Below are 144,179 nucleotides of genomic sequence, written 5' to 3'. Positions count from 1 at the left end.
TTAAAAATGCAGGATATTTTCCCCCAATTGTCCGTCTTGTCTGTCAAAATGCATCCCTGTCATTGGTTGAATTAGTTGGGATCCTGGGAATCTGCACACGTCACTCACACAAGTAAAGTGTTAAGAGACTGAAAGGTTGCTTTACGAATTTCAACACTTCACCGTCACCTTGATTCCAAATTGAGATACCTGAATTAGTTTAAATAGAGAACACATTTTGACCAAAAGTTGACTCAAATGTAATGATTTTTCATCGACTAAAACGTTTTGAGTTGTCGTCAACGAAAACTTTTCCGACACTCTACACGTCAGTCTGGCTCTGTGTCTAGAAGCCTTGATTCCTTTTGTGACTTTAAAAGCCAGGACTCAGATGTTTTCTATGATTTTTTTCTAGGAGCAGGGGATCACAATCAAAACAAATCTAGTCAAGGGGACACAAACAGAGTCTCTTGTTATATATTGTCATCTTATCTGTTCATTCTAATAAATCTGATATTTTCACAACAGCATCTGGACCAAAAGAGTGTGGACTGAGCCATTATAAGGCTTGTGTTCCTACAATCCTATTATTTTCTCTTTTTTAAAATTACAAATACAGACTACCACTGCTTGATGTTATGGAGTGTTGTTTCCTCTCACGCAGGTGCAGGAATTACATGATTGTTGTCTGTTGTCTTTGAGATTTGCATCAGTTTGGACAAGACCGTTGTGTCCCCTCCGTTGAAATCAATTATTTGATCTTCTGTCAGAGCCTTTAGAAAAGCAGACCTGTAGACTTGTTCAAATAATGTCCACTTTTAGACACGCATAGTTGCACTTTATATTATACTGTACCGTGTCCTTTCTTAGTGCTTCCAAATTGTCGTTGCCTCTGCCCACAAATCCCTAACAAACAAACAATACGTGTGACTTTAATCTGCTTTTATACTTTACAGTTAGCTTGAAACGTCACTTGAATGGAATTTTTTATATTTTATTTTCTTCTCGAAGCCAAGTGGGTAGATTTCAGTATTTTAATTCTTTGCAGGAGTCGGAAGAGAATGAACATGAATCACCAACAATGTGCTGCTTGTGGGTGGCAAATTGTGAAGACCGCATTGTTTACATTTTCGAAATGAAAGTACCCTGTATTAAATCGGTTTGTCGGTGTATGGGAACAGAAAACGTATGCCTCTATTGTCTCAACCTGCCTGTACAAAGGAAATAATAGATTGGAAACAGAAGATTCATCTAAAAAAAATAGACACAGTACAATTATGTGCAGCTAAGAAACAACCTTGGGGGCTTATTTCAAACCTAAGGAAAGCAGTGAGCATTAAACAGTAACGTGTTGAAACAACGCATAGGAACCAAGGAGTCATTTAAAAAAAGACTAAACTATAAAGTCAATAAATGCGGCTAAGAAACCAGTTTATACATCCTTGCAAACGTAGCACTTTTCAGACCTAAGCAACTACCTTTTATAGTCTGGCTCTGTGTCCAGGGCCCAGGAGTTCAACACTTTTAATCCCTATCTGATCAGATCAGATTTGGATTTTGGGTAGTTCAAAACCATAAAACAGGATTAGAATCACTTTGATATCCGATCAGATCAGGAAATCCAATCCAAGCTTTAATCTGGATAAAATCTTCAAACTGACAACACAGGATTAGGATCAGTTTGATCCCAAAAAACTGGATTATGCTGATCCCACCAGAGGGGTGGATTTCCAGTGGATTACCAGAGCAAAATGTACTGATCAATTTATTTTAAAATATGTTTCAATTTAAATAAGATGGCAAAGTTTGTTGACTGAAATAATACACCATTTTTAGCCTTCATGGGAAATACATTTTATTTTTCGATTTTTACTCACGTTTGTGGTGGCCTATTTTATTTTCAACCAAATGTTGATGACATAAATGTTTATGCTTATAAAAGTATCACAAAAAAGATTGTCAATCACAAATGTAATTTAGTAAAAATATCTTCAACAAAAAAAGTCCATCTGTCATCACCTTTCAAATTTAAAAATATAATTAGACATTATAGATGTCTCTGCAATGTGGTCTCTTGTCTTCCTTGTATTATTTTTCATGTCCACTAGATGGAGATCGGTAGGATTAAAGCACTGATATTCAAGATCTAGTAATCTTGAAAAGTCGTAATCTGGATCAGGCTGATCCTATCCTGAATTGCTTTGAACTACAGGGACAACATTTGGCCGACTTGTCTGATCCTGGATCACAAAAAATGGGATTTCAAAATCTGATCGGATCTGATTGAGATTAAAAGCTTTGAACTCCTGGGCCCAGATGATACCTTTTGTGAAGATTGGATTTTGTGTTTTCTCCAAGGTTTTGAGTTTTCTTTTCGCTGGGTGGCCTCTCTCCTGTGTTGCTCTTTCCTACTTCACCTCTCCACACATATTATGCGTCAGACACGTTTTCCACATATTTTTGGTCTTGATCTAAAGCAGTGTTTCTCAAACCTTTTCATACCAAGGACCACTTAACCAATAAAAAAACACTCACGGACCACCTAACTCCACAAATATCCCAAAACACATCGTTTTTTACAAATCGCCTGAAGATGGTACAAACAAGTGGCCACATGTGTGATAAAGGTGTTTATCTGGGCTATATCATGCAATTGAAAGTGAAACTTAAGCTCGCTCCATTGCGGAGATATTCCCGCGAGAGTGCGGAAAACTTAAATGTATTTATTTATTTCAAATGTGAAATGTTACCAATATACTCACGGACCACTAGGGGGCGCTCACAGACCACCAGTGGTCCGCGGACCACACTTTGAGAAGTACTGATCTAAAGCTACTGTATCAGTACTTTTTGTGCTAAATCTTCTTCTTGTTGTTTTGACAGTCTTTATTTTTAACATCAGCACAACCGGGAAAAAGACCAAGCTTGATCTGTTCTGATAGCTAGACAGCGTCCTTTGCATAACGTGTTAAAATAAATCAAACAAAGGCAGGGTATATGCAGGAATCCTGAAGTCAAATGTAAAACCTTTTAAGACCTTTTTTAAGACCCTTTCCATACATTTTAAGACCTCATCGCCACTTGGAGTTTTAACCGGTTACCTTGGCGACACACTTTACCTCACATTGACTATATACAGTATTGATTGTCCTTCCTCCTTATCTTCCAACCATTTGGACGCAAACTTGCATTTCCCCATAACGATGTTGCTTAACAACCGGCGTAAACGGACCTTCGAGCGCCATCAAGCAGTGAGCGTGCGATGTCCTGTTCAGATGAAGTCAAATCCAACGGGATGCCATAAATAAGCTACACAGAATCACACCACACACCTACGCAATGATTACATTCAGGCAGACTGTAGAATACAACCTCTTTGGACAATTTATATACTTATTGAAAACAAGCTACACAATGTAATACCTTGGAAAATGCCGTTTCATACTTTTGGACTTTTTTAAAAGCCTCAATTTTCGCTAAATTGATTTATCAACTTTTAATACTTTTTAAGACCCCGCGGACCCCCTGAAAGGGAAACATGTGGATTAAAAATGTAAAAGAAGGATGGCTCCAACTAAATCCTATATGTTACGAATGTATAAACTACGAAATTCTTGCTAGACATTCTTCTTTGTATGACTTGTTGAAATAAGTCAAATCAAAAGGGAAACATTTCGATAAAAACTTTACATAAGGATGGCTCATCCCAATTGTTATATGTTACACAACGTATTTTTTAAATAACATAACCAACGGAAAACAGTAGATCCAGTAGAGTGCAGCAAATTAATTTCAATTTCATTGGTTTTGGTACAAACCGTCACAAGAACCACACACTTAGCTAGAATTCAAAGCTTTCTTACCCCAATCCAATTTCCTCTCCCCTTCTGCTTCCACTTCGTTGCAAAAGACCTTGATATCTCTTTGATGCTTTGCCACGGCACATTTCCACGGCAAATCTAGCGTGTCATGCCTGTGCCGGCATTGCCAAGTCCTCATCATTCATCGAGATGACTCACAAAGCAAGGCCGAAACACAAACACCTACCAAACCCTTTGGATGAGAGCAAACATGCATTTGTATCGGGAGAAGAAAGGTAACGGATTATCACAGATTGGTTTCCTCTGCCTCTCCTCTGGAGCCAATTGTGATGATCAAGCCTTGCCCCGGTGCAACGAACAGCGACCTCCAGTATAAGGGAAACACTTTTTCTACACAGGATATGAATAGCTGTCTTTAATTGCTTTCCATTGTGGCAATCTCAATTCCACATGCTGAAAAAAGCCAAAGACGAATCACTTCAAAAATAAAATCTTCTTGTATCATGCAGGAAATCATCAAGAAATCCAAGAGGACTTTGGTATTTTTAAACCGTAACCCTATTTTTCCATGTTTGAGTATCGTGAATAATGGGGATGCATATTTTAAAGGTCCCATGTCATGGCCATTTCTACTGATCATAATTCCATTGTTGAGGTCTACTAGAATAGATTTGATTTAAATTGTGCAATTTTCCAAAACTCACATTGGTTTCTCATACAGCATCTCTGTATAGTATGTGTATTCACTCTCTGTCCTAAACGGCTTGTTGGAGCTCCTGCCGGGTCACAAGCGAAACTCATCCTGAGCACACACAAACACTCACAGCCGAAGTAAAAACAATAAGTGTGGCTTTATATGGAGTAAGAAAAAGGTTTATAACGCTGTGAGCATGGGTCTGCGGAGAGCATTTCTCCGCGATCCCAAAGTAGTAGCCCGAAAAACGTTTATCCATTGAAACAGTCGTGGTAGATACCTTGTTTGTTTTAAACATCATAAATACACAAACAACAATGAATACTTACAGGTTGTGTACCCAAATCTCCCGCTGGTCCAAACAAAGTAGGAACAGCATCGTTCTTCAGTGCCCTACGCTGTATATATCCGGCATGAATCGCTGAAAGGTTTGGGAAGCTTTGTTTCGTGAAAGGCTGGCGGAGGGTGCGGCCATAGCTCTGGGTGCGGCCTCTGGGTATCCCTACGTCACGATACCCAGGAAGTAAACGAGAAATCTCCAACGAGGCGTTTTGGGGAGGTATTTTTCTGTGTTAGAGTTTTACTCGCTACAGGGTGTACTTTGAGGGTTTTTGACTTTGCAGACCGTTTACATGCATAATAACCTTCATAACACACAAGGGGACGGGTAATAACCAGAAAAGCATGACATGGGACCTTTAAAATTGGTCCAGTATTGAGCAAAAGTGCTGCAAACAGAAGCCATTAAACGGAACCTATTGTATTTCCTCAGGGCGGTTCCGCACGTCCATTTTAAAAGAGCTTGTTTGTTCTTTTTGTACCACTGACAGGCTCAAATTGTTACTCTTAGTGAAGGAATTATTAGATATGTCACCACATTTTCTTTACTTTTTGCTGGATCTTTTCTGTCAGTCTCGCTCTGTGAAGTCTTGTTTTGAAATCTTGCTTCTACATCGTCTAAATCAGCTAAATGTCAGCCTTGATGTTGATATTCTTCTAGATAACACTTATTTAGCTCTACTTTCTGTAACACAACAAACTCTCACAATATAAAATCTCCTCACTGCAACTCTTACTCACATTTGAACGGTTTACTTCCGAGAGAGAAACAGATTAGATCAAGCAAAAGGTAAAGGTCAATTATTCTAGGATCCTGTACACAATTGGTCAGAGACTAGAATATAACCAGGGGTGCGTATAACTGGTACGCAGGTACGCATGCGCGGCAACAATCTGAAATGCGTACCGTCACTTGTGTCACAAAACGCATTTCCGCACCGACGTACTTGTGAAGCTTTTCCAGAAGGCGGTTAGATCACCGGGCGACAGAGTCGGTCTCCGTGTGCACAGACAGGGCTGCTGTTAACGTCGGTCTGTACAACGGAACTGTGCCAAAACTAGGCCAACCGGCTGCGGAGGGAGACTCCCCCCCTTCACTGGAGAACTGCGCTAAAACAGCTGATCACAACGTTCACACTCTGTGGTCACGAAGTACTCCACAAGCCCGCCCCCGTTGACGTTCGCGATACAGAGGGCTCCATCAAATAACTTTGAGTGGAGCCAGAAGTTGGAGTACCAAATACTGACTCCAGCATGGGCGCGGGAAGGGGGGTGCTGAGGGCGCTGCAGCACTCCCTAGCGGCAGGCAGGGGGTTCGGAGCTCCCCTGTCTGAATTATTATTTGACGGTTATTGCTGCTCCCGCTGTGCATAATCTGTGTAATATGGAGCCAATAAATTCCACATTGTTGGTAAAATAATATTTTGGCCTGCCCCGAATGTTTTTTCTGTAGCCCCGGACAATTCTACCTCAATAATATAATACATTAACCGTGCTTTACGTGAACCTCATCAAGACACTAGAAAGGACGGCAGAACTGTGATTTCCCGTGTTCAGTGAATGCAACAGAGGCAAGACACCAGACCAATCAGAGAGTTGCATGGAAATAAAAGTGTGCTTGTGTCATTCAAGCTCGCGGCTCTGTGTGTGCGGAAATAGCGCATTTATTGTGTGTGAGAGAGGGGGAGAGAGAGAGAGGGACCGGTGCCAGCAGCAGGGACCGTGTTGTTAGCATCTGGTTAGCTAGCTGCACTAACGGACATACGGAGCTGTTTGTTCCACAACAAGCTGGAGGAGAGCTCTCCTCTCAGACTGAGAGGCTCAGGTGAGCTAAAGGACTCTCTGAGTGTTTAGATAGTTAACTTTAGTTTAAGTTATCTCAGTGGGTCTCAAACGGTTTGGTCAAAAATTATTCAAAAGATTATTTCCGCGGCTCACCTTCATATGATCATTATAGTTATAAAAAAAATAAGAGAATAAAGGAAAAACAGTTATGAAATACTATATGGCAGTAAAACAAGAATACAGTTTGAAAGGGGAGTGATTTGTAAAATATCCATAAAGAAAAAGAACATCTGCTTACAGTTGTGTCTCATCTGGGTGTTGAGAGATGTATCCATAGATCTCTTAATGTTGCTCTCAAAGTGCACCAGATTGATGCTTTTAACTTCAATATTTTAAAAAAAAACTTCCCGGGGGAGCATCCCCCCGGACCCCCCTAGAGGAGGTGAGGTCCGCTCCCCACTCGTAAAAAATAGCACTTTACCTTATAAGCCTATATGCCGTGAGCTGATTATCGAGCCTTCATTGTAACAGTCGTGGGTTTACTGTGTGTTTGGGTTTTTTTGAGTTTTTTTGTGCGTGCTCTATAGTGCCCGTAATAGTGTTCACTGGAGTCCAGCACCTCAGCACCCCCACTCAAAATACCTTCCCGCGCCTCTGGACTCCAGGTACTCATCTGAGTACCTCACTGAGAAAGTTATGTGCACCCCTGAATATAACAATCATGTCAACCCCTAAGTGGTAAAAACAAGCACTTTAAGCAGACGTACATTGATTGGTGTCAAGCAAATACATTACAACCTGTTTATGGCTGCTGCGTTTCCACTCAATATCGGAAGAAAATCTAAAATAAATGTCCCAATTTATCCGTTAAGACAAACTAGCAAGGGAAAATAAGGTTCAGGTTGAAACATATCGGTTAACCTACACTTTAATGCTGGTTTATCAGAGCAGAAAATCCCCAATCTCATTCAGTACTCCCTCGTGTTCGCCCAAGGTGACGAGAATTCATATCTAGGTTGTGCAAAATCAATGATCACTTGCGTTCATGGTGTAAAAAGAAGTGGAACTGATCAAACAGGGTGGCAAACTGGTCCCTGAGGCTTTCCATCGTTCACCCACTCATAAAAAACCTACCTTACACACACACACACACACACACACACACACACACACACACACACACACACACACACACACACACACACACACACACACACACACACACACACACACACACACACACACACACACACACACACACACACACACACACACACACACACACACACACACACACACACACACACACACACACACACACACACAAAATCTCTGCGAGCCAGGCTAAAGCAACATTTGATTTGAAGTGATGGAAACGCTCGCTTGTAATCCTGTAAGGGCGACTCCAGCGTGTTTGAAATGTTTCCCAGTGGCTTCTGGCTCCCAGGCATCGCTAAATGAATCTGTCTGCAGTCAAACAGCCAAATGAACATAGTGTACAGCAGTTCATTTATGAAATGTATTAGAATTTATGAGGCAATGAAGTGTAAAGGTGCTTTATTGCCCTCGCACCGCCATCAGTCCACCAAGATGTAGAGCAGAAATGACACCCTAAATGTTTCAACTCCTGTTTTCCTTCCTCCTCTCTAATGGCAGGAAACCGGCATAATGAATAATATTCCAGAGTCAATTGAAAACTTCCCACATTATGTATTTATTGATAACTTTGCTTGCTTTCATTCAGGGTCCATTTCTAGACTGGTTGCTTGAGAACTCTTTAGTTCTCAGGAGCTAAGTACAGATCACGTTCACACCGGAAATTAGTTCCTGGGTGAGGATTAGGCAAATGAAGCCGCTGACGTCACTTCTTCTTCTTCTTCTGCTTTGGGTTTACTGGCAGGCCGCAAACAACTTCACGGCGTATACTGCCGCCCGAAGTCCCCGGCCGGAAGTCCCCGGCCGGAAGTCCCCGGCCAAAAGTCCCCGGCCGGAAGTCCCCGGCCGGAAGTCCCCGGAGTTGGGGACTGGCTTCAGTTGAAGCTGCTGGGACTCCCAGCAGCTTCAACTGAAGCCTTCCGAGTAAACGGCCAGAACGCCGACACCTCCTCATCTCCACCGCTTGTTTTATTTTGTGTTGTCATAAGTTAGTCTCTCTGCGTTTCTGCGCTGGGCTAATGCTAATGCTAATAATGCAATGCGAGGATAATAAAATGGCGGCTTCACAAACGTTTTTGGGAGTTTGACGGGGCGTGGTTTGCATTCCGCCCAGCCAATCAGACACAGGACCCTTTTTCTCACACGAAGTCCCTGCTCTCTAGCGGGGACTGAAAAGGGGGTAAAAAAAAGGTTCTCTAGAACAAATTTAGTTCCTGGGACTTTTTGGTGTAAACGCAACTATATCGTAGTTCTCAGGAACCTTTGTGGGAAAAGTACTTGGTGTGAACGCGCCTATGGACCTGCATTTTAAAAGCCACAGTGAGCCTACTATCACTTTAAGAATACATAATATAGGATTAAAGGACTTATGTCTCAGCAGGATTTGGAAAAGCTTGACCAGGCATTTATCTTAAGTAGACTTGAGTACTGTAATATAAATAATACAAAAATCAATTAGACGGCTGCAGCTGATTCAGAACGCTGCTGCTCAACAACAAGTGGGTTACATTACTCTGATGATGATGTTTATGCTGGCTTACTGCCTGTCAAAGACTTGACTCTAAGATACTACTGTTGGTTTAAAAAAGCTCTGAATAGTTTCATTCATTGGCCCTATTGTGCTTTTAGGAGTTTCCATTCCCTGTAGTGTGTTCTATAGGTTTTTGTGCATGTAAATTGTCTGCAGAAGCTAAAATCCCTGTGTTCCCTCCAAAGGGAGTTTCTCTTCCACAAACTCCCCCCCTGAAACGCCTCCATTGAACTCCTTTGTTTACACGTACGTAACATAATGACATCACTGTGTAACACACGCGCTTCTATTGGCTAGTGCCCCTACGTATTGTACGTGATAGGCTAAGGTGCGGGACATCTCTACGCGGTTGATCAATCTCAACAGAGCCGACCAGCTAACCGAGCAGAGCAGACAGGGCTCTGGTTTCAGACAGAGGGTGAAAATAGGTACTGCAGCACAGGCAGTATGAGAACAATAAAGAGCTTTCTGAACATTAAAGCATGGAGACATGTCCCAGTAGAGACACTACATACTGACATACACCTGAACATCAGCAGGAGAGGACTCTTTAAAGTAGAGACACTACATACTGATATACACCTGGACATCAGCAGGAGAGGACTCTTTAAAGTAGAGACACTACATACTGACATACACCTGAACATCAGCAGGAGAGGACTCTTTAAAGTAGAGACACTACATACTGATATACACCTGAACATCAGCAGGAGAGGACTCTTTAAAGTAGAGACACTACATACTGATATACACCTGAACATCAGCAGGAGAGGACTCTTTAAAGTAGAGACACTACATACTGATATACACCTGAACATCAGCAGGAGAGGACTCTTTAAAGTAGAGACACTACATACTGAAATACACCTGAACATCAGCAGGAGAGGACTCTTTAAAGTAGAGACACTACATACTGATATACACCTGAACATCAGCAGGAGAGGACTCTTTAAAGTAGAGACACTACATACTGAAATACACCTGAACATCAGCAGGAGAGGACTCTTTAAAGTAGAGACACTACATACTGATATACACCTGAACATCAGCAGGAGAGGACTCTTTAAAGTAGAGACACTACATACTGATATACACCTGAACATCAGCAGGAGAGGACTCTTTAAAGTAGAGGCACTACATACTGATATGAACCTTAATGAGCAGAATATGTCCTCTTTAAATCAAATCTAATTGTGTAACCCTCATCGTGTAGTTAGTAAGGGTTAACAAAACCTTAAAAAGTTCTGAGTAGTATGTTGAAATACATGAAAAACAATAAGCAACATCGCACATAACACTTACAATTATTTGAACTTTCATACCTTACTCTAAAGCCCTTTAACTGCCAGCACCACCATTTGGTAGAGCACATTTCACGTCTTGATATCTTGTTGAAAAAAAAAAAAAAAAGAAGTTGACCTCCATCTGATTCAGCCAGCTCTACCCTTTGGTTGACATGTTATGCACAAAACAACCTCTAGATGTCACAGTGGTTCAAACAGAATGCCCTTCAGCTAGCTTCAACTGAGAAAGTTGGCAATGCTAAAAGTCACTGCTGAAGAAATCACTCTTTTTGGTCAACTTTTGTAAGGTAACCATATCATGTTTGACATATTTTAGTGGCAGGGCACTGACTGAACATAATTAGATAACTTGATGCACAAAAAAAGTTTTAAACAGTGTGTAATTTTTTTTTTTTAAATATGCTCAACCAATCGGTGGAATTGGCCTTTTATGGTAAGCTAGCAATATGACTTTTTCAGAGTTTCAGAGATGTTTTCCAATAAAATATGGTAAATAAATGGCTTGATTCATGGTAATATTACTAAATCTAATACTGCCTTATGAGTCTCAGAGTGAAAAAGTGATAATAATTTATATAGCACCTTTCATGCATGGCATTCAGCCCGAAGTTGCACACAGATGAGAAAGTTAGGCCAACACAGGATATAGATATTTGCTGTTAGGCCAGTGGTTTCCTGTTAGGCCAATTCAGCAAATACAGTAAGATGAGCAAGTCTTTTTTTTATCATGAAAAAAACTTTACATTACTTTTTTTTTTTCTTTTTTTTTTTTACAAGTATAATTTATTATCTTTTATGAATATATCTGGTTGTATATATTGCTCATTTTCCATAAAAGAAACAAATGTATTTGAGTTTGTGTTTTATTTGAGTTTGATGCATACAAATACTGTACTGTATATGATGATTACTTTTACCATAGAAGGCCAGCTCGACCATTTGGTAGAGGCTAATAAAAACAAAACTGTGTGGTCTTATTTGTGGCCCATTTGATAAGAAAATGCAAAGAAATAATTTTTCCATCGTTTTTTTCTTGGTCCGGCAGTTAAAGGGCTAATGAAAAATATATAATAAAACACACTTTTTTAATGATGTCATGCGTTGTATCTGTGTGTATATGTGTACATGCACACATGTAGAAGTCAGAGTTTCTAGCATGAGAAAAATATAGAGCTTTTTGAAAATGGACATTACTGTTTTAAAATCAAGGTTGAAGACTTTTCTTTTTGCCTTATATTAAATCAAATAACTATTCATAATGTGCACTTACTCTTGTATTTTACACCTGTTTTATTCTAGTTTAGTTGATTGAAAAATTGTATTATTTTCAATAACGGTTTTCTTTTCATGTGTTTCTGTTTCACTGGATCTTAATGATTTCAAGGTTTTTGTAAAGCATGACTTACCTCACTTTGAAATGTGTTATATAAATACTCTACTTGCCTTGCCAATATCTCTGCTACAGTGTAGTTAATGGAAAAGGCACCCACATTATCTTTAGGTCACACTGTCACTCCAACATCCCTCCACCTGACACCATATTCACAGAGATGTTTTTTCTGATACCCTGCATCGCTAAAAGCCTCCATTGACATGCAACCCATGATGCAACCCTGTGACTCTTGGTTGAACCAATCCTGAAAGCCGTCCAGGTGTGGAAAGAGAGAAAACGTGTGTGTGTGTGTGTGTGTGTGTGTGTGTGTGTGTGTGTGTGTGTGTGTGTGTGTGTGTGTGTGTGTGTGTGTGTGTGTGTGTGTGTGTGTGTGTGTGTGTGTGTGTGTGTGTGTGTGTGTGTGTGTCTGTGTCTGTGTTTGAGAGTGGGTGTGTGTGTGTGTGTCTGTGTCTGTGTCTGTGTTTGAGAGTGGGTGTGTGTGTGTGTGTCTGTGTCTGTGTCTGTGTTTGAGAGTGGGTGTGTGTGTGTGTGGGTCTGTGTTTGAGAGTGTGTGTGTGTGTGTGTGTGTGTGTGTGTGTGTGTGTGTGTGTGTGTGTGTGTGTGTGTGTTTGAGAGTGTGTGTTTGAGAGTGTGTGTGTCTGTGTTTGAGAGTGGGTGTGTCTGTGTTTGAGAGTGGGTGTGTGTGTGTGTCTGTGTTTGAGAGTGTGTGTGTGTGTGTGTGTGTGTGTGTGTGTGTGTGTGTGTGTGTGTGTGTGTGTGTGTGTGTGTGTGTGTGTGTGTGTGTGTGTGTGTGTGTGTGTGTGTGTGTGTGTGTGTGTGTGTGTGTGTGTGTGTGTGTGTGTGTGTGTGTGTGTGTGAAGAGTGGTTTTGAGTGGTTTTTCAGCCAGTGCAGATCAAAATCATCTCAAACTCGTGTGAATTAGGTCTCCAAGGAGGGTAATGGAGGGAAAGGCCAGCTTGGTTTGTGGCACACTGTGTGTCGATGTGTGTAAACAACACTGATCCAAACAGAAGCTCAACTATATGAATATCATTAATCTTTCATTGGAGATTAATTTGCTCGCTGAAGGCTGTTTTTGCAGTGTTTCACATTTGTTGTGTGATTTTGGGTCGTTATAAGTAGTGGCAATACTTTGATTTCCTCTGAGGGCAATACACAATCTCAAAGTCAGTTTTGCCAGAGAAGACACCTTTAGGGGCACCAAAATCCCCCGAGAAATAACCTGCAAAAAGATTGTTGGGTTGTTTAACCTTGGCCCGTATTTATCAAACTGCTAGGAGTCAAATGTTTTTATTACGTCTTAATGCAAAACTGAAAAATCAAACCTACTTATCAAACATTTTCTGATAAATAATACCAGAGGTTGAGGTTAGCTTGGTTCAGAGTATTTCCTTTATTTTCTGCAGTACGGAAACAGAGGTGAGCACACATCTCAAGAAAAAAGGGATAAATCATGAATACAATTATTTTTAAGACTTAGTTACTTTAAGGGGGGCTCAAGGCTTAATATTTTTGTGTGCATACAGTAATACCCCTTGTCCCACCTTAGGACCACCAATTGTTCTCAATTATTTGTTCGTTTAAAACAAAGTCTTAGCAGGTTGTTCCTCTCATAATAGTCAATTGATCAGGCTAACACAGGTTAAGCTAGTAGCATTGATGGTGAGAAAAGTCAGGCATAAGAAAGCCGGTGTGTCTGTGTGTTTTTGCTGTCTGTATTTTCACACACTAAGCCATTAAGTTTCTCCGTTTGTCGCTTACTAGCCTCAATCTTGTATTTATCCTCGGATTTTGGCAATCATATTTTAACATTCTGAAAGAAACAAACAAAAATCACTCTGGCAACCTGCCGTGTTACCATGAGCCTGTCAACCAAAACCCCATAATGAGCAAAATGCATGTTTTTGGCATAAATACGCAATCATCCCAAAGTGCGTCGTTGCGTAATTTGACTTCCACAGATCAGGTCACATGAGCATCAGGTGTGTGTGTGTGTGTGTGTGTGTGTGTGTGTGTGTGTGTGTGTGTGTGTGTGTGTGTGTGTGTGTGTGTGTGTGTGTGTGTGTGTGTGTGTGTGTGTGTGTGTGTGTGTGTGTGTGTGTGGCCTAGCATTACTATACTTGTGGGGACCTAAATCTGTTTACACAGTCACGTGTGGGGACTGGATTCCCTTATGGGGACAAATTAGATGTCCCCATAAGGGAATCATTAATTTTAGGGTGAAGACTTGGTTAGGTTTAGGCATGTGTTGGTTATGGTTAAGGTTAGGATAAGTCTCCAGGAAATGTATGTAAGTCAATGTAATTTCCCCTTAAGTGATGTATACATGGTATGTGTGTGTGTGTGTGTGTGTGTGTGTGTGTGTGTGTGTGTGTGTGTGTGTGTGTGTGTGTGTGTGTCCTTTGACCTTACCAACGCCTCCTGTTTCTCGTGGCCTCTTGACTTCCCACCCGGTACACTGAAAACCAATTGCAGTGACATTTACTTAGAAAAACCTAGGTAACAATTTCCACGCAGACATTTTAAGTAAATGTAACAACCTATATTTTATTATCAACTTTACTGTCAAAGTTCAGTGTTGTTGTTTTTTTACTTACTATTGCATAGTAGATTACATTTGCATCTTATTAGAAAATCTCTAGTAAAAAATATTTGGCTTTTCAGTTTTTTTTACTTGCTATTCTTTGCCTCTTATTTAATACAAATTTAGGTAATATTTTAATATAATTTCTTCTATAGGGAGCATTTCATTAGCAAACAGTGAGAGGCGCCGAGAGGAAGGAACAGTTCCTGACCCGACACTCACAAGATGCTTCCAGGAAAAACATGAAGTTTTTAATTCTGTCGCCTGCGGACCAGCAGCTGTGAGTATAACAGATCGAGGTGACTGTTTATTGGGGTTAGTAAGCGTCAATTTACACACAGCATGACACATTTGATAATATAATGACACCTCATTACATGACCTCCTAATTCTGGGTTTCTCAGAGGTCAGGATGCCGCTGTTTGCCGTGCTGAGAATGTTTTTTTGGATAGTACTTATTGGCGAGAGCCGCTCTCTCATTAGAAACCTTGTGTATCTGAGCAGTGAGCGAGAACTAATCTAATTATCGCCCTTTTCTCACCCACCCCTCTGCAACATCAATACTCCATTATAGCACCTCGTCCCCAGGGGGCTAGAAACTCTGACTTCTACATGTGTGCATGTGCACATATACAACGCATTAAATTTAAAAAAGTGTGTTTTATTATATATTTTTCATTAGAATAAGGTATGAATGTTCAAATAATAGAATTTTGAGTGTTGTGTAAAATGTTGCTCATTGTTTTTCATGTATTTCAACATAGTACTTGGTTTTATTACCCCCTACTAACTACACGATGAGGGTTACACAATTAGATTTTGCCTTAAAGGGGACATATTCTGCTGATGTTCAGGTGTATATCAGTATGTAGTGTCTCTACTTTAAAGAGTCCTCTCCTGCTGATGTTCAGGTGTATGTCAGTATGTAGTGTCTCTACTTTAAAGAGTCCTCTCCTGCTGATGTGCAGGTGTATGTCAGTATGTAGTGTCTCTACTTTAAAGAGTCCTCTCCTGCTGATGTTCAGGTGTATATCAGTATGTAGTGTCTCTACTTTAAAGAGTCCTCTCCTGCTGATGTGCAGGTGTATATCAGTATGTAGTGTCTCTACTTTAAAGAGTCCTCTCCTGCTGGTGTTCAGGTGTATATCAGTATGCAGTGCCTCTACTTTAAAGAGTCCTCTCCTGCTGATGTTCAGGTGTATATCAGTATGTAGTGTCTCTACTTTAAAGAGTCCTCTCCTGCTGGTGTTCAGGTGTATATCAGTATGCAGTGTCTCTACTTTAAAGAGTCCTCTCCTGCTGGTGTTCAGGTGTATATCAGTATGTAGTGTCTCTACTTTAAAGAGTCCTCTCCTGCTGATGTTCAGGTGTATATCAGTATGTAGTGTCTCTACTTTAAAGAGTCCTCTCCTGCTGATGTTCAGGTGTATATCAGTATGTAGTGCCTCTACATTAAAGAGTCCTCTCCTGCTGATGTTCAGGTGTATATCAGTATGTGGTGTCTCTACTTTAAAGAGTCCTCTCCTGCTGATGTTCAGGTGTATATCAGTATGTAGTGTCTCTACTTTAAAGAGTCCTCTCCTGCTGATGTTCAGGTGTATATCAGTATGTAGTGTCTCTACTTTAAAGAGTCCTCTCCTGCTGATGTTCAGGTGTATATCAGTATGTAGTGTCTCTACTTTAAAGAGTCCTCTCCTGCTGATGTTCAGGTGTATATCAGTATGTAGTGTCTCTACTTTAAAGAGTCCTCTCCTGCTGATGTTCAGGTGTATATCAGTATGTAGTGTCTCTACTTTAAAGAGTCCTCTCCTGCTGATGTTCAGGTGTATATCAGTATGTAGTGTCTCTTCATGTCTCCATGCTTTAATGTTCAACAAGCTCTTTATTTGTCTCATACTGCCTGTGCTGCAGCACCTCTTTTCACCCTCTGTCTGAAACCAGAGCCCAGTCTGCTCTGATTGGTTAGCTGGCCGGCTCTGTTGTGATTGGTCAACCAGCTTATGTCCCGCCTCTTAGCCTAATCATGTACATCTGATTCTTTGAGAATTGAAACACTATTAGATGCAAGAATGTTGCTACCTCTTTGAGCTTTGAATGCAGCTCATCACAAATCTGAACTCACATTGTCAACCTTTGACCAAAAGACAGCCTCTCATTGGAATCCACATATTTTTAAAAGACTAGTAAATCCCTCATGGTTGTATATTGTGTCTGGCACTGTCTGCTTGTGTGCCATAAACCTGCTGACATGTACCGCAGCAGGTAGCAGAAACAACAGTCGGCACCATGTCGGCTTTGAGGTGATTTTCTCAGATCTCACCAAGTTGTCTGGGGAAGCTAAACCCAGGCTTTGTTTCTCCTACAGTACGCTGCTCCTGGCCTTACGGCTCAAACTGCTCAACAAGCAGAATTTCTGTTGTACAATTTAACACCAGTCTCAAGTGAAGGATTAGCGTTTGATCATGTCAGTGCAATATTTTGCTCTTACGCCTGAAAGTTCATTCTTCACTTTGGAAACAGATGCCTGACACCCTAAAAAGGCGTTGCTTATGACGTAAATGGCGACTGCACAAAGTAAAGGATTTATTTACGGCACAAAAGGAAGAGTGATAACTATCTTGCAACCACAGCTGAAGAGGGAGGCGTGTGGTGCATTGGGTTATGCGTTGGTGTTCGGATCAGGGGGTCACAGGTTCAAACCCCACTGCAGTCAGCATGTCGTTGTATCCCTGAGACACTTCACCCCAAAATGCTCATGTGGGGAATGCCCACAGTATTGAAGTTGCTTTGGTTAAAAGCGTCTAACAAGTAACATGTAATGTAATGTAATGGATAAGGCTTCTGTTTCCCCTGCTAGATATTGGTAGCCATCGCCAGTTACCAAAGAGTTTCAATGAAATGCCATCGACAATCCAACTGCCATTAGGAAACTCATGAGATGATGTAATGGTGGACAACGCTTCAAAAGCTTTATCAAAAAGTGACAATAGAAACTGTCCTCCCAAGAAGAACGACACCCAAAAAATAACATGTGTTTTCGACACAGCCCTCTTGTCAAGGTGTATTCATTATTACATGAACAACAAAGCATTACTTTATAGAGAGACAAAGTGGAAAGAGGATGGTTTAAGAAAACATCAGACAAAGACAGGAGACTGTTTATACAACCTAACTGTGACTGAACGATTGCCAACTGACAAAAGTCCTGAACTTGAGGTGCAAATTCAACCCAGACTAATTTCTCCATCTTACCAAGTTGTTTGTGTGACTAAACTGAACTTTAACATTGAAGACTTGAATGTGTTTTTGAATAGAACAAACTAAAATAACGTTTAATCTGGAGGACTTGTTTTTCACTAAAATAGAATCCAAGTTTTCCATTTCTCCAATGTGCTTTAATCATTTAAATGTAGAGTCAGTAGTCTTACAAATTTCTTTCATCAACATTTACGAGCCTCTTAATGGCTTTTCATGATATTCAGTATCACGGCTGACACACTTTTACTGCCAAGGTCAATACGATACCCGATTTCCAATATTATAGTAAGAGTTATTATTTGACATATGAATCTAGATGAACTGCATTTCTTACAGTATATATCTGAAGCACAAGTTTAGTCTCGAATATATACTTTAGTTACTCAACCTGTAACCGGGTGTCAGAGCACTCAGGTTTAATGTGGAAATGGAAATGATAAGTGCAAGGTAAAGACTGCAGGGAGAACGGACACAAGGTGGAGGCTGGAGTCGGTTTCTCTCCCACTCAGCACTCAAGTGGAAGTGTTCAGTCGGTGGGCGTCTTTTCTCCAACAAAGAGACGGAGACGTGTGGAGGGAGGACGCCAGACTCAGTGAGGCAGGTGAAAGGGAGGGGAGGGAGGAAATGGAGGTTGATAATTCTGTGTTGGAGAGAAAAAAGGTTTGCGTAGGGAGGATATATTACATGCAGTTCCATTAGGGTGTGTAATGGTGCTGAAAGGCTGCGTGCTGTTGACCGTGATCATAGTGGGAGTTGAATTAAAGAGTCCCTGTCAGGCCGTGCTGGTCATACACACGCCTGCTTTATCAAAGAGAAACACACCACACATAATTCCTCCTATACGGCCGTATCACAACAAGCTGAGCCCTTTGTTGGGAGCGCAGCACGAGACCGACTCAGTGAAGAGGACGCTCGGTAATTGCCTCTGCAGGGCGAGCTAATTTACACCCAGCGATGTGTAGGTTCAGGTAATTGCTTTTCCCATTAGCGCCTCAGTAATACTGATAATGTAATAATTGCAGGATGATTTTCAAGTGCATCACAAAACATATCTGGAAAGCTGTTCAAGTTAAGTGCGTCATAAATGAAGAAGACTGGAAATGTAATTCTGAATTGTTTAACTTTAATTAAGTCTGAAAGACCGACATCCAGTTCTATGCTTTAACATGCGTTGTGTTTTCATTACTTTTCTGAATGGGAGTTTGATTTGACAGTGACGTCCAGTGTGTTGATACAACGTTTTCATATCATTTCGTAGCACTTTAACAACTATGAATGTGAACAGTCTGTTTTAAGTTAGCCATTATTGAAGTACCGTGTTTGGTGTAATAAAAAAAAATCTCAGATTATGTTTAACTAATATACTTGGAAATATCTAAAGCCATCCATAAAACCAGTTAATGTATGTATGTCTTCAATATTAGGAAATTATATTACAATACAAGATCGTGAATGTTACTATTATACATAATATGTATAATAGTAACATTCACAGTCTTAGCATTGAGTTCCAGTTGCTAGTAACCATGGGAACTAATTGCAGGGCTTTAAAGCCCTCTTTGCATATTTCTGAAAAATAATAGTTTTTTGCTAACAAGATGTTAAATCTAAATGACATTTCCTGGTAAATAAAATACAATTTAGCCTAGCTTAGGCCGGAAATATGCTTTGCTGGTGAAGCATGCAGGTATTGATCACTTGTAGGCACTACCTGTAAGTAAAGAGGGTAACAGTTAACTGTACTCACAGCATGTTCTTCAGCATACATAAGAAACACAGATTGAAGCCAATAGTATGTGAAATAAGCTTCAGATAGATACAACTAATACACAATCGACAGCAGAAAGATAACTTGAGATAACTAGTGATAACTAAATATTACAAGAAACATATTGAATCTTTGGGACACGTTATATTGTGAATGAAGTTTTTGCAGGAGGTCGATACATGACCCAAGGGCGGATTTTGTTTTCAGTGTGAATTATGCATATTTTCAAACCCAAAATCCATTGTTTTGGCAGCTACAGGGGAAAGGACTTTGTAGACAGCTTAAGCTCAGAACTACATTATTTTATTTATTTGCTCAAGTCAAAGCACAGGTGCAGTTTCTGAGTTCTTCTAAAGGTCATTAGCACCCTATAAAAGTTCCACCTTATTTCACGGCATTTTGACAAATTGCATTATGGGAAAGTTATTATAGTCCCTATTACACGGTAATCATAGCACACTATTGTTATTCTTATTGACCTTCTCCAACATCAGCGTGAAAGATTTATGTTGCTAACCTCATTTATTTTTGTAACACGATTTAACACTTTCTCTCTCGCTCCACCGCTGGCTTCGGCTCTAAAATGGATCCAAGAGTTTTCTTAGTTGCCGTATTTCCTCCACGGAGTTGATTGTTTATCGTTGTTTTCCTAACCTTATTCACCCAGAGACCTTAGGACTCGCTGGAAAATGGACCGGGGTCACGGTGAGTTACGAAAGCCAAAAGGCACACTGATCAATAGCGGTTTTAAGTGCTGTAAGTCCAACCTACAACACATATTGATCCGGCTGCATGTCTCGTTGGTGCACTTGTGCGTGAAATTCATTGTGCTACAGCGGCCATCATTTCAATGCCAGGGTCTTAAACGCCTCGGGTTACTTTACCCTCTATCTCTCTCCATGTACCTTCACCATATGTCAATACGGACACACAAAAGGTCAATTAAGAAACACTGATCGATACCAGCTGCATGCGATGTTTGCACAACATGTGGTTTGTATTGTATGTTGTTAACCCTTGTGTTGTGTTCGAAAGCTGTTACCGTTCATGGGGTTCGTGGGGACATTTTGACCCATGATTTATCTCAGTCCAAAACACACACAAAAAATGACTATCATCTAATATTGTTTTAACTACATCATAACTAACTTATAATGCATTCATAACCGTACAAGCATGTTGTATTTAATGTTATGGCCCCAAAACACATTCCACCACATATTGCACTCGTGCATGTGTGAGTTCAGGTTCAAGTGTTAATATTATTTGAGAAAGGTGGAGTTCCCGTGGGGGGAGGGGGGCAGAGGGAGGGGAGACCAGGTGCATGTTGCGAAAAATTATTGCTACAGTGGATGGAGAGGGGTGGGGGGTGGGGGGGGGAGGGGCGTCTGAAGTCAAAGATGAATGTTGATTGGGCCAAATTTGACCGTGTGTCACCCTCAACATGCTGCTGGGTCTCCCCAGTATACACTTTTTTTTTTAGAGACCTTCAGACTTGGCAGAAATGGTCAAACTCTGTTTTGTAGTGTTTATATATCTGTTGTGGAGGATATCATGAAGCCTTGTTCCGATAACAAAAAAACTAGAGCGTAGTTATTATATCATTTTAACTTGAAACGGGTCACGGGAGACCCGAACACAACATGAGGGTTAAAGAACCAGTGTAATCCAGATGCTGCTCCATCAGGCCATAGATTTCAGAAGGAGCTTCATAAAGCCTCCACACATACTGTAGCTATCGAGTGGTCCTCTCATCTCTGGTTGTTCATTGGTGAACAAAGACACCTTCAGGGCGGTTAGATTTAAAGGCGACAATTTACAAAGAGAAAATGAATGAGAACAATAACACATGTGGGTTCCTAATGTCAAAGTAATATATGTTGTTTCTCATGTGTTAAATTTGGAAATTATTCATTCTTTGACCGAAACAAGACTTTCTAAAATACTTTTAAGAAACTCTGGAGGAATTGCCTCACCTCAACCTCAAACCCATTTTTCTCCGTTCACCCTGCAGGTAACACACTTTGCTTTGTTTCTTTATTCATCTCAAATGTATTTCAGAATCTAACAAAGCTAAACACAAAGTACTTGAATATTGCACACTAAGTGGCCTACTTACTTGCATTGTGATTATAGGAAACACAGAGGGAAAACAAAGAAAAGGGTAGATAAATAATTGAGTTTAGGTTATTGACTGAGTATTGCAACACATTGTGGGGAGCTATTATGGGCTTTTAAGTGTTTACGAATAAATCCCCTAGCAGGAGAAGTGACTCAAACACAAAGGAAAGGGACTTTTTGACAAATATATTTTAAGATTTCCTCCCATATTGAAGTTATTCAGAATAAAATGCTTTAAAGGTCCCATGTCATGGCCATTTCTACTGATCATAATTCCATTGTTGAGGTCTACTAGAATAGATTTAAATTGTGCAATTTTCCAAACTCACATTGGTTTCTCATCCAGCATCTCTGTATAGTATGTGTATTCACTCTCTGTCCTAAACGGTTTGTTGGAGCTCCTTCCCCCCCCCCCCTCCCCCGTGAGCCCAGTGTGCTCTGATTGGTCGAGACGTTGCGAGGCTCGCTGCTCAGTGAGCTGGCTTACTGGTGTGGTTTCCGGGTCGGCGATACAGCGAGACACAGCAAAACTCATCCTGAGCACACACAAACACTCACAGCCGAAGTAAAAACAATAAGTGTGGCTTGATATTGAGAAAGAAAAAGGTTTATAACGCTGTGAGAATGGGTCTGCGGAGAGCATTTCTCCGCCATCCCAACTCGTCTATTACCAGCGTTCAGGGAGCTCTATGCAAGTCGATGGGACTCCCCGTTAGTTAGCCAAGGGGTCCTGGTGTGTGAGGAGCTCAGTGGATTGGTCCATTTGGGCCAATCCGGTCATTTGTTGTTGATTTGGGTGTTCACACGTCACAGAACCCAGGAAGCAAACAATGGAAAAAGAGAATTGTCCAACGAGGCGTTCTGGGGCAGCATAGACAGGTCTTCTCTGTGTTAGAGTATTACTCGCTACAGGGTGTAAAAGGGGACGGGTAATAACCGGAAAAGCATGACATGTGACCTTTAAAGTATCCCTGAAGGAAAATTGGATTCCTCCTACCAGTCTTCACCTTTTCTTTAACTTCTTCTTTGGTGCATGCTTACGATCTGGCACTCGGTTGCTATAGTTAAGAGATTGAAGCCCAGATATGTGCTCAAAACACAGCAGTATAAGAAAATCCAGAGAGGAACAGATACTGCAAGGTTTTGGACAAATAAGCATTCGGTTTGAAAAGTCAAATGAGACACTTTTCAGACTATTCGGCCTTCAAAGTAATGGCACAACGCTGAATCTTTCCCTGAAGATAACAAGCTACTTTGGATGGATTAAATCCCAGGATGTTAACTTAACATTTCCTCCAAATGCCTTCAGAGGATTTAGATCACACTCATGACAGTTTGTTATTCGGCGTGAACCCACCAAGCAAAGCATTGCACCTTCTAACGTCATTAAATAATCAATGACCTAATTAGCAACAGCACCCAAAAGCACTCCGCTATTATCAAAACAAAGTTAAAGAAATAGTTGCTCCGTCTTAGCAGCTAAGCGTTAAGCTCCGGAGAATATATGCTGCAAAACAAGGAGAATTTAAGGTCTGAAGCGAGAGAGGAGGATTGAGAGGGAGACAGAATTTACGGAGAAAGATAGAGACAGAATCTCATTAACGGGTGAGGAGTCTTTGGCCTTGGCCTTTAATGCGATGCTATGTCTCTCCAGCATCTGCCAACGTTTCCCCTCCCTCCCTCCCTCCCTCCCTTTCTCCCGTCCCCCTTTCCTTCCTTTTTAGTGCCCTTACATCTCCTCTCCTCTCGCTTCTGCTGTACTTCTTACTGCAGAGTATCACAGCGAGATCATTTATTTATGGTCATGCATTGTCTGCGTGCGTGGGCTTAAGTAAAACTCATCTGAGCTGGGCCACTATAATACAAAGCCTCATTCCTTCTCATTTTCAAGGGATGAAACACGAGCACTGCTACGATGCCCGAGTCTAAATGCTCCAAACTCAAAGTGGAAGAAATGTGTGGGGAGGGGGGAAACTGCCTCTACTCCTTTTATGTCTCTTTTACATACCTCTTTAACAATTTGCTTCTTCTTTTTTTTTTTTTTTACTGTTCTCTTTTTGCTCATGCCTGCTTCTTTTCTTCACTCGGGTCCAGAGCTGCAGGGGAGGTCACTGCTGTGGATGTGCAGTGAAGCAGAAGTGCTTTATTCCACTGTAAAAAGCCCATTTTCCCATTAAATGTAGCCGGTGTGCTCCATCTGTCCCAGAGAGGGCTTTAATGGTTTGTCACACGACTTTCAACATGCATCTGGGGAATTTGCACAGCCAAGAACTGCATGGTTCATCCACTCTATCCTTTTTTTTTTACTTCATTTTTAAGAGCCGAGGGTGGGATATTTAAAGTTTTAAACGGAAATGAACATTAACGTTCGCTTAGAAACCTGAGTTTATTTGGTTATACATGAACAAACAGCAGTTACCTTGGTTGTTATTTTTTCCTGCGACTACTTTGCTCCTTACTCTTGTGATCTTAATAATGGTTGGATATGTTTGTCTCCAGCAGACACAGTTTGTCCTGTAAATTGGTGCAGTTTCGGTCTGAGCCCCAAAAAGCATTCATGATATCACTTCACTGCCACAGACTGCTAGCGCGCTGCAGGGCTGAGATTGTTGGTGTTATTCTCCACTGTGATTTCAGTTACTTATTTAACTTCCCCTTCCCTTCTACGTAACTGTAGGGCAATTTATACCCCATTTTCTAAAAGATTTGCAGACGTTAAACGCATGCATTATCTGTTCATTCTGTAATAAGAATAATATAACTATCAGTCTCTTTGGTATAATGTAAACATACGTTGATGTTGGGACTACATGCTTGATTCACGTGATGATTTATTCGCCAAGTCCGTCTTCATTACACCTCGTTGCATTTCGCTTTTATTGATATACACCAGGTTTTCCATCATCAAATCTTTTGTCTTGTGCGTCGACTAGAAATGTGCTAATATTTAAGCCGAAACATGGGTTTAGGCAACAAAACCACATGGTTAGGTTCACGAAAAATCGTTTGTTATGAACTTCAACTATATACAGTAACTAAGTCAACATTGATTTCTGGTTTCACACAGGACACAAAAGGGTCTCCTGGATGAAAGAACCGTGTCTATTTTGACTTTGATTACAACCTATTTCTGTTGAACCTGGGAGTTTGTAAAGTGTGTACACAACAAAAGATCCTATTTGACTTTCCGTTGAGATTGTTTACGTGCCATTCAAGGAAATGCGACGTTATGAGGTCACGGTCATCTCCCTTTCTTCAGAGAGATCTGGTTTCCGATGTCTTTAATTGCAAACATAACCAACCCTATGTGGGGTTGTTTAGAGAAGGAAAGCATGTACTGTATGAACATTCAAAGGGCTGTGATGTTCTCCAAACAGAAGGAAAGATGATGGCACGATTCTTTACTCCAACGTTCAAGTCCAGGTTATTGTTATTCTTGTAACTGTAGATTTGGTTTGCAGTAAAGAGAAGGTATCCATCGTGACATATGTTTCAACCAACACAGGTAACAGGCACATCTTTACGGAAGAACCCCAAGCTCCAGCATTTTAAAAACCGAGAGAACAAACATGAACAATCAAATAAATAAATAACTTATACAGCATCTGTGCGACCAAGCTCAAACGTGTTCATCGGACCAATGGCTGCAAGAACAAAGTTGATTTTGTACCGCTTTGTTCCACACCTTGGGAATACTAACCTCAGAAGGAACAAGCTGAAATGTACTTCAATTTAAAAGCTTTGAACTTAGAGCCTATTTCCACAAACGTTCAAAAGCTGTTGCATATATATTTTCTGGAAAACGTAAAGCAGGAGATGCACATCATTATTTCCTGGTTCAGTTTGTTTTCTATCCTGGCCATTACTCCTCTTGATCAGAATCTGATCCACCGTCTTTCTTGAAAATGCCTGTGAGGGGCGGCAGGAGTAAAGGAAGACGGTGGAAGAACACGTAAGGGAGCTTGCTGTCTGTTGCTAAAGAAATAGTAAGTTGTTTAGGAGTGAGAGCAGAACAGAGCAAGGAAAGGAAAATTAAACCGGAGTCACAAAATCTTTGGAATAAGACAGCAGTGGACTTCTCTCTAATTTCCTCCATCTTTATCCCCGTTTCTGCCGAGCAGAGCCTAATGATGTCCCTCGTGACAAGTGCTGGTTAACTACTAGCCATCAACGCTCACACACACACACACACACCAATGCATGCACGCCGCTGCCACACACGCACACTGCACACACACACACACACTTTCTGGGCAGCAGCTGGCAGCTTTGCCAACTGAGTCCCCCTGACTTGAAGGAGATACGGGAGCAGATGTGACTCTACTCTGCCTGACAGGTCTGAGAGGGGAAGACAAAAGGCTGCAGACAGTGTGGGGGGAAGGAGATACAAGAGAAGTCTCCACCCTTCACTGTTTGGAAACATACAACACATTTGTCTGAGCGTTGTTTGGCCATATTATTATTCCATGCAGAAGCTACTGAGCAAAGACCGAGCTTATCCCATGAGCATTGCTGGCTAAATGCTTTGCAGTGCGTTTAGGGTAGCCAGGAATGCTTACTAAACTTTCTTTGAGAATGACTTACTATGCATGAGCTGTTCGTGTGAGGATGAAGCGTCTATCAAGAATATTTGAATTAGCGAAGCCAGCTTTTAGCAGCGTTTAAAGACTGACCAGTAGCTATTGTTAAACTTGATCTATTTCAATCAATGGTGGGAAACTACAACATATCTTCCCAAAGCAAGAGTGATGCAGGAACTAGTCCAAAACCCAGAAATGACTTAGCATTTTAAAATATATCCTGTTCTATCGTATCAACGTTTTTTTGTATGTGTATTTGGTTAGATGCCTGAAATAAGGTCTTAGTTCAACACAAGATTCTCAGGTTTTGTTCTACGGTATAAAATATGTCAACGAATACCCCACTCTTAAATATCTGAAGCTTCTATGCATAATACAAACAGCGGTTGCTAACGAGTGACTAACTGAGACTGCTATGAACATTAGCCGCCTTTAGCTTAGCGGTGGCGATGCGCAGAGTTGTGATTTTGAAGTAGTAGTTTTTTAGCCGAACGTTAGCTTTGCGATGGCTTCAAAAATCGTAAAGTGGTGATAATATGTATAAGTATAAATATGTGTATGCCACAGAGTTTATTTTCTGCAATAATCTGAAATCGAATCCTTTTTCAAATCATTTCTCACTTTTCTAGCATCCAGATACCTTTGTTAATTTAAGATTTCCTCTGTAGTCTATCACAATCATTTTACAAAAATGCATGATGACTATCTTCCACCCCACATTAGTATTAACAATAAGGCAGATTAGATGACATTCGTTGTTAGATGTAAGCACTGTGGTTTACCAGTACACTGAAAATAGAGAATAGAAATAAACATTTTTATTTATTTTTTTAATCATAATAATCCTTTGTCTGTATTATATTAAATTCACTCACTTTCCACCGAGACGGTTCACACAGCTTCCAGATAAAAAAAAGCACCATCCAGTCCTTCAACTCTAAAAAATATGATTTATACCAAACTCACACACCAGCTTGACCCACGAGGCTTTGATCCTATAGATAGAAAACGTGATTTATAATAAAGATGCTGCCATTTATGCCTCCTCAGCTTTGTGAACACTAAGCACTGCCCCGCCAAGCATGATCCAAATCCAATACTCGATGGAAGCGGCGGTGGGAGGGCCTGACTTTATTATTTCATCTGGAGTGATTTCATAATGAATTCTTCCCGTGGGGCAAGAAGCCGAATAAACACTGTGCACGCAAAAAATCGGAATGATCAAGTGATAAACTTTCCCCGGGGATATTTTTTACACGTTGACATTATTCATCATATTCAGGGGTTTCACCACGTGTGTGTACGTGATATGCATATGTGTGTATACATGTAACTAGTCTATTAGTTTACTCACCATATCATGAATCTTAAAGTGAAGGGATTATCAGCAATCAGGCTCATTTCTTTTTTATATGGAGATTAAGAGCGAGTAATTTATTTTTAATCTCCTCAGATAGGGTGCTCAGCGGAGTTTGCACGCTGGAAACACACACACACACACACACACACACACACACACACACACACACACACACACACACACACACACACACACACACACACACACAAGTCATTTGCATTGTATGTGCACTAATCTGGGCGATAATTATACATAGTGACAATGGCACAGAATGGGTGTTGGACTACTTATTACATGAGTCAGTGAGCTGTCAGTATCATCCACACACACAGACAGAAATACAGCCGATGGTCCGGTAGTTTAATGCAGCTCTACACGTGTAATCTGGGATAATCACTTCGTATATTTAACATGCAGCGGGGCAAAATCCAGTTTGCAGCAGTGCTTAGTGCTTCCATTAACTAGATTGTTTTGCTAACGTAGAAAACAGCTTGTATGGTATTGCAGGAGTGTGTGTGCCACAAAATACAAATATGAACCTGGACGTTTGCATAATATGTCCTTTTTAAAACCAACAGAATTTCATAAGAAAAGCAAAACCAAGATGGAGCGGGTAAATGGGCAATTAAAGGGTGCATGGAGGTGTTGAATGTGTGCTGTGGAGGTGTTGAAGGTGCCAAACCAAAAGACAGTGATGCCGGGTGTAAAGAAGAAGAAAGAGACTCAAACATGTGGAAGCATGTCGAACACGTTGAGAATAGTTGGTTTAGATTTTATTGGGCAACAAGCTCAGAGCAATTATCAAAAGTAAATCTTGCAAATAAAACCAAACTATCCCAACAGTTAGGTACCGCTTTAGCCAGTTATCAAACATGTATCTAGGCTATCGGGTAGGGTCAAAGCACCCTTTACAATAAAAACGCTAGAAATAGAGTCATGGCATTTAAACATATCAGAAGTATTGATGAACATGTATACAGTGCTCATCATGACCTTATGTAGGAATGGTATGCAGCACATTTTCTAAAAGAGACTTGGATACATTGACCTTTTTGACTAATTGCCAGAGAGACCCTACAGTAACAGGTTATTTCATAACTCACGGTTGATTTTATCTGCACAAAAATACTATAATGATGCTTGACTGGTGCATCTCAGCTGTATGCTTGTAAAGAAGGACATGATCATGGGTTACGACATGTGCAGCAACACAAAGGCATATTCTGGTTAGCCACAACGGTTTAGTGAAGGGGAGATTAAGAAGTGAGGCGTATCCCGGGTCGCAGAACACACACACACACACACACACACACACACACACACACACACACACACACACACACACACACACACACACACACACACACACACACACACACACACACACACACACACACACACACACACACACACACACACACACACACACACACACACACACACACACACACACACACACACACACACACACACACACACACACACACACACACACACACACACACACACACACACACACACACACACACTTGTCACAACTCTTTTTAGTTCTCATCTGAAATGAGAACATGCCCTGGGCCGCGCTGGGAGAATGGAAGCAAAAGCCAGAAAGAGAAAGGAAAAAAAAAACAGAAGCACAGAGAGGGAAATAAAAGAGAGAAAAGCCAAAGGGGGAAAACACAAAGTGATAAAGGGCCGAACCAGAGAAGGGAAAGGGTCGGGGAGACAGAACAAGACAGGAGCCGTGGATCAGCCTGCAGGGTCAGCGGTGTGAAAGAGTTGTGGTTCATGTAATGTCTCAACCTCTTCCATCCCCCCCCCCCCCCCCCAACACTCCTCCATGCCCGAATACGGCCCTCGCCGCCTCCCGCCCTCACCCTCCAGCAGCTATTTAACATGGAAATTGATTTAAACAGAAGCCGAGATATCCGCAGTGGGACCGGAGGACAGGTGCCTCCAGTCAGCAGAGGGGAAGCTAATGAGAGGTGAGAGACCCGAGCCGAGCTAACAAGGAAACGGAGAGCACAATGAGATGGCAGAGGAGAGTCAGAAATTAGAGGAGTGGGGAAGAAATTAAAGTGGAATTGGAGAGAGAGGAGAAGTCGAAATGTTATAATATCCAACCTCGAAGCTCCCGGCCGACAGAGACGAGAAATAGATAAATAAATTAGTGAGGAAAGTGTGTGTGTGTTGCTATGTGTGGAGAATGATATATTCTCATCAGGCAGAAGTTCAAATTGTACTCATATGGAAGGAAAGTATACGGTATTAAAAACTGTTCAGTACAATTAAATAGCAGTTAATAGTTTATGGAAAATAGAGATTAAACCAGGCGTTGCATATTAGCTTTTTCATGTAGCCTAGAAGTAAAAAGGATTTGGCACTTATGCTACTATGTTAGGGTTGTGCCTAAATGCTAACCTTCGATTAGAGAAACTCTCCCATTATGATTAAGGTTAGAATAAGTCGACACAGCGAGTCTCAAAATAATCTTTTTGGGGGATATCATCTAAACTCGACCGCTAGCTAGCAAGACTGAGGAACTAACTAGACTAAGCTAACGTAATACAGTATATTGTGTCGACAAAATAGTAATGTCAAAGAATAATTATTCCTTACTCCTAAGATATTTAACCTTTTCTGTGTGTTGACGTTTACGACCAACCCTGAGTCTGCTATCTGTCTTAAGGAATGTGCTGCTGAGCTATTGTTGACATTACCAGTTTTATGACCCGTCAACTCTCGGTCACAGAGCCTAACGGCCCGTCCACACTACAGCTTCGACAGCTTCAAAAACGGTTTCCAACGCGTCTGCCCATTCACTTTGAATGGGGTGACGTCACGTTGCCTCTCTTTTCGCCGAACTGAATTGTGGGTAGCAGAGCGGAGCTTTCCAGGCTGCAAAAAGTTGAGCAATGTTCAACTTTTGAAGCTTCTGAAGCTTTCGGTGGAAGCGTCAGCCAATCAAATCATATGCCAGTACAAGATCTAGCCAATCAAACCGCTGCTTGTGTGACAGGGGCGGGAGATTCATTTGATTGGTTGTTGGTCGAGCGTCAGACACGCACGCCGGCAAGCTTTTTTTGAAGCTGTAGTGTGGACGGGCCTTAACGGCCCGTCTACACTACAGGCATGAACAAATCTTGGAGCTGGGCGTGTCTGAAGCTTGGCGATTTTTTGCGAGCAACCAATCACATGAATCTCCCGCCCCCGACATACAAAGCAATAGCAATGTTAAAACGAAGTAAACTGGATATAAACTCTCCAAACAGGCGAAAAAACGATCAGTTTCACCCACTGTCTCTGCCACCTCCCTCCATGCCTGGTTCCTCCGGTTTGTATCCCGGTAAATAGTTCCGGTCGTAAAGAACCGGGTGATTTGCTACCGTAATATCTCGTTTGGAATATGAGGAAATGAACTGCGGTCTGGCTCTCCCAGCTTGCACGCGGTTTGATTGGCTGCGCTTGCACTGGCGGGATTTGCATAAACGGGATTTGCATAAACGGGATTTCATTGGCTGATGCCAAGCATCGAGCCTCAAAAGTTGAACATTGTTCAACTTTTGATGCCGATAGATGCTCGTGATGCTTGCAAAGCCATGCCATGCTCCCCACAATGCAGTTCGGCGAAGATTAAAAATCTTCTACGTCACCCCATTCAAGTGAATGGGCGAAGCGTTGAAAGCATTTTTTGATGCCTGTAGTGTAGACGTACCGTAAGAGTCAGGCAAGTGATTGAGTATCTCCAGAATGTTGGGGATATCTCCAGTGTTCCCAGGTGTTTACGCACCATCCCCCAATATGTGGATTAAATCTCTGTAAACCAAGGGCTATTCGAGAGAGAGAGGCTATTCAGAATTGATGTGGCAACCCACCCGGGCAGTCAGAACCTCTGGCTGCTCTGTGACTTGTGATGTGAATTTCTCCGGCCGTATACTTGTAATAAACTATCAGTGTTTGACATCAAAGCTCCAACTCTCCTCGTGTCTCTCTGACTCTCCATTGCTGCAGAAGTTTCCCTTACAAGTAACGTGTACAAAGATTAGACCCTGAGTTTAACCTTAGAAACTGGCTCGGGCTTAACTGGTTAAGTAGAAGTTAAAAAGAGATTATTTACATTGAAGATCTTACATTTAGAAGGACACTAGGTCGGGAAACTTTTCAGCTGATGTTCAAAAAGAACAAGAAGGCAATATAAAGACAAATGCTAAGCTTACAGTCGATTTAGTCAGAACAGACAAGGTGTGCACTCAAGTCAAATATTTGATGACTTTTGTCAAAAAAGACTAGCAACTCCACCTGGACTCTCCTGAATCAACTTGCACAATTAATTCCCAGCAAATCAACACTTGAAGAACTAATGGCATCACTAAACGACAGTTAGAAAAAATAAACCAAAAGACAAAAGGCTGCGAGGGACTGCAATCGCCTTTCAACAGCCCGAGCAGTCAACATGTTGATGTGTCCGTGGACAACATACTGAACTCTGCTGCTCCCGATGGCAAACGGTGTGTGTGTGTGTGTGTGTGTGTGTGTGTGTGTGTGTGTGTGTGTGTGTGTGTGTGTGTGTGTGTGTGTGTGTGTGTGTGTGTGTGTGTGTGTGTGTGTGTGTGTGTGTGTGTGTGTGTGTGTGTTAGCTTCCCTAGAGCAAGTGGTACTGCTCTGTATGAATGAGGTGTGAATGGGGGAATGACTCATAGTATGTATGGCGCTTTGAGGGGTCGAAAATATCTGATGAAGCGCCATATAAGTCCATCCCATTTACATTTTTATACTTGTAATAGAACTATGTCCCCAAGTTCATAGGTAACTAAAGTCATGGAACCATGAAATTGAATTTCGACCATGAAAGTAAGTCAAACTAGCCGATTAAAGGCTAATAAAACCTTAAATCCTGTGTAACCTTGTGTTGAACCACCGCAATGTTTGCAATCTGAATATATAGAGTCGTTAAAGCAGTCTCTAGAGATCTGATTGGTCAGTCAGACAACTTCAATTAAAAACGTTCAAAAAGATTACGATGTGATGGGGAGAGCGAACACAAATGGCGACTGTAGTTGGCTCCATTTCCAGCTCCAGCTGAGTAATAATCCAATTTCACCCATTCAGCTTTCATTTAAAAAGAAAGCTTTGATAAAAACTGGCGTTGTTGACCTTCAATAATATTTGGCGAGGAAATAAATATACTGCCACTTCAGTCTGTCACCAAAGCTGACTTTGGCAACATCTTTCATCTTTCATTAGACATTTCCTGCCTGGGCCAAGCTTCAGTTACTTCTCCTGTCTGTTTGTAAATCCCCTAAATTGGCTGAAGGAGGTCCAAGTAAACCTCCGACAAGCCTGAAATATCAAAACAGGAATGTGTTCAGAATACTGTTTTGATTCACAGGTCCAAACACCTTCTTTCAACTGAACTCTGCCTCTGACACGAGGAGAAGTTTAATTAAGTTGGAAGGAAGTTGGCCAAGTTGGAGCAGCATTCATAGTTTCTCCCAGTCTGTACCTGAGCAGTCTGTACATTAAAGAAAAGGCTGACTTCAGTAAAGCTCGAGTCAGTTGATACCAATCAACTATGTGCTATATATATATATGCCATTAATAACTGTGTAATGTATAACTGGCTGTTAAATCCTTAGAACCGTTACAAGGTGTGTTTTTTTTGCATTTTGTAAATTGTGTAACTTGCTGCAGTTAAATACCATCAAACTATGCAATATGTTCTATATGTGCAATATACATTATATACATATGCCATTAATAACTGTGTAATATATACCTGACTGCTAAACCCTAAGAACTGTTACAGGATTTGTATTTTGGAAAGTATTTTTTATTACATTTTTTATATTACATTTTTATTATATCATAACTTAGTAGTTTTTTCTTAACAAAGGTAACATTAAGCTGTCTGTGGCTCTTTCCTGCCGTAACGATGCAAATTTCACCTCTGTGGGACTAATAAAGGTATTCTGATTCTGATTCTTATTGATCTCCTCTTGCCACAAGGGATCGTAAGAATTCAACTTGTGAACACACCGGTGTGAGCTCACACGCACAGACGCCAGGTTTTGAATATCAATTGGATTAGAGAAAGGTCTGCCTGTCGAGAGCTTTCAGATTGCAAACTGCATTTAAAATGAGGCGTGTTGCTCTTTAAATTTGATATCGCAATTTGATAAATGTTATTTAGGAAACATGACAGGTATGACATTTTCTAGCAATATCCTCCCACGCACAGATGTAAAGACACTTCTCATTCTCTCTCGCTTTCCATCACCGTCTCGGCAGAAACCGATACACACACAGAAGCACTCACTGTTCCCCTTCATTAATAAACAAAGCGAGATGTGCTTCCAGTCTCTGTCTTGCAGGCACAAACACACAGGATGCTTCACACTATCCCACTTTGCACTGCAGCATCTAGTAAGTATTTCATGGCAAACATTTCAAAAGTGAGATTCATCCACTTTTTATAGCTGGCCTAATTCTTGTACTCTGGTCCCCTCTGAGCATCCATGATGAGACCGGGCGTGTGCAGAAAACACCACTAAAGAGACTCAATCCCTTTGCAAACATCAACAATCAGTTCGGAAAGTTGGTGCTCTAGGCAAGGCAAGAAAAGGCAAGTTTATTTATACAACACTTTTCTGTACGCGACAATTCAAAGTGCTTTACAAAACAAATTAAAATTATATTTAAGCAATAGCTCACGACAGGCCGTGGTATATGCTCATTATATCACAGCTAAGGGGCGTGGTTCGGCCCGACGCGAAGCGGAGGGTCGACAACCCCCTGCAGGCAGTTTGCTTTTCAGCCCAACGGTATACTGTTTTTCTCAGACGCGGAGGGATACTGACTTGTTGTGAAAAGTAACTTACAATTCTACCCGTGGTATACGCTCAGTATATCACGGCTAAGAACCAATCAGATTGCTTGATTTGACTTGTCCGTTTTATAAAATGGCATTTTACAACAGACATTACAGAGCAAAGATAATAAAAAAATAAACACCACAGGTATACAAATGTTTAAAAAGGCATACTGCAGTGCGAATATGAGCATATCAATTAAAAGCAGCCAAAGAGATATGTTTTCAGTCTCGATTTAAAAATAGTAAGCGTTTCTGCGGACGTGCATGATTTGGGTAGTTTGTTCCAGAGTGTCGGGGCATAGCCGCTAAACGCTGCCTCTCCATGTTTTGTTTTTACTCTCGGAGCCGATAGCAGACCCGTCCCAGGAGACCCGAGGCACGTTGATGGCTCGTAATTAAGTAGGAGTTCAACAATATACTTTGGTCCTCAACCATGTAATGATTTAAAAACTAGCAATAGTACTTTAAAATCAATTATTTGGCCGACTGGAAGCCAGTGTAGAGATTTCAGAACCGGACTGATGTGATCCATTCTTTTAGTGTTAGTGAGGACACGAGCAGCAGCGTTCTGATGCAAATTGCAAACATCAACAATCAGTTTGGAAAGTTGGTGTTCTACTTCATGAAGCCTTGAAAGGACCTAAGTAAAAGTTAGATAGAGAGCATTTAAGATGAGCATATGTGCGAGTGCTGTGCTTGCAGAAAAACCTAAAGTGGCACAAGCTGTTAAAAAATGCTGCAATGCTAAGACCTGGTTTTAAAAAGGATTTCAAATACTAAAAGTGTCTTTAAAGTCCTTCTAAGAACAATAAAGTAATCTTAATTGTATGCTTCAACAGAACATTAAGAACCTTAGGTCACATGGAAATAACCATTCAAAAGTGTGTCCAATTCAAAACAGTTTGCATTATCCAATCCAAACATCCTCAAAACAAAAACCAGTATGTCCTCCTTTCCAAAGGGAATAATATATAAGCCCAAAACAATGCTTTTCAATAAAACACAGAAAGAATCAAGCTTACCAGATGTAGTTATTGGGAATCTGGTCTTGGCTTGACTCCCAGTCCTCTGCTCAGTATTTCAAATCCTCAAATCACATTGTTAGTTCGTCTTTGGATGAGGTAGAACAATGAGCTGTTAAATGTGTTTTCTCCTCTCCACTGAAAGCTAAAAGCTCCTTCATTACTCGTCCATGTTCTCCATCCACACCACAAACAATTCTCTTTCTTGTTCCCCGGGCCACGCCCCCTTACACCTGTGACCAAAGATCACCTGACCCAGTGTTATCAATGTGAGGTTTTGCCTAAAAAACAAACCTTCTTTTTATACATATATCATTCCCCACCCTCGTTAAAAGACTTGTGCTGATGAAAGCATTCATGAGGAAGAAGCTCTGCCCTTTTTCTCTCCTGGCAGAAGTTTCTGTAAAAGCATTAGCACTTTGTAAAACTGGTTTGTGCAAACTTTAAATAAAAACACAGCTCCAGGGATCATGGTAAGCAAGCACCACCAACATCTCAATATGCTCTCTTGATGGTAAACTGGTAACTTGTTGTCATACTGGCTACTGACATATAGATGTCGACCAAATCCATTACATTTAGTTAACGCTTTTATCCAAAGCGACTTCCAATAAGTGCATTTGACCAAGTAGATACAAACTTGAAGAAAACAGAATCATATAAGTACATCAGGTTTCATAGAGCCAAATATTTCAAGTGCTACTCAGCTGGCTTTAGATAAGTGCTTCAGTGCTTTGTTAGTAATTCTATTGCTCGAAGTGGAGTCTGCGCCGGAAGATGTGTAAGCTGTCTGCTGTCCTGATTTCAATGGGGAGCTCATTCCACCATTTTGGAGCCAGGATAGCAAACCCACGTGTTTTTGCTGATGGGAACTTGGGTCCCCCTCGCAGTGCGGGTGCAGCGAGCTGTTTGGCTGATGCAGAGCGGAGTGCACGTGCTGGGGTGTACGGTTTAACCATGTCCTGGATGTAGGAAGGGCCAGATCCATTCACAGCATGGTACGCAAGCACCTTGATGCTTATGAACTTCTGAAATCATGTCATCCCTATTGTGCACCTTTGACCCTTCTTATGGGCTTTCAATAAAGGATCTATATCAGGGGGGGTCCAAACCTTTATCACCGAGGGCCACATACAGAAACACATACGAAGGGCTGGGCCGCTGACTGGAGGTGAGTTATACTGTCTCATAAGTGAAGTTATAAGTTGGAAAACTCAATCCAATGAATTATTCTTGATACTTGAAAATACTTTAAGAAAAAAGCCGCCTACACCACAGCTCTCTAGAGTGCTTCAGTTATTTTGTTGGCATTCCTTAAAACAGAAGCTTCAGATTGATTATAATAAGAGGAAATAGGAAGGGTATATTTCAAGGTTGTTAAGGAAATAAGTTATTGGGGTTATATCTTTTTTATATCAGCTTAGATTTGTTAGAAAATGTTTCCAACTTTAATTGACTGAATGTATTTGAACATGTGGCTTATTAACACATGAATACTGTGTAATATATTTGAACATAATATAAGACAAGCAGAAGTTTCATTTGTGGGCCAGATTTCATTGTACTTTTTTTTTTTTTACTTTTTTGCTGAATTTGGACACCCCTGATCTATACAGTGTGAATATAAGAAAAAAGATTACAGTAACCGTCCATATGCCTCTTCAAAGCTTCTCGAGCAAGATGAACTCGGCTGAGCTCACTTGATGTCAGCGAGATGATTGGCTCTCTGATGAGCAGCAGCCGATGTGTCTGTGGAGGCTGATTGTCACAGGAATCAGCCTGCGATGTTCCTCTCATGGTGTGAATCTGCAATCCAGCTGTCCACCATATCTGCCCACAGTATTTCCACCTCTCACACACATTTGAACACATCCTCCTCCACACTCCTCCTGTCCCCCCCCCCTTTAGCACCAGAAGGCCTCCTGTCTCTCACCTCCATCTCTTCACCCACCAGATGCCAGCTGACTGCACGGAGGTGGGGACAAACAGCAGCTCCAGCCGAGAGGGAAACAACACAGACTGATACATGGGGCTTGCTCATTTTCAACTCTACTTTTATTGATCACGGCACAGCAACATTTACTTTCTCTTCCAACCTCACGCTCTTGACAGTTCATCGATTCCAGCAAAGCAGATGGCTTCCACCACCATCACTTATCTTTCATTAGATTATGGGAGACACTGAAATCATTATTTTAGACATAATAGCACATAAAGACTGAAAAATGATCTGTTTTGGATATGGCCTGTTGACGTTTCATTCCAGATGATGGTTTCTATCCTAATATCCAATGTTGCATCCTCTGAGCGGGTAGCTTTTTCAATAAGCTAAATGGAGCCTCTGACCGGCGAATCGGGGCGGATACATTTGTTTTTAATATAGGAAAGTATATTTTTGACCTCTAAATGTAACTCTGCACCACAGGCAGCCATAATATCATCAGTGATAATGGCAGAAAATGGCAGAGAGGGAATCAAATCAACAGAAAATGATGGATGGGTGGAGGGTGGTTGGTAATGTCTGTGTTCACCCTCCGTCCTTTCTCACATGCAGCTCTCCGTATCTCGCTCTATTGTCCTAAATAGATGCTGACGCTGAGAGCAGGCCAGCGTTGATTTTCAAAGTGTTGCACATTTGCGGAGAGGCTACATGTGAGTACATGCAAATGGCCCGCTGCATTAGCATTTGATATCCTCAGGGCTTGGACAGGCCGTGCTCTGCCAAGATGTGGTGGTGTGTGTGAGAGTGAGAGTGTGTGTGTGTGAGCGTGAGAGTGTGTGTTTGAAGTGAGATAGTGATCCACTCTCTCCGGGCATCTTTAACTCCGGAGCACAGAGTGTAATTTCACTCGGCAATAAGGCATGGGTACCAATTAACACGCAACAAGAATGTAAAACAATTTCTCAAATAGATTAAATGCACATGTACACGATTCTGTGTGAATTTAGCTTGCCTTGCTGAAAATATCATCACGTCTAATCCCAGAGTTAATAGAAATTAAAGACAATTTCACAGCGTACTATAACAGCAGTGCTCATTTTATGGTGAATTAGACTGGAACAATTACATCTGTTGGAAGAGAGGGTGGTCTGTGGAAGCAGCTTGGCGTCAGTGTGTTTCTTCACTGTCAGAATATAACATAATTCAGTTTAGAGAAAATGAAGAGAATAGTCCACTTGAAATGTCTCTGGGTATTCTGGGTTCCCAGCTGAGCCACCTCTCGTCCTCGGACACTTCTTTATCAGCTTCATCCTGTGGATTATTTGGCACCAGAACCCCCCCTTTGGGTCACTCCTCTCGTCCGACCACCCCCTTAATGCTGAGCTGCTCCGTACTTCTTCCCTGCAGAGGAGAGAAATCACAGGAGGGACGTCAGAAACAGGTTTAATACCAGGTAGGTTGACACGTACGAGGAATTTGAATACATAAAAGTAAAAAAAAAAAAAAAACACAGATAGAAATATATTACAAATAATACAAAAATATAGTCAAATTTAACAATATTTACATAGAAATGGAATGGAATACAAATCGGCAGTAATAAAAAAAGAAAACAGATAGTGTCGTACATCCGGGTTAGACTATAGACAAACACACAATATCTATTCTTTCAGCAAAGCTCCTACACCGGTTCAATTTCAAAATATGCCTGACTGTATCTGATAGATTAGACCAGGGGTTCCTAAAGTGGGGGTCGCGAGATGATTACAAAATAAAAATGGAAAATAAAAATAAAAGAAATGTATTAAAAAAAATTGATTAATTCTTTTATAATTTTTTTTATAATTTAAAAAAAATATATATTATTAATAATAACGTTTGCATAGACATTTTCAGGGGCGGACTAGCCATCTGTATAATTTCCCCGCAACGAGGCTCCCCCTTTGACAATCCACTAGCGCAGTGTTTCTCATACCAAGGACCACTTAACCAATAAAAAACACTCATGGACCCCCCCCCCCCCCCCCTCTCTGGCACTGTTATTTTGGGGGTCGCGGGCTGAAAAGTTTGGGAACCCCTGGACTAGACGCATGTATTTCTCCTCAGTATTTCCATTATATGCTACATTTTATTCTACGTTCCTATATGTCAGTGGCAAATATTGTACTTTTTACGACATGTATTTATCACCCATATTTAGTAGCTTCGTTTGACATATATAAAACATGTGATATGCTGCTTTAAGCAAAGTTCCTACATATCTTCAATTTCAAAAAACTCTTAGTTACTAGCTTTAGTGCCAATTTGAAAACTGAGTACTTTGCTACCTACTATTTCATCATTTCAATTCAGGACCTTTCATTGTAATTGAGTATTTCAAGGCCACAGTATTAATATATTTCAGATGCATAAGTGGGTCTTTGTTGACCCGGTGATGTGGTTTTCTTGAAGTATCTTTGTAATTACATTTTATTATCATTTCATATTCCAGCTATTCCTCAAAAAACATGTTTTGGATATCAAGCCATTCACATTTTTAATTTACATTTTAAGAAATTGTAGTTTTTGTATTTCTACCCCAAGCTTCCATAAGTGGGTCAAAAATGACCCGCATGCATTTTCTATGGAATCCTATGGGAAAACGTTTTTTTTCAAAATTTAAAAGAAATGTCTAAAATAATAAATAGTGATAAATGAAATATAAAATATTTCTAGTGTGAACCAAAATATAATACTAAATATTATACAAGTGATTTTTCTTAACCAAAATGGCATAAAAACACATATTATTCTAAAACGGGTCCTTTTTGACCCACTTCTGGAAGAGTAGGGTCCAGTCACTCTAAGTGCATCTAAGGGTTAACTAAAGAGTTCAGTTCAATGTTTATGATGTAAAGAAATGAATGTAAAATCCAACTGTTAACATGTGTGTTCTGTATGTTATTATGTTGCCAAATAATTGCCAGAAGATCAATCTTACAAATCAAATGACAGCAAGTTAAATAAACAACATTTTGTTAACGCTGCAATATTTTTACATGTATTTAAAAAAGACTAGCCGAAATGCTAATGTATAATGGTCCTACTACAGTAATATCAATTCATTTCTAGAAATCATCAATTTTATGTTTTAGAAAACTAAAAGGGCACTTGTCTGGACACACAGTCATTTTTACTTACACTCGTCTTATTTCTAAACTTTAAGTCACAACTCGTCGTCTAACTTAACGTCATTTAACGGAAGATAAGAGGTAGTGTTTTCTTTTTCATTTTTGAGCAGTGGCTGTAATAATTCAAAGGTCATTTTCCTGCCAAGTAGCACAGCTCTTCGACAGAGAGCAGCAAAGCATTTTGTTAAGTAACACATAATTACTGGCAAGACTTTTGAATTTGGATTAAGTGCATTAGTGATTCAATCAGCAGCTAATGTGGTCACAGGTCTTGGTTTTTGAGTATTTGGAAGCACTTATGGACATAAAAGCCAATGGGAAACCAAAGAGCGGACATCTTTCTTTTATAAATCAAGATTTCTATGAAGTCCGGACATGAATATCTACATAGCCTAGTTTCATTACTAAATAGTCAAATTCTTCACCAAGGTACTTAAGTGAAAAGATTTCCAAAGCAACAAGCATTTATTTCTGAAATGTCTGATAACTGGCAGCAGTCGAGCTGAAAAACATTCATCAAACAAGTCAGTGACCTTTCCATCAAAAAGCGTCTCAGAATGTTCTTTAAAAGCTCGTTATCCAGCTTCCCTCGAATGAAATGCCAACGACAGTTCTGTTTCTCAGAGTCTGACCGCCGAGCATTACTTTTGGAGGCTTCATTTAACTTTCCTTCCTGCCTTCAAGGCACGGACAGGACATCAGAAGAATCCCTCCGACACTTCTCTGCTGCTGCTAGTTCCATTTCGGGAATCGCCAGCCGAGTCCTCTCGTTCCTGTTTTCCTTCTGTCAGAGCGCTCTGAGCTACGGATCCTCATTAGTCACTTTCCCTGAGAACACTCTGACACCGGCGTCGCGTCCCCGTCCCCCCCCCCTCGCTCAGACTCGCTGAAGGCTGGCGAGGCCACACAGCGACTCACTGTCAAGAGGCGACTTACAGGAGCCGGGCAATCATCAGAATCAACCAACCTCTGAAACGCTGTGAATATCACCAACGTGCTGCGGCTGCATAACACTTGCAAACTTTCTTTCAATGGTCTTTTGGGAAAATGGGAAAAGTTAGAGAACCGTACCAGTGGTTTTGAAGGTTTTAGACCATTACCTACAAATTGTGTAGAATTCACATTTCAGCAGGAGAGGGCTAATCCATCACTGCGGGGGGTTTTGTCAGCTGCAAAACGGGACTAAAAAGCCTCTTTAGTGGTGATTTCAGCTGAAAAAGCATTTTTCGAGAACCCAAATATGTACTCTCTTGTGTGTATAGCAAACATGAAGATACAGTCAGTAGCTCGTTAGCTTAGCTTAGCTTAACGATGGGGAACAGCTAGCCTAATGGTCAGAAAGTGAGGTTTAAAAAGTACAGTTTAACAGGGAGAATAGTGACAAGACTATTTTGTGATTTGGACCAGTTGCTAGCCAACCAGAAGATAATCCAGTAAGTGACGAGGGATGTGAATCACAAGTTGAATCACGAGACAATATCATATTGATTATATGAACAACAATTCAGGGAACTTTGATCAATATGAGATGCCTATTTAAAACAACATTTGACATCAACTCACAAAAAGAAACTCAAATATGATTTGACAACTAATATCTGGGATCCAACAGACGTTCAAATTGAAATCTACACTTTTTAGTAACAATTGACCTCTGATTAAATGTAGAAGCAGAAGGTGTATTGGAAAGATATTTTTGATGTGCCATGGGAACACTCGCGCTCCTATTGGCTAAAATTCCAACACATTGTACGTGATAGGCTAAGGGGCGGGACATCTTTAAGTGGTTGACCAATCACAACAGAGCCGGCCAGCTAACCAATCAGAGCAGACTCTGGCTTCAGACAGAGGGTGAGAAGAGGTGCTTAAGCAGAGGCAGTATGAGAACAATAAAGAGCTTTTTGAACATTTAAGCATGGAGACATGTCCCAGTAGAGACACTACATACTGATATACACCTGAACATCAGCAGGAGAGGACTCTTTAAAATAGAGACACTACATGCTGATATACACCTGAACATCAGCAGGAGAGGACTCTTTAAAGTAGAGACACTACATACTGATATACAGCTGAACATCAGCAGGAGAGGACTCTTTAAAGTAGAGACACTACATACTGATATACACCTGAACATGAGCAGGAGAGGACTCTTTAAAGTAGAGACACTACATACTGATATACACCTGAACATCAGCAGGAGAGGACTCTTTAAAGTAGAGACACTACATACTGATATACACCTGAACATCAGCAGGAGAGGACTCTTTAAAATAGAGACACTACATGCTGATATACACCTGAACATCAGCAGGAGAGGACTCTTTAAAGTAGAGACACTACATACTGATATACACCTGAACATCAGCAGGAGAGGACTCTTTACAGTAGATACACTACATACTGATATACACCTGAACATCAGCAGGAGAGGACTCTTTAAAGTAGAGACACTAGATACTGATATACACCTGCACATCAGCAGGAGAGGACTCTTTAAAATAGAGACACTACATACTGATATACACCTGAACATGAGCAGGAGAGAACTCTTTAAAGTAGAGACACTACATACTGATATACACCTGAACATCAGCAGGAGAGGACTCTTTAAAGTAGAGACACTACATACTGATATACACCTGAACATCAGCAGGAGAGGACTCTTTAAAGTAGAGACACTACATACTGATATACACCTGAACATCAGCAGGAGAGGACTCTTTAAAGTAGAGACACTACATACTGATATACACCTGGACATCAGCAGGAGAGGACTCTTTAAAGTAGAGACACTACATACTGATATACACCTGAACATCAGCAGGAGAGGACTCTTTAAAGTAGAGACACTACATACTGATATACACCTGAACATCAGCAGGAGAGGACTCTTTAAAGTAGAGACACTAAATACTGATATACACCTGAACATCAGCAGGAGAAGACTCTTTAAAGTAGAGACACTACATACTGATATACACCTGAACATCAGCAGGAGAGGACTCTTTAAAGTAGAGACACTACACACTGATATACACCTGAATATCAGCAGGAGAGGACTCTTTAAAGTAGAGACACTATACTGATATACACCTGAACATCAGCAGGAGAGGACTCTTTAAAGTAGAGACACTACATACTGATATACACCTGAACATGAGCAGGAGAGGACTCTTTAAAGTAGAGACACTACATACTGATATACACCTGAACATCAGCAGGAGAGGACTCTTTAAAGTAGAGACACTACATACTGATATACACCTGAACATCAGCAGGAGAGGACTCTTTAAAATAGAGACACTACATGCTGATATACACCTGAACATCAGCAGGAGAGGACTCTTTAAAGTAGAGACACTACATACTGATATACACCTGAACATCAGCAGGAGAGGACTCTTTACAGTAGATACACTACATACTGATATACACCTGAACATCAGCAGGAGAGGACTCTTTAAAGTAGAGACACTAGATACTGATATACACCTGAACATCAGCAGGAGAGGACTCTTTAAAGTAGAGACACTACATACTGATATACACCTGATCATCAGCAGGAGAGGACTCTTTAAAGTAGAGACACTACATACTGATATACACCTGAACATCAGCAGGAGAGGACTCTTTAAAGGAGAGAACCTACATACTGATATACACCTGAACATCAGCAAGAGAGAACTCTTTAAAATAGAGACACTTCATACTGATATACTCCTGAAAAAGAGCAAATGTTCTCTTTGAAGGTCAAGTTGGTCACTTCCGGATAGAGCCAGGCTTACTTTTTCCACATGAATGCAAAAGATGGATTAGACGTCATGCGAGTTGCTTCATATTGTACAAAGTTGAACGGAGACTAAAATGCCTGGAAGGTAGACAAATCAATCTTTAAGACTCGCTGTGCGGGAACTGGAAAGGAGTATGTGCTAAAGTGTGCAAAAAGCAGGAGTGTGGTTCTTTAAAAGTGGAAACAATGCGGCGGCGGACCAACCTGAGGCTCTTTTGGTTCTCACTTCAGCAGACTGTCAGTCTCCGGGCGCTCAGTGACCGATAGCTGTGCCTGAAGGAAGGACAAACCCAAAATCAATACCCTGTCTAAAAACATTGGGAGAAACTAGAGACAGATCATGCAATGTCTACAGGAGAAGATATGCTCATGCAACTCAAGCTTTTTCTCTTTTAGATACAGGCAGAAACCTTTTAAATATTACAGTAAGCAACTTTTACACAGCAAATTAAAAAAGTAACAGCAGCTCAACTGTACAGAAGAGATTGACATAGATTTGGCTTTGTTCATTTTAGCAAGAGTTGCATTTACACTATCCTAATGTATTTTGTTAGTACACAGAATAGTTATTTTTGGTACATAAAATCCACTACTGTAATGATATTGGAATTTACGGTTTTCTTACTTTTTGTGAGGCGAGTCTTTTTTGTTGCCATGACTGAAATGATATTTTAAGAAACTACGCATTTACCAGCAAGTTTATGTCAATGGATAAACACACTACGAAATTAAACATTTAGGGTTAGGTTACCTTTACAGTGGAGTTCTCTAGGTTATAACCATCCTCTCCATTGCACTGCCATTACTCTGTACTAAAGTAGCCATCGCGCCAGCGTCTTTCATGACATGAAGCCTAGACCTGAATGGTGGTTTGAATTCAGTTAATTTTCAGATGCTATAAAAGCAATTCTCATTAACGGTTACGACCACAGGTAAGAGGATTAAAAAAGTCTTATACATACCCAGGCATTCAATGCTTTAGAACTCTATACACATTAGGAAGCTATCCAGGTTATTTTAGAGGTCTTACCTCTGGGTCCTTTTTAAAAAGTATAGAAAGAGAGAGAAAGAATAAGTTGTGCTCTTTTGATAATCAATCAAGACATCATTTAGTACGGTTAAAGTCTTCAGACGTCAATACATTCATTTAGATTTAAAATGCGCTTTTGAAGGAGAAACAAATGAAAACACCTACATCTGACGGCTGAAGGTTGTTTAAAAAAGGCCATTTCAGAATTTTACTAGGACAGGAAACAAATAAGGCAAGTTAAGTTTCATAAAAAACAAACTAAGCTTTATTGACAAACTGCTGCAAAACATCTTTTGGACAGATTTAGTAACCTATTTAGGCAAGCTTACACATGTAGCATAATGCATTTTATGGAGAGGGTACAGATACTAGTGGCAGAATAAGTACAGTTAGGATGTTTTAAAATATGTACAAGAGTTCGGATTGAGCTGCAGGATCCCTTCTCTTTAGAAAGAGAAGACCCATGTGGAGATTTGTGTCCCGATCCTTCTTTGTTTACTTTGTGCATGCAGTTTATAGAGGACCCGATCACAAAATGAAGACCTGAACCGTTTTTTATTTAACACATTTTGTCTTCAGAGTCTTAAAATTAATTTGTAACATGTATTAACAAATTGAGGATATGAGGACAGTCCATCTCAACAGTGTCTATTAGGGCTATATTTCAAAACTCTACGTACAATGACAAATATTGCTGCCTAAAGTCTAAATGGACAACGTTTTAGGACTATTTAAAAACAAACCATCATCAAGAATGAATTCCATTAACATCGATTCTTTAACCTTCACTTAATTTAGGATTTATTTTTTGCGTCTATATTACATCATTCAGAGTTTAAAAGGTCTTTTATTCGGCTATATTAACAGAATTTTGAAATGTAGCCTAAATGGGAATCTGCAACTGACCCTCAACAGATTATTTGTATTTAAAACAATTAAAATGTATTTCTTTTACAAGTTGATAATGAGCCATTTATTCCACTAGAAATTACTACTTACTCCCAAACAGAAAAATTAAATATCAACAGTGCAAACAAAGCCAGAAGGGGGGGGGGGGAGGGGGGGGGGGGTTAAAAAGGGTCAGAGTAAGAAAAAAAAACACAGCAAAATAAATGTCAAAATGTAAATAAAAAAGAGGACGCCAACTTCTCCCCTCTAACCGTCTGCAAGATTGGTTTGTTGGAGGGATCGGTGGCGAAAGGTAGGGTGGGGGTGGGTTGGGGGTTAAGTGTTGGGTTTGTGCGACGAAATAGGGAGGGGGGGGAGGAAGGTCAAATCTCAAAAAACCAGTTCCGATTTTCAGTTCCCAAATTTGCGCTCTCGTATAAAGTCCAGTGCGGGGAGAAAGACCAAACCAAAGACAAAACGAACAATTACTTTTGTCGGGCTGCTTAAAGCGAGAGCTGCCGTGGGAGACAGGCGGTAGTCATGGCGACGCGTTAAGGTCGGCGCGTCCGCTTCAGTACTGTCGGTACGGGTGCTCCCGGTAAGGCGTCTTGGCACCTCTGGAGGGGGGGGGGGCCTTCCCTGTGGGCGCTCGCTGGGTCCCGTTCCATTCATCCTGGTCTGGAGAGGACGAAGAAAAAATGACGTTTGCAACAAGACAAGATGGAGGATATCTAATGCAACCTTAGGGGGAGGAAACACCGCACATTCACTCCGGTTTGTATTACGTTGTTTTATTGAATCTTTTAGAATCAGAATCAGAATCAGATTTATTACCAGGTAGGTTGACACGTACGACGAATTTGACTTGGTGTCGTGGTGCATACATACAAGTTAAACAACAACAAAAAAACACAGATAGCGAACTATTTGAACATTAAAAAAAAAAATTATAAGAAAATTAAAAATAAATAAAATTAAAAGCAATATTTACATTGAAATAGAATGGAATAAAATATAAAAGCACAATGTTTTGCGTGTTTGTTGATCTGTAAAGCACGCTGGGACAAATGTGATTTGATACTTGGCTTTGTTTCGGTATAATAGTTTCATTACTGAGTGAGTGAACATTTGAATATTTCTACTTTTCATTACTACCAAAACACACAGATGTTTGGATGCAGAATGCTTCTTTTAGCTTACTGGTTCTTTAGATTCAGATTTTCCATCATGAAAAATATAACCAAACAAACAAACAAACGCATTTCTATAGGTTAAGTGATCCAGCAGCGGTATATACTGTACATTCAAATTAGCTCCACATTTACCAGCTGTCATTATTGCACCAGTAGTCATAATCCAAATCAATATGGACAAACCGCTTCAGGATTTGTTTAAAGACAGTGTTTCTCACCAAGAAATATTGCTTGCGTTATAAATATGCACACCTGCCAACTACCTGAGCAAACTAGATGCTGCGTATCATAGTGCTCTGAGATTTGTCACAAACTGTAAAGCACTTACTCATCACTGTACATTGTATACCAAGGCAGGTTTACCATCACTCACTGTACGGAGGCTCAGTCACTGGTACACTTTTATCTATAAAGCTATGTTGGGCAAACTCCCGTATTATATCTGTTCATTGATAAAGCAGAAAGTTGCAAGCAGCTATTGTCTGCGATCACAGGATATAGTCTTGTTAGATGTGCCAAGAGTAAGGACTGTCTTAGGTAAGACAGCTTTTATGTGCGCAGCTCCACTTGCTTGGAACAGTCTACAGGCAAAATTGAAATTGAGCATTTTTATTTCTCTGAATGTATTTAAGGCATGTCTAAATGAAATGCTTTCTGACACTCTGGGTATTTGTAAATGTTGAATATGTAAATATGATATCCTCTGTTGTTTGTATGTTGTTTTTATGTTTCATGTGGAACTAAATGATGCAGGTCTCCCTTGTAAATGAGATCGATGATCTCAAGGGACCAATCTGTCTAAATAAAGGTTTGAAATGAAATGAAAATAAAAGGTACCTTTGATGATACCAGTAAGTGGCTCTTACTTTGAAATCTGACATCATTTTGGATTATTATGTATAAATAAAATGTTAAGTCCTGCTGAAATATGTCAGATAAGGTAAGGATTAAATGTACACCTAAATCAAGGAAATCAAAGAAATCAAAAGTACAAAATAAGTTGTGAAAGTACGAATAAAATAGAAATAAAATGTCTTGTTAAAAATGTTTTTGTTTTATTTGTATGCACATTTTTATATTCACAGTATAAATTGGGTCATCTTTGTTGACAGAGAATACGGTTTTTCCTCACCATACGACTCGTACGACTCTGTGGTCTCTCCGTGTCCGTAGTCATAGTACTCAGGCTCTCTGATGGTCGAAAACAGGCAGAGATGAGAAGAACAAAATCACTTTTAATCTTGAAAAACATGAAGTATCTGCTGAGTGAAATGTCTAGAGGGATGATAATTGGCTTCCATGAATAACATCAAAGCTCGGCTCTGTAGCGTGGAGCAGCTTCTCCTAAATAACCCCGCTATCCCAAACCGTGAAACAAGAAGCAGCGCTGAATGTGTGCCGATTGGCTAATAAAGTGTTCCTGTGTGTGTGACAGCAGGCGATGTGTGTGTGGTGTGTGCTCGTTGAGAAGCAGGCGATGTGTGTGTGTGTGTGTGCTCGTTGAGAAGCAGGCGATGTGTGTGTGTGCTCGTTGAGAAGCAAGCGATGTGTGTGTGGTGTGTGCTCGTTGAGAAGCAAGCGATGTGTGGTGTGTGCTCGGTGGGAAGCAGGTGATGTGTGTGTGCACTCAGTGAGAAGCAGGCGATGTGTGTGTGTGTGCTCGGTGGGAAGCAGGCGATGTGTGTGTGCTCGGTGGGAAGCAGGCGATGTGTGTGTGTGTGTGCTCGGTGAGAAGCAGGCGATGTGTGTGTGTGTGTGCTCGGTGGGAAGCAGGCGATGTGTGTGTGCTCGGTGGGAAGCAGGCGATGTGTGTGTGTGTGTGCTCGGTGGGAAGCAGGCGATGTGTGTGTGCTCGTTGAGAAGCAGGCGATGTGTGTGTGTGTGTGCTCGGTGGGAAGCAGGCGATGTGTGTGTGCTCGTTGAGAAGCAGGCGATGTGTGTGTGCGCTCGGTGGGAAGTAGGTGATGTGTGTGTGCGCTCGGTGAGAAGCAGGTTATGTGTGTGTGTGCTCGGTGGGAAGCAGGCGATGTGTGTGTGTGTGTGTGTGCTCGGTGGGAAGCAGGCGATGTGTGTGTGTGCTCGGTGGGAAGCAGGCGATGTGTGTGTGTGTGTGCTCGGTGGGAAGCAGGTTATGTGTGTGTGCTCGGTGAGGAGCAGGTGAGGAGCAAAGAGACGATGGTTCACTCACGCCTGCGGCTGACTGTAGTAGCTGTCGTATGGCTCGTAGGCCGTGTCTGTGTAGCTCTCATCGTAGCCCTGGAGAGCGAGGAAACAAGAGCGAGGTTTAGGGAGAGGCTTCTTCATGAATCACGAATGTCAAGATGCCCCCAAAGAACTACACTAACACAGACAAGCCCCCCCTTATGTCTCGAGCATCCCAAATAACTTATTTCTGTTTTGACGGGCGAGCAATTCAGAGCCAAGAACAATCTTATTCAGAGGAGACCGTGATGGAGAGGATTACATATTTCTCTACAGGAAGCGCTCCTCCTGCCTGTTGCACTGCCTATCCCTCATACGTTCTTTTATTTCTTCAAGTTAACAGATCACTTACTGTGCGTAGGATACAGCATTGGTTTTTATGAATGTATAAAGCCATTTTAGGAAAGCTTCCACTCTACATATGAGCCAGATGTGCCCCAGTTTGTGACTCTAACAACCTCAGATCCAGAGCCTGGATACGGGTCCAGGTTCCTGCTGTGCGGACTGAGGCCGGGAAAAGGAGGGTCTTGGAATGACCTTCAATCAAACCTAACACTGAGGGCACTTGTCCCTATAGCATGTTTTAAATTGAAGTAGTCTGAAGTCCTTACCACCAGCTGCTCTTGCAGTAATAAGTAGTACCTTTCTTACTGTCCTAATGTGCTCAATGTAGTGACTGCTTTTCGTTTTGTTTGCTTAGTTATGTTCTCTGTATTTGTACATGTTTGTGTTATAATGTGTAACGTTGCTGCCTTCTTGGCCAGGCCAGCATTGAAAATGAGATTTTATCTCAATGCTTTTATCTGGTTGAATCAAGGTTGAATAAAAATAAATAAAAGATATCTGAACTTGTCTGTATGATAATTAAGGCAGCACAATTAATTAAGATTTTATCAAAATCTCATTTTTGACAACATTCAAATCTCAAGGCACTGTTTGTTACAGGCAACATATGTATACATCTTATTCTGAAATAGGTTTTGTGGTTTTTGGACTTTATAAAATATCTTTGTTTTGTAAAGATCCTCTCACGCCATGATCATTTTAATGTATTCTTAAATTATAATGAGATATAAGATTAAAAAGAAATCAATTACTTCCAAAAACATTTCTCAATACCTGTATTTCTTTTATAAATCACCAGGCCCTAATAATAGATTGTATAATCATGCTAAGGACATTAACACATATCCAAAACACATACATCAAGCCACCTTGTTAAGCAGTATTTACTTTGTTACTCGACCTATTTTTCTATAAAGTGAAGATTTCTTTACCTACTTTTGATGCTCTGATAGAATAACTGCATGCTGTTGAAAAAACCCAAGACACAAAGTTACTTACATATTCCTCGTAGCCCTCAGAGGCTGCAGTGGGGGTGTGCTGGTGGGGGGGTGGGTGTGCCATCCTGTGCGGGGGTCCTGCAGCTGGGGGTCTGGCTCGGGGTGCTGGTGCTCCTCTGGAGGGTGCTGCTGGGGGTCCTCCTCGCCCCGATGGGACCCCCCTCACTGCTCCACCTCTGGGCGGGCCGCCTCGAGGCACCCCTCCCCTGGCAGGAGCTCCACGAGGGGGCATCCCCCGACCCCTGGGGAGCAGAACACTGAGGTAAATTATTTAAAAATGAAGATTCAACTTATTGTCATTACGTAGTACAGGTACTAGTAACGAAACGATTTCTCTAGTGTTAGGAGCAGTGGGCTGCCATTATGTACGGCGCCCGGGGAGCAGTGTAGGGAACGGTGCCTTGCTCAGGGACACCTCTGTAGCACTTGGTCTTTCCGGGACTTGAACTGGTGACCTTCCAGTCGCCAAGCCAAGTCCCTATGGACTTCGCCACCACTGCCCTATGTTCCTCTCTCTTAAGGAATACTTCAGGATTTAGGGAATATGTAGACCTGTACAGAACGGTGACATACTAAAGGAGCAGTGTTTGGGATTTAGTGCCATTTAGTGCCCAAGCTAACACAAATACAGAATTAGAATAGAATTGGGAGGGATGAAACCCTCTCTAATGGTCACACATGCAGAGCACACAGCACACACAGTGAACTGTGGCCTCTGCATTTAACCCATCCTAGTACCAGGAGTCTAGTACTAGGAGCAGTACCAATCTTAACTTAAAACAAGTAGTCAAATAACAAACACTAATAAACATTGTGTTCAATTCCATCCCTCTGAATTCCTCACACTGGTCCTTTAATCGGTGACCCTCATAAAAAGGTGTTGCCAGTTGATGTTTGAAAGACTCAGGCAACCCTTTCCCTCCATTTTCACTATTCATGCTAAGCAAAGCTAACCTTTGAGCTCCAGCCCCTATTTACCGTACGAACATGCAAATGGCTTTAATCACATGATGTAACACTGAGGTAAAAATATGTTCCTCTACTTGAAGGAATACTACAGAATTTAGGAAACATGTAGACCTGAACAGACTTTATGAAACCTTTATGACATCCTCATAACACGCACTAACAAGTCAGCTACCGTTTCAGAAAAAGAACGTGTTAAAGGAACAGTGTTGGGGGTTTAGTACCATTTACTGCTCAAGCCAACCGAAATACCAACTGACTTCAGGACAAGCTATTCCTTAAAAAAAGGAAAAACTTGTTCTACTAGAAAACTGGCATTTGTGTGTGTGTGTGTGTGTGTGGGGGGGTGTGTGTGTGTGTGTGTGTGTGTGTGTGTGTGTGTGTGTGTGTGTGTGTGTGTGTGTGTGTGTGTGTGTGTGTGTGTGTGTGTGTGTGTGTGTGTGTGTGCCTCACCTGTGTGCTCCACCAGGGGGGAGTCCGCGGCCCCTGACCGGAGGGCCCCCTCTGCCTCTGGCCCCGTGATCCTGGCCTCCGTTCAGGTAGCCCATCTCCAGGAACTGCTCTTGGCAGATATCATCCATCATATCCTACACACATTAACACACACACACACACACACATTAACACACATTAACACACACACACACACACACACACACACACACACACACACACACACACACACACACACACACACACACACACACACACACACACACACACACACACACACACACACACACACACACACACAGAAAGAAGACAGAGAGAGGAGGTTAGAATTAGAAACTAGGGCCACATGACATGGGAGAAGTGGAATGAAAAAGCAAGAAAGGGAGGCAGTGTGGAAGAACGAGCGATGAATAAAAGAGTGAAACACAATTACAGAGCTGCCCCCCCCCCCCCCCCCTAATGGCTAACAGAGCGAGTGGAGGAGAAAGTCTCAGTGCCAGTGACTCAGTGTTAAAGAGAAGGGGGGCGGCAGGGGGGTTTTAGTGGATGTGGGGGTTTGGAAAGCATCCATCCACACTCCTGAGCCACTCCGTCGAGCACAGAATGTAAATCTGTTCTCTCTGCACTTCCTGACAAGCCTGGTGAGATTGCATCAACTTATTATCATCTGCGAAAAAACAATAACTGGGGGGGAATTAACGAAGCGGTCCGTCTGAGCGACACAAATCCAGTAACGCAATCCAACACTTCTTCGGAGAGCGATCGCACCGGGATTGAATTTATTATTTCCCATCAAATCAGTCCCTGAAATTGTGACCGAGCTCTAATGACAGTGAAAAAGAAAAGAAAGGAGAACATGAAGCGCGGACTTTACAATTTATCTGCAGCCTAAGCAAACAGCAGCGACTCAGATATTCATCAGTGAGACTGCAAGGTGACACTTTACCCATCAAGGTGTTCAGATGAATCTAGTTTCTTCATATATTGCACTAAAAGATACAAATAAATTGTCAATGTGCTTCAGACAGCATCGAGGCTCTGCTTGTGCATTTACATTGGCAGAGATACAGATCAGGAATAGATGAGGAAGAACAGAAGAGTCAAAGCCTTATGGAATACCTGAGTGCAGGTAATACATAAAACATGGCGTCGGCAGATAAAATCCACCCATTTATTCAAATATGGCCTGGTTTCAAATGAAGGACGTCAAACCTGACAGATTATGGCTTTAAGTTGTCCCGACAGGTTCTGCAGGGGACGACTTTGTCCTGCCTATTCCTCCTATACCAGCCTCTAATTAAAAAAGAACTTGTCCTGCTTTGGCTGGAGCCGTGGACAGAGCACTGTGGGCTTCAGCCAGGCTTTGTTGGCCCGTGATCAAGAATCTCTCAGCACAAAAACGGATGAAATAAGCGTAGGCCGCGCCGGGTGAAATACACCACGGATCTGTCTGGGAAACTTACATCTCAACGCTGAGTGTCCTCGCTCCCTGAGGAATGAGACTCAGTGATGGACAGACAGGAGGAACCCTGCCAACAAGAGGCCTCCTGTTGAGCTGATCTTCTATTAGATTTAGAGTGTTGTCAACACGCACCTCTTCTCACCCTCTGTCTGAAACCAGAGTCTGCTCTGATTGGTTAGCTGGCCGGCTCTGTTGTGATTGGTCAACCACTTAAAGATGTCCCGCCCCTTAGCCTATCATGTACAATGTGTTGGAGGGATAGCCAATAGAAGCATAAGTGTTACATAGAGATGTCACTCTGTTCCAGAAGTAAACAAAGGAGTCCAATGGAGGGGTTTCAGGTACAAAAACCTATAACACACTACAAGAGAGGGAAAACCCCAAAAAGCACAATAGGGCCCCTTAAAGGTGGGGTAGGTAATTTTGGAGAAACCAGCTCGAGTGCGCTAGAATTTGAAAATACACAGCCGGAACAAATCTGCAACTTCCTTACAGAGCCCCTCCTCCAACACACACAAACGCGCACATGACCAATGAGGGCACGAGATAAGTTTGTGCACAGATGGAAGGCTGACAGGCAGGTAGGCCATCCAGTTACTTTAGCCGGGCTGGCTCAGATGATTGGTCGTGCTTTTTACAGTGCTACGGCTTCCACAGATGACATTTTTTTCTGTATTTTTTGTCAAAGCACTTCAGATATTCATTGCTATCGGGATGTTAAGAGCATTCCATGGAATATAACAACAAGTGTATCTCGAGCCGGTTTCTCAAACTTACCTACCCCACCTAGCAATTTTTCAGGCATTCTTTTCCCATTTATAATTAATATTTAATATTTGATAAACCAAATAATTCATCATGAATCTATTGGCACTGAAGATTACATTTATAATAAGTGTTTAATCGTAGGGCTAAATGGAAAACCCACTAATTACTTGATTGAATCATTTGGCATTGAATTAAACACATCTTTAGCAATCTTTGCCGTTACAATTTTCATAAAGGCAAAGATAAGCTTTGATTTATATCTTTAGTCGAGCTTTGTCGGACTAATTTCAGCACAGCACATCAAGTTTATTAACTTGTGTTGGGTGTGAGTCAATATTGTTGACATTTCACAGTCTACATGATGAATTAAATACATTTTACGCAGTTTAATGAGTTGTAAGGAATATGTGTTCGATGCAGCAGCTACCAAAACGTCAACAGAAAGCAAGACACGAGCACAGCACCACAGCAGAGAGGGACTCACAGGAAACAGGAACTTCTTGACCTCCTCCATGGCGTGGGCCATGCGCAGGTAGGCCTCGGGCACGGGGGCGAACACCTCGACGAACACGTGCAGCTCCAAGGACAGGTGGGAGTATTTGGGCTCGCCGGCTTTCCTCAGCCCCTCCTCCTGAAACCAGACAACATCACATCAGAGTCAGAGAGGCAGAGCAGCTAAGTCAAATGAATTATGCAAGGAGTGGTCACATTTCATCGGCATCAGAGGGCATCAAGCACAGGTGGTGCTCCCTTCCTTTGTGTGGATTAATAATTGCATCAAAGTGGCGGGAAAGTGTTTTAACGGGAGTTCCTGAAGACTCCAGATGTGCAGAGTGTGAATGCCCTTGGCTTTACATTCACGTTCACTCTGCCAGTTGAAACCATCTGCCTGACATCGCTCTGAACTACAGGCCAGATGTGTTATGGCTCCAGGTACAAGTGTGTAGCACCAGATGTGTGTGTGTGTGTTTAAGAAAGGGCACTACCTTGGATTTGTCTCTCATGGATCCTTTGCCCAGCACCGAGATCTTGGCCCCGGTCTCTTCCTGCAGACGTTTGATCGTGTTGCCCTGAGGTCCCAGAATCTTGCCCACGAAATTGAACTAATGGCAAAACAAAGCAGGGAGAAATTAGCCTGAGAGTCAAAGCAGCGGTGAGTTTAACACCCAGGGTGAAGTGTCAGGGCGGCGTGTTGCTCCTGCTGCAGCTTTAAGTAGTAGATTTACCAAGATCAATAAGATCCCTGAAGGCTGCAGCACTGTCCCTCTCTATTCACTACATTCATCTAAAGCCCTGCCTATTTGTGCCTGTTTAATATTTAAAGAAACTCATTAACGTGTGCATATGTGAGCCACAATTAGCAAAAGAGTTGCCTTTAAGGAAGCAATTCCTCCTGGAGTTGTGAAAGTAATCTGAAACCACTCATGAGCTTTGTCTCTCCTGAAACTGGACTGATGTTCCGACTCAAACTAAGCCCGTTAAACTAAGCCGGGCTTCAGGAGATCAGGAGGCTGTCTTACTGCACAGACCAGACACCTACAGCGTATGGATCTGAGGCTGGAGACGAAGCAGCGTCTATGCCTCCTATTCTGCTTCACATCCGGTAGAAATGTCAACTTTTGTACTTAAAAAAGTACGCTGAATATTCAAAAGGTATACAACAGGATTTAGACGTCCACAATATCAACATATAGGTCACTTACAATCATGCAAATACATTCTACAACATGCAGAAGAAGCATCATGCAACTAGCAAGCTGTGAGTTTTACAGGAACGATTAGCCAACAAATTAATCTACAGAAAATGAATAGCCAACTATTTTGATAATTAGTTCGTCATTAAAGTTGTTTTTCATGTTATTAGCCTCTCAAATATGAAAAACTCTGATTTGCATTACATTAAACTGAATGTTTTGGAATGCCTTAAGACCATCCCTTTTGATTTATGACACGTATTGACCAATAATCAATTGAGAAAACAATCAGCGGATTAATAAATCAATTGAAAATAATGGTCAGTTGCAGCTGTGCTTCTCCAACAACATAAACCATCGTGCAAAAATCAATGTAGTCAGAAGTGAGAGGTATAGATCAAATGATATATGAGTGAATATACCTGAGGGTGAAGTGAAGTAAGATTTCACACTGAATTAAAACACGTTCACGGTTTCCAATCTCCTGCTGCACACAGTAGGCAATACAATCGCTCTCATATCCATCGGGATAATAACATTTTGATCCTTTTGATGATATTTTAAAACACGCCAGAATCTGCTGTAATTATTCTCTGCAGCTTAGAGATCAAGGTTAGGAGGAGTAATTTGAGACTCCACAGTAACCCCGTGGCTTTGTGTAATTGAAACCTGGCTGCAGGATAAATTAAATCAAGAAGGTTCACGGTGAAAAGAGACGAAGAAGAAGAAGAAGAAGAAAGACAGGCTCACCTTCGGGTACTGTTTGACAGGTATGAGCACTCGTTCCTTAAGTTTAATGTTCTTTGTTGTGAAAAGGTCCATGTAGTCGTCCGCCTCCTTTTTAGTCTCGTCTTTCTGGAGTCTATCAATTTCTAGAAAGGATGGGAGAGGCATCGTTTCAGACAACGTGTTCATGCAATAGAACAGGATCAAAGTACAAGGAGGATTTATGAGCACTTTCATTATTCAGTAAGTATTGACTGAGAGATGTGCAGGTCAAACAACATCTTAGTGTCTAGACTCTAACTTGGCCAGATTTTGCAACACACAAGTTACTTTGAATCGATTTTAAGTTTTAAGTATCATTTACATCCAAAAGAAGTTCATTTTTAATCTCTTTTTTTGCCTGGTTTTAACAGAGAAAGCTGGACAGATTTTGACCGACAGTCAGAGTTTAAAGAAAGCCTGGCGCTTTCCATAAAACACAAGTTTGTTTGTTTTTCATTCAGCAGGCATTTCTGAACTTGTCCACGCCCTGAATGGAGATGAAACGGGTAATTAGTCGATAATCTGGCAAACTACTTTGACAATCAATCATTTGAGCACTTTGTCAAGCAAAACTCCAAACAGTCTCTGCGGCTAACATTTAAAAAAAGAATATCTTAACACACCTTTGAATCTGTTAACTTGTGTTAAGGTCTTCAAAATATCAATCATTTGTGTGATATCTGCACATCAAACTGTTCCAGAAAGACTGATATTGCACATTTGAGTTAGTTAAAAACGAGTACCGCGAGAATACAGCCTTTTGAAATGTTACATTTTTGCCTTGTGTGTTTAATTCAATGTATTTTTCCACAATAGGATGTAGGGAAATAATGTGCTTCTTTGTTTTAAATAATACAAAAAGCAATTTGGGTCAACAAGCAGCAGAAAAGGCAGAACTAAACCGCATCGATTGGTTATCTTCAAAACATGTTATTATTGTGATATTGAACCCAAATAATCGCATGTTTTCCTCCTATTGTGCAACCCTATAATCGTCACCATTTCCCATTACTTATACAACAAGAATAGACAAGAAAAGACTCGCCAGTGCAAGCAACAAATCAAATTATAGCCCCAATTTTGAACTCTGTAATAGGCAGCCAACACCACCATCTCTTCCCTGTGGCGCCCAGCACCCTCAGCTCTTCATCTCATCCTCCTCCTCACTCCTGGCCGTGACATCTCCTGTAGCGGCGATGTTCAAACATGTCAGCTCCATCTCAGAGCACCAGCTGCAGATGTGCACAGCCTCAGAAGATGTCACAGTGAGGGAACCCACAGCAGAAACACTTCTTACTGCATCGCTCTCACTTTCAGAGATGCAACACTAGATTGTGCACATCCTGTTAGACAAAGAGACCTTAACCACTGCCAGAGAGGGGGCTCAGACACATGACTGGAGCAGGAACCAGTTTGCAGGAAAAAATATCACTCAATCTCTAGGAGAGCTCACACAAAGATCCCATAATAAGCAATCCTTCAACAGTTTATCTATAGCACTCAATAGCAAATAATGACCTTATGTGCATTTCTTATTTACGCGATGTGTGGTACTCTGGAAAAAATACTAATTGCCATTATTTTTGACTGATATTGCGATATGTCTCAATATTGGAGGGATTCATTATCAAACAAACAGGTTTTGCTCTATTTTTTAAATATGATTCGATAAAAATTCAGTTTTAACACATTTTTAGCCCAATTTGAATAACGCCTTTTGTCGATATTGCGATTTCTATACATTTCGGATATATCGTGGAATCAAACCGTATGTCGTACGTTAATGCACCTAAGGAGTCTAATTCTGCACGGTGTTGTCCCTTTAAAAATGTATGCAGAACATATGAATAGGGGGCATCCCTCTCCAGCCCCGGAGCTGCCAAGGCTGCAGACTCCTGCTCAAGGACACTTCAGCAGCGGTACCTGAAGGTCTCTGTCTCCGGTATCGGGCCACCACCGCCGCCTCCCGGATTCAAAGCAGCGAGGTGACCCCCTGTCAGGGTATCTGGTGCACATTTATCAGCTGCTGCGCAACACACCTGCCAGATAATGCAACCAACAGAGCCTCGACAAGAACAAGCTTTACGTTTAGGATCACAAGCACCAATACAGAGCGACGCAGGTGCACAAAAGGAAGCGGAAATTTGACTCTGTGGTTTGGGCTGTTTACACTGTCAGACACCAGTCTTTAGCTATCATGCAATTAACTCCTATGCACCACGCGCGTATTTATTACACTGTTCCGGTTAAACCCACGTCCAGTGCGCAAACACATGGCAGTGTCAGCGTGCAGGTGTGCGTCTATTTGGGTGAGTGGTGGAAAAAACTAGCAGCACATGTCAGGACTTTACCTGCGTTTAAAAGTTTCATAGCGTGCGTAAAAGACGAGTCCAGGCTGTCCTTCTCCGCCAGCAGCTCGGGGAGATATTTCTCGTCGTTCTCCATTTTAGCTGGGGATGGTGCAACACAAAAAGCGTGAAAAACCCACAACAATTATAGAAAAAAAAGTAGTCCAGTTATGTAACTACGGAGTGCCGCGTATCCTGTGTGCAGACCGAGCTTCGCATGTGGCTCCCGGGAGTTTCTGCGACGGAGGGTCCGGTACTCTCTGTCTGTTCCCCGCACCGGCTGGTCCTCTCGGTGTGTTCAGCTGCTCTCTCTGGATGGGAATGAGAGAACAATGCGCGCAGACACCGGGAGGATAATGATCCTGCTGAAGCCGGCGGAAGTGAGCTCAGATAGACGTAGTGCTCCGGATTGACGCCGCCTACATGTGATTATAATCCCAGTATCAGATTATTAGAGGGTGGGATGGTGCTGGTATCATAAACAGGTCATGTCTACTTCCAGGTGTTTAGGAGCCCTGATCCTGGGTACCAAATGAGGGAAGCGACTATGGACACTTCTGTGGTTGAAGCAACTACATAGTAACTAAATCATTTATGCTATTCTTTAGGCTACTAGAATACACATTTTGTACTTGTTGGCTGCCTTACTGAGTATACATTTCATGTTATTTCCTACATGTAATAAAGGTATTCTGATGTACTAGTACTGTACTCAGGTACACATTTTAGGTACTTGTACTTTACTGATATGTCTATTTCATTGTTTTTCTTGCAAAATTCAAACTTGAAGTATTTTACTTGAATATATCTATGTTATGCTACTTTCTACGTGTAACTTTCAACTACCTGCTAGTTACTTTGCAGTAGCTAAATCACATATATATAATCAATATGTTCATTCTATCAATAAGGCTTTTGTGAGGTTTTTTCTAGACGTATAAGGTTAACCATGGATTATCTTTTATGGTAAACTAAGAAATTATATAATTTAGAAACTCCTGGCAGCACACCTGTCTATATGTGTTACTTTAACACATACATGTGTATGTTACATATTATTTTGTATAGCTCATACTGTGAATCTTTTGTGAATCTTTGCACATTCCTTTGTTAATTTCACACATTTTATTCAGAACAAACACATCCGAAAACCACTCTTTCATTTCAATGTAGACAAATGATGTATAAAGGTTGTAATGGATATAGATAGATAGAGAGAGAGAGAGAGATATATAGATAGATAGATAGATAGATAGATAGATAGATAGATAGATAGATAGATAGATAGATAGATAGATAGAGAGAAGAGATAGATAGATAGAGAGATAGAGAGATGGAGAGAAGAGAGAGAGATAGATAGATAGATAGATAGATAGATAGATAGATAGATAGATTGATTGATTGATTGATTGATAGATTGATGGATAGAGAGAGAGAGAGATAGATAGATAGATAGATACATAGATAGATAGAAAGAGAGATAAAGAGAAGAGAGAGAGAGATAGATAGATAGATAGATAGATAGATAGATAGATAGATAGATAGATAGATAGATAGATAGATAGATAGATAGATAGATAGATAGATAGATAGATAGATGGATGGATAGATAGATGGATGGATAGATAGATGGATAGATAGAGAGGGAGAGAGAGATAGATAGATATATAGATAGAGAGGGAGAGAGATAGATAGATAGATAGATAGAGAGGGAGAGAGAGAGAGAGAGATAGAGAGGGAGAGAGCGATAGATAGATAGATAGATAGATAGATAGATAGATAGATAGATAGATAGATAGATAGATAGAGAGGGAGAGAGAGATAGATAGATGGATAGATGGATAGAGAGAGACGGATGGATAAATGAACTATTAGTTAAGTACAATCAATATAAACCTGACAACAATGGAACTTCTCTGTGTATAAAACTGAATTAGTCTGGGATCATATTCCAAATGTAATATGTATTGATGGTTATGTCCTGCAGTATAATACAATTTCGTATCAAGTGTATTGTATTAATTGACGTGAAATGGATTACGACAGATCATCTTCAGTGTTTAATTTGTTAATATAATCTCAGCTCAGACAGTGTTTCCTGGAGACGAGGCTCTTTCATTCCAGGCTCTCTACTGCCCCTTAGTGGCGGAGCGGATCATAACAACGAGAGCGTTTTATGAAACCGACTCCATCACCTTCAGCCTGTTCTCGTTTTCTAATCCCCTATTTCCCTCTCCACTTTTATTGATTGAAAAAAAACACTTATGTGTAGGTGAACAGCGCAGTGAGGAGAATGTCTATAATGAAATCTAAAGGATTGATTCCACTGATTCAGACGCTGGTAATGAACCTGTCAGGCCACTGTGAAGCGTATATCAGCACAAAAGGGCAGAGGTCAGCTGGCCTAATGCGTACAAAGCAAGTGTGTATTGGGTCTTAAAGCGTAAACAGTAGCGTGCATTATGTGCAGGCAGACGCTCTGTGAACAAACAGCAAAAAGTGCAGGTCATTTATCAGAGGAAAAACCATTACGATCGACCGCAGCTGCGCCCAGGAATGCATCTGCTCAAAACAAATGAAGGCAAAGATTGTGAGCAATAAACACTTAAGGGAGGCCGAAGACCCGCTCTGACTATCAGCGCTCGGCTTGATCTATTCCTGACCGTTACAGCGTTATTAGTGTTGGGGGTTGCAAGGTTGTCCTGACTCCTCTTGTCATTGACAGAATGGAGAGCGTGTGAGCTGCATTTCAATTGGCTCATAAAAGGAAGAGTAACTTCTCTTGGCAGGTGGAGGGGTTCCAACCCGATAGCGCTGCACTCTTGCCTTCTGCTCGTGTGGACTTCCCTTGTTCCCCTGACACACAGAGCCACAGTCTGGGGTAAACAAGGGCAGATGGAAGAGGGTAAACACCGGGTTAGGCGTATATAAGCCACATCTTTGCATCTGAACATTTGTCATGCCCTAAAGATCCCGAAATATGGCGAGGACTCAGAGCTCTCCTTGAGTTTTATCCTTGCTCTGGCAGGGGACACTGTGAAACAGCATTTGGAGCATCATCATGGGAATATAACTACCCCAAAAAGTCAAACTAAAAGAATACTTAGCAGCTCCATATGGCGGGTGTCACTGCATTTTTTTTATGAACTGCAGCATCATAAAAGAAGGATGCTTGCAGGTTTGTGATGCTGTACTACACAGTGGTGCTATCAGCGTGATACACTGCTCCCAATGACAATGCATTAATTCTGATTTCTAGCTGGAGAGCTTTCTAAAATCGTTGCAATTCGTTTGGAAGGGGGTCATTTTACAGGACGTATTGGTGCACACTTTACTGAAATCAGCTAAAAACTAGCTCAATGATTTATTTGATGCATGTCAAGTATGAAGGACATTATTTAGTCTAATCTGAATGCCAATATACTTTAGTAGGCCTACTATTTAGTTGTATATATATACAAAGTTATCATGGTAATTAGGCACATTTATAAGGAATCGGGTTAAAAGTCATTTGAAAATATGCAGGGCAGCAAGATCGAAATGCGTCGGTTTAAAATTAGTTTAAAGATAATTAAGTTATTTGTTCTGGTATAAACCAAACGATCGGATTATAAAAACACTGACCAGATGATGGCACTTAAGTGGTTACAATTCATCTTGAGGGGAACACAATTGTGTAAACATATACAATAGTTTTGAGACATTTCATTAAAAAAGGGTCAACCTAATTTTAGTGTAGAGGAACATCCTGTGTAGATTATGCAAGTCAGTATGGATCCTAGGAACCATGACTTTCTGTACAGGAAAAAAATCATGGTCATGTATTGAGTAGTTTCAGAGATATTTAAGTCTGTAGCATATAACAAGCTCCCACACAACACTTCAATTATATTTTCTGGTCAGACATCAGACACATTAAAAAATAAAACTGTATAGCAACTTTCATACTCAATACTGTGGGCAATCCCCACAGTAGCAATTTGGGGCGAAGTGTCTCAGGGACACAACGACATGCTGACTGCAGTGGGGTTTGAACCCCTGATCCGAACACCAACACACCTACATCCACACACATACGCACAACCCACTGCGACACACGCCGCCTTTATATATAGACTCAGTGTGATTACACTGGAAAATCGGACATCAGATCAGATCAGCATTTTCTCCCTATACTCTACCGTATTTTTTAAGTCGACAATAGTTCATATAGAGAAAAAATATCAAATGAAAAAGTGGTGGGGAGACAAATAAAAGGAGAATAGGAATTTGTAAGCTTAAATCTTTCAGTGTCCCGCTGTCAGAGGAGGGTTTCCTGCTCCTGGGCGGATACCGGCAGGAAATCAGGCAGCAGAGCGATGGGTGGGTTCAGTCGGAGGGTCACGCTCAGTTTAGCATGGCTACAAGGCCAGAGAAACCTTTTTTTCCCCATGAAAGCTTTCAGAACTGTCACACCCGCTTAGGTCTGTAACACTGCCCCGCTCCTCCACCTCCGTCCCTCCCTCTCCACTCACCACAGAAAACAAGCCCTCCCTCCATTGCTTCCTCTCAGCCTATCACTCTTTCCTGTCATGCCCACAAGGTGATTGTCCTCGACATCTAAGCATCTGCATCCCATAGGTAGTTTGAACTTTGGTGCAGAATGTATGTCAAAGGTTAGTTTAAATTGTAATATTGTAGATGTATTGACAAATATGCCGGTATTTGTATAGATCTGTACTTGAAAATGTCTGTATAATTGTGTGATATGTTATGTTTTAAGCGATTGTTAATTCTTATGTGTGTACCTGCGCTAGATGGAAATGAGCTAAAAGCTTAAATCAGCCTCGCTATATGTAAAACATTATGCTATTTGCATTGCAGGAGTCTTGTTGGAGACTCTTGGAGATCTAAGAAAAGCCATAAATGATATATCTAGAAAGAAAAAGAAATTCAGCAGCCAGAAACGTTTATCCGCTCAACAAACCAGAGGGCAGAAATAAAGAAACAGGAGGGTGGAGTGACAGCGTCTTTTGATTTATTAAATGAGAAGTGTGATATTTCAGGTTGTGTTCTTTCTGACAGAGCTAGAGGGAAGTATGGAGGCGTGTGGTGCAGTGGACAAGTGTGTTGTTGTTCGGATCAGGGGAGCACAGGTTCAAACCCCACTGCAGTCAGCATGTCGTTGTGTCCCTGAGACACTTCACCCCAAATTGCTCCTGTGGGGATTGTCCACAGTATTGAGTATGTAAGTTGCTTTGGATAAAAGTGTCTAACAAGTAATAATAATAAAATAAAAAAAGGTTTTTCTCGTATAAGGGTAATAGCTAATATAAGTGAAAGACGATGTGAGAGTACTTTATGACATAACTCTGCACCTGTTACTGTGATTTTTCTGAAATGTGGAAGCCATTACTCCACTGCTCTCCTCTGAAATATACAATACAGTAAGACTATATTTTGTAGTGATTTCAAAATGATTTTTCTGCATCTGCAATAATAAAATAGTCAGTTTCAGTGCGTACCAATGGCTCGAACTGTGGCGACAGAAACGTAACTTAAAATGATGGCAACTTTCAACTGTCCAAGTCTGTTCACACTTTCTTTTCTATGAACCAGTATTTAAGCACTGACAGAGCTCATACTGTGTTCCCTTTAGTGTTTACTTCCTGTCTGTCTTCTTCTGCTGTTCCTTTTAGTTTTTACTTCTTGTAAGGTCTTCTTCTGCTGTTCCCTTTAGTGTTTACTTCCTGTCTGTCTTCTTCCGCTGTTCCCTTTAGTGTTTATCTCCTCTCTGTCTTCTTCTGCCGTTCTCTTTAGTGTTTACTTCCTGTATGTCTTCTTCTGCTGTTCCCTTTCGTGTTTACTTCCTGTCTTCTTCTTCTGTTCCCTTTCGTGTTTACTTCCTGTCTGTCTTCTTCTGCTGTTCCCTTTAGTGTTTATTTCCTCTCGGTCTTCTTCTTCTATTCCCTTTAGTGTTTACTTCCTCTCGGTCTTCTTCTTCTGTTCCCTTTAGTGTTTACTTCCTGTCTGTCTTCTTCTGCTGTTCTCTTTAGTGTTTACTTCCTGTCTGTCTTCTTCTTCTGTTCCCTTTAGTGTTTACTTCCTGTCTGTCTTCTTCTGCTGTTCCCTTTAGTGTTTACTTCCTGTCTGTCTTCTTCTTCTGTTCCCTTTAGTGTTTACTTCCTGTCTGTCTTCTTCTGCTGTTCCCTTTAGTGTTTACTTCCTGTCTGTCTTCTTCTGCTAATGTCTGTGCTCTGTCTGATGAGAATTAACAACCTCTGAAAATGATCAAATTAACCAATCAGATTTGAGTATTCTACTAATAATCTTTGGTATCACTATATGAGTGTTGTGATTTGTGCTGACAGTAAGTAGGCCACTTCTGTGTGGGGGGCTGGATCTGTTTACTCACACTTGAGGGTCTCATTCGTTATTTTCAGCCATGTTCAGATTTGTGTCAGAGTGCTGTTATTATGGTCTAGTCTGAGTGTGTGTGTGTGTGTGTGTGTGTGTGTGTGTGTGTGTGTGTGTGTGTGTGTGTGTGTGTGTGTGTGTGTGTGTGTGTGTCTGTAGCTTTGTACGTGTGTGTGATTTATGTGGAACATGCTTCACACTCAGATGCTTTCCCCTCTCTCCTTCACACTTAGATGTAAGTGCTCTCCTGTTAAAGATATACCTACAGTATTGATTTACGGCGCTCGGTTGCATTCATCGGACGTACATGAAAAGCCAATAAGGTGTTTATGGACACATACATCTTCACATAATGCCCTGTGGCTCGTTAAGTTTTTATATTCAGTGTTACCTCGGGGACATTGCTCAGGTAGCATTTTGCCTTTGGGCCTGGCTCTGTGTCCTCAGTAAGCAAACAGTAAGAGGCAGTGGCAGATGGTGGCGCCTCATGTAGATTGAGGGAGTATTAAAGTGAATATGATGCAATATTTTAGTTTATATCTCAGTATGGAGTCTTCTATTAATAATGGAGTAGGTCGTTGTAGTCCTTATAGCCCCTACGTGTAGATTTTGTAAAGTATATTTTACGTAGTTCAAGTTATTTTGGGGGTTTTGTGTGTAGAAATACACGATTGTTCTGGATGGGAATCGAATAAGCTCATTTGTTTTCAGATTGTTGTATCTTAATCAATAATGTCAGCATCCGGTGATCGATGTGCCGGTAACTGGTAGGAAAAAGCCTTGATAATGTACTAAAAACTTGGTAAAAGGGTGAAGCACAGGGTAAGGAATAACCCGTTAAATGTTAAGAGTGGATCCTAATTCAATGATCCAAGCAATATGTTTCAGTAACAGAAATGCCCTTAGTGGAGGTCTGCTCTCTCCGTGAGCCCTTTTTAGTTTTGAAAATACATTATTTTCCTTTTCATTTCTATAACAAAATCATCTGGTGTTCAGTTCAGCCTCTTCTTGCCCATAACAGGTAGACGTTCACGGCCAAAACGAGACCCTCCACCTCAAAGGGCCATGTGAGTGACACTGCAACATCAAACACAACTCTCAGAACCATTTCAGATGTCTGACCATGGTCTCTTTCTCGTGAATAGTGTCTGCAAAGCACACACACTCAATCATCTCTAAAACCAACAGAGGACTTGGGATTTGCTTTAAAGCGTTACTAATTAGAAATGCATTTAAAGCCTTGAAAGACAGATTCGGAGATCAGAGACCTTTCTTTGCTCTGTAAAGAAATGTCAGGAGTGTTTCCCATCCCTCCTCACCTGCTGTAGGGCTTTCATATCAAAAGAAATACACCCGTAACTCATCCCACATTCTGTTTTTAATGATTGCAAATGATATACCTCCCTTCATAGTGCCTCTTCAAAGCCACTGTTCTTTTAAAGTAAAACAGAAAGCTAAAGGAGAGAAATCCTGCCTTTGAGCTCCTTTTGATCGAGGTCTACTCGTGTGCATGCAGACGCGTTTATGTGTGTGTTTGTGCGAGTGTGTTCATGTAAACAGTAAACAAAAAAACTCCATGTTCTCAAGAGCCAAATATGTGAGATCAAGTACCCCCCTCTGAGTGAGTGTGAGTGAGAGTGTGTGAGGCTCTTCAAAGCTGATGACAGACGCAGAAGACGACTCTTCAAACAAAACCAAAAGGAAATGTACCGCCACCGCAGTCACCCAACCTTCCTCTGCATCATTAGCTTTGAGTGTTTCCCGTGCTCGAACCAATGCAGAGAAATGCAATTTATCACCTCTTCCCTCCACACATCGCTGAAAAGTATTCATGGGTTATGTAAAGGAGACATTTTCCTGTTCATTCCCCAAAAAACGATATTCTGACTTAGCTTCCTGCAGCCGTCTGCAGTTAAGAAGCACATCTGACGCTTAGCTCACGCTCTCACACGCTTTGAGCATTGTCCTTGTGTTTATCTCTATAGAGCTGCACGCTAAGGCTGTGTGTGTTCACTGCATGTGTAACACTGTGTGTACATGCTGTTTTGCATTCAGCCCATTGACTGAATAACCCCCCGGCGGATCATCTTGCCAAGTTGCCACACCTGGTAATTTAAAACAACATGTTGTGTGTCTCGGCTCACCATGTATGCATAAATAAAGGGTGAACCTACAGTATTCTGGAGCAAGTCTATGATTAACATACATATCTGTGCAGGTCCTTCTTGAGTGTCAGGTCAGATTTGTCTGGTTTGGCCTTTAGTGGAAGCATGCACACACACACACACACACACACACACACACACACACACACACACACACACACACACACACACACACACACACACACACACACACACACACACACACACACACACACACACACACACACACACACACACACACACACACACACACACACACACACACACACACACACACACACAGCACTCCTGAATAAGAATATACTCACACAGCGCAGGGCGAGGCCTCTGGACTCAGAACACCTGGATCCCGACAGATGTGGTCTGATGAGGTCTGATGTGGCCTCGGGGTCTCCGACTCTGCAGTCTGAACGACTCGCTCAGCTTCCTGCAGTCTCCTGCAGAGCTGAGGTCAGGCGGATCATGCAGCCTCAGCCAGGGCTGTACCTCAGATGAATTTTAAAAGAAATGTTTTGTTGTTGCATTGTTCTGGAGAGCAGGGTGGACTAATCCCCTCACCGTCTTCCTACATACAGCAATGGCAGTTCTGTATTTTACTGGAGACGTGTTAAAGTAATACTCAAACCAAGACTATACTTCCCTCCCTTTTGCTGAATTTGTACAGTTTTACTTGGTCAGTATAATAACTGATTCAACATGAGGTACATACTTATGTACACCAGTAATTATCCCTTTAGGGGGAACCACATTTAAATACAATCGACTAGACTTTTCCAAACTTTTAAAGCACTCTTACATTCAAATGTTGAAACAATGCAGGGTTAAGCTTGCCTAAGAACAAATTGTCATGTTGACGGCAGGGGCTGCGGAGGACAACCTTCAACCTCTTGTGCCACAGATCCCTCGCTAAATTATATTTAAGTGCTCTTTTATCACTTATTTAGCAAATACCAATCAACACTTCAGTTAGACCTCGGTCATGTCCACATACACAAACAGCTGTAAAGACGACGATGGAGTAGTATACTTTTCGCAGAGGACACGTTTAACACATGTAGAGTGAATATTTACCATCCACTACAAGCTAGAATCTGTACCTCTTATTTATATTACCCAGTATTCAAAATAATAGTAATTATTAATTAAAGCCTGCCAGTTTATCTTTGTTTTTTAAGCTATATCTATGGAATATATTTTGTCCTGGTCCTGGGTTTTATTTAATTATTTTAATCGTTTTCTGTGCTTACGTACAAAACCTTTACTATACCTCCTACAGTGCTGACACTTCAACTTCAATCCCATCTAATGCTTCAACTTAACATTCAAATAATGACTATTGTACCCTGTGTTTAGACCTACAAAACATTTTTGCTAAACCTAATGGGCATAAGATATGACATTTTCATGATGTGAGCACATCTTCTAAATCTTCCAATCTTCACTCTCATATACATTACAATATTTAGCTTGTAGGCTAAGATATGCTCACTGCCTACACATGGGCACAAGCAGTTGACCCCCATGCATACGCCAGCCAGAGACACATCTACAGATCCAGTGATTCACCTCTAAACTTTAAGCAATATTTCTCACTAGCGTCCGGGTCAACCCTGCGAGTTAAAGCTGTGTGAATCCTATTAAGATATTCCAACCCCCACCACTTCCTCCCCCTGGTTTCGATTATGATATGAGCAGAGGAGTTAATAAGCGTGTTAATTACCTGAGTAGGAGACAAACCAGCTCCCAGAGCGAGCCCACAAACACCCCCCCCCCCCTCCCAATCTCTCCTCCTCCCACACACCCACTAAAGAGCATCACCGTCGGGTTTAAATGAGCCATCATCGTCCGACTGTCTCCAAGGTCACCAGAGGAGCTGCTGCTCACACAGAACTGCTCTGAGGAGTGTCTTAAGTCACTCAGTAATGAGAATAATTAGAATAATACAAGGTCGAGCAGGACAACAGAGTAATGGACGTAAAGAAAGAGAGGATGGAGAACAAAATGAAGCAGGGAACATGGAGATGGCTGTAATCCTCCTGGAGCCTGGATGTGATTACTGCTCGATACTCAAGTTTCTAATTATCTCTTTGTCACAGACTGAGATTTCTGATAGCACAAGCCTGCAAGCACACACACACACACACACACACACACACACACACACACACACACACACACACACACACACACACACACACACACACACACACACACACACACACACACACACACACACACACACACACACACACACACACACACACACACACACACACACACACACACACGCACACACACGCACACACGCACACTAGACTTATACGATGGCGTGAGGATAGATGTGTCCCAAGCTCGCTTCCCATTGTTGTTTATTTTAAACTGTTTTCCTTTTTAGATGTTGTTAGTTTAAGATTTTGATGCCTTGGCTAAGTGAGAGAAATGTTGGATTATGTAGATTCATATTTTGATGAAAATTAAGCTATTCAAATCACGAATGACCTCCTCATTGCGTCTGATTCCAGCCTCATCAGCATTCTCATCCTCCTGGACGTCTCTGCAGCCTTCGATACCCCACACCATCCTCCTCAGCCGCCTGTCTGACCACCTTGGCCTCAGTGACACAGCTCTTGCCTGGTTCGAGTCCTACCTCTCGAACCGGAAACACTTTGTCACCATCAGTGACGGCCCCACAGTCAACCAAGGTGTACCTCAAGGCTCTGTGCTTGGACCCCTCCTCTTCACCATTTACATACTCCCACTTGGTCAAATCATCCGCCACCATGGTCTCAGCTTTCATTCATACACTGATGACACACAGCTCTATCTCTGCACCAAACCGTCCAATCAGCTCCCCCCTCAATCCCTTGCTCAAAGTAGACAGCAATAAAACAGAGCTCATAATTGTGGCTCCCAAGGCGCAGCTCTGGAAGGTGACGGCTGCTCCATCTCTCCGTCCACTAAAGTCCGCAATCTGGGAGTTATCCTGGACACCACCCTCTCCTTCCAGGCGCACATCAAATCTGTCACCAAATCGGCTTTCTACCACATCAAAAACATTTACAGACTCCTGCCTTCACTCTCTAACTGTGGCAGAAACGTTAATTCACACTTTCATCACCTCTCGCCTCGACTATTGCAATGGAGTCCTGTCCGGGGTTCCCAGCAAAGCCCTGGAGAGGCTCCAATACGTCCAGAACTCTGCCGCCAGGCTTCTCACCCGCACCAAGCCCTGGCAACACATCACCCCCACCCTCATCACCCCCACCTTCATCCATCTTCACTGGCTGCCGGTCAAGTCCCAGATTCAGTACAAAACACTCCTCCTCACTTACAAGTCTCTCCATGCCCTCGCCCCCCAGTACTTATCGGACCTCCCCGATCCCTACACCCCTTCTCGAAGTCTGCGGTCCTCAGTCACGGGCCTGCTCTCCATTCCCCGCTCTCACATCTGAACTGTTGGTGACTGAGCGTTCAGTGTTGCAGCCCCCATCCTCTGGAATGCACTTCCTGCAGAGATCTGCAATGCTGCTTCCCTGGACATCTACAAGTCATCATTAAAAACTCACCTGTTCACCCTGGCCTTTGACCCCTAACCCATCCCCCTGCTTCCACTCCTCATTTCATTTCATTTCAAACCTTTATTTAACCAGATTGGTCCCATTGAGATCATACAGTAGATCTCTTTTTCAAGGGAGACCTGCAGCATATAGGTTCCACATGAAACATACAAAAATAAAGGACATCATACATTATATTTACAGGATACATTTACATAGTTATAGACATATAACTAAATCCTACTGCTATTTATTACATTGTTTACTTCATTATTTGCCCCTTTTGTTTGTTTGTTTGTTTGTTCAAAATGTAAAGCGGCCTTGGGTCCTTTGAAAGGCGCTATACAAATGTCATCTATTATTATTATTACTAAAAACATATTTGTGCATTTTAGCTCACTGTGTGATAGGGCACAGACTCTTGCTTTGTAAACAGTCAGTTAAGTTGAGTTTCTATTGTTACGTCACACAGCTGTCATCTGATTGGATGCACGTGGAAAGGTCAGCAGTAAACAAGGTCAAAGTTGAAATCAGTTGAAACGGTCATTGAGAGGACTCCATAAATCCATCTCTTTACTTTTGCCCTACAGATTATGAGAAAGTATCAGATGGTTTTATAAAAGCCCAGGATTCCTTCTCATTACAAAAGGATAAAAGCATGTCAAGACAGAGTGATGTTCAGGTCCTGAGGGAGGGATGTTATAGGAGTCGTTGGACCAAAATCAATCTGGCTAAATCTCTAGATATCTCGATGTTTAGTCACTTTGTACCGTGTTAAAGCTTCACTCATGGACTATGGATTACCAGATGGCACTTCCTCTCAGGATTTCATGTTCCAGTCGTCCACTGTGTATTACGAGTTGAGGGTTACCGGCAGAGGACACCTGAGATGAAGCACCTGAGTGTGCTGAGACTCAGAGAGAGCTTCTCTGCCCCACAACAGATAAGACTCCTCCGCCAGACTCCTTCTCCACACGCTCACCCTTCAGTGAAAAAGATTGAAAGGGAATTTTTCCTGGAAAATGTCAAAGCAGCAAACAGGATCATAAGCTTAGACGGCTTTTCACCTCTCAGCTACTTCCTCCTGCCTAATATTCTCTCTCTCTCTCTCTCTCTCTCTCTCTCTCTCTCTCTCTCTCTCTCTCTCTCTCTCTGTGTGTGTCTAAAAGGATTGGTCTTGTGAGGGAATTTATTCTCCTGTGTATTGGAGTGTAAAAGATGCCAGAATGCTGTTTTTCACTCCACTGATGATGTGCAGCGGCCACATGAAGTAGGACAGTCAACACACACACACACACACACACACACACACACACACACACACACACACACACACACACACACACACACACACACACACACACACACACACACACACACACACACACACACACACACACACACACACACACACACACACTGTAACTCCTGCCCTTTTACCATGACACACTTTGCGACATTCATAGACATGTACTCACTCAGTGCATCATTACTTTGGAAATAGGCCATTATATACGTTGTCACTGTTATGATCGCTGCTCTGTGCCATGAATGCAAAGCAGCATAAAGCATTAAAAAACCCAAATCTGGAGACAAAAGCTTGCCCCAGTGTGCATGATCTGGTTCTTCTCCAATTCTTCAGTCACATCATTGTTTGCGTCATGAAGTTGAAATAAGTGAGCAGTGGTGAGGGAGGATTGGCTTCCTACATGTTCGATATTTGCACCAAATGTTTTTTCCGCACTCGGAACATTTCGTGTCACAGCCAGAGGCCGATCGATGGGTGAAAAAAGAAGAAGATGCACAGAGCTGCAGGGTCAAACAGCTACATCAAAACGGGTCTTCTTGGCAGCAAACAGCCCGGCATTTTCTCAACTGAATTCCAATAAACTGGTGGAGGAAACTGGAATGAGGAAGTGTTTAGCTTAAAGGGCAAGGAAGCACAGATTCTGCTTACATTGTTAGATGGTTTTATTTTTATTTAGACAATCTGACTGTAGTGCACATGTGTCAAACTCAAGGCCCGGGGGCCAAATCAGGCCCTTGGTGGATTTAATTTCGGCCCGCAGGATAATTTCTAATCACTTTTAGATCTGGCCCGCCGGTATATTGCACGCACACCTTCACTCCATCCTGAGGGTCTCCTCAGCTCAGAGCCTGACCCCAAACATTGATGACCTTGCACCCAAGATGAGATGCCAAGTATCTGAGCGAGCATGACAGAGCAGCAACCTGAGTTTAATGGATGTTTCCTTCTGCACTTTCTCTCTCACGACAACAGGGCATGTTTGGTTTCTCTTTGAGGGAAATAGTTTTGTTGAAGCTGTTGTTGGCCTGTGGGAAAATGTAATCATAAGAACTGACTCTGGAAAAGCTGCAGATAGAGCCATAAGAAATGAATGCAACTGATTATTTAATGTTTAATGTTGTTTTTATAGGCAATAATTTAAGCTTTGTTAGTTCCAGGTTTAATATGTGCAATAAGTTCATTTCAATACGTTTTGCAATAAACATTGAACCAGTCCGGCCCTCGACTAGTACCCGTTTTTTAATGTTGGCCCAGTTTGACACCCCTGCTGTAGTGTTACTTCAGTGTTAAAGAGGCCCTAGTATTTCAGGTTCATATTTGTATCTTGTGATTCTACTGTTCTACTCTTGATTGGTTAGCTGGCCGGTTCTTTTGTGATTAATCAACTGTTAATAGATGTCCCGCCCCTTAGCCTATCACGTAAAATATGTTGGAGCACTAGCAAAACGAAACTTGGATGTGACGCAGTGATGTCACTGTTTCAGGCAAGCATTGTGCTTTCTGTGATTTGAGTATTGCACTAACCATTATCAAAAATAAGTTAATTGTGGAGCCGTAATAATGACAATCATCTGAGTTCAAATTGACCTTTAAATTCCCTACTGTGCCCATCCAAAATCTACTTTTGCAATCAACACCTCCGTCAAAAATCGTTATGATATTTCAAGATTTTGTCAAAATGTTGCCATTCCATGCATTTTATTTTATGCACAATTATAAAAAATATGCATCAAAACGTTTTTGTTGAGGTGAGTTTCTATTGGTTAAAAAAAATCATGAAATAATGGTAGGATTATTTTGGCAAAATAATGAGGAAAAAAACTCATGAAAAGTTCCCTTGAGCTAGGTGACCTCTTTAAGAGTCGAACACTGAGTTCTCACTGGGCAGAGCTCACTGTGAGTGTAGCTGTCGTTTGTGTCTCATTTGAACATTTGACGGCTGGTGGGTATTTCAGTAACCTCAGGTTGCGTTTCTTTCAACATGAAAGCCTTATTTTCCTGCAACCTTACTGAGAGAATGATGATGGGAAGAGAAAAGTAAGAGAAAAAGTCACGGGGGCCAGAGAGAAGGAGAGGGGAAGAGCGATGAAAAGGCAAAACACGTAATTGCCTCCGAGGAGAGATAAGTTTTCCTCGTGTTATTTGACTCATATGAAAAGTTGCTAGGAGCCGCTGAGGGATGCTCTAAATTATGGCAAGAAGAAGTTTGGCAAGATAAAAAAAGCTTGGTGATGTTGCGACAAGTCCTTTGTGTAAATTCCTATCTAACTGGAAGAAGGGGGCTGAGACCCTGACAGATTCAGGGCACAGTGTGTGTTTCCTTTTATTTGTCCTGTGAAAAAGGACATGAAAAAAAAAGCTTCCTCATCTAGTGGCGTGTCATTCTTTCAAGGGCAAGTGACCTATTTGGCTGGTGCTGGAGCCTTATTTAAAACACACACACACACACACACACACACACACACAGGAGAAGATGGAATTTTTCTCTCACATTCAAAAAGAATCCTTCAGTCTGAAGGTAACCTTTCCTTTCCTCCCTTTATCTTCGTCTGCTACTGCTCTCCGTTTCTCACCGCCTTTCTCTGGCCACACAAAGGGACACCTTGCTAAAAGGTGAGCCTGCAATGAGATGGAATTTAAATCAGACAAGAGAGGACGTTTAATAGATCTCCAGGAGGGGGAGGGGGAATAAACACTTTTCCCTCTCTCGACAGAAAACCCTCGTAATCAAAACAAAACTGTAACTGTCGGCGCTACAAAGTAATAACCAGGGACAAATTGAATAGCATATTTTTCATGCAACTTGTGTCATCAAGTGTTTTGTGAGGCGACTCAAACTGCCGGGGAATCGTTTAGGAGGCAGCGGACGCTCTGCCAGTCAGCAGAAAAGGTTGACGGGTCATGAATTCTGTTTTCCACCGGGAAAAAGAGGATGACAAACACTTCTGAGGAAATGAATGATAGAAGAGCAGCGGTGGTCTTAAAGCCTGACGCGGTCAAAACGCGCGGTGTGTGTGTGTGTGTGTGTGTCGTGTGTGTGTGTGGTTCTCGTGCACAGTGTTTTATCAATGTGTTTGTGTCTGTGTGTGGGGGTTTGTGTGCCGAAAAAAAAGGTCTGCATTTATGTTTGTGGAAACGAACAACAACAGATTCAAATTTAGTTTAGTTAGTGTGTGTTTATAGGTGTGTGTGTGTTTGTGTACAAACAGTGGCGGTTCTAGAACATTTTACATGGGGTGGCAAAGGTGGGGCAAGAGGTCATGGTGGCATGGGAGGGCCGACAGTACGTGGTATTTAACCTATTTGTTGGAGCTATATATCTCTTTATATTATTTAATAGTGTAACATTTATTTTCTTGCTGTTTATAGTGTTTCTTATTATTATCATTTATTTATATGTATTCTTAGTTAGTGTCATAAGTTAAAGTAGTTTCTATGCTTTTATTTTGAAGGCATGTTTTGGGCACTGGGTGATTAGAGCACCTGGTGTAATTGTATACATATTGGAGACAGGTGGGTGTTTTGTCAGAGCTTGATAAATGCAATTCACATCTGGCTCCAGTCCAGCAGGTGGAGACAGGGAGCCTAGAGTGTGATTCCACGGAGCATGTGGCTCAAAGGAAGAGCGTGAGCTTCCTAATTAAGGAGCTAAATGCAACACACCTGAGAACACACTCTTAGGCCGAGGACAAACAATTCCCTGTGAGAGAGGAGAAGAGACTCAAGGATTCAACCAAGATGCTGCTGGTGAATATTTGCAAATGTTTAATCTGTTTGAACCATGTTTGATTTGATGTATTATTATTTCTAGTCCTGAGGAAAGAAGCTAAAATATAAGATGCTGAAATATAATTGACTTTGTTGAAATGCATTTATTTTTGATTAAATGTTCAATTTATTGTAAATTAAGAAATGGAAGTGCTTGTTAAAAGATGGCATGTTTTTAGTTGAAAATGTTTATGTACCTAAAGTGAACGAAAGTAATGTTTTGTGTTAAAGGTTTTCAACCTGAATGATTATCAAGAGGCCAACAAGAGGCCATTGAAGCAATAAGGAATCTACCACACTCAAATAAAGAGAAAAAAGATTCAAATTTGAGTTGTCCTTCTGGAGTGAATCAAGCCATTTTCGAGTTTAGGCAGGAGTCAATAAAACCAACCAAATCACAACTTCACAGAAAATACTCATGATACCTAGAACTCTGTTTACGGTGAGTACAGTAAAAGTACTTAGTTATAATGAAGTATACAAATGACACCACCCATCTCTTCAGAGAGCTAAAGGTGAGCTGTGCAGCAACACATTTCAATACATATGTGTCAATACTAAGAGCTGCTAGATTGTGCTGCTGTGATGGAATATGTAAGGAGAATAAAAACATACCATGTGGTCCAGCTGGAGTCTCCTCTGCCTCCTGGTCCCTGCCTCTGTCCCTCTTTCTGACACTTCATCTTTATTCCTCATACATTTCTTCTTCTTCACTCATGTCTTCATCTCCTCCTGGCTTCCTCCTGCTCTGACCCTCCTGGTCTCTTCATCTCTCATTTCCTTTTCCTCTATCTGTTCATCCTGATCACTTCTCAGATATGTCTTGTTGTTGTTGTTGTTGTTGTTTTTGACTCACGCCAGCTACTCTGGCCTGCAAGAGTCTACTTGTGAAAAGCACTGGTACAAATGCTTGTATAACTTTACACGTTAGGGCCAGCTAATAAGCAGGGCCGTCCCTCCCTACAGGCCGATCATGCAGACTGCGTGGGGCCTCATCTTGCGGAGGGGGCCTGAGCCGAAAATACGGCGCACCCATGAGCTTATGCAGCGCTGTTACAAAAAAGGTAGATGAAAAAACTAAGAATTAAATAAGATGGCTAGAGTCACAAAAAATGGTCCTTAGGTGCTTTTATTAACAGCCAAAAATGCTGAAAAAACACAAAGTAACAAGGATTTACAGAAAGAAAACAAAAACCTCAATATATGTACAGGTCGAGGACATAGGCCTGGTACCTCTCTGCTCTCCAGCCACAGTCAGACTACCCCCCAAACACTTGTGGCCAGAGGTTTATATACATGTTAATCCCCTCCCCATTGGACAATCCACTATTTATACCCCTAACCAATGTCATTCTTATCTACAAACACATCCTAAATGCAAGGCAAAATACCCAAACACAACAAATCAAATAGGTCAACATATTCTATATTTCTGACAGCAGAAGCCTTAAACGATAACATTTTTACACTCGCAAGAAAATTGCCGCCCGTGCCCATGCACTACATGGTATGCTCCAATTGAGCTCAGGTGTTTCCACTGATTGAGCCTCGACTTAAGGCTGCAGTTTTCTGTTGCTCTGTTTGGACCTCACAACCTTGAACAAGAGGTTACTTTGGCACAGCATTGTTATGTATGACTTCAAATAAATCCACCGGGGTCTAGAAACTGGTGGTGGTGAATGGATGGTTGGGTTCGGTCTGAAGGGGAGGGGCTTAGCTTGACCCTGGATTCAGAGGGACAGGAGGTGAAAAGGGGAGGAGGAGGAGGGTTGCATAGAGACCTGAAACACATTCATTGAGAGGAGAGAGAGTAGTAACATGGAAATAGTAAATTAACGAGTAAAGACGGTCTTCCTGGTTGAGCTTGCGCTGAGCTTCATTTAGTCTCAGATCACTTCCACATGTTCTCCATCAGCTTCGTATGGCACCTTGGACATAACACAAGAACAACATCCAGTTTTTGTTTTTGAAAGACAAACCTTTATTAATGATCCAAACATTTACTTTGATCACACATCCCATCAGTAAAGTCTGTTCAATGATTTCATGATCAGTTTCTCTTTCTCCACACCATGAATGTGTCTCATCTCAGCTACTTCAAACAGAATCAGACATGATCTCCTTATTGATTATTATCATGATAAGTTATGTTCTATAAAACATCAGAGTACCCACTTTCTATTTGGACAACAACAACAACAACAAAAATTAGTCTGCAAAACAATAACATTTTTTTTCCTGAGCAAAGACTCTCAGCTATTTACAGCAGAATAATGAATGATGTACTTATTGATTATGATCATGACAGGAAGTAATATATTTTTAATTAAACATGTTATGATGAAATAAGTGTTATAACCATCTGGGAACTCATGTGTAGTTAATTTGGGCAACAATAACATTTAATATGTCAAAAATAATACATGTGATTATAAATGACTCTATTGTTTTAGAACCAGAATAAAATGTGTAGAATAAAAGAAGCTCTGCTGTTTTCTCTCTGAAGACTCGTGCACCACAAGAGAAACAACAACATGAATCAAAAGAAATATCCAACACATATTTAGAGCAAAGTTTACAAATCAGTTCAGGTGAACAAGGATCCTCCTGAGCAGTGACAGCCTCCATGGCTAACCAGACACAGGAAGGAGCCGGAAGAAAGTCCAACATCTACAGAACAACTCATGAGAAGATGTGGAAGCCCCGCCCATCATGTTTGATTGACAGCTGATCTCTGTGCAGTGAAGACATGGACAATCAGCTCTGATGGACACACGGTGAGTTTAAGAAGGAGAAGAGTTCCTCCAATGACTTCAGGCTATTTGAGTTTACAAAACTCAGCTGTGGTTCCAGAAGTCTCATAAAGCCAAACTCCAGCATGTAGCGGCTGAGTGAATGTGGTCTGGACTCTGTGGAGGAGAGTCATGGTTTCAGAGACGCTGTAGAAGGACAGAACACCTGCTCTGTGATCCAGGTACACTCCTACTCTGGAGGACAGAGGACCTGAGACGGGAGTGATGATACTGTTGTAACGAAATGCATATCTGTTTGGGAAGCAATCTAAGGACCAAGATTTGTCATTGTTTCCAAATAAACTTTCCCACCCTGCTGCTCTGCTGATATTCTTGTATGAGACTGCTACAGAAACTGCTAACCCTCTCCACTCCACCTCCCAGTAACAACGTCCAGTCAGACTCTCTCTACTCAGGACCTGATAATAAACAGTGAATCTGTCTGGATGACTAGAATAAGACTGTGTTTGTGTCATGAGTGTTGCTTTCCTGCTGCCCTCAGATAATACCAGCCGTGTGTTTGCTGTGTTTGGATCCAGAGTGATCTCCTGTGAATATGTTAAGAACCCAGCTCTGGTGGTGGGCTCTGCTGCTGGCAGTGAAACATCCACTTCAGTCGGTGAGACGTTTGTCCATTCCTCTCTCAGGGCGTCCTGTAGTTTGTCTCTGACTGCTGACAGGGCCGCCGTCACGTCCTCAAAGTATCTCAGAGGACGGATTTTGATGCTGGAGGAGTGTGTAGCTTCACTGAGGGTTGGCAGTGAGGAGGGGTAGCTGAGCAGAAAGTGGTTGTGGTCCTCTGTGAGAGACAGCAGCTTCAGCTCAGCGTCTCTCGTCTTCAGCTCAGAGATCTCCTGCTCCAGCTTCTCCTGGAGCTCTCTGACTCCACTCACTTCTCTCTCCTGCTGGGATCTGAGCTGCTGCTTCACACCAGAGCTTCTTTTCTCCATGAGACGGATCAGCTCAGTGAACATCTTCTCACTGTCCTCCACTGCTTTCTCAGCAGAGCCATTGACGGCCTCCACCTCCTGCTGAAGCAGCTTCACCTCCTTCTCTCCGTCCTGGATTCTCTGCTGGATGTTTAGTCGACTCCCCTCCAGCTCTCTCTGCCTCTCAGTCATCTCTGCTGCAGCTGACACCGTGTCGTGGCCTTTGTGTTCGTCCACAGAGCAGAGATAACAGATACTCTGCTGATCAGTGCGGCAGAACAGCTTCATCACCTCGTCGTGACGAGAGCAGATGTTCTCCTGGAGCTTCTTGGAGGGCTCCACCAGCTTGTGTTTCTTAAAGACAGGCAATTCATAATGAGGCTGGAGGTGTTGGTCACAGTAAGAGGCCACACACTGCAGACAGGACTTACAGGCTCTCAGTTTCCTCCCAGTGCAGAAATCACAGGACACGTCTCCAGCTCCAGCATAGCAGTGATCAGCCGGAGCAGCTTGGAGTCCAGTCTTCTTCAGCTGCTCCACTAAAGCTGCTAACATGGTGTTTTTCAGCAGGACAGGCCTCGGTGTGAAGCTCTGCCTGCACTGAGGGCAGCTGTGGATCTCCTTCTCATCCTCTCCATCCCAGAAGCCTTTAATACACTTCATGCAGTAGCTGTGTCCACAGATAGTCGTCACCGGATCCTTCAGTAGATCCAGACAGATGGGACAAGAGAAGGTTTCCCGGTCCAGCTGAACTCCTCTCTGCGCCATTTCACCTCTCAGTAGCAGTGAGTGTGTGAGTTTCACTTCCTGAGAACTGAAACCAGTGTGACTGGTTATCTGAACAGCATGTGTGTGTGGGCGGTGAATGTGGCCTATCAGCTCTTGTGCTTTACCCACATGTTGGTTACATCCCTCCTTGTCAGTGTGGCTCTGAAGGGGAGGAACCAGGAAATACAGAGTGGAGCTGGCTGTGTCTCAGAGCAGGAAGAAGAGGGAGGGCTCATCAAAGTCTGACTCATTCCAGGACGAGGAGCAGCGCTCAGACTCTGACCTGTGTTTATTTACACAGAGCCTCGGTTACAACCTGCTCTTCATTTGAAAAGAGCTTTTAGTTGTAAAATAAGTTGGTAAACTTACAAAATCTGAAGGGGGTTAAATACTTGTTTCCTCCACTGTAAATGTAGAGCCTCAATGTCCTGAAATAGCTGATTGATTTAATAGTTGGATGAATAGTAAGTCGTTTTTTACTGTAAGTAGTAGTAGATTTGATTGTGTGTGTGTGTGGGGGCAGGCCCGCCTTAACCTGCCCTCAGGCCCTGGGGCTGATAGGTTTTGTAGGCCCCCTATTTTTATTTTATTTTTATTATTGTATTTAAACAACAAATCAAAGTCATGTATAGCCTCGGCAGGTTCTGTGATCGCACACACACACACACACACACACACACACACACACACACACACACACACACACACACACACACACACACACACACACACACACACACACACACACACACACACACACACACACACACACACACACACACACAGCACTATTCATGTTGTTACCGCAGCAGTACTTGGAGCGGCCAAAAAGGCCTATTATAACAAAAAACGTTTCCATATTGGGTTTGCTTATGAGGATTACTGCTCCAAATATTACTTGAGCGATATAACATTGGAAAAGGAAATTTGCGTGCTTCCAACTTTTATATAGAAAAAACTCCTTATTCTGTGCATTCACACTAAATATGAACCTGAAAACTATACGTCCTCTTTAATTGACACCAAAATGATGATTTGTGGTTGAAACCTTCTTTTAAATCTTTTCTTTTTACCCTCCAACAGATGTGTCTCAATGGAGAAGAAGAAACCTCAGATTCCTTAGAGTCCATCGAGGTGAGTTCTTCCGAGGAGTCGTCTCCCGCTGTGTCCCCTTCCCAGGATCCCCCCCCCACAGGACCCCATCACAGGGACACCCCTACCTAACGTGATCCAGGAGACTGAACCTGCTTCCTTAGCTACAAACTGCTGAACTTAGCGGAGAAATGCAGAAAAGTGAAATGATTTGAATCAAAATAGTTGCAGCTCAAATGCACTGACTTTGTTGAAAGCTTGAAAGTGAAATGTTAAACTGGAAGAGTAGGACAAATAGTGATGAAGCTTAATATTTCAAAGAAAAGTTGAAAAGGTATAAACAACTACAGCCAATGTGTATTAAAGCAACCCTCCTCTGATATATATATGCGTACAAATATGTTTTAGTGAGGGAGGGGTCAGACTGAGTGAGGATGAACACTGTGCTTTGTTTCAGGAGGAAAACTCAGTTATAGGTTGCTGTCGAATAGTCCAAAAATCAGCTCCTATCGTCTATCCTTATCGTCTATTCCTTGACCTCTGAGTGAAACGTCACGGGGTTAAGGGATAGTGGATAGGAGATTTCAAAAGGACTTAGTAGAAGAGACTGAGGTGCTTTGAGAATCCGACTGCACTTTCAATATCCGACGTGTTAAATATCCAAACTTGACAGTCTCTTCTCTGTCATTGTAGACCGCAAATACCTCATTCCTTCCGTCTACTTGGGCAGGGTTGCCAACTTTGGGTACCTGGCTGGAGTGAGATTTTGATATCATGGCTTTAATTACACATACAGTATGCGCACTAAATGACTGCTATCGTGTCAGTAGCGGGACCTTAGCATATATATATATGATATATATACAATATGTACAAATACACAATATTGGACACAGACTCTAAAGGGCACACAGTTTCATTCACTAATGAAAGTCAAACACATGTTTGTTTCCACAGTTTTATTGTGTGCTTGTCGCAATAAGAAATTAATTGACTTATCGTACGATAAATAAAAGTGAACTCGATAAGTTTTCTGACCTTGATTCATTTACATTTCAATGAAGATGTGACTAGCAGTTTGAAAGGATGTACTGTAATTTTCGGACTATAAGCCGCGCCTTTTTTCCCATTTTTCGACCCTGCGGCTTATACAACGGTGCGGCTAATCTATGGATTTTCCAGCTAACGGCCACTAGGGGAACTCCTAAATCTATGGATTTTACAGGTTACAGTCCACCACCTTTAACTCTATGGGCTCTATGGCCGGTCCGCGGACCCCCACCTTTAAGCGGCGGGCTCCAGCAGGAAAAGCTGGAGGCCGGAAAAGAGTGAGACAGGTAGCGCGCAAAAGTAAAAGTGGAACCGAGAGTGGTACGAGAGACAGAACGAGAGCAAGACAGACAGACATTACAAGAGCGAGACAGTTTGTCCCCGTACCACTGGTTGAAAACCACTGCTGTAGATCACTGCCGGTACGTGCGCTGGGAGCGCACCGTTTAAGTTTGAAAGTTGAAAAGTTTGTGTGTCTGAAACGCTATGTGATACAGTACAGTTCACACAGCACATGTTCTGTAGCTACTATTGCACTAAATGGTAACACTTGAATACGTTATGCAAATATGCAACTTGTTTGTTGAAATGTTAATAAATTGGAACTCCCTCAAACAGCCATCTCTTTCCCGACAATCCCCTCTGTGCACGAACCCTTACATATGGTAATTAAACATTAAAACACCTGCGGCTTATAGTCCAGTGCGGCTTATATATGTACACATCATTCAGTTTAGCTGCTGCGGCTTATATTCAGGTGCGCCTTATAGTCCGAAAATTACGGTACTTGAATTATTATTATATATTTTCATTATGTCAGTGGTCTAAAATGGTCATTCAACGGTGCAGACAATATTATTGTTTATCGCAATCATTTCCGGGAAAATGTATCCAACAAAATTAATTATCGTGAGAGGCCTATACATGAAACACACACACACAAACACATCTACAGACTTACTCCAAACTGTCAAATATATTAATGAACACACTCTCTCTCTCATATACTCTTTGACTCTATGTTGGCCTAGTAGAACAATAAGCAGCAGACTTTTACTTTTTATCATTTCTACTGGATCTTAGATCTGCGCATGCGCAATGCGGGTCGGGGATTGACCAACCGGCTCCCACTGCTCTGCTGTCTGTTTACGTTGTTAAGAGTGGTGGGGGCGGATCGACAGCTTGAGCAGCTGTCAACTCAACATTGTAAATAACCACCCAAAAACGATCTCCGACGCCGGTTCATCTTGTTTTCGGCGTGAGAATAGTTTGGCCGCGTGAGAGCGTGAGATTGAGAGTGAAAGCGTGTGTCACACGCCAGATGCGTGAGAGTTGGCAACCCTGACTTGGGTCCGAATGCTTCTCGTTTTAAACCGTCCCGTTCAAATGAAATCGCCGCCAATCATATTTCCAAGCTCGTGGAGGGGTTACAAGACCAGCGTCTTGTGCTGCATTCACTTGCACTCGGACATTAGAGATTTTCTCTCATAAATGTCCGATGAGCCACAACTTTTCTTTCAAAACAAAGATGGCAGCTGGGGTGGCAGCTGGGGTGGCAAGGCTATTTTTTAAGGTGGCAGTTGCCACCCCATGCCACCCCGGTAGATCCGCCCCTGAGAGTAAGACAAAGTTTTATAGGTTGATAAACGCTGTGAGAATGGGTCTGCAGAGAGAATTTCGCCTCGATCCCAACTGTCTGTGAACAGCCTGCAGCCAGGGAGGAGAAATCAGCAGAGCTGCCTGGTTATGGCTAGAAAGGATCCGTCTTGTGTAAATATGACGTCACATTCTCGTTGTAACTCTCGTTGTAATCGGAGCGTCTCAGAAACACATCTACAGCAGTAACATGCAACATACACATTCATGCAGCAGCAATATTAATAGAGAAACATCAGACATAATAGTGAAACACTGAAAGGGAACATTTTATTGGGGGGGCAAAGGAGGGGCAAGCGGTCATGGTGGCATGGGAGGGCCGACAGTAGGTGGTATTTTATACTGTATATATATAAACTATTCATTGTTAAATCATGCCCCATACAAGTGTTCTTCATGCACAAGAGAAACAAGGTGTTCAGACACACAAACTCAAATATAGTATAAAACAGCAGAAAATACTCATGATACCTAGAACTCTGTTTACTGTGAGTACAGTAAAAGCACTTAGTTATAGTGAAGTACACAAATGACACCACCCATCTCTTCAGAGAGCTAAAGGTGAGCTGTGCAGCAACACATTTCAATACATATGTGTCAATACTAAGAGCTGCTAGATTGTGCTGCTGTGATGGAATATGTAAGGAGAATAAAAACATACCATGTGGTCCAGCTGGAGTCTCCTCTGCCTCCTGGTCCCTGCCTCTGTCCCTCTTTCTGACACTTCATCTTTATTCCTCATACATTTCTTCTTCTTCACTAATGTCTTCATCTCCTCCTGGCTTCCTCCTGCTCTGACCCTCCTGGTCTCTTCATCTCTCTTTTCCTTTTCCTCTATCTGTTCATCCTGATCACTTCTCAGATATGTCTTGTTGTTGTTGACTCACTCCAGCTACTCTGGCCTGCAAGAGTCTACTTGTGAAAAGCACTGGTACAAATGCTTGTATAACTTTACACGTTAGGGCCAGCTAATAAGCAGGGCCGTCCCTCCCTACAGGCCGATCATGCAGACTGCGTGGGGCCTCATCTTGCGGAGGGGGCCTGAGCCGAAAATACGGCGCACCCATGAGCTTATGCAGCGCTGTTACAAAAAAGGTCGATGAAAAAACTAAGAATTAAATAAGATGGCTAGAGTCACAAAAAATGGTCCTTAGGTGCTTTTATTAACAGCCAAAAATGCTGAAAAAAACACAAAGTAACAAGGATTTACAGAAAGAAAACAAAAACCTCAATATATATGTACAGGTCGAGGACATAGGACTGGTACCTCTGCTCTCCAGCCACAGTCAGACCACCCCCCCCAAACACTTGTGGCCAGAGGTTTATATACATGTTAATCCCCTCCCCATTGGACAATCCACTATTTATACCCCTAACCAATGACATTCTTATCTACAAACACATCCAAAATGCAAGGCAAATTACCCAAACACAACAAATCAAATAGGTCAACATATTCTATATTTCTGACAGCAGAAGCCTTAAACAATAACATTTTTACACTCGCAAGAAAATTGCCACTCGTGCCCATGCACTACATGGTATGCTCCAATTGAGCTCAGGTGTTTCCACTGATTGAGTCTCGACTTAAGGCTGTTGCTCTGTTTGGACTTCACAACCTTGAAGGAGAGGGTAAGCAGGTTACTTTGGCACAGCATTGCTATATTTAACTTCAAATAAATCCCGCGGGGTCTAGAAACTGGTGCTGGTGAATGGATGGTTGGGTTCGGTCTGAAGGGGAGGGGCTTAGCTTGACCCTGGATTCAGAGGGACAGGAGTTGAAAAGGGGGGAGGAGGGTTGCATCGAGTCACCTGAAACACACTCATTGAGAGGAGAGAGAGTAGTAACATGGAAATAGTAAATTAACGAGTAAAGACGGTCTTCCTGGTTGAGCTTGTGCTGAGCTTCATTTAGTCTCAGATCACTTCCACATGTTCTCCATCAGCTTCGTATGGCACCTTGGACATAACACAAGAAGAACATCCAGTTTTTGTTTTTGAAAGACAAACCTTTATTAATGATCCAAACATTGACTTTGATCACACATCCCATCAGTAAAGTCTGTTAAATGATTTCATGATCAGTTTCTCTTTCTCCACACCATGAATGTGTCTCATCTCAGCTATTTCAAACAGAATCAGACATGATCTCCTTATTGATTATTATCATGATAAGTTATGTTCTATAAAACATCAGAGTACCCACTTTCTATTTGGACAACAACAACAACAACAATTAGTCTGCAAAACAATAACATTTTATTTCCCGAGCAAAGACTCTAAGCTATTTACAGCAGAATAATGAATGATGTACTTATTGATTATGATCATGACAGGAAGTAATATATTTTTAATTAAACATGTGATGATGAAATAAGTGTTATAACCATCTGGGAACTCATGTGTAGTTAATTTGGGCAACAATAACATTTAATATGTCAAAAATAATACATGTGATTATAAATGTCTCTGTTGTTTTAGAACCAGAATAAAATTTGTAGAATAAAAGAAGCTCTGCTGCTTTCTCTCTGAAGACTCGTGCACTACAAGAGAAACAACAACAAGAATCAAAAGAAATATCCAACACATATTTAGAGCAAAGTTTACAAATCAGTTCAGGAGAACAAGGATCCTCCTGGGCAGTGACAGCCTCCATGGCTACACAGACACAGGAAGGAGCCGGAAGAAAGTCCAACATCTACAGAACAACTCGTGAGAAGATGTGGAAGCCCCGCCCATCATGTTTGATTGACAGCTGGTCTCTGCAGTGAAGACATGGACAATCAGCTCTGATGGACACACGGAGAGTTTAAGAAGTAGAAGAGTTCCTCCAATGACTTCAGGCTATTTGAGTTTACAAAACTCAGCTGTGTTTCCAGAAGTCTGATAAAGCCAAACTCCAGCGTGTAGCGGCTGAGTGAACGTGGTCTGGACTCTGTGGAGGAGAGTCATGGTTTCAGAGACGCTGTAAAAGGACAGAACACCTGCTCTGTGATCCAGGTACACTCCTACTCTGGAGGACGGAGGACCTGAGACGGGAGTGATGATACTGTTGTAACGAAACCTATAACTCTTTTGGAAACACTCTAAGGACCAAGATTTGTCATTGTTTCCAAATAAACTTTCACTCCCTGCTCTGATGATATTCTTGTATGCGACTGCTACACAAACTGCTCCCCCTCTCCGCTCCACCTCCCAGTAACAACGTCTAGTCAGACTCTCTCTACTCAGGACCTGAGGACATGCAGTGAATCTGTCTGGATGACTAGAATAAGACTGTTGTTGTTCCATGTATGTTGCTTTTCTGCTCCCCTCAGATAATACCAGCCATGTGTTTGCTGTGTTTGGATCCAGAGTGATCTCCTGTGAATATGTTAAGAACCCAGCTCTGGTGGTGGGCTCTGCTGCTGGCAGTGAAACATCCACTTCAGTCGATGAGACGTTTGTCCATTCCTCTCTCAGGGCGTCCTGTAGTTTGTCTCTGACTGCTGACAGGGCCACCGTCACGTCCTCAAAGTATCTCAGAGGACGGATGTTGATGCTGAAGGAGTGTGTAGCTTCACTGAGGGCTGGCAGTGAGGAGGGGTAGCTGAGCAGAAACTGGTTGTGGTCCTCTGTGTGAGACAGCAGCTTCAGCTCAGCGTCTCTCCTCTTCAGCTCAGAGATCTCCTGCTCCAGCTTCTCCTGGAGCTCTCTGACTCCACTCACTTTTCTCTCCTGCTGGGATCTGAGCTGCTGCTTCACATCAGAGCTTCTTTTCTTCATGAGACGGATCAGCTCAGTGAACATCTTCTCACTGCCCTCCACTGCTTTCTCAGCAGAGCCATTGACGGCCTCCACCTCCTGCTGAAGCAGCTTCACCTCCTTCTCTCCGTCCTGGATTCTCTGCTGGATGTTTAGTCGACTCCCCTCCAGCTCTCTCTGCCTCTCAGTCCTCTCTGCTGCAGCTGACACCGTGTCGTGGCCTTTGTGTTCGTCCACAGAGCAGAGATAACAGATACTCTGCTGATCAGTGCGGCAGAACAGCTTCATCACCTCGTCGTGACGAGAGCAGATGTTCTCCTGGAGCTTCTTGGAGGGCTCCACCAGCTTGTGTTTCTTAAAGACAGATAATTCATAATGAGGCTGGAGGTGTTGGTCACAGTAAGAGGCCACACACTGCAGACAGGACTTACAGGCTCTCAGTTTCCTCCCAGTGCAGAAATCACAGGCCACGTCTCCAGCTCCAGCATAGCAGTGATCAGCAGGAGCAGCTTGGAGTCCAGTCTTCTTCAGCTCCTCCACTAAAGCTGCTAACATGGTGTTCTTCAGCAGGACAGGCCTCGGTGTGAAGCTCTGCCTGCACTGAGGGCAGCTGTGGATCTCCTTCTCATCCTCTCCATCCCAGAAGCCTTTAATACACTTCATGCAGTAGCTGTGTCCACAGATAGTGGTTACCGGATCCTTCAGTAGATCCAGACAGATGGAACAAGAGAAGGTTTCCCGGTCCAGCTGAACTCCTCTCTGCGCCATTTCACCTCTCAGTAGCAGCGAGTGTGTGAGTTTCACTTCCTGAGAACTGAAACCAGTGTGACTGGTTATCTGAACAGCATGTGTGTGTGGGCGGTGAATGTGGCCTATCAGCTCTTGTGCTTTACCCACATGTTGGTTACACCCCTCCTTGTCAGTGTGGCTCTGAAGGGGAGGAACAAGGAAATACAGAGTGGAGCTGGCTGCGTCTCAGAGCAGGAAGAAGAGGGAGGGCTCATCAAAGTCTGACTCATTCCAGGACGAGGAGCAGCGCTCAGACTCTGACCTGTTTATTTACACAGAGCCTCGGTTACAACCTGCTCTTCATTTGAAAAGAGCTTTTAGTTGTAAAATAAGTTGGTAAACTTACAAAATCTGAAGGGGGTTAAATACTTGTTTCCTCCACTGTAAATGTATAGCCTCAATGTCCTGAAATAGCTGATTGATTTAATAGTTGGATGTACAGTAAGTCGTTTTTTACTGTAAGTAGTCGTAGTAGTAGTTTTGATTGTGTGTGTGTGGGGGGGGGGGCAGGCCCGCCTTAACCTGCCCTCAGGCCCTGGGGCTGTTTTGTAGGCCCCCTATTTTTATTTATTTTTTATTTTTATTTTTTTATTGTATTTAAACAACAAATCAAAGTCATTTATAGCCTCGGCAGGTTCTGTGATCGCACAACACACACACACACACACACACACACACACACACACACACACACACACACACACACACACACACACACACACACACACACACACACACACACACACACACACACACACACACACACACACACACACACACACACACACACACACACACACACACACACACACACACACACACACACACACACACACACACACACACACACACACACAGCACTATTCATGTTGTTACCGCAGCAGTACTTGGAGCGGCCAAAAAGGCCTATTATAACAAAAAACGTTTCCATATTGGGTTTGCTTATGAGGATTACTGCTCCAAATATTACTTGAACGATATAACATTGGAAAAGGAAATTTGCGTGCTTCCAATTAGAGCTCTTTTCCTTTTCAAAGTTGTATTTATCATCTGAATTTGCCGAAACAAGTTTAATATTCTGAAAGCCAAGACTTTGTTTATTTGAAATCAGATGAAAACAAACTGTAACAGACCCTGCCGTGTTATCTATGATTACTATCTTACATTCGTAATTTCAGCGGAGGGAGGGGAAGCGGCGCTGGGGGGGGGGGGGCTTTTATATAGAAAAAACTCCTTATTCTGTGCATTCACACTAAATATGAACCTGAAAACTATACGTCCTCTTTAATTGACACCAAAATGATGATTTGTGGTTGAAACCTTCTTTTAAATCTTTTCTTTTTACCCTCCAACAGATGTGTCTCAATGGAGAAGAAGAAACCTCAGATTCCTTAGAGTCCATCGAGGTGAGTTCTTCCGAGGAGTCTTCTCCCGCTGTGACCCCTTCCCAGGATCCTCCCCCGCCCCACAGGACCCCATCACAGAGACAGCCCTACCTACCGTGATCCAGGAGACTGAACCTCCTTCCTTAGCTACAAACTGCTGAACTCACTGGAGAAATGCAGAAAAGTGAAATGATTTGAATCAAAATAGTTGCAGCTCAAATGCACTGACTTTGTTGAAAGCTTGAAAGTGAAATGTTAAACTGGAAGAGTAGGACAAATAGTGATGAAGCTTAATATTTCAAAGAAAAGTTGAAAAGGTTTAAACAACTACAGCCAATGTGTATTAAAGCAACCCTCCTGTGATATATATATGCGTACAAATATGTTTTAGTGAGGGAGGGGTCAGACTGAGTGAGGATGAACACTGTGCTTTGTTTCAGGAGGAAAACTCAGTTATAGGTTGCTGTCCAAAAGTCCAAAAATCAGCTCCTATCGTCTATCCTTATCGTCTGATCCTTGACCTCTGAGTGAAACGTCACGGGGTTAAGGGATAGTGGATAGGAGATTTCAAAAGGACTTAGGAGAAGAGACTGCACTTTCAATATCCGAGGCAAAGAATGGAGAGAAGGCTTTGACTGACAAAAGTTGAAAAAGCACACACTTGTCCTTCATTGTTTTATTTTATTTTGTACTTTGCCACCACAGAAATGGCAATAGCAAACATCAGCAGACTGAAGATTAGCTATTAGCCCTTATGCTCATCTGCTCCTGGAGGCTTTCATTATTATTGTGGAACTGAATTCCCAATAGGACATTCACACTTTGGTATTTGGTACATGTAGCCTATGTACAGTTGTCATTTGTTGTGTGAGAATAAGTTTTTTATTTTTGTTCTTTATATTCTCACTTGTGGTGTGTGAGTGACTGACCGTTGTACATTTAGCTGTGGCTGACAATAAATAATGTTATTATGAATACATTTGCCTCCGAGTCCTGCATGAACTGTGCATAGAGACTGTATTTTAACATTGGTCATATGGTGGTACTTGGAGAGACAACTATTTTCTCAGGTGGTACTTGGTGTAAAAAGGTTGAGAACCACTGTTATAGACAACGCCCGTGATGATTATATGCAACTGCGGAGTGAATGTATACCCAGTCTTCCTGAAACAACTTGCGCTGAGCTTCATAAAGTCATCTTAGCTTGATTAACAACTTTAACTGCTTTCAAAATTCTTGGTGATTCATGTTTTTACACAACTAATTAAATAATATTATATCTTAACACAACATAATTAGACTAAAGAATTAGTCAAGACACAAACAGAGAAACGCTGAAATGCTGAGAGTCTGCTTCAGGCTGTTAAATGTACCAGATGGCCGGGGTTTTACTGACTGTTCACCGAGTGCCAGACAAGGAAATTGCACAAAGCTCATTTAAATTGCAAATACGCCAGTGTGAAGTCGACACTTGCTGACACTCGTCATATTGTTTTATTCTGTAAACCAGAGTGAGGAAGACGAAAAGAAAGTAATTTTTTTACTAATTTTCACATTTCTGTTCAACACATATGTGCAAAATACAAATAACAAATGATACAAGTTCAGGTATATTCCTCATTAGGTTGAGTCTAAAGTGAATGGCAAAGGTCAGCATTTTTTTTTTTTAATATGGTAGCAACAACTCCATTCCTTCTAGGGGTAAAGCAACGGTGGACAATGTCTCCCTCGTGTGTTTTAAGGAAGGAACAGCAGTTAAAGACCACGTCGTTCACATATTTTGCATTCATGATACAACCCGTAAAAAGGGCCTGCAAGCATGCATACACGTGAACACACACCCAGTTAACACACACACACACACACACATTTAATTCATGGATTAAAAACATTTGGAGGATCTCCAGACTTCAGCCTCGAGGCCAAACTTTGAGCACGCAGCATCTTTCCGAGGGATTTGGGGCAAACTGTATCAGGTTGATGTAATTACATTAACTCCGTCACTGTGTCCGCGAGGCAACAAACAGCTAATGTTTCTCTAAACGCCAATTTCCTGAGACAAGTTCATTCCACTGTTTGCGTGCTGCCAAGTCCTTCGCGCCGTTCAACTAGAAATCAATTACAGAGTTGGAAGGCATCGTTGACATAATGAGACTATAAATCATCATTTTGGACCGGAAATCCTTTCTCAAGAGGAAACAAGTAATTTTGTAAAATATCCCCGAGTAGCGAGCGGTCATTTAAAGGGGCTATTCTGCTTTTTGCGGTTTCCCTCTCCTGTAGTGTATTGTATAAGTTTGTATGCACGTAAATGGTCTGCAAACGCTCACATCCCAGTTCCCTCCAGAGGGAGTTTCTCCCTGGACCAAAAGACCACATTTGACTTTATTTCTAATGGATATTAACCAAAACTTAAATTTGCAATTAAAAAAAAGCACAATATTTGAAACATTGAAGTATCAACTGGTAGTTAATTATGAATCCATGGCTTTTAATTGTATCCTTTCGTGTATCTTGTTTTTATTGGATTTATATATTTTTTTTAATCTAGCTGTTGAAAAAAATAATAATTATGAATTAACTCCACCTTGTTTTAGTTTCTAGAGATCAGCTGGTTGGACTCCAATTAACCATAAAATAAGTTTCAGGGGTGAAAATGTTTTGTGTTTTCATCTCCAATAACATTTCACATTATAGGGAATATAAAGTGTGGTCCCTTGCAACACGTGTAAAGAAGTTCAACTATTATATTTTAGTAATATTATTAGGCTTTGAAGGCATATCTTTTGACTTACCTTAAAGTTTCAGCTCGGCTCTCACTGTTGTTCACTTCTTCCAGATGTGATCACAGCGTTGACATCAGACCTGAATGCATTAGAAAATACTGAAGCCTGCACTAAAGAATGACTTTTAAAAGTATTTTGTATAGCCTTAATAATTATTGTATTCAGTGTGGACAAGGTGAGATGTTAACTCGATCTAAAGTGACTCGAGTTTTTCAGGAATAAGCTAAAATCTGGCTTCAACATCTTGACACCAGCTGAGAGCTATGACAGGAAGGGCCATAGGTAAAGTCAATAAGTAAGATGGGCAGGGGGCTGATATTCTACAAATAATTAAAATTCAGTTTCGAACAATAACAAATAGAACAAACACAAGAAACTCAAAAATGGACAAGAAACAATTAAGACATTTACAGGAAGAAAACCTGATAATTGTGGTGATGAGCCAATTAAAATAACAATACAGCAATGTAACATGACATGATACTTGTTAAATGCTTTTATCCAAAGTGACTTACATACTCAATACTGTGGGCAATCCTCACAGGAGCAATTTGGGGTGAAGTGTCTCAGGGACACGACGGCATGCTGACTGCAGAGGGGTTTGAACCTGTGACCCCCTGGTCCAAACACCTACGCACAACCCACTGCGCCACACGCCTCCTCCTATGTAAATAAGGGTCTTTAATATTCAAAGAACTTCTGAGTTTTTCTCGCAAAATTGTGAATTTTCAAACACAAATTTGTGACTTTATTCTTTAGAGAATTGCTGAATTTCGCAAATAGTATAATTGTATAATAACAAAAAAATGGTAGTTTTATCTTTGAGATTTATTTCAAGTCTATTTACTGCTTTAATCTCAGAAACTATCCAGCTGTGTTTCCCTTAGGAATCACCGGCTGCTTCATTGATATATATTTTTTCTTTTTTTACGAATGTGCCTGATAAACCATCCGAAAATGCTGCCATCCAAAACCTGAAATCACTGAGACAAAAAAGTCAAGACATACCAGAGCCATTGTTTACAATTTTATTACTGTTATTCTTTTCCTGTCAGATAAAGCAGATAGAGAGGAGCGTAATAATCAGATCCAGCGAGACGACTGGACCGTCTGAGGTGAGTACATGTTAGAGATACAGGGCTACCCCCCCGACACATATGCTACATAACACTGTCCGTCTCATAAACAGTCACATTCATGACAAAGAGATATTCTGAGGTAAGCTAGAGTTGGCTAGTGTTGTACTGAGCAAATAAACATTAACGTATGTAGTGTTTATCTATAGACGTATCAGGAGCTCATCTCTACCTTGGCATAGCTTTGGCATTAGGAGGTAACACGGTAGAGAACAAGCGTCGTCGTCCATTTCATGAACATTTAGGGAGCAACCCCCCCGAGGCCTTTGGCCCGTAAATACAGGGGACTAAGCAAGTCAGCTATTCAAGTTTGACAAATAACCATATAGTGCTAATGTGAAGGAAAGCACCCATAGACGTGTGTGTCCTCCGGTTTGTTTATGTACATCTCTAGGCCCAAACGCAGGTTCAGTCTGCTTCCCTCTTTCCATTATAGTGAGATCCACTTTGAAGTGCAGCTTCGCAGTCATACAAACGTACAGGAGCTTAAGCTTTAGCTTATTCCAATAAAACACAAGGTGCTTTTAGCATGTAGCATTATGTTTTTGATCACATTTGTTTTAGCGTTCTTTCCAACGTAAAAATAAAAAACTATCTGAGTAGACTTATGAGTGTAGTCTAGCTTCACTGGCTGAGTGGAGGACGAGGATTATAATACAAAAGAAATGAGCGAACAGCAGCATCCAGTATAACAAAGAAGACAGATCAAAGAGAGACTACGATGTATTGTCCTAGGCTTGTTCCGCTAATATAAAAAGGTATAAATAACACTTCCTGTTTGGTTAAGATGAGGAAATTAAAGCGTGTTTTTAGACAATTCTTCACTGTCTTGATCCGCCGTTTCTTTTGGGATTTACCTGAGATTCCAGTTTTCCCTCAGGGCTTTTCTGACTTGATAGCAACAGCACGTTATCGACTGATTGGATCAAATCGACTGATTGAGGCGGGGGTCAAAGACGTTCAAGCAAGCAGAGGGCGTTCAAATCACCATAGACTAGAAGTAAACAAACTCTCTCCCCACAGCAACACACACCTGACCTGCAGGCTCAGCACTCTCACCACAGTCCAAACAACCACTCTGTGAAAAGGCAAAAAGAAGGCATGTAGCGAGAGAAAGAAAAGCTTAAAATGGGCGAGGTATCCTTTACATATTTCTCCCTCTAAGGAATTGTAATACCATCTTGGAATGCACTATATATGGATATATATATACTGTATATTGCCATTAATATAAGCAGGATTACTGTTGATAAATACAGTGGCCTCCTTACCATCAGGAGCCCCCTTCTCCCTTTCATTTATTGGGTGCCAAAGCCCCCCAAAGGCCCTACATGTGAGGAGGAGGAGACACTTATTGTTTTCCTATTTCATCCGATTAAAATGTGACGATCCAACCAGCTTTTGGTCACTCTTCGTCCACACTCTCCCTTTTTGAATCCTCCTCTTTCAGATCCAGAACCTGAGCGGGCGGGCTCGGCAGGGCGGTGACCTCTGCAGGAGCCAATGAGGAGGGGTCCTGTTGGTCAACCATCCTGTGGGAGGGGGTGTCTTCCTGTGGGGAAAAGTATGGAAGTGTTAGAAAGCCCACAAGTTGACATCATGAGTTGATAAGTGTTGTTTGTTGATGTTATAAGTATGTGTTTGCTAGCAGTGCTGGATGCTAGTGGTAGCTTAGTTGATAACTTCTCTGTATTAGTGTATTTCACTTGCTTGTTTAATTCAATGATTGTAATTGTTACAGACCACACACACACGGCTAACAGCGTGGACAAAGTATATTAAAGATCTGAACCGGGAAAGTCTGTTTTCTGTGTTCTTTTCCACACCCATCCACACCGTGCCATCTCTAGAACCCAATTTCCTGGAGACCCCATCTCCTTTATAGGAAGTGTAAGGAAAACATTTGGATTTACACTTTGTATTCACTTGTTTAGAAACACAAGGGGCGCTGCTATTTCTGTGCTCAATGCGGTAAACTGGCTCCTATGATCAGCTTGCTCTTTCCTGGCTTTCACGCAAACATGTGCAACAACACTGGAAACCTGTGGCTTCTACGACAGTTAACTTTATGATACATTACCCTTTCAACTAGTGCAGTGTTTCTCAAACTTGTTCATACCAAGGACCACTTAACCAATAAAAAAACACTTGCGGACTACCTAACTCCACAAATATCCAAAATCACATCGTTTTTCTAGAACAGATTACAAATCGCCTGAAAATGGTACAAAGAAGTGGCAGCATGTGTGTTGAGGGTGTTGCGCTGGGCTATATCATGCAATCGAAAGTGAAACTTAAGCTCGCTCCATTGCGGAGATATTCCCGCGAGAGTGCGGAAAGCTTACATTTATTTATTATTTATTTAAAATGTGACATTTTACCAATATACTCACGGGCCACTAGGGGGCGCTCATGGACCACCAGTAGTCCGCGGACCACAGATTGAGAAGCACTGCAGTGTTTCCCCTAGGATGGAGTCATAGCAGCGGTGTTAAGGTACGTGGGCTCAGCATAATGTGAGCGCGTGGAATTTTTTAGTGCGTGCGAAGTGCGCCCCGCCAATTTGTTTCTATGAGTCTGCCAGCACAAGAAAGGCTCTTGAGGCCGAGTACCAGGGCCGGTTCTAGACAATTTGCTGCCCTACGCGAGATTTTACATACAAAGAATAAATGAAAAATCTCTACAAAAGACAAATACACTACAAAAACAGAAACTTATTGACATAGGTCATAGACGTCAAAATGGCTTCAAATGTATTCAGTATTGTATGAACATGTTTTAATTGGGGGGTGGACGTCACATCCTCTAGGGGGGTCCGGGGGTATGCCCCCGAGCTTGAATGACACACAGAGACCAATCGAGGGCTTTGATTTATGATCAGTATGGAAGTGGCCATGTCGGCAGGCCACATCATGTAGACAGCCAGTCACCCTGTGTGAGGCAAACCCACACTTAGGCAGCGTTGCGTTCACAATACATAATTTAAAAAAAATCGCCAGACCAGCAAGCCACTTAACAGGCCAGGCCATCGGGAAACCTCCCGGTCCTCCCGATGGCCAGTCCGGGCCTGCCTATTACATACAGTGGCAAAGTCTCAAGATTTAGCAAAATACACCTTTTTGAACCTACAGTAACACAAATACTACAAATCCACTTAACAAACAATCAAAAAGGGTCTGCACTTATTATTATTTATTAAAAAAAACAAAAACTTATAATTATTTATGGTACCTGGCTGGCGCCCCCTAGCAGCGGCGCGGATATTTCAGCAGCGGCACCACTATTTTTATATAGGGGAAACACTGCACTGAACTAGGGCTTCAAAATGAATCAACATGTTATCAAAATCGCAATATGGAAAAGTGAAATATCAAAATTGAAGTGTAAGGGCAAAAAATGTGAAAGTATCAGAATGAAGTGCTGTTGTCAAAGAGTCAAAGTCAAGGTCCTAGGCTACAGACTAAATAAAAAGAAGTGTTTGGTACATATCTTCATGAAACAATGCAATTAAATAAATTATAAAAATCACACCATGATCATTTTAATATGTTTTTTCATTAGATTTTGAACGTTTCAAAAATTATTATTCCCTTATTAAAAAAAAAAAAAAAAAAAAACTCAACTAGTTATTTGTTCCAAACCGGGAAGTCCTACTTTGGAAGTGCATTTGTTTTCCAGACAGTCACCTCAACAAGATAAACTACATTATCCTGCTACTCCTCTGTTTTTCGTTTCTCCTCACGTCACACAGAGGTGAGTTACCTGCTCTGAGAAGCGATGGTTCACCTGATCGCTGAACTCCTGCATCTCTCCCTCCTCACCGTTGGAGTGGCAGCTGGGACTTGGCACCTCAATGCCATGGCTTTCCAAAATGGCAGCTTCTGATAGTTTGAGAGGGGAAAGCAGAGGAAGAGATGGATTCCACCCCAAACTTTTTGTTTTAGATTCATGTAAGGTGAAAATAAACACGTGTATCAGATCCTTACCGATGTTCGCTCTTCTCTTCATCTCCTTCCGACGGTTTGCAAACCAGTTGTACACTTTCAGCGCAGTCACTCGCTCAAACTCAGAGATCTTGCAGCCTGGGGGGTGCATGCAGAACAGCATTTCAGACGGAGCCATGAAGCAGCTGTCAGAGGAACAGTATTTGAGTTGTCAGTACCTGGTTTCTGGATGACAGAGTTGCAGGCGTTGGCGATCTCTTCTCTCTTCGACTCATCCGGGTACTGGTTCTCCATGAAGAAACTGGAGGAGATCCACAGTAATGGAAACAGTGATATGAGATCTCATCACAGCATCTATTTTAAGATAAGGTGCGCCCTTAACTTACACCTCACCTTTAGTATTGATTTTATTAAGGAGAATATGTATACAGTGAAAGCTTCAGGAGAAGGGGAATGATAAATGGAAGCATTAAGTGGATGAGTTTTCAGTTTACATGCTTATATCTCTTCTTAGACCTCGACATTGATTCTCTGGTAAATAACTGAAATGTATATATCCACGTACAGATGTTTTTTTCTGTCCAATATTTCCTCCTGCACGTCATAAAAATGATCTCACATTACAAAACATGCATGGATCAATTCCTCCCAGCTTCCTCTCCCCCTCTGTGATGCCCTATCCTGTCCACTCTGTCACACACACACACACACACACACACACACACACACACACACACACACACACACACACACACACACACACACACACACACACACACACACACACACACACACACACACACACACACACACACACACACACACACACACACACACACACACACACACACACACACACACACACACACACACACACACACACACACACACACACACACACACACACACCATCTTCACCTCTACTGTATCGTCCTTGTGTCTGAACTAGCTCATGAGGATCAGCACTGCAGTAGAGTTGCGTAATCGGGGGGGGTCTGCTGGTGAGTGTGCTGTTATTACTGAGAGTGCTCAGACTGCAGCCGAGGAAGAGGAGGAAGAGGAGGAATCATGCTCCTGTTACTCTGCATCCCTTTGGTTTACTGACAACACTGTCTGGGACTAATATGTCTCCTCTCCAGAGAAGAGAGACAGAGATATTATATACCTAAGAAAAATATCTTATAATTTGACTTGCAATGCTTTGGATTGTGAGCAGGAGGAAGAGTCCATGTGACACGCAAAAAAAGTGATTCGCGGGTGTAGGGCTGCTCAATTAAATCGTATTTTAATCGCGATTACGATTATGGTTTGCAACGATTACGAAAACAACGTAATCGAAATAAAACGATTTTTTTTTAATTATTACTTTTTTTTTTTTTTATATACAATTTTTTTATATAGGTTTTTCCGTTGAATTATACTTAAAGTTCAGGGTAATCGACTGTTCAAATTGTATTTCTCCAATAAATGGATGTTTTCAAAGTCAATGAATAATCGCATTTAATAATCGCAATTACAATTATTGACCCAAATAATCGAGATTATGATTTTTGCCATAATCGAGCAGCCCTACGCGGGCGGTATTTTTTTCCGGGTTCGGTTCTGGGTAAAACAAAGATGATGTGGGTCGGGTCGCGGGTAATGCATAATAAATATATTCAAATAATAATAGTTTAGTTTAATGTTTAAATCCTCAGACCTCTCCCCCGCGGGTCCGCGCATAATCATAACCTCTGCAGCGCATCAATCTGCTGCTGAGCGCGCCACATTCAAAATGGCTGAGGTGAAGGCGGAGCTCGGAGAATACAGCATTTTCAGTAACACTTCCTCAAGAGCGAAATCCAACGTCTGGGAGGCTTTTGGTTTCATCCTAGATGGAGAAAATAACCAACATCCCACGCTTTTTGAGACAAATATGCAACTGCGTGTGTTAATAATTGCACGTTTTCACTGTTCATAGGATATGCGGGTTCGGGTCGGTTTGCGGATCTTGTGCCGACGGATCGGTTTGCGGAACTAATTGGCAATATGTGCGGGTGGCGGGGCGGGTTCGGTATTACACGTCGCGGGTGCGGGGCGGGAGCGGGTCTTGAAAATCGGACCCGTGCAGGACTCTGGCAGGAGGCTTCCACAGTAAGACACTAAAGGACATTTTAAATAACAGGGCTGTCAATCAATTCAAATAGTACTGTATTGAACTTTCATATTTTTTATCCGTTTTAAATATACCTTAAAGGGACATTTTTCCAGTTTTTAAAATCACCTTTTAAACAAATATGTTTTATGCTTTATGAAAAGAATATTTGTATTATTATGGTAACAATGCAAAACAAAGACAAGGTGGTATTTCTATATATTTATAATATATACTTTTTTTTTTTTTTACTTGGATTTTAAACATCACTTTACGTTGTTTCTCTATACATTTTAAATTATATCAATTTTTGAATTTCTACTTATATATCATTTAATTATATTTTTTCATTATCTGTTTATATATTTGTATTTAATTTATTATTTAAAACTCATTCAGTCAGACATTTATTCATGTGTTGGTTTTCTAAACATTTATTTGTTTACTCAATGGTTCAGTTTAGCTACATTTCTACTAAGATCTTCATTATTGATGAAGCTCAAAAGAGTCATTTTATGGTACCAACCTTTAGTCAGTGAGTATACTTTAGTCTAATATAACGGTGAAGCCACCCCTCTGTGTTGCTCACCTCTCCATGATGGACTGGCACTCCTTCCTCCAGGTGAACCTGCTTCCTCTGCGCAGCCTCAGCGGCCCCCCCGCCATGCCTCTGTCTCCTGACATCATCCCCGTCCTCCAATCAGGCTCCTCCTTCACCAGGGACCGCATCGATAAGGTGGCCCCTGAACCAGAGAGCAGAGTTTATCTGTTGAGTTCAACTAAACAAAGACTTTGGGATCCAGCTGATACAACAGGTGTTTGTCTGGTAACTTAAAAAGGTCCCCTGCTAGACTGTTTTCCATCAATATATCACAGGTCTCAGATATATACAGAACCTGTCTCTGATTGGCTGAAACACCAAACAGATCATTGCAGCATCCCATAATCCCCTTTGTTTCAGCCCTGTTTCCAAAGTGCTGATTCTCTGTCTGTTACTTTAGATGAAAATAAGGAGCCCCTCCCCACGCAATTCTGAGAGAGATTTGGTTAAAAAGAACACAATGGGGCTCTAGGAGGAGATTCAGGTGATAAGGGGGGGGGGGGGGGTGGGTTACCTTGGTTGCTGATTGGCTAATGGTTACACAAGCCAAATAAACTTTATGACATCATAAAGTGGCCAACATCTGACCAGCTCATTTTCAGACAGGTTTTTATATAAATGGATCAGGAGAATCTTTGTTCCTTAAACTTTCAGAGTCTCTTTCCACAGAGGGGACACATGTTTATGTAGATGAGACATGAATAAGTGGATTCTGCATAATAGTTGACCTTTAACAAAAGTATCTTGCACTTAAAGGTCATGTACTAAGGTGGGGATGGCTGTATCACACATACATAAATATACATAAATAAAACAACCCTTTGTCAACAATTCTGCTAAATAAATCACTGAAGGCTCTTTTTTAGAATAAATAATATGCAGTGCTCTCATTTAGCAAAGACTTCCGGATATGTTGTTGCATCTTGTTTTTGCCAAGTTATAACTCAACTCCTACACTGAGCTCAAACTAAGCAACATTCTGCTACGATGACAAAGTCAACAGGATTTCACGAGTATTCTTCGTTTGGATCTGAATCCTCTAGTTCAGCGGTTCCCAACCTTTTTCAACTCGGGGCCCACTTAAGAATCAAAAAACAATTTTGCGGCCCACATTCAACCATAAACAATACGGAGGCTAAATAAAGTTCTGATTGGTCAATTCAGAACATGTGACACGTTGTCAATCCAGTAGAACAGACCGCTGTCAAGGACTGTAATGACCGTTGCTAAGGAGGATCAAGAAAGAGAAAGGAAAAGAGGTTCAGATAAAAAAAAAAAAATCGTACAAATGAAATGTTTCCACACAAATCAGAATGTTTTGCTAATTATTTGGCGGCCCTCTTGCAATCCGGCCCCACAGGTTGGGAACCCCTGCTCTAGTTTAACTGTCGTTTGAGATGTGCATCCTGAAAGCATCCTTCACGAGCTAATAAAGCTGCTACAGGGTAACATGCAGGGGGGCTTATGAGCAGGGGTCCCTTGTGGCAGGCTGGGAGAGATTTTGGAGAGAGGGTTTTTTTTTTTTTTAGGGGGGGAGGGAGTTACCTGTCTGTGATTGGGCGGCGGCGGCAGCAGCAGTGTACCACGGCAGCAGGTGCATCAGCAGCTCTCTCTGCCTGCTCCACACGGGGGGGGGGTTGGGGTTGAGGTTGGTGTTGGGGTTGGGGAGGCTGCCACTTGCCCCTGCTACCGTCCCGTCTCTGTCCCCCCCCCTGGTCCTGGACATGGGACTCACGCTGTGCTGGCTTTCACTCCACCTCAGCCCTTCAGTCGGGACAAAACCAACGGCCACCATCAGTGACACCAGATTAGGCTAATTGGAAATGGACTTAATTGGGTTAACTGACACACTCCTGTAGACCTGCCTGTTTTTTTCCAGTCAGAATTTAACAACAAATGCCTTCTTTTTAATATGTTTTTTAATGTTTCCGCCAATTCAAAGTCAATTGGACTAAACAACACTGCTTCTCTTTCAGATCCATGATGGGCAGGTCTATGAGAAGCAAAGCATTGTGGTCCCTGAGAGATTGTTAGTATCACTGTTAAATGTTAGCCATGTAGGAATGAAAACCAGCACCAGAGTACCTCCAGCAGCTGAGAACTACAGAGGGGCTCAGGCAAAGCTTGGGGGGTTTAGGGGAATATAAAGGGTAAAGATGAAGGAAGACAGCGGGGTCTGCAAGGGGGTCCATCGGCTTATCCTGTCAGTTAAAACCGTTCTTTACTGTCAGACAAACACTTTTCAAACTAAGAGAATATTTGGTGGTTGCTGTTCCACCTCCTGAAACCAACGTCCCATCGGCAGGTTTGAAAAGCATGGTTTTTTTTGCACCATTTACCAAAATCAGAATCTGTAAATACAAACGTATTGTCCCATTTTCAAATGTCCAACAGTCCTTGTAAGAATCTTGAATTTCTGTCAAGAAAAATGACCAAATCTGAGTTTAAAAACGCTGTAATATCAGATGGCAATTCATATTTTGCCAAAATTAAACCATGTAAGATAAAAAATAACGTGTAAAAACATTAAATTCTGTGCTTCTTAGTGCTACGTGTAAGCCATGACTTAAATAGTTCAATTTATATTTAGCATCAGGGCCTTGGTTGGCACCTCCATTTCCTTTTCCTCTATTTAGTTAGACGGAGCAGGAAGGGAAAGGTGTGTACAGCAAGAGGGATCGGTGGAGCAACACGCTCATCTGTTTAGAGACCAGCAGTTAGGTCGTTTAAAGTCCGTGTTAACGTTGTCTGATCCACCGTCCACCGTCATCGTACCCTTCTGTCGCTTCACTTCCCCGTATTATTGTTTACAAAACTGAAAGGAGCCGGTCATCTCCCAACCACCTTAAAAACCAGGACTGGATTTTCAAAACCGACTTCGATTGCTAAAAATAACCCGTGGTAAATTGACTGTTTTATTTATTTTGAAGAAAACCCGAAGTGGAACGTTTTGGATTTAACATTGAACTGTGGGAAGACTAATTGTTTGATTGTTTGTGGGGTATTCAAAAATACACTTGCTATTTGTGATTATAATTTTGAGTTGTGTCCTTTCTTATATTTTCTAATGTCATTCAATGTTGGGTGTTTGCAGTGAGATGTTTACACCTTTGTGCAGACTTACTAAAACTGACTGACTAGCCAAATCTCAAACGTCAGGAGAGAGACCTGACTGGCACCCCAAAGAACCTAAATAAGTCAACTGTCACAGTTTTCAATAATATTGGAAACACTTGTAGGCTCTTGGAAAATCTATGAATTCGATTTTTTCCCCCCAAACCTTTGTAAAAGAAATGATCAAATGAATTCACCTTGTATTTCTTTTTTTTAATGATTAATGCCAGTATAACTGCAAAAACAACTGCACAAAACACACTTTAAGTTCTAGCAGTTATGGTGTGTTTGCCGAGAGGTGCGGGACTTTGATTAGTGAAAAAACAGAGTGTAAAATCTGACCGAAAGCAAAGAAAGAGTCCTTGAAAAATCTTTGGGTTAAGTCGGTTAAACCATACCAATATTTTAAGTTATTTTCTCCCTGTATCTCAGACATAGAGAGGTCAACACCTTCCCAATCTGTTACTCTAGCCTGTGCAGACCAACCGCATTCACCCCCCGCTTAAGTTTCATTCCAAACCAGAAGGCCTCATTGCATCGATTCACATCTCCAGTGACAGGACTCCCTTTATCATTTGTCTTTTCTCTGAAAGTATAGATTTGTCTCATCGTGTCCTTGCTTGACCTCGAGGACCAGGGTGGGGTTAGCGTGAGGAATTAAGAGGTGTGTGTGGCTTCACCATGCAGGAGGAAGACGAGGAGGAGGAGGAGGAGGAGGAGGAGGAGGAGGAGGATGGGAATACAAAGATGGTGGGGGAATAATAGCAAGCAGTGGTTCACATTCACGAAAGAAAACGCTTTTTTTATTCAACTTCCCTTCCTCACCCATCATCATTAACCTGACGTTCAACCTTGAGGCGCTTCCTCATCATCATTCGTCCCTGTTCTGTACATCCATCACACTTGTAATGATCTATCCCCCCCCCACTCCTCTGCTCTGTCAGATCCAAGCCCTTATCTGAAGTGTAGTCCAGCTGCGACCCCTCACCTGGGTTGTTCCTCTCCAGCAGGTACCAGCGGTAGAAGGCTCTGCGTTTGGAGTCGCTCATCTCCAGGCCCTGCTGCAGCAGCCACTGGGAGATGTAGCTCTGGCTGATGCCTGCGGGCAGAAATAGAGGCATGTTATCTCCCCACGTTCATTTTATAGACTGATTTATTTCACGCTGCACTAACGGTAGGGTTTGTGAGATCGGCCGGGAGCCAGGCGCTGAAAAACTCCCGTTAGGCTAATGAAGACGTCCCGATATCAATGGGTTTAATTGAGGACGTGATTTGCCGCAATACGTTGGTGAACATACCGCTGCAACGTAACCAGATTGATGATCGCAATTATGTTGAACAATAACGTCACTTCTTATTCTACAGAAGAATCAATGTGTTGCATGTCCAAACGATTCCATAATAACAGCAGGTAAATAGATGTTTCCTCTCCATCTACTGTAGATTACTACTGTATATTTAGTTGACTCAAATTCAATGACATTAAGTCAGCTAAAACTAGACTCAAATTTTAAAAAATGATTACAAAATATGACTAAATAAACAAAACTAAATGTAATTTTAGTCAAAAATACAGACTGAAACAAGATCAAATGTGCAGTGATTCAGATTGGGTAGTTCAATTACACTTTCATTACCTTATTTGGTTAAATGAACAGTAGAATGAAACGTTTTTTCAAGCTAGTTAGTTAATTTAATCTTGTATGTATATGGTTACCAGTTAGCTTTGCAGCCAGTTGTGTTTTGAATTGCAAATTAGTGCAAAAACAACAACTTGTGAACTAGGCTTTGGCACACTTTAAAACATGACTTTTGACTTGAACCGAGAAACAGTCTTGAATCGGGACATAGAGAATACATTTCCAATCAATTAAGAGTTACTCAAAGTTTCCCACCCTTTTAAAACAGCACTATGTATGCCGAAAAGTATCCTGTAACATGTGTCCTTGTAGAGTGTATTCACTTTACTAAGTTCCCACAGTACCTGTCACCTGGCCCACGATGGCCTGAGAGATCCTGCGGTTGTTGAGGAACGTTTTGATCTCCTCCTTCACCAGGTTGCTGTCTCTCCTGAAAGAAGCCATCACAACGGTTACACACTGTGGTTAAAACGGCAGCCTTTGCTCTCACTAACCTTATTCACTGCTGCTTCTCTTTTCTCAGCCATCCCTGAACACCTGACCTGAATTAACTCCGCTCGAATTCTGGAGAATCAGCGTGTGCCTCGGGGGAGTGAGGCTGTCATTATCTGATGTTATAATAGTCCATACCGTTCTCTCTAACAACACTGTGTTACCTGCTGGTCTCAGGCCAGTCAGACTGTGATGAAACCGGTCTTTCCAAACAAGCCTTAAAAGTTTTTTATAAAAATAGAAATCATTAAAACACTATCATTGCAATATATACTATCCAAATACAACATACTCAGCTTTGACGATCTCATTTTGTTCTCAAAAATTAGATTGGTATCAAAGATACAATCCATTTCACACTTTCTCCCATTGCGCACATTTAATTCGGGTAAACAGTCTTGACGACATCAATTTTACTGTAATTTGAGATGTTAGTTTAACAAATGTGCTACTATTTATATTTTATACATATGAATATATATGCCATCCACCGTCCTCCTTCTTCCTTCTGTTGTATATAAAGGTATTTACACACCAAACTGACACCAAAGAACACGTCCCGACGGAACGTCGCCTCACTTCTCCTGCGTCTTGGCCATGTGTCGCACTGGAACACACCGCAAAGACTTCAGCCGACGGCCAAGTAGCACGTACAAACTGCACGTGAGTGGCAATAACTCTCCTGACCAGCAGGTGGCGGTAGTGTGTATTCGTCATTCAAAAGAGGCAACAACCGGAAGACAGACTGCGTGATACATACAAACAAATATTGCATTCCATTTCCACTCTACAGCGAGAAGCTCATGGGGCTTTCCCGAACCTGCGTCGAGAGCTGAAACCTCAGATTTGTCTTCTTAATAGTTTGTTTGGGTCCCTCACTTCCGTTTTGATTCTCATGCACTGATTCGCTAGCTGAACAGCCAATCAGAGGTATTTCTTTTGCCGACGGCCTTTTACCGACAACCTCCCGATTCAACATGTTGAATTGGCGTCGGAAGGTGTCGGCATGGCCGGAAAGACACGACGGTGCGGGACACACCAATCTGAGTAGGGCGACTGGACGCTCATCGACGGCCCGAAATCGGCTTGGTGTGTAAGGGACTTATGTTGCATGAAATATAATGTTATGCAATGTAGTAGTAAAGGACTAGTGACAGGTAATTCATGTCAGGAGCATATTGTGTGGGAATCAGGTTAGAAAGAAGACCTCACAAACTGTGGAATTAAGAGTTTGAAGGTAAAATGAAAAGACCACCTTCAGTAGGTTCAGGTAAACTTTCTCTGAAATGAATGGGGTCTGAAGTTAAGATAGGAAAATGGACAAAAGTAAAAACTCCCCTCTCACGTGCTACAAAACTAACAAGGTCCTACGAAATAAGTTCAAGTGTTAAGTAGGAGGTCCGGACTCTTCAACTGGCCCAAGCTAAGATCTCTCCCAACTCTTCCTCACCTCATGTACTCTTCCACCTTCTCCTCCAGGTCCCACTCCTCCTCGCCCATCATGTCGTAGCTGAACGAGCGTTGCACCGCCACACTGGGGGGGTAGAGAGGTGGGGGGGAGGCCTCGTAGCTGTTACTGGGAGACAACGCTGCTACGTCCAGCCCGGAGGTCTGCGTGGTGGCCGAGGCGAGGGACAGCGAGGAGGCGGAAGACGAGGAAGAGGAAGGAGCCGGAACAGCTGTGGTGGTGGGGTTGTTGTTGCTGTTGCTGTTGTTGTTGTTGGTGGTGGTGGTGGAGGGGGTGGGCTGGGAGTCACAGTTTGAGGGCGGGCGGTGGTCCGAGTCCAGCCTCTCCAGGGACTCCAGCGCGTGCAGGATCTGAGGCTTGGTCATGCCGGAGAGACGCAGGCGCTGCAGGAGGTCGATCTGCTCCAGGGTGTAGCGCGGCTCCACCTCGCAGCACTCCATCCGGGCTTCTGCACAGAAATGGGATCAGAGCGAATTTGACACTGGCGTTTATGAAGGAAACACAAGAGCAGTTTTGTAAGTGAATATGAACCAGATGTAGCCCTATTAATACTCCCTCTGTTGCTCTCCCCGAGGTTACTAACTCTTTTTCCTCCGTTAACTGTGTTTTGTTTTTTTTGGATGTCACAATTGAGACCATTTTCATCAATTTTTCTTCTTTTCTTAGAACTAACCATTTATTTGTAATTGAAAAGAATACCTTTAGCCGCTTTCACACCAAGTACTTTGCCGTACTTAGTTCCCAGCACTTAGTTCCCAGCACTTAGTACCCCCTTGGAACTAAGAGCCGATCGCGTTCACACCGGAATAAGTTCCCTGAGGGAAGATTAGGCAAATGAAGCCGCTGACGTCACTTCTTCTTCTTCTGCTTTGGGTTTACTGGCAAACCGCAAACAACTTCAGGGCGTATACTGCCACCCGAAGTCCCCGGCTGGAAGTCCCCGGAGTTGGAAGCCTTCCGAGTAAATCGCCAGAACGCCGACACCTCCTCATCACTCCAATTTTTTTTTTTGTGTTGCCATAACTTAGTCTCTCTCCGTTAGTGCGCGGGGCTAATGCTAATAATGCTAATGCCAGCAAATACAATGGCGGCTTCAAAAAACCTTTCTGAGTTTTACGGGGCGTGGTTTGCAATTCGCCCAGCTAATAGAAATTGGAACTGGGGTTTTTCTCCCCAGGAAAAGTAACTCTAGCAGGCACTGAAAAGGGGGTAAAAGTTCTCATCATGAACTAAGTTCTCTTTTTGGTGTGAACGCAAAATCCCAGGAACTATCGGAACTAAACGGGAAAAGTACGGGGGAAAGTACTCAGGTGTGAAAGCGCCTATTAAGTCATTTTCAACTATTCGGTCGGGAGGGTTTGGAGGTTGTTCAAGTAATCTATCAACCGGTACAGGTACAATCGTTCAGTGTCCCAATTGAGACAATAATCTTCTTCCATTTTAATTGTCTCCTTAGACCTAACCATCCGTTTAAGAAAAAAGAAAAAATGTATGTTGCATGTTCAGATTGACAAAAAGATAATACATCAAATTAAATTAAATAGCAAGTAAAGACAGATGAGTAAATAGAAATATACATAAGTGGGTGACTGAAACATATGTATTTTTTAATTGAAAATCAATACCATTAAGTCATTTTCAAATATTCGTCGGGAGTGTTTGGAGGTTGTTCAAGTAATCTATCAACCACGGCCATTTCTTATAGAAAAGGTCTACAGAGTATATTTGAAGTTCTAAAGTTTGAGAAAGAGTACCAGGTTCTTTGGAAGTGTCTGATGTGAGGCTCTAAGGATGCAAACTGTAAAGTCCCCTGAGACAAATGTCAAATGTGTGATACTTTGATTGATGGATAAGGCACCAAACGACTGTATGCTTAGGGTTTATCTCTCACCAGATACAAAGCAGCAGGGCTTCACACAGTGTTACCAGGACATATACGGCTATATTTATCTCCACCTTTGATAAGATATTAAATTTAGATAATGTGCTGCAAACTTCCTCAGAACCTGGAGACAAACTTGTAAATGATGAAAGGATTATTAATAGATGAAAACCCAAATAAAAACAAACACTCAAAAGCTGAATTCAAACGCCACATGTCCTTTGTGGTTTATTTATCTCCTAAATGCAAATCTGATTAAATTACTTTAGTAATCATAACACACCAAAAAAATAAATAAGAGTGGTGTGTAAAACTGATATTTGTAGGGGGAGAAAACTCATACTGCATTCTCCTCTGAAGAACCATTTGAAAAAGTTGGCACACTTTCAAACACTTGGCTGGCACAGACACTTGGGGCTAACCTTGCTACATTTGTCCAGGGGGGGAATTAAAGTAAGATCACCCCCGCATACATAACCTAACATCAGGACCACTCAGCCTAGTCATATCCATCCATTAATATATCTATCCACCTTTTCATGGCCTTTACCTGCCTGTTAGGCACATGGTTGTAGTAGAAATCCTTGCCTTTGCATTCCTCATTAATTGTGCAGGCTACAGTGTGAAAAATCACATTAAACTCAATTAAAAAATTAAGCAATTTGTCATGACCTTGCATATATTTATGGGACAACAAATACTGTTCACCTGTCTGATGAACCCACTCTTAAACTAGGTACTATTCAATAAGTGTGCACTTTGTCAAAAATGCAGTGCAAGCAGACTACAGGCAACTACCTTATTAAAACGTTAATTATGTTAAATGTGAAACATGCAACATTGACCAGGAGGAGTCTAAGATTGTTTAGGATGTGTCAATTGCAATACTGTTAACTGTATGCACTTACCCATCTGATTATCCCACTCTTTAACTAGGTTTAGATATTATTATTAATAATGAGTTTGCACACAAAAACAGCTCAAACAAGCAGAGCCAACTACTTTAATAAAAAGTTGATCGTGTTAAATGTCATTCATGCCGAATTGAATTGAATAGTTGAATATTAAATATTTTGAACATGTGAACATTCCAATACTGTAAATACTGTACTTTTTTTGATAGGCAGCAGGACAAAGTTGCCTCTCTGCAATGTGTGTTTACAGGACAGAATGCAATCAGATCCACAGCATGTCTGGATATGTTATGGGTGCTTTTAGTGCAAAACAAAGCTAGCTTTCACTCTTAAAGTTAGTGCAACCTCGTCCGGTCACTGAGGTTATCTTACCTGGTGGAGGGGGGGACACAGACACGCGCCCCGGGAGCGGCTCGGCGCGAGGGGTCGCCGCGGGGACACACCACTGTCGCATGGCTGTCAGCTGGACCTCTACAGAGACAGGAGACTTGCTGCAGTGTGTTGCGGTTAAACGGCCCCTATTAGCATGCTGGCAACCCCACAAGAGCAGATGACTCGCTGGCAGAAAGCTAAATTGGCTAAGCTAACGCCGTCAACTCTGGCTGGTTCCCCTGAGCTCCAGCCTCCCATCGATAGCTGCTCGTTGCCTTGAGTAAAGTTAGCAAGTGTGAGTGAAGTAAAGAGCGGAGGTAGTGCAATTAAACCTTCAGAATAAAATCATTTGTGGGTTCCTTACACAATTCCGTTTTTAAAAGTGTTATGGTTGGTCTCTGATAATAATGACATCAGCTCTGACTACAAAAACCTTACTTACAATTATGCATAAGCAATACATTAGTGTTTAAAACTGCACTGCTGCATCTTTGAATTCACACATATTTTTGATTTTATAATAGTTTTATGATACGAGTTTTAATAGACATTATTTTTACTGTACCTTTTACCAAAGTACATTCTGTACATGTGAAAACCTACCTTGCACAAAAACAAAATTATGATTCTGATTTAGTAGAGTTTGGCTGGGAAATAAACCTTTCTACACTTCACCCTTATGGCATATTGTTACATGTACCTGACTTAACATTGACTAAATCCATATGACCTTTGTACCTCTTTAAATAAGTACATGTGTATATTTAAACATTTTTGATTTAAGCTACTAACACTTTTTTTTTACATTTTATTTCATACCCTAATGCAGTGTTCGGCAAATGCTATTTTTAAGTTTGGAGACAGTTCTTTCAGCACAATGTAAATGTAAAACAACAGTGTGTTTGTGCTGCTCTTTCTCTAGCTGTCTTAAAAGTCGCTGTAGAGACTGTGGTTTTATTTTGAAGGACCGATAAACCATTACTAATGAGTCTACCCAACTTGACACTTCATTCTTGTTTTGGCTAACAACTTATCTCAAACTTGCACTTTTCTAGTAACATCTGCCATTATTCAAAATATGGCAAACCTGCACAGATAAATATGGCACCAAGCAAAACATTTTGTGTGTAAAGTCTAGACAGGGCTGGGACATAGCATGTTGCTAACGAGTTAGCTCGGTAGTTAGCAACGTTAGCTATTAGCTAGCATCGGATTGTCCCACCGCGGAGCTCCCTTACCTCCCGTTGCTGTGGAGAGCAGCAGCCGGCTGGACGGAGAGGGAAGATGGGGGAAACTGTGGAGAAAGTGTTGGTCCACCCAAGCCCAATATAGAAATTAACTCCTTGGCTTGGTCCTGTGGTGATTTAACAAACAGAGGGTGGACGATGCAGGGACATATTGTCTTTGCAGTGGGGAAATTGTGTATGCAAATGTGGGGAGTCTGTCTCAATTTATGACCCCTCACCCGATACCACTGTCAAGCTAGCAGAGATATAAATATGATTTCCGGTCATACTGTACTGGAAACAGCATAGCTAAATGCAACACAATGTGCCAAAATGAAAGCACATTTCAGTAACATTGTTTGTACAAAAAACAATGCTCACACCACATATCCAGAGGTGGAAGAAGTATTTAGATGCTTTAATTCAGTAAAAGTGCCAATACATTATTGTCAAACAATTAATCACAGTTTTATCAGCAAAATGTACTTAAGGTATACAAAGTAAAGATAATTATTGTGTAGTTCTGATTGACTTTTTTTCAAATATATAAATAATGAGGCTCTTTTGTGACTGAAATTAATCCAATAGTTTAATTTTTAGAGATGCATTTTGTTAAAAGTAGCTAAAGCTTTTAAATAAATGTAGTGGATTAAAATGGAATTATTTCCCTTTTAAATATAGAGGAGTAGAAGTATGACGTAGCATAACATGGAAATACTCAAGTAAAGTAAAATTATCTTTAACTGTAAGGCTACTGGCTGATTTGGGTGTAGCCTACTATGGCTATTTTCTTTCAAAATGATTAATTCATTGTGTTTACGATGGGCCAGGCCAGAAAACACATCTACAACCCTGGAATTTAATATTCATTACATCATCTGAAAACAATATAGTTCAAACACTTATAGAGGTAGATGTTTGTGACAGTTGTGTAAGGATTACTTTGATTTAAATGATCTGAAACGAAAACAAATCCTGAAGATGATAGGTGTTTCTAGGTTCAGGTTGTTCTACTATGGACAGACGACAGAGTTGGGCTAAGCCACCTCCCATCATATGTATTCTATCTTTTCATCTAACTTTAAACAAGAAATCAAAGATCTATCTCTTTAAATGTCTTAAATTGAACTTGCAGAAACTTCTCATGCCCTGAACAGCATTGCTATCTCCCTGCCTCTCTCTCCTGCCTAATAATAAAGGTGTTTGCTCTCACCAGTTCCACTAGTGACTGCAGCGGAGGAATGAGTCTGTGTTTGCTTTGTTCAATATTCCTCCCTCCCCTTAGACCTGTGCCAAAAAGGCAGAAGTAATAAGTGCTTTATTAGACTGCCTTTGTGCCTGACGTGCTCAGTTCAGTTTGTGTCCAAGCCATCTGTATTTGAGCATTCGGCAGTGTGTCTGCCACATTTCTGGGGGGTTGCCCATCATCAATGTGGTCCAACTTGACAGCTGAAACAACACCATGAACTGGGCCTTCCTTGAGGGCCTCCTGAGCGGGGTCAACAAATACTCCACTGCGTTTGGTCGTATCTGGCTCGCCATCGTTTTCATCTTCAGGCTCATGGTCTTTCTGGTGGCGTGTGAGAAGGTCTGGGGTGACGAGCAGAAGGACTTTGATTGCAACACCCGGCAGCCCGGTTGTCACAATGTCTGCTACGACCACTTCTACCCCATCGGCTACACCCGGCTCTGGGCTCTCCAGCTGATCTTTGTCACCTGTCCATCCCTTCTAGTTACGCTCCATGTGTCCTACCGGGAAGAACGAGAACGCAAACACCGCCTGAAGCACGGAGAAGGATGTGCCCCTCTGTACGATTTCACGGGAAAGAAGCGAGGGGGTTTGTGGTGGACCTACTTTCTCAGCCTGATGTTTAAGATTTCAGTCGATAGTGTGTTTGTCTTCCTGATCTACTACATCTACGAGGCCACGTTTTTCCCACCGTTGGTGAAATGCAGCATCGACCCATGCCCCAATATGGTGGACTGTTACATCGCAAGGTAAGGTGTTCCTCGGTGCTCCTAAATAGTTAAAGATAATTAAATTCCCATGGTTTGACTTGATTTACTAATCTGACATTTTCTGTCTCTTTTCCAACCTTGTGTTCCTCAGGCCCACAGAGAAGAAGATATTCACCGTCTTTATGGTGGTGACCAGCTTTGTCTGCATCTTCCTCACTTTTTGCGAGGTCTTATACCTGTGTGGGAAGAGGTTCAGAGAGTGCTGTCGAGGAGGACCCAGTTCCCGGAGAGAAAACTCCTTCAGGATGGTGAGGACTCCTCTGACAGTGAAGGAGAACTCGGTTTTCAAAGAGCCGATAACGGAGAAGGCCAAGTTGGTAGATAATGACATCAGAGAAGCTAGCAACGACGGTTCAGCCCCAGCGTATACAGCGTAGTGGTCACATAAAAGACATGCGTTTTATGAGTTTGACTTGGGAGAAAATAACTATCTGATGTAGCTTTTATACTGTTAGCCTTGTTTATCTGCAGAATACGTGTGGCTTTAAATGATATGTTGTCTTTATTTCCTTTTTTATATCAAAAATAATGTTTGTTGGTGCTTTTAAAAGGCTTGTCAACCTAAATAACGAATATGCAATAAAGGTGATTTATTGTACTTTGTCTATTGATATGATGATGTGTTATAAAAGATTATTTTGTTATCTGTATGACCACAAAATAAAATCTCTCCACTTATTATAAGCTGCTGTGTCGGTACTTTGACAAAAACTGGAAAAAATGTCTTCATGGTCATTATGTCATGAAACTTGAACAAGAAATAAAGATAACATTTTCGAAAATAAACAACTCTGTCAAATTTGCTTTTTTTGACCTATTCTCCTTTAATCCCTATAAAAAAATTTGGAAATGTTAGTTATGAACACATTGTATGAACCTACACGGTGCAAGGCAAATAACAATTGGTGCAGAATTAAGGTAGATAACTAGATGATGACTAAACGATCTACAACTGGTTACTGATGGGAGTAACAGTATTGACAAAAGTTGATAACATCTCCATTCCTACAAGTCACAGATTGATGACAAATACACACATCCTGCATTTCTCCAGAACAGCAGATCGAGAGTTGGTTTGTAAAGGGCAGTGTCGTAAAACGTTGCTATTAATGCAGTGACCGCTGCACATTCTTACCTGAGAAAATGAATCAGCAAACGCTTGTTTAATCTGATTCGAAGATAGCAGCACTCCATATCTCAGGTGTGTTTCAGTGGAAAAGGTTTAAGAGTGCCTGTACAAACAGATTTTAGGTGGTTGCCCTGTTTAATTCTGATTAATCAACAGGAACAAATGGGCATATCTCCAGATACCAGATGGCTAATGGAGCTGATACCGTGTCAACTGTGGAGTAATGTGTTGCTAGACTAACACACCTCAATGTGGTTTTGTGTACTTGTTACAAATTATTGCCCTATCACCTTTCTTAATTTGCACTGAGTCCCACTGCATCACATTTCTTTGTTCAGTCAAGCTATTGATGAGTCTTTGGATGTTTTTCTGGACAGTTTTCTGTAATCACCTATATCATTAAGGCACTCCATCACACAACTGCCAATATAAAAGTTATTGGAGCAATTGGGGGTCAATATAATGTGATGCTGACAGGAAGTAGTTAGACTTTTAAATTTAAATTTGGGATGGATGCCAAAGGTGGCCACGCCTTTAGATTATGGCCAAGATTTGATTCTTGAGGTAGGTCAATGTCAGAGACCCACAGTAGGAGAGAGGTTGCCTGCTGAACACATTTCCAAAGTCTACTTCGACAATATGGACTGAGTGGAAGACCTGCTGTCTTACGGTAAGCTAAGAGTTTTTTGTCAAACGCATTTTTTGGCTTGGTTATATTTAGTTTGAAGACTCCTTGCAAAGCTGAGAACATTGACTATAAAGTCAGAACTGGACTACTGTGTTCGGAGTAAGGGTGAATAACATTTAAGAAACTATTTAAGTATTTAACACGTTTGTAATCAATTAATAAAGGTCATTTCTACAAAGTGTCAACGTTAAAATCAAACTTAAATGCAGTGAGATTAAAGGGAGGGAATGTAGGTTTCATAGCTGTTAACAAAATGGTTTGATAGGAAAAGAGAACTACTTTCGAAATTGTCCATTGAGATATTTGGGACAGAATATTAAACTACAGAGAGGATGTTTTATATATGTGTTTGTATTTTTAAACCTTGTATTTTATTGTATATTTCCCTAACTCTGTCCTTGTCTCTCTTTTTGTAGTTGTAGCTCTTCAGATATCCAAATATACCTCCTCTAAGGGTTACTGACAGACTTCTCATCCAATCAAAGCTGAACTCATGGATTGGAAATTTCTCGAGGGTCTTCTTAGTGGAGTCAACAAGTACTCCACTGCCTTCGGGCGGATCTGGCTGTCAGTGGTCTTCGTCTTCCGGGTGATGGTCTACGTTGTAGCTGCTGAGCGGGTCTGGAGCGACGACCAGGCACATTTTGACTGCAACACCCTCCAGCCTGGGTGCAAGAACCTCTGCTACGATTACTTCTTCCCCATCTCCCACATTCGCCTCTGGGCTCTGCAGCTGATCTTCGTCACCTGCCCTTCCTTCATGGTCGTGCTTCACGTGTCCTACCGGGAAGAGAGGGAACGTAAATACCAAGCAAAGCACGGTGCAGATCGTCACCTGTACGACAACCCGGGGCAAAAGCATGGTGGTCTGTGGTATACATACCTGATTAGCCTCTTGCTAAAAACCGCCTTTGAGATCACTTTTCTCTACTTGCTCCACTCCATCTACGACAGTTTCAAGCTCCCCAGAAAAGTCCAATGTGATGTCAGTCCCTGTCCTAATTTGGTGGACTGCTACATATCCCGGCCCACTGAGAAGACCGTTTTCACCTACTTCATGGTGGGGGCGTCTGTCTTGTGCGTGGTCCTCAACGTTTGTGAGATCTTCTATCTGATCACTATCCGGTTGGTGACCCTGAAGAAAAGGGGCTTGGTCCATACCTCGTCTATTATGAAGGTCCGACGTAACCTGGACTGAAATGGCTGCAAGTCATCTTTTATATTGTAGCTGGAAACACAGTAAAGGGAATCACCATTTGTATTCAACTAATGATCCTTTTTCCTCATTGTGGGTATTAATAATTGTATGTATACTTTTATATGTATTATAAATATATTGCATTTTGACATACTGTACAATCCAAAGCTCGAACGTTTTTAGTTGAGTGTAATAAATATTGAAGCCTAAAAAGAGTGTTTTTGGCATACATCATTTCAATGAAAGGAAATACTTGAGGATTGCCTAATATGTATGACCTCTGTGTCATAACCAAAACGGACAATGTTTGTTTCTCGTATTCTCAAAAATAACAATGTCAAAGAACTGAAAATAAAGTTTTTGCAACAAAATAAAACCACAGCAAATCCATTCATGGGTAATATTTACTTCTCCTACTCTAATGATGCCATTTCTCCACCTGGTGGCACCAAAGGCATACTACACTATCTATTAGAATCAAAACAACATTGCAATGATCCCTCCCAAAATGCATGCATATTGTGTCCTGCTCAGGCAATAACATGTTCCTTAACTTGATTGATTGATTGATTTCTGATACTTACCTAGTTATCGATGTTAAAAAATAAAATGTGTCTGGGATGTTTTTCCCAGGCATCGATCCAGGTGTTACCACCGGACCTAATACAATGGGTTAATGTTAGGCCTATACATTTAGCAAAAATAACTTTGTAATGTTAAAAATAACATCATGAATATATTGAGTTGACTGGAGTGTAGCATTCTCGGTTAATATATAAAGCATGTCAATAGTTTTTCTACTCAAACACAGCGAAAATGTGTCGACATTTAATAGAGTGACAAGGGGTAATCAGGCTCAGCAGCTTTGTTTTCAAAATAAAAGCCTACACATGTTTTTCAAAAGGACTTTTCGAGAACTATGCAAGTGGTATTTGGTTGATGAGAACGTGTTTTAAATATGTACTGAAGATGAATAGTCAAGTCTTGATTTAATTATTTTTTAAAACAATTATTGCTATTTTCCAAACTACCGTAATATCTTGAGGACATTTAGCTACCGGGTCTATTACATACAACGTTTCAAAATGCCTCTCTGATTGATTGACAAGTACAGAATCCATAATGGGTTTATCAAGATTACACGTTTAGTGATACATTTAGATAACTCTTATCTTATTTTGAAAAGCCTCAGAAGTGTCACTGTCTGTCCTGCGGGTTCAGAGAGGAGCTGATGTTTGGAGAGGACATGCTGATAAGATCCACGCACGATCCTCCACCGACACTTTAACTGAATGGTGACCCAACAGAGATGGCTGGTACAGGTGAATATTAATAAACACACTATGGTTTTGAAGCCGATTTACATGTATGTCAATTACAGTCATGTGATTGTTTTAAACTTTGGGAATGTTTGTTTGGGTGTGGTGGAGTGGTTCCAATCTGGAGAGGATGAGTATCTCGTGACGAAAGCTTAAAAGGCATTATTAATCCTATATTTATGTATATTTGGACTCATGAAAAGCTGACATTTCTTTCGAGCAGTTTGCAAACATAACATAAAGAGGCCTGTATCAAAGTCCTGGTACCATATGTTACGTTATTTTTAAATTAAATGTTATTTTGGACCCTTTTAAATGCTGGTCCACATGGTGACAGTATCTGACACCTTAAAGTGTAAATGTGCTAACTGTCTCCTCTCATCTGCATGGGTTTGTCTCAGTAAAAGTGTGAATGTCACTGTGTGAGTAATGATTGATCAAATATTTAGTTGTGAAACTGTTTTGTCAAATGTGAAGGTGGGAGCAGCTAACTGGTTAAAATTGAGATATCTCACATGTTGCAAACACACAAATAAACAAGTCAACTAACCTTATTTATGTTAAACCAAGACACACCTTTGTCTTTAGATTGTTACCTGTTGGATGTCAGTTGGTATGCTGGGTATCTGTGTATTATGAAATGTAGGTTTTAAGATTCATTTTAATTGTTAATTTGGGGGAAAACAGTGTGACCCGAGTTGCTTTTCCCGTTAAATGCTGCATAACTTTACATCTCTTGATCTGTTTGATTCATAGATAGCATGCATGCAGAAAACGTTGGTTTATATCCATCATCTTCCCTCCAGCGTTTGACTTTATTACATTAATATATTTAGTTTCAGTTCAGTTCTTTACTGTCTTCTTTGGGACAGTGTCAGTATGTGCTCAGCAGCTAATCATTAATACAAGTGGCATCCCTGCTGTGTTGTTGACCTGGCTCCTGTCTCTCAGATCAATACAATGGATGACGTAACATCACGTGAAATGAACTCTCTGGATTTCTAAATATTGCTGCATTAACTCCTCTTCCTCAGGAATGTGTTGTGCCAGCCTGGAGGAGCCTCAGCCCCTGATGAAGATGGGTCTGAGCATGGTCCTCATCGGTCACATTAACTTCCTGTTGGGAGCGCTTGTGCACGGCGTTGTTCTCCGACACATCAACTTCCACAAGCAGGCGCGCGCCATGGAGTACGCCATCTCCAACGTGGTGGCCCTCACCTCCGGACTCGTGGTGAGTGCAGGAGATTCATACTGATCCTTCAAATAGTTTCAAGTTGCAAGGCTTTTATGTTCATGTGTGCATAGCTACAGTGTAGTTAATGAACATCTTAGGTCACAGGCTCCTCCAACAGTGCAACACAATAACACAGATAATAGTGCAAGTAAATCAAATAGAATAGAATATAAATAGTTCACAATATATTCTACAAGTAATTGGAATATTGATATAAGTTGCAAACAGATGAATGTTATGGATGTTCTTTCAAAAGTGCAGGTGTTTAGCAGTCTGATGGCCTGTGGGATGAAACTGAAATAGAAAGAAGGGCGGTTATCTTCTGCAATTTTATGAAGGATCAACCCAGTCTCACGGCATTTCATGTTATAGTCACAAAATTAATCTATTAATTCGTGTTCACCAACACGATTTCCCCTTTTTTTCGTGTCACACAGAACGATTTGAAAAGCAATGTATTTCTATTTATATGTAGAGGCTAAGCCAACGCTTTAAGCCTCTGAGGATCCGCTTTGTGGGTGTAATTGACGCACACAAGTTTGCTGCCGATTAAACGTCAGAAACAAAGTTTCCAGTTCGAAACAGTCCATTTATTTCCATTTTTACTGGTTTCCATTTTACTTGCTTCTTTCCACATTCACCACACGATATTACCGTTTACACAATACCTTGTGCTTGTTTGTAATCCTGTGTTTGTGTGTGTGTGCTCCGTGTGTGCTCCGTGTGTGCTCCGTGTGTGCTCCGTGTGTGTGTGTTCTCCGTGTGTGGTCAAAAACTGTATGGCCTTCCGGTGGAACCTCTCACCAACAAACATAGGTTCCTACCTTTATACCCACAGAGGTTAATTGGCTCCTACAGGTAGTATGTTTCGTGCCTGCACCAAGTAATAACAAATTAGAAGGAAAAAACGATTTAAAAAATACAGATTTCAGTATTCTGAGGCTCTGAGACATTTATTTTCCTTGCGGACGACAAGACAAGTCCGACATTATACGATTTTAAAATAAAAACAATAATTGATATAAAGTAAGAACATGTTTTTATGAACCACACAGCCTCCGGTCTACCAAGGCCCGACCGGACAGAAAGACGTGGTGCAGGCACGAAACATACTACCAATAGAAATACATTGCTTTTAAAATCGTTCTGTGTGACACGAAAAAAAAATGGGAAAATCATGATGGTGAACACGAATCAATAGATTAAATTAATTTCGTGACTATATCACGAAATGCCGTGAGACTGTGTTGGAAGGATAACTGAAATACAAAACGTATTCTACATTCTACTTTCATTTAGGACAGGGGTGTCCAAACTTTTTTCACAGAGGGCCACATACAGACAAATGTACGAACGGCTGGGCCACTTAGAGGTGAGGTATATTGCCTCGTAAGATAACTAATAAGTTAGCAAAATGTAGTTAAATTAGGCTTGATACATTAATATGCTTTAAGAAACAGCCTACATCACAGCTCTCTATAGGGTTTCATTTATCTTGTTGGCAGCTCATCCCTTAAAAACAGAAGTCTCAGTGATTATAATAACATGAAATATGAAGGGTCTATTTCAAGCTTGTTATGTAAATAAGTTATTAGGCTTTTTTGTATCAACTAAGATTTGTTAGAAAATGTTATCAACATGAATTGACTAAATGTATTTTAAAAGTGGGCTTATTAACACATGAATACTACTGTGTTACATATTTGTACAAATATATTTAAGAAGTACAATATGAGAAAAGCCCAAGTTTCATGTGTGGGACATATTTCATTATACTTTTTGAATGAGCTGAGGGCCGATTCAAAATGGCCAGCGGGCCGCATTTGGCCCCCGGGCCGTAGTTTGGACACCCCTAATTTAGGACATCAAAGGAAAGCATTTTCATATTTTCATTATCAGATGTGTAATGTCAAGTTTTAGTATTCTGAGCAGGGATATGGTTGAGCCTTGCAGACCACAAGCTACAAATGCATCTCAAAGCTTCATAGAATTGATCACTAAGTACTGTAGAAATGTTCTTAATACCAAAATCAATATAGCGGGCTTTTGCTCCACTGGCTGCTTGTAAAACCAGATTCCTATACAATACTATATAAATACGTTTTTAAAATAGCAAATATTTCCTTATGAATCCCTTCAGTATGACTTTAATGTTGGACCATCCTTAAGAAATAGTGGTCTCAAACCAATTCCTCCAGAACGAAAAACATATTATTAATGTTATGTCACTTTTAAAAAAGGAAGACAATGAGATGTGTTAGAGTCGGAGAGTATCTAGTAATCAGCCAATATGGAAGACATGAGTTAAAGGGTGTTTTTCTTTCTTCAAGCTTCTTTCAAAAACAAATTTCAAAGACTTTTCTGAAATACTTGTAGTGACGACACAGCTCAGATACATCATTCTTTTGACCTTCCTTTGGTTGCTAACTTGTGTGTCTCAGACTGGATGAGAATACAATCATATTTGTTGTAAATGGTTGCAAGCAGAGTGATATGATTATTCTTTCAAACGTATCTGTCTTGTCTCTGCAGGGAATCGTCGTTGGCATTCTGGCTATTCTCCTGTCTAAAAACAAGAAGAGCAAAGGCCTGGTTAGTATTGTGTTTTCCTATAAACCGTGTTATCGTTGGTCTCCCTGCACTTCATGCACACTTGCTTTCTCTTTGATATTTTCACGCTTTATTCCCAACTTGCGTGTCTGTCTTCTGAGCTCTTGCATGCAGCCACCAGGTGTGTGAGGAGCTGGAACAGTTCAGTGGTTTTTCTCTCGTGTCTCTTTCCCGTGGTGCAGCGTGGTTTCCTCTGTTTACTCAGTCAGCTGTCAGACGGGACTGACGAGCAGCGAATGAGTAAGCCCGGACAAACCTGCCTCTGCTAACCACTCCCCGCTCCCATTGTTGGCAGATCAACTGTAAACTGGGCAAACCTAGCAACCTGTTATCTTAACCAATCAAGGCATTACATATGCATGAATAACAAGTAATCTCAACACTCCCTTTATTGATGTCCACACCTGTATCACATGTCCTGGCTGATATACGTTGTAATCTGTCTGCTGTATTATTTCTAATCCAGTTTCGACCACTCACAAAGTGATTTTTAAATGTCTGTAGCTATGTCTCACCCTCTGTAAACCTATTAAGGGAAAAGTTGGCTGCTTTTCTTCCCACATTTGTAATTGCTCATAGCTGATAGCTTTAATTTCAAATGCTGCAACAACTTACTTGGAGTTTTGATACGGCAACACGTCCCTTCAAAAGACTAAAACTAACAATGTGTCATCCAACCTTTTCAGGTTCATATTTCTGTTCTGTGTCTCTACTGGGACATGTCTCTTTTCACCCTCTGTCTGAAACCAGAGCCCAGTCTGCTCTGATTAGTTAGCTGGCCGGCTCTGTTGGGATTGGTCAATCAGCATGAGAATACCTTTTATTCATCACAAAGAGGGGGAATTTGTATTTGTTACAGCAAGAAAAGAGCCAAAGACAGCTTAATATTAGTTCAAGGTTCTTTATTTGTCAAACGAACATAGCTTCAGTTTAGTTATGTCGATGAAAATCTTGTGTCACAGGCTTAACCAAGAAACCGTTCAAAGGTATCCCGCTTCTTAGCCTTTCACGTACAAAAATGCTAGCAAATCGGAGCACAAGCGTTACATAGTGATGTCACTTTAGGTTTTAAGACTTTGCAGACCATTTACATGCACAGAAACATTTATAACACACTACAGGAAAGAGAAAACTCAAAAAATAGGGCCCCTTTAAAGGATGAGGCTGTTTTTCATGGTCAAAGATTCCCATGGTACTGTAAGCTCACAGTATGCTGACATGAACACCGCAAGCATGAGCACATCACCCCAATTCTGGCTTCCCTCCATTGGCTTCCTGTCCATTTTAGAGTTCATTTTAAGATTTGATTGTATGTTTTTAAATCGCTTAATGGGCTGGCCCCTCAGCAGGGCCGTCCCTGGCCAACATGAGGCCCCGCGCAAAGTTATATGATGAGGCCCTCTGTTTCATGAGCGTCGACCGGGGGGGGGGGGACCGTGCCACGCCACACTAATTGCGCCGTATTTTCAGCTCAGTTGAGGCACCCTCCGCAAAGTGAGGCCCCCTCTGCAAGATGAGGCCCCCTCCGCAAGATGAGGCCCCCTCCGCAAGATGAGGCCCCCTCCGCAAGATGAGGCCCCCGCTGCAAGATGAGGCCCCCTCCGCAAGATGAGGCCCCCTCCGCAAGGTGAGGCCCCCTACGCAAGATGAGGCCCCCTACGCAAGGTGAGGCCCCCGCTGCAAGATGAGGCCCCCTCCGCAAGGTGAGGCCCCCTCTGCAAGATGAGGCCCCCTACACAAGGTGAGGCCCCACGCAGTCTGCATGATCGGCCTGTAGGGAGGGACGGTCCTGCCCCTCAGTACATCTCCGACCTCCTACAGGTGTACACCCCCTCAAGGGCTTTGAGGTCAGCTGATCAGCTGCTGCTAGTAGTCCCTAAAACCAAGAAAAAGACCAGGGGAGACCGAGCCTTCTCAGCGGTAGCCCCCAGGCTCTGGAACGACCTGCCCCCCCCTATGTCAAATTGTCACCTACCTTTCAAACTGTTTGAGTCCCGCCTAAAGACCCACCTCTTTCCCCTCACTTTCGAGTCAGTCTGAGCTGTTTTATCGATTTTTATGCTTTTATTGTCTGTCCATAGCCTTTGTGTACCTTGTATTAATTCTTATGTGTGCCTTTTATCTATTATTGTAATATTATATTTTATTATAATGTTATGTTTGCTGTGAAGCACTTCGGTAAACCCTCTGTTTTTAATGTGCTATAGAAATAAAGTGGATTGGATTGGACATGACATTATTTAAATGTTTCACATAAATGGTCACAAAGCGTACTTTTTTTTTCCTTTTGCATTCCTCCTTGCATTTCGCTTCAAAGCCATATGTCATGTTGTTAATGTTGCTTTAGATGAAATGTGTTCTGTCTGTATTCCTATTGTTTTAATCTTTGCTGTCCTTTTTATCATTGTTATATCTTAATCTTCTCAGCCCTCAGGTTTTGATCGCTGATTGTTTTACTTCCCTCCTCTCACAGACGTGGTCACTTCTCACTGTCGGAGTAGTTGCTTCTCTAACAGCGGCGACCTCGGCCATTGGTCTGTTGGTCTCCATGGTGAGGACCATCCATCACGATGGGCGGAGCCTCCTGACTTACTGCCGCTTCCCCGACGCTATTGGCTACTCCAGCATCACCAACGAGTGTCCTTTTGACCCCACGCGCATCTACGTGAGTGTGTGACAGATGCTATGTGCAAAATAACTAGAGTGTAGTTTTGGTAAGGACAATTTCATGCTCCTCCAACAATGCATATTTACGTCATTTTCTGCTATTAGTATGAAGTTTTGGTAACTTCATTTATTACTTTTTATGTGAAAAAGCCTGTGTTTGTATCCGTAATAATCCCAAGGTTATATGTGCTTTATTTAGTCAGCTTATCCAAAGTAAGCTTCTGTTGCCATTTCATATATAATATACTTAGGACATAACATTTATAAAAACAGTGCAAAAAATAAATAAAACGTATACAAAATATATAAAAGAAAGAAGGATATAATACAAATTAAATATGGAAAATATATATACATTAAAAGGCCGAAACTGCAGCTCTTTAAACTGTGTGTGTGTGTGTGTGTGTGTGTGTGTGTGTGTGTGTGTGTGTGTGTGTGTGTGTGTGTGTGTGTGTGTGTGTGTGTGTGTGTGTGTGTGTGTGTGTGTGTGTGTGTGTGTGAAAGCTGACCCTGTCTCTCCGGTGCCACAGACGGACTGTCAGGCCCGCTCAGACTCAGCAGCTGCACACACACATCTGCAACACTCGGGCATTTTATCACGGCTAGTGGTCTGCAGTTTATGAGGTGACCTTTGTCTTAAGGAGGTCAATGCTAGTTCTGCCCCAGTAGCTTTTAAATTATAGTTCAGCGTCTGCCATTAGTAACACAAACACAGCATTAGACAGATGCATAACACAGACAGTATTTGTTTTCTAATAGGAGACAGCTGCCGGGCAATCTGTGTGTTTGCAGCATCACAAGACGTTCGTATTAACCACAGATAAATAGAAGTGTATTCAAGCTGGAAATAGGGTGGTACGATTTCATATTGTGGATTTAACCTGACAATCTTTTAATTAAACAAATAGTCCTGAAGCCAAAGCAAATATGGTTATGATGTAAGACTCTTTGTGCTGACGGTAGTGGGGTAGAGAGAACCAGCACATTAGCTTAGATTGATCTATTTGTCCACCTTATAGAAAGGCCAACCTTAAATAATCAGTTTTAAGGGAAAGCTCTTTTAACAATATTATATACCTTGCTTGACATATCGACCTGACGTGAAACTGAAACCGTCATCCATGCTCTGTTCAAAGACACTTTTTGGGTTTAAAAGTAGGGATGTCCCGATCACCTTTTTTTGCTCCCGACCCGATTCCGAATCATTTGATTTTGACAATTTGCCGACACCGATTTTTCCTGATCCGATCTTTATGCAATGCATTAAGAGAAAAAAAACCATTCAAGTTGTCCCTTAAGGTTATTCTTTTATTTAAATTGGATATTCTATCCAACATGGATATAGCTTCTTTCTTTCACAGCAGCATTGGATCAGTTCAGTTGTGCAGCATTGGATCAAAACAAAATAAAGCTTATCAGTACTCGTTAGCTTACTGCTACAATTAGACACTGCGCCCACTCTGTTGCCAGATTTGAGAGAAATAAGCAACCAGGTCTATGAAGACAAGCCCCAAAGAAGCAACACATACATGATGTTCTGTCATTTGAAACCAAAACTAAGGCCTCAGGATGACTTTAAGACTTGAACATGGTCATTTTTGTTTTGTAACATTGAATACAAAATTTAAAAAAAAAGTAAAAATGTTTTTAAAAAAAAAATCCCGATCTCCGATTTTTTTTCTCCCGATTCCGATCTTTTGAAAATCACGTGATCGGCTCCGATCCCCGATCACGTGATCGGATCGGGACATCTCTATTTAAAAGGTTTGTTAAGATTCGCCAGATCCCAATCCTCACTTCAAAAAGAGAGGCAGTGAGACAATCAGACGTGCTTTCAAACAAACTTCAGCCAAACTAATTTGGTAGAGGAACTAGCGTCCAAATAGTCTTTTCAGTATTCCTGTAATTAGATGTTTTTGTTATCATTTTGGGAGTGCTCTCTTTTGTTGGACCTCGCATTTAATGGTTAAAAATGAAGACCTAATATAATAATAAACCAGTTATCCTTTACCCAGAAACTTGCTGTCAGTACAGAAGTTACTTCCTTTGTTGTCTTCTGAGACTGCAGTGTAGCTGTTCCCTCCCAGTTTCCCACTAGCAGGGGACCCTCCAACATGGCTCCCAGCGGCCCGGTTACATCGCCTGAAAACATGTTTTGGGCTTCTGGTTCTGATACTCATGGCTGCTCAGAGGCACTAACGATGCTTCTGCAAAGTTGTTTTTCTTTAGTGCTTCCTGCATATTGTATTACATTACATTACATTGCATTTAGCTGACGCTTTTATCCAAAGCGACTTACAATAAGTGCATTCGACCAGGAAGATACAACCTTTAAGAAAACAGAATCATATAAGTACATCAGGTTTCATAGAGCCAAACATTTCAAGTGCTACTCAACTGGCATTTAGAAAGCCAGCCCTTTATTAGTATATAAGTGCTTTGTTAGTAATTTTATCGCTCGAAGTGGAGTCTAAAGAGATGAGTTTTCAGTTTGCGTCGGAAGATGTGTAAGCTATCTGCTGTCCTGATTTCAATGGGGAGCTCATTCCACCATTTTGGAGCCAGGATAGCAAACCCACGTGTTTTTGCTGACGGGAACTTGGGTCCCCCTCGCAGTGCGGGTGCAGCGAGCTGTTTGGCTGATGCAGAGCGGAGTGCACGTGCTGGGGTGTACGGTTTAACCATGTCCTGGATGTAGGAAGGGCCAGATCCATTCGCAGCATGGTACGCAAGTACCAGTGTCTTGAAGTGGATTCTAGCAGTTACTGGAAGCCAGTGAAGGGAGCGGAGGAGCGGTGTGGTGTGGGAGAATTTGGGAAGGTTGAAGACCAGACGAGCCGCTGCATTCTGGATGAGCTGCAGAGGTCGGATGGCACATGCAGGTAGACCAGCCAGGAGGGAGTTGCAGTAGTCTAGGCGTGAGATGACGAGAGCCTGGACCAGAATCTGCGCTGATGTCTGGGTCAGCTGGGGACGTATCCTCCTGATGTTGTAAAGCGTGTATCTGCAGCAGCGGGTTGTAGCAGCGATGTTTGCAGTGAAGGACAGTTTGTTATCTAGGACCACACCCAGATTCCTTGCAGTCTGAGTCGGGGAAACAACAGAGGTGCCGATGTTGATTGTTAGGTCAAGAGTGGGACAATCTTTACCCGGAAGGAAGAGCAGTTCAGTCTTGTCAAGGTTGAGCTTGAGGTGATGTGCAGACATCCACCGAGAGATGTCTGCTAGGCAAGCAGAGATGCGTGCGACGACCTGGGTCTCTGAGCGGGGAAAGGACAGAATTAGTTGGGTGTCGTCAGCGTAGCAGTGGTATGAAAAACCATGCGGGCTAATGACAGACCCGAGCGAGTTTGTGTACAGGGAGAAGAGGAGGGGACCAAGAACCGAGCCCTGAGGGACCCCTGTAGTTAATTGACAAGGGTCGGACTCGGACCCTCTCCAAGTAACCCTGTAGGTGCGGTCGTTGAGGTATGAGGTGAGGAGGGAAAGTGCAGTGCCTGAAACTCCAAGTTCTTGGACAGTGCGAAGGAGGATCCGATGGTTCACCGTGTCGAATGCAGCAGACAGGTCCAGAAGGATGATGACAGAGGAGAGGGAGGCTGCTTTAGCAGTGTGCAGTTTGTCAGAGACAGCAAGGAGAGCAGTTTCTGTTGAGTGACCTGCCTTGAAACCAGACTGGTGCGGATCCAGAAGGTTGTTCTGATGGAGATAAGAGGAGAGTTGTTTAAAGACAGCGCGTTCAAGTGTTTTAGACAGGAACGGGAGGAGAGAGACGGGTCTGTAGTTAATAACATCAGACGGGTTGAGAGTGGGTTTCTTTAGGAGAGGGTTTACTCTTGCCTCCTTGAGACTGTTTGGAAAGTGACCAGAAGTTAGAGAAGTGTTGATGAAATGGGTGAGAAATGGTAGAATATCAGGAGCGATAGTCTGAAGGAGGTTTGAGGGGATAGGGTCCAGAGAACAGGTGGTAGGACGGGCAGAGGTAACGAGGGTAAGAACCTCACTTGGAGAGAGAGGGGAGAAGGAGGTCAGTGTGTGGGTGAAGGGAGGGTCTGGTGACCCAGCGGTGAGTAAAGGTGAGTCAGAAAAAGAAGAGCGAATATCATCAACCTTTTTTTCAAAATGGTTAACAAAGTCGCTTGACAGAAGGGAGGAGGGGGGAGGTGCTTTGGGGGGGTCCAAGAGGGTGGAGAAGATAGAAAATAGTTTTTTGGGATTGGAATAGGAAGATTGGATCTTATCTTGAAAGAAAGTGCTTTTTGCCTGAGAGATGGAAGCAGAGAAAGAGGAGAGGAGAGCCTGATAGGTTAGGAGGTCGTCATGGTGTTTGGATTTCCACCATTTCCGCTCTGCTGCCCGAAGGATGGTTCTATTAGCACGCAGTGCATCATTTAGCCAGGGAGCAGGAGGGGACTGACGAGCCGGCCGCGATGTGAGAGGACAGAGAAAGTCCAGAGAGGATGAGAGAGTCGAGAGGAGAGTTTTTGCAGCAGCGTTTGGAGGCAGGAGTTGGAACGAGTCAGAGGAAGGGAGGGCTGAGAGCACCGATGAGGTAAAGGTAGAGGGGGAGAGGGAACGGAGGTTACGGCGGACAGGAGCAGAGTTAGAAGAGATGAGGTTGTTATGTTTGGAAAGGGGTAGAGAGAATGAAATGAAGAAGTGATCGGAGGTGTGGAGCGGGTTTACAGAGAGGTTAGAAGTAGAGCAGTTCCTTGAGAATATGAGATCAAGGACATTGCCAGCTTTATGAGTTGGTGGGGATGGAGACAGTGAGAAAGCAAAGGTGGTTAACAGAGATGTTAGTTCAGATATCTTCCCTGTCTGGAGGTTGAAATCGCCGAGAAGTACAGCGGGAGGGCCAGTTTCAGGGATGTGTGAGAGGAGATTATCTAACTCCTCCAAGAAGTCCCCCAAGGCGCCTGGTGGACGGTAGAGAACAACAATGGTTAATTGTATAGGATGGGTTACTGTGACGGCATGGAATTCAAAGGTGGAAGGAGTGAAATTAGGTAGCTTGAAGAGGGAAAAGCTCCATTTGGGAGAGAGCAGGAGACCAGTGCCACCTCCTCTGCCAGAGGGTCTGGGTGTATGGGAGAAGGAATATGCTGTGGAGAGAGCTGCTGGGGTGGATGTGTTGGATGGAGTGATCCAGGTCTCCGTGAGAGCAAGGAAATCCAGAGACTGCAGGGAAGCATAGCCAGAGATGAAGTCAGCCTTAGGAACAGCTGACTGGCAGTTCCACAGGCCCCCTGAAACGAGATGTTGGATCTCAGTGGAGCATGTGGGATAGACGAGAGCAGGCCGGTGAGATCTAGGAGAAACACGGGGCCAGTGATAATTGCGAGAAGACACATGAACAGGAATGCAGAAAATACACATGATTAAAGCATGAGGGGCTAGAGAACCCAAGAGAATTGAATAAAACTAAATAACACCAGCGATACTTGGCGCAATCAGAGTAGGATTTGCCTCCTCTTTGCCTCCCACGTGACTCCCACAGGACTCTTAATGTCTTTGTCAGTCTTCGTCAAGCTGACGCTGAAGCTGACGCTCCAGGAAAATGCAACTTAAGATGGATACCTGATTGCTCAGTTCTCACAGCTTTGGGGGCACGCCCCTGTAATTAGTTAACTATTTTCTGCTGATGGGCGACAGCAGAGTCTTCCTGCCTATTGAAATGCACACTTGAGGGGCGTGACTCACTGAGACCTGAGCAGATCTGAGATTTTAAAATCTCTCAGAAATCGCCGTTTTAGCTACAATAACTACAGAACAATTATACAGAGTAGAATAAATGAAACAGAGAAGTCTATTTAAACAAGAATATAACTTACAGTGATTGCTGAGTCAGTATCGATAGTGTCCTCGCCGATTCTGGAAGCACACTGAGTTATTCTGATTTGAAATGCGCTATTTAAAATGTTTTTGCACTTCCCGCAATCAGCAGAGTCTTCCTGCCTATTGAAATGCACACTTGAGGGGCGTGACTCACTGAGACCTGAGCAGATCTGAGATTTTAAAATCTCTCAGAAATCGCCGTTTTAGCTACAATAACTACAGAACAATTATACAGAGTAGAATAAATGAAACAGAGAAGTCTATTTAAACAAGAATATAACTTACAGTGATTGCTGAGTCAGTATCGATAGTGTCCTCGCCGATTCTGGAAGCACACTGAGTTATTCTGATTTGAAATGCGCTATTTAAAATGTTTTTGCACTTCCCGCAATCAGCAGAGTCTTCCTGCCTATTGAAATGCACACTTGAGGGGCGTGACTCACTGAGACCTGAGCAGATCTGAGATTTTAAAATCTCTCAGAAATCGCCGTTTTAGCTACAATAACTACAGAACAATTATACAGAGTAGAATAAATGAAACAGAGAAGTCTATTTAAACAAGAATATAACTTACAGTGATTGCTGAGTCAGTATCGATAGTGTCCTCGCCGATTCTGGAAGCACACTGAGTTATTCTGATTTGAAATGCGCTATTTAAAATGTTTTTGCACTTCCCGCAATCAGCAGAGTCTTCCTGCCTATTGAAATGCACACTTGAGGGGCGTGACTCACTGAGACCTGAGCAGATCTGAGATTTTAAAATCTCTCAGAAATCGCCGTTTTAGCTACAATAACTACAGAACAATTATACAGAGTAGAATAAATGAAACAGAGAAGTCTATTTAAACAAGAATATAACTTACAGTGATTGCTGAGTCAGTATCGATAGTGTCCTCGCCGATTCTGGAAGCACACTGAGTTATTCTGATTTGAAATGCGCTATTTAAAATGTTTTTGCACTTCCCGCAATCAGCAGAGTCTTCCTGCCTATTGAAATGCACACTTGAGGGGCGTGACTCACTGAGACCTGAGCAGATCTGAGATTTTAAAATCTCTCAGAAATCGCCGTTTTAGCTACAATAACTACAGAACAATTATACAGAGTAGAATAAATGAAACAGAGAAGTCTATTTAAACAAGAATATAACTTACAGTGATTGCTGAGTCAGTATCGATAGTGTCCTCGCCGATTCTGGAAGCACACTGAGTTATTCTGATTTGAAATGCGCTATTTAAAATGTTTTTGCACTTCCCGCAATCAGCAGAGTCTTCCTGCCTATTGAAATGCACACTTGAGGGGCGTGACTCACTGAGACCTGAGCAGATCTGAGATTTTAAAATCTCTCAGAAATCGCCGTTTTAGCTACAATAACTACAGAACAATTATACAGAGTAGAATAAATGAAACAGAGAAGTCTATTTAAACAAGAATATAACTTACAGTGATTGCTGAGTCAGTATCGATAGTGTCCTCGCCGATTCTGGAAGCACACTGAGTTATTCTGATTTGAAATGCGCTATTTAAAATGTTTTTGCACTTCCCGCAATCAGCAGAGTCTTCCTGCCTATTGAAATGCACACTTGAGGGGCGTGACTCACTGAGACCTGAGCAGATCTGAGATTTTAAAATCTCTCAGAAATCGCCGTTTTAGCTACAATAACTACAGAACAATTATACAGAGTAGAATAAATGAAACAGAGAAGTCTATTTAAACAAGAATATAACTTACAGTGATTGCTGAGTCAGTATCGATAGTGTCCTCGCCGATTCTGGAAGCACACTGAGTTATTCTGATTTGAAATGCGCTATTTAAAATGTTTTTGCACTTCCCGCAATCAGCAGAGTCTTCCTGCCTATTGAAATGCACACTTGAGGGGCGTGACTCACTGAGACCTGAGCAGATCTGAGATTTTAAAATCTCTCAGAAATCGCCGTTTTAGCTACAATAACTACAGAACAATTATACAGAGTAGAATAAATGAAACAGAGAAGTCTATTTAAACAAGAATATAACTTACAGTGATTGCTGAGTCAGTATCGATAGTGTCCTCGCCGATTCTGGAAGCACACTGAGTTATTCTGATTTGAAATGCGCTATTTAAAATGTTTTTGCACTTCCCGCAATCAGCAGAGTCTTCCTGCCTATTGAAATGCACACTTGAGGGGCGTGACTCACTGAGACCTGAGCAGATCTGAGATTTTAAAATCTCTCAGAAATCGCCGTTTTAGCTACAATAACTACAGAACAATTATACAGAGTAGAATAAATGAAACAGAGAAGTCTATTTAAACAAGAATATAACTTACAGTGATTGCTGAGTCAGTATCGATAGTGTCCTCGCCGATTCTGGAAGCACACTGAGTTATTCTGATTTGAAATGCGCTATTTAAAATGTTTTTGCACTTCCCGCAATCAGCAGAGTCTTCCTGCCTATTGAAATGCACACTTGAGGGGCGTGACTCACTGAGACCTGAGCAGATCTGAGATTTTAAAATCTCTCAGAAATCGCCGTTTTAGCTACAATAACTACAGAACAATTATACAGAGTAGAATAAATGAAACAGAGAAGTCTATTTAAACAAGAATATAACTTACAGTGATTGCTGAGTCAGTATCGATAGTGTCCTCGCCGATTCTGGAAGCACACTGAGTTATTCTGATTTGAAATGCGCTATTTAAAATGTTTTTGCACTTCCCGCAATCAGCAGAGTCTTCCTGCCTATTGAAATGCACACTTGAGGGGCGTGACTCACTGAGACCTGAGCAGATCTGAGATTTTAAAATCTCTCAGAAATCGCCGTTTTAGCTACAATAACTACAGAACAATTATACAGAGTAGAATAAATGAAACAGAGAAGTCTATTTAAACAAGAATATAACTTACAGTGATTGCTGAGTCAGTATCGATAGTGTCCTCGCCGATTCTGGAAGCACACTGAGTTATTCTGATTTGAAATGCGCTATTTAAAATGTTTTTGCACTTCCCGCAATCAGCAGAGTCTTCCTGCCTATTGAAATGCACACTTGAGGGGCGTGACTCACTGAGACCTGAGCAGATCTGAGATTTTAAAATCTCTCAGAAATCGCCGTTTTAGCTACAATAACTACAGAACAATTATACAGAGTAGAATAAATGAAACAGAGAAGTCTATTTAAACAAGAATATAACTTACAGTGATTGCTGAGTCAGTATCGATAGTGTCCTCGCCGATTCTGGAAGCACACTGAGTTATTCTGATTTGAAATGCGCTATTTAAAATGTTTTTGCACTTCCCGCAATCAGCAGAGTCTTCCTGCCTATTGAAATGCACACTTGAGGGGCGTGACTCACTGAGACCTGAGCAGATCTGAGATTTTAAAATCTCTCAGAAATCGCCGTTTTAGCTACAATAACTACAGAACAATTATACAGAGTAGAATAAATGAAACAGAGAAGTCTATTTAAACAAGAATATAACTTACAGTGATTGCTGAGTCAGTATCGATAGTGTCCTCGCCGATTCTGGAAGCACACTGAGTTATTCTGATTTGAAATGCGCTATTTAAAATGTTTTTGCACTTCCCGCAATCAGCAGAGTCTTCCTGCCTATTGAAATGCACACTTGAGGGGCGTGACTCACTGAGACCTGAGCAGATCTGAGATTTTAAAATCTCTCAGAAATCGCCGTTTTAGCTACAATAACTACAGAACAATTATACAGAGTAGAATAAATGAAACAGAGAAGTCTATTTAAACAAGAATATAACTTACAGTGATTGCTGAGTCAGTATCGATAGTGTCCTCGCCGATTCTGGAAGCACACTGAGTTATTCTGATTTGAAATGCGCTATTTAAAATGTTTTTGCACTTCCCGCAATCAGCAGAGTCTTCCTGCCTATTGAAATGCACACTTGAGGGGCGTGACTCACTGAGACCTGAGCAGATCTGAGATTTTAAAATCTCTCAGAAATCGCCGTTTTAGCTACAATAACTACAGAACAATTATACAGAGTAGAATAAATGAAACAGAGAAGTCTATTTAAACAAGAATATAACTTACAGTGATTGCTGAGTCAGTATCGATAGTGTCCTCGCCGATTCTGGAAGCACACTGAGTTATTCTGATTTGAAATGCGCTATTTAAAATGTTTTTGCACTTCCCGCAATCAGCAGAGTCTTCCTGCCTATTGAAATGCACACTTGAGGGGCGTGACTCACTGAGACCTGAGCAGATCTGAGATTTTAAAATCTCTCAGAAATCGCCGTTTTAGCTACAATAACTACAGAACAATTATACAGAGTAGAATAAATGAAACAGAGAAGTCTATTTAAACAAGAATATAACTTACAGTGATTGCTGAGTCAGTATCGATAGTGTCCTCGCCGATTCTGGAAGCACACTGAGTTATTCTGATTTGAAATGCGCTATTTAAAATGTTTTTGCACTTCCCGCAATCAGCAGAGTCTTCCTGCCTATTGAAATGCACACTTGAGGGGCGTGACTCACTGAGACCTGAGCAGATCTGAGATTTTAAAATCTCTCAGAAATCGCCGTTTTAGCTACAATAACTACAGAACAATTATACAGAGTAGAATAAATGAAACAGAGAAGTCTATTTAAACAAGAATATAACTTACAGTGATTGCTGAGTCAGTATCGATAGTGTCCTCGCCGATTCTGGAAGCACACTGAGTTATTCTGATTTGAAATGCGCTATTTAAAATGTTTTTGCACTTCCCGCAATCAGCAGAGTCTTCCTGCCTATTGAAATGCACACTTGAGGGGCGTGACTCACTGAGACCTGAGCAGATCTGAGATTTTAAAATCTCTCAGAAATCGCCGTTTTAGCTACAATAACTACAGAACAATTATACAGAGTAGAATAAATGAAACAGAGAAGTCTATTTAAACAAGAATATAACTTACAGTGATTGCTGAGTCAGTATCGATAGTGTCCTCGCCGATTCTGGAAGCACACTGAGTTATTCTGATTTGAAATGCGCTATTTAAAATGTTTTTGCACTTCCCGCAATCAGCAGAGTCTTCCTGCCTATTGAAATGCACACTTGAGGGGCGTGACTCACTGAGACCTGAGCAGATCTGAGATTTTAAAATCTCTCAGAAATCGCCGTTTTAGCTACAATAACTACAGAACAATTATACAGAGTAGAATAAATGAAACAGAGAAGTCTATTTAAACAAGAATATAACTTACAGTGATTGCTGAGTCAGTATCGATAGTGTCCTCGCCGATTCTGGAAGCACACTGAGTTATTCTGATTTGAAATGCGCTATTTAAAATGTTTTTGCACTTCCCGCAATCAGCAGAGTCTTCCTGCCTATTGAAATGCACACTTGAGGGGCGTGACTCACTGAGACCTGAGCAGATCTGAGATTTTAAAATCTCTCAGAAATCGCCGTTTTAGCTACAATAACTACAGAACAATTATACAGAGTAGAATAAATGAAACAGAGAAGTCTATTTAAACAAGAATATAACTTACAGTGATTGCTGAGTCAGTATCGATAGTGTCCTCGCCGATTCTGGAAGCACACTGAGTTATTCTGATTTGAAATGCGCTATTTAAAATGTTTTTGCACTTCCCGCAATCAGCAGAGTCTTCCTGCCTATTGAAATGCACACTTGAGGGGCGTGACTCACTGAGACCTGAGCAGATCTGAGATTTTAAAATCTCTCAGAAATCGCCGTTTTAGCTACAATAACTACAGAACAATTATACAGAGTAGAATAAATGAAACAGAGAAGTCTATTTAAACAAGAATATAACTTACAGTGATTGCTGAGTCAGTATCGATAGTGTCCTCGCCGATTCTGGAAGCACACTGAGTTATTCTGATTTGAAATGCGCTATTTAAAATGTTTTTGCACTTCCCGCAATCAGCAGAGTCTTCCTGCCTATTGAAATGCACACTTGAGGGGCGTGACTCACTGAGACCTGAGCAGATCTGAGATTTTAAAATCTCTCAGAAATCGCCGTTTTAGCTACAATAACTACAGAACAATTATACAGAGTAGAATAAATGAAACAGAGAAGTCTATTTAAACAAGAATATAACTTACAGTGATTGCTGAGTCAGTATCGATAGTGTCCTCGCCGATTCTGGAAGCACACTGAGTTATTCTGATTTGAAATGCGCTATTTAAAATGTTTTTGCACTTCCCGCAATCAGCAGAGTCTTCCTGCCTATTGAAATGCACACTTGAGGGGCGTGACTCACTGAGACCTGAGCAGATCTGAGATTTTAAAATCTCTCAGAAATCGCCGTTTTAGCTACAATAACTACAGAACAATTATACAGAGTAGAATAAATGAAACAGAGAAGTCTATTTAAACAAGAATATAACTTACAGTGATTGCTGAGTCAGTATCGATAGTGTCCTCGCCGATTCTGGAAGCACACTGAGTTATTCTGATTTGAAATGCGCTATTTAAAATGTTTTTGCACTTCCCGCAATCAGCAGAGTCTTCCTGCCTATTGAAATGCACACTTGAGGGGCGTGACTCACTGAGACCTGAGCAGATCTGAGATTTTAAAATCTCTCAGAAATCGCCGTTTTAGCTACAATAACTACAGAACAATTATACAGAGTAGAATAAATGAAACAGAGAAGTCTATTTAAACAAGAATATAACTTACAGTGATTGCTGAGTCAGTATCGATAGTGTCCTCGCCGATTCTGGAAGCACACTGAGTTATTCTGATTTGAAATGCGCTATTTAAAATGTTTTTGCACTTCCCGCAATCAGCAGAGTCTTCCTGCCTATTGAAATGCACACTTGAGGGGCGTGACTCACTGAGACCTGAGCAGATCTGAGATTTTAAAATCTCTCAGAAATCGCCGTTTTAGCTACAATAACTACAGAACAATTATACAGAGTAGAATAAATGAAACAGAGAAGTCTATTTAAACAAGAATATAACTTACAGTGATTGCTGAGTCAGTATCGATAGTGTCCTCGCCGATTCTGGAAGCACACTGAGTTATTCTGATTTGAAATGCGCTATTTAAAATGTTTTTGCACTTCCCGCAATCAGCAGAGTCTTCCTGCCTATTGAAATGCACACTTGAGGGGCGTGACTCACTGAGACCTGAGCAGATCTGAGATTTTAAAATCTCTCAGAAATCGCCGTTTTAGCTACAATAACTACAGAACAATTATACAGAGTAGAATAAATGAAACAGAGAAGTCTATTTAAACAAGAATATAACTTACAGTGATTGCTGAGTCAGTATCGATAGTGTCCTCGCCGATTCTGGAAGCACACTGAGTTATTCTGATTTGAAATGCGCTATTTAAAATGTTTTTGCACTTCCCGCAATCAGCAGAGTCTTCCTGCCTATTGAAATGCACACTTGAGGGGCGTGACTCACTGAGACCTGAGCAGATCTGAGATTTTAAAATCTCTCAGAAATCGCCGTTTTAGCTACAATAACTACAGAACAATTATACAGAGTAGAATAAATGAAACAGAGAAGTCTATTTAAACAAGAATATAACTTACAGTGATTGCTGAGTCAGTATCGATAGTGTCCTCGCCGATTCTGGAAGCACACTGAGTTATTCTGATTTGAAATGCGCTATTTAAAATGTTTTTGCACTTCCCGCAATCAGCAGAGTCTTCCTGCCTATTGAAATGCACACTTGAGGGGCGTGACTCACTGAGACCTGAGCAGATCTGAGATTTTAAAATCTCTCAGAAATCGCCGTTTTAGCTACAATAACTACAGAACAATTATACAGAGTAGAATAAATGAAACAGAGAAGTCTATTTAAACAAGAATATAACTTACAGTGATTGCTGAGTCAGTATCGATAGTGTCCTCGCCGATTCTGGAAGCACACTGAGTTATTCTGATTTGAAATGCGCTATTTAAAATGTTTTTGCACTTCCCGCAATCAGCAGAGTCTTCCTGCCTATTGAAATGCACACTTGAGGGGCGTGACTCACTGAGACCTGAGCAGATCTGAGATTTTAAAATCTCTCAGAAATCGCCGTTTTAGCTACAATAACTACAGAACAATTATACAGAGTAGAATAAATGAAACAGAGAAGTCTATTTAAACAAGAATATAACTTACAGTGATTGCTGAGTCAGTATCGATAGTGTCCTCGCCGATTCTGGAAGCACACTGAGTTATTCTGATTTGAAATGCGCTATTTAAAATGTTTTTGCACTTCCCGCAATCAGCAGAGTCTTCCTGCCTATTGAAATGCACACTTGAGGGGCGTGACTCACTGAGACCTGAGCAGATCTGAGATTTTAAAATCTCTCAGAAATCGCCGTTTTAGCTACAATAACTACAGAACAATTATACAGAGTAGAATAAATGAAACAGAGAAGTCTATTTAAACAAGAATATAACTTACAGTGATTGCTGAGTCAGTATCGATAGTGTCCTCGCCGATTCTGGAAGCACACTGAGTTATTCTGATTTGAAATGCGCTATTTAAAATGTTTTTGCACTTCCCGCAATCAGCAGAGTCTTCCTGCCTATTGAAATGCACACTTGAGGGGCGTGACTCACTGAGACCTGAGCAGATCTGAGATTTTAAAATCTCTCAGAAATCGCCGTTTTAGCTACAATAACTACAGAACAATTATACAGAGTAGAATAAATGAAACAGAGAAGTCTATTTAAACAAGAATATAACTTACAGTGATTGCTGAGTCAGTATCGATAGTGTCCTCGCCGATTCTGGAAGCACACTGAGTTATTCTGATTTGAAATGCGCTATTTAAAATGTTTTTGCACTTCCCGCAATCAGCAGAGTCTTCCTGCCTATTGAAATGCACACTTGAGGGGCGTGACTCACTGAGACCTGAGCAGATCTGAGATTTTAAAATCTCTCAGAAATCGCCGTTTTAGCTACAATAACTACAGAACAATTATACAGAGTAGAATAAATGAAACAGAGAAGTCTATTTAAACAAGAATATAACTTACAGTGATTGCTGAGTCAGTATCGATAGTGTCCTCGCCGATTCTGGAAGCACACTGGATTCTGGATACCAAAGAAAGCTCCAAACTTTCAAAACTATAATCATTAATTCTCTTTTGCGGTCTGCAAACCAACCCACCTCACAAACGGCCGCTGGCAATTCCCTCTGCAGAGGAGAGTGCAGAAAGTTTCAAAGTCCCAGACACACTGCTCTGTTTTTGCTTCACAGCCGCCTGAGGAAAACTATCGTTCTTCATCGGATCATTACCCTCACTGTATCCTGCTGCTTGCACCTCTTTAGGTCCAGCTGGTGTCTGCAGCTCACCCCACTCCTCTGTCTCTCTGCAGAGCACCACTCTGATCCTCTGGGTGCCTCTCATCGTGACTTGTGTGATCCAGATGGTGTTTTCGGCGCGCTGCTCTGCTGTCTGCGTCTCATTCCTGGGTTTACCTTGCTGCCCGAACAGGAAGAGGAAGAGGGACTTTGGCAGATCGGTGAGATTTCTGCTCAAACACACACACTGTGCCGCTGAGTCTCGTGTTAAGAAAAGTTACTTCGATGTGAGTTGAGGACAAACATGTCTGCTTGGAATTAGAATGATGTATTACCCTCATCGTGGCACATCATTAAAAAATCACATTTTAAGTGTTGACTCAACATGGTATAATGAAATTCATGATGCTATAATGGTCATCGGGTGAACGTGATTTTGTTTTTGGTTTGTTCAAAACTCCCAATAAATAATGTAGTATATTTCAAGACCGCCAACATTAACATTACAAAGTCAAGAAACTTCCCTGGTGTGAGGTGCAAGGATTAAGAATGGTTTTCAATAGAGCAGTTTGGTTTAAGAAAAAAGGGTTTCTGTGTTTGTGTAGATAAATGTGGTGAGGCCAATTGAGGAAGCTGCTCCCCCTAGCTACGCTGAAGCTCCAAGGAACTACGCTGAACCTCCAAGAAGCCACGCTGAAGCTCCAAGGAACTACGCTGAACCTCCGAGAAGCCACGCTGAAGCTCCAAGGAACTACGCTGAACCTCCGAGAAGCCACGCTGAAGCTCCAAGGAACTACGCTGAACCTCCGAGAAGCCACGCTGAAGCTCCAAGGAACTACACTGAACCTCCGAGAAGTTACGCTGAGTCTCAGAGAAGTTACGCTGAGTCTCAGAGAAGTTACGCTGAGTCTCAGAGAAGTTACGCTGAATCCTCAAGGAGCTGCCCTGAACCACAGAGGCAGCAGTTCAGACCTCCTCCTCTTCCTCATCATCTTCCCAAACATCATCAGAGTCTTCCTCCCTCAGAGAGACGTCCTCTTCGCTCGCAGCACAAGAAAAGGTCCGACAGAGAGAGGCAGGAAACCAGAGCAGGCAGGGAGCAAAATCCACCGGAGCAGCACCAACTTCTGGAGAGAGGGACCATGGAGAGGTCCAGCTTCTGGATTTAGACGATTTGAACATACTTTCAGACCAAATGCATCAAACTCAGAACTTCAAAACTATGAACTCAAAGCTGGAGATGTTTTTATTTAGCAGTGTGGATGCATATCTGAAGCTCAGGGTCCCGGTTTTGTAAGTATAACTGTTCTAGTATTTCATGAGTGTGAATCTAATCATATCGGGACGGACAGAGGAGGACAATCCTTCAAAGTGAGGACACGGTGCCTGTAGAAGGATTCACTCGGAGTTGAAAGAGGAGTTTGACATTTTGGAGAATCTATTTTCTTGCCGAAATGTAAATGAGAGGAGTGATAGTCCTCTCGTTTCTATAGGACAGTTACACACACCTCTACAGCTCAATACATTTTCCATTTGATTAATTTGTTTTTGCACAGACGATTGGTATCGATTTTCTTGTCCAACCCTCTGGAAGTAATCGTTACAGTAAATTTGCACATATAATGGAGGCAGGTACAGCACAATAGGAAACTGAAGTGTACAAAGTGCCTTCATTATTTTACCTGATTTAATTAAGGATGGAAATGCCTGTTTGACTTGATGAGAATGCTAGTGTTTGCATTCGTATTTTTCTGATGTTAGGTCAAGAGATACCACGAATGCACGTTTTTATATTTATTGTAGTCGACAAGTAAATAAAGTTTTTATTCATAATTCTGTATCTGTCGTGAACTCTGTGAAAGGAGACCTTTCACTGTAATGGCTGTGGCCTGACAGGAATGACTGGACACACACACACACACACACACACACACACACACACACACACACACACACACACACACACAGACGGGTGCTAGCCCATCCACCCACTTCCTGTCAGGGGTTTCTTAATAAGGACCTTCGCTGTACCTTCACAGGGAGATGCATGACAGTAATGTTCAGCTGTCAGACCACACATTACTCTTATCTTGAGACACAGGCTCGAGAGATGCTATGAAACAAGTGATACCGTTTATTTAGCTGATGCTGTTATCCAAAGCCATTTATAGCAGGGAGGCTGTGGCGCTGAGACACTACATACTGACATACATCTGAACATCAGCAGGAGAGGACTCTTTAAAGTAGAGACACTACATACTGATATACACCTGAACATGAGCAGGAGAGGACTCTTTAAAATAGAGACACTACATACTGATATACACCTGAACATGAGCAGGAGAGGACTCTTTAAAATAGAGACACTACATACTGATATACACCTGAACATCAGCAGGAGAGGACTCTTTAAAGTAGAGACACTACATACTGATATACACCTGAACATCAGCAGGAGAGGACTCTTTAAAGTACAGACACTACATACTGATATACACCTGAACATCAGCAGGAGAGGACTCTTTAAAGTAGAGACACTACATACTGATATACACCTGAACATCAGCAGGAGAGGACTCTTTAAAGTACAGACACTACATACTGATATACACCTGAACATCAGCAGGAGAGGACTCTTTAAAGTAGAGACACTACATACCGATATACACCTGAACATCAGCAGGAGAGGACTCTTTAAAATAGAGACACAACATACTGATATACACCTGAACATCAGCAGGAGAGGACTCTTTAAAGTAGAGACACTACATACTGATATACACCTGAACATCAGCAGGAGAGGACTCTTTAAAGTAGAGACACTACATACTGATATACACCTGAACATCAGCAGGAGAGGACTCTTTAAAGTAGAGACACTACATACTGATATACACCTGAACATCAGCAGGAGAGGACTCTTTAAAATAGAGACACTACATACTGATATACACCTGAACATCAGCAGGAGAGGACTCTTTAAAGTAGAGACACTATATACACCTGAAAGTGAGCAGAGAAGATTCTCTTTAATTGAGTTATACTTGCAATATTCTCATCACCTTAATATGACGTCAGTATCATTATGCTCCTCTCCAAAGAACAGGACTCAAACAGTAATTTTACCTCCAAGAAGACGGAAGCTACAATTCTAAACATATTGACCTTGTAGTTTGGCATTTTTAGGGTGGCTCAAATACAGTTTTTCACAGCAGTACTTCGCTTAGCTTCCTTGCTAGTACTCCTGTCTGTTTCTTCAACCTGACTTTGGATACCTCATACATGACCCCACTTTAACAAAACAGAAATCTTCCTTTAAGCCATCCCTTACAATACCCAGAAATAAGGAAACAGTCCACACGAGCAGCTTTGAAACACATAGGTATATTTCAGGTCCAACTGAATAAACATGACATCCTCACGTGAGGTTTTCATGCAACAGAAAAATTGGAAGGAAATTAAGGGAGGTTAGGAAGGAAGAAGGGAAGAAAGAAAGAAAGAAAGAAAGGGGGTGCATTTATCCAACATAAGGTACCAGTTCATCAGAGGCAGTGAGAA

General features: G+C 41.7%; 7 protein-coding genes and 1 long non-coding RNA gene across 22 annotated transcripts; 4 read left to right on the top strand and 4 right to left on the bottom strand.

Annotated features, from left to right (window-relative positions):
- Positions 1–37,603: 37,603 nt before the first annotated feature.
- khdrbs1b (KH domain containing, RNA binding, signal transduction associated 1b) lies at positions 37,604–68,857 on the bottom strand. 6 transcript variants are annotated; one of them, XM_079655862.1, is made up of 12 exons: positions 59,590–59,966; positions 57,221–57,342; positions 55,763–55,879; positions 55,261–55,407; positions 52,547–52,680; positions 51,129–51,384; positions 49,771–49,838; positions 48,715–48,773; positions 45,223–47,067; positions 45,097–45,129; positions 44,676–44,744; positions 37,604–38,909 (listed from the first exon to the last, which is right to left on the bottom strand). In XM_079655862.1, exons 1-9 carry the CDS (start codon positions 59,681–59,683, stop codon positions 46,961–46,963), a joined length of 1,104 nt encoding a protein of 367 aa, XP_079511988.1. In that variant the 5' UTR covers positions 59,684–59,966; the 3' UTR covers positions 37,604–38,909; positions 44,676–44,744; positions 45,097–45,129; positions 45,223–46,960. The 6 variants fall into 6 exon arrangements, with proteins under 6 accessions (XP_079511988.1, XP_079511987.1, XP_079511989.1 ...); XM_079655861.1 differs by having other exon boundaries at positions 45,097–47,067; XM_079655863.1 differs by lacking the exon at positions 45,097–45,129 and having other exon boundaries at positions 46,879–47,067.
- Positions 68,858–76,332: 7,475 nt separating this feature from the next.
- On the top strand, positions 76,333–83,161 carry LOC307022933. 2 transcript variants are annotated; one of them, XR_013803528.1, is made up of 4 exons: positions 76,333–76,760; positions 77,013–77,223; positions 77,748–77,845; positions 82,354–83,161. It is a non-coding gene; the product is annotated as an uncharacterized lncRNA (long non-coding RNA). The 2 variants fall into 2 exon arrangements; XR_013803527.1 differs by lacking the exon at positions 77,748–77,845.
- Positions 77,895–81,423, bottom strand: LOC307022929 (E3 ubiquitin/ISG15 ligase TRIM25-like). The gene has a single exon (XM_079655858.1). The coding sequence runs from the start codon at positions 81,268–81,270 to the stop codon at positions 79,600–79,602; it is 1,671 nt and encodes a 556-aa protein (XP_079511984.1). The 5' UTR covers positions 81,271–81,423; the 3' UTR covers positions 77,895–79,599.
- Positions 83,162–86,757: 3,596 nt separating the features above from the next.
- Positions 86,758–90,070, bottom strand: LOC307022930 (tripartite motif-containing protein 16-like). The gene has a single exon (XM_079655859.1). The coding sequence runs from the start codon at positions 89,578–89,580 to the stop codon at positions 87,913–87,915; it is 1,668 nt and encodes a 555-aa protein (XP_079511985.1). The 5' UTR covers positions 89,581–90,070; the 3' UTR covers positions 86,758–87,912.
- A 4,716-nt stretch (positions 90,071–94,786) lies between these two features.
- Positions 94,787–112,962, bottom strand: LOC307023249 (homeobox-containing protein 1). 9 transcript variants are annotated; one of them, XM_079656403.1, is made up of 12 exons: positions 112,708–112,962; positions 111,470–111,744; positions 108,284–108,749; positions 106,686–106,771; positions 105,690–105,800; positions 103,133–103,351; positions 101,576–101,729; positions 99,071–99,153; positions 98,895–98,990; positions 98,671–98,789; positions 97,290–97,374; positions 94,787–96,460 (listed from the first exon to the last, which is right to left on the bottom strand). In XM_079656403.1, the coding sequence occupies exons 2-12, from the start codon at positions 111,549–111,551 to the stop codon at positions 96,432–96,434; spliced, it is 1,530 nt and encodes a 509-aa protein (XP_079512529.1). In that variant the 5' UTR covers positions 111,552–111,744; positions 112,708–112,962; the 3' UTR covers positions 94,787–96,431. The 9 variants fall into 9 exon arrangements, with proteins under 9 accessions (XP_079512529.1, XP_079512531.1, XP_079512532.1 ...); XM_079656405.1 differs by having other exon boundaries at positions 98,695–98,789; XM_079656406.1 differs by having other exon boundaries at positions 97,302–97,374; positions 98,695–98,789.
- Positions 112,963–114,066: 1,104 nt separating this feature from the next.
- Positions 114,067–115,388, top strand: LOC307022190 (gap junction beta-4 protein-like). Its single transcript, XM_079654846.1, has 2 exons — positions 114,067–114,693; positions 114,806–115,388. Exons 1-2 carry the CDS (start codon positions 114,158–114,160, stop codon positions 115,089–115,091), a joined length of 822 nt encoding a protein of 273 aa, XP_079510972.1. The 5' UTR covers positions 114,067–114,157; the 3' UTR covers positions 115,092–115,388.
- Positions 115,389–115,621: 233 nt separating this feature from the next.
- Positions 115,622–117,738, top strand: LOC307022191 (gap junction beta-3 protein-like). Its single transcript, XM_079654847.1, has 2 exons — positions 115,622–116,513; positions 116,948–117,738. Exon 2 carries the CDS (start codon positions 117,025–117,027, stop codon positions 117,727–117,729), a length of 705 nt encoding a protein of 234 aa, XP_079510973.1. The 5' UTR covers positions 115,622–116,513; positions 116,948–117,024; the 3' UTR covers positions 117,730–117,738.
- A 1,186-nt stretch (positions 117,739–118,924) lies between these two features.
- On the top strand, positions 118,925–142,454 carry LOC307023098 (keratinocyte-associated protein 3-like). The gene is made up of 6 exons (XM_079656129.1): positions 118,925–119,051; positions 120,083–120,279; positions 122,815–122,874; positions 125,366–125,557; positions 140,696–140,842; positions 141,227–142,454. Exons 1-6 carry the CDS (start codon positions 119,039–119,041, stop codon positions 141,788–141,790), a joined length of 1,173 nt encoding a protein of 390 aa, XP_079512255.1. The 5' UTR covers positions 118,925–119,038; the 3' UTR covers positions 141,791–142,454.
- The last annotated feature ends 1,725 nt before the right edge of the window (positions 142,455–144,179 follow it).

Source organism: Notothenia rossii, assembly GCF_949606895.1.
Source record: "Notothenia rossii genome assembly, chromosome: 10".
Taxonomy (NCBI): domain Eukaryota; kingdom Metazoa; phylum Chordata; class Actinopteri; order Perciformes; family Nototheniidae; genus Notothenia; species Notothenia rossii.
The sequence above is the reverse complement of the archived record's forward strand: the minus strand, read 5'-3'. Positions and strand labels throughout refer to the sequence as shown.

Coding starts and splice junctions, on each gene's coding strand:
- LOC307023098 (XM_079656129.1), top strand. Junction 122,875..125,365: donor ACAAGAAGAGCAAAGGCCTG/GTTAGTATTGTG, acceptor CTCCTCTCACAG/ACGTGGTCACTTCTCACTGT. Junction 140,843..141,226: donor AGAGGGACTTTGGCAGATCG/GTGAGATTTCTG, acceptor GTGTTTGTGTAG/ATAAATGTGGTGAGGCCAAT.
- khdrbs1b (XM_079655860.1), bottom strand. CDS start 59,683: ATGGAGAACGACGAGAAATATCTCCCCGAGCTGCTGGCGGAGAAGGAC. Junction 52,681..55,260: donor TCAAGAAGTTCCTGTTTCCT/GTGAGTCCCTCT, acceptor TAATGTGTGTAG/GATATGATGGATGATATCTG. Junction 47,068..48,714: donor AGAGTCGTACGAGTCGTATG/GTGAGGAAAAAC, acceptor CGTCCTCTCCAG/ACCAGGATGAATGGAACGGG.
- LOC307023249 (XM_079656400.1), bottom strand. CDS start 111,551: ATGCGACAGTGGTGTGTCCCCGCGGCGACCCCTCGCGCCGAGCCGCTC. Junction 108,750..111,469: donor TGTGTCCCCCCCTCCACCAG/GTAAGATAACCT, acceptor ATTTCTGTGCAG/AAGCCCGGATGGAGTGCTGC. Junction 105,801..106,685: donor CATCGTGGGCCAGGTGACAG/GTACTGTGGGAA, acceptor TTCTGCCCGCAG/GCATCAGCCAGAGCTACATC.
- LOC307022190 (XM_079654846.1), top strand. CDS start 114,158: ATGAACTGGGCCTTCCTTGAGGGCCTCCTGAGCGGGGTCAACAAATAC. Junction 114,694..114,805: donor GTGGACTGTTACATCGCAAG/GTAAGGTGTTCC, acceptor TGTGTTCCTCAG/GCCCACAGAGAAGAAGATAT.
- LOC307022191 (XM_079654847.1), top strand. CDS start 117,025: ATGGATTGGAAATTTCTCGAGGGTCTTCTTAGTGGAGTCAACAAGTAC.
- LOC307022930 (XM_079655859.1), bottom strand. CDS start 89,580: ATGGCGCAGAGAGGAGTTCAGCTGGACCGGGAAACCTTCTCTTGTTCC.
- LOC307022929 (XM_079655858.1), bottom strand. CDS start 81,270: ATGGCGCAGAGAGGAGTTCAGCTGGACCGGGAAACCTTCTCTTGTCCC.